General features: G+C 37.8%; 8 protein-coding genes and 1 non-coding gene across 10 annotated transcripts in view; 4 read left to right on the top strand and 5 right to left on the bottom strand.

Moving 5' to 3' along the window:
- LOC110458440 (cAMP-dependent protein kinase catalytic subunit alpha) overlaps positions 1 to 19,434 on the bottom strand; it is a 159,490-nt gene extending 140,056 nt beyond the window's left edge. The window contains exon 1 of the mRNA XM_021510147.1: positions 19,057 to 19,434. The gene's annotated coding sequence lies outside the window, so the exon portion shown is untranslated. The remainder of the gene's footprint in view (positions 1 to 19,056) is intronic.
- A 23,546-nt stretch (positions 19,435 to 42,980) lies between these two features.
- On the top strand, positions 42,981 to 43,053 carry Trnas-aga. Its single transcript has one exon. It is a non-coding gene; the product is annotated as a tRNA-Ser (tRNA).
- A 1,083-nt stretch (positions 43,054 to 44,136) lies between these two features.
- Positions 44,137 to 46,995, bottom strand: LOC110458420. Its single transcript, XM_021510102.1, has one exon. It carries the CDS (start codon positions 46,993 to 46,995, stop codon positions 44,137 to 44,139), a length of 2,859 nt encoding a protein of 952 aa, XP_021365777.1.
- A 9,817-nt stretch (positions 46,996 to 56,812) lies between these two features.
- On the top strand, positions 56,813 to 62,540 carry LOC110458513 (alpha-1,3/1,6-mannosyltransferase ALG2-like). Its single transcript, XM_021510248.1, has 3 exons — positions 56,813 to 57,420; positions 60,927 to 61,127; positions 61,612 to 62,540. Exons 1-3 carry the CDS (start codon positions 56,925 to 56,927, stop codon positions 62,205 to 62,207), a joined length of 1,293 nt encoding a protein of 430 aa, XP_021365923.1. The 5' UTR covers positions 56,813 to 56,924; the 3' UTR covers positions 62,208 to 62,540.
- Positions 62,536 to 78,806, bottom strand: LOC110458500 (WD repeat-containing protein 70-like). Of its 2 annotated transcripts, XM_021510237.1 has the most exons (18): positions 78,739 to 78,806; positions 78,207 to 78,272; positions 77,640 to 77,720; positions 77,106 to 77,429; positions 77,035 to 77,072; positions 75,863 to 75,922; positions 75,310 to 75,443; positions 74,318 to 74,471; positions 70,431 to 70,507; positions 69,612 to 69,792; positions 68,794 to 68,893; positions 68,267 to 68,351; positions 67,490 to 67,628; positions 66,869 to 66,969; positions 64,280 to 64,359; positions 63,645 to 63,761; positions 63,206 to 63,374; positions 62,536 to 62,648 (listed from the first exon to the last, which is right to left on the bottom strand). In XM_021510237.1, the coding sequence occupies exons 1-18, from the start codon at positions 78,773 to 78,775 to the stop codon at positions 62,555 to 62,557; spliced, it is 2,037 nt and encodes a 678-aa protein (XP_021365912.1). In that variant the 5' UTR covers positions 78,776 to 78,806; the 3' UTR covers positions 62,536 to 62,554. The 2 variants fall into 2 exon arrangements, with proteins under 2 accessions (XP_021365912.1, XP_021365904.1); XM_021510229.1 differs by having other exon boundaries at positions 77,035 to 77,429.
- Positions 78,807 to 88,962: 10,156 nt separating this feature from the next.
- Positions 88,963 to 103,675, top strand: LOC110458523. Its single transcript, XM_021510256.1, has 2 exons — positions 88,963 to 89,104; positions 102,142 to 103,675. The coding sequence occupies exon 2, from the start codon at positions 102,151 to 102,153 to the stop codon at positions 103,036 to 103,038; it is 888 nt and encodes a 295-aa protein (XP_021365931.1). The 5' UTR covers positions 88,963 to 89,104; positions 102,142 to 102,150; the 3' UTR covers positions 103,039 to 103,675.
- Positions 103,676 to 113,007: 9,332 nt separating this feature from the next.
- On the bottom strand, positions 113,008 to 132,332 carry LOC110458534 (fizzy-related protein homolog). Its single transcript, XM_021510267.1, has 13 exons — positions 132,223 to 132,332; positions 130,986 to 131,093; positions 130,344 to 130,457; positions 129,904 to 130,038; positions 129,600 to 129,659; positions 129,075 to 129,176; positions 128,675 to 128,830; positions 127,880 to 127,945; positions 127,555 to 127,657; positions 126,676 to 127,094; positions 126,249 to 126,353; positions 116,013 to 116,105; positions 113,008 to 115,512 (listed from the first exon to the last, which is right to left on the bottom strand). The coding sequence occupies exons 2-13, from the start codon at positions 131,049 to 131,051 to the stop codon at positions 115,471 to 115,473; spliced, it is 1,461 nt and encodes a 486-aa protein (XP_021365942.1). The 5' UTR covers positions 131,052 to 131,093; positions 132,223 to 132,332; the 3' UTR covers positions 113,008 to 115,470.
- Positions 132,333 to 132,493: 161 nt separating this feature from the next.
- LOC110458539 (protein FAM183B-like) lies at positions 132,494 to 136,803 on the top strand. The gene is made up of 4 exons (XM_021510280.1): positions 132,494 to 132,718; positions 133,754 to 133,813; positions 135,673 to 135,776; positions 136,242 to 136,803. Exons 1-4 carry the CDS (start codon positions 132,589 to 132,591, stop codon positions 136,353 to 136,355), a joined length of 408 nt encoding a protein of 135 aa, XP_021365955.1. The 5' UTR covers positions 132,494 to 132,588; the 3' UTR covers positions 136,356 to 136,803.
- Positions 136,804 to 139,478: 2,675 nt separating this feature from the next.
- LOC110458543 (probable rRNA-processing protein EBP2) overlaps positions 139,479 to 144,179 on the bottom strand; it is an 18,434-nt gene continuing 13,733 nt past the window's right edge. The window contains exons 5-10 of the mRNA XM_021510295.1: positions 143,701 to 143,824; positions 142,509 to 142,598; positions 142,122 to 142,197; positions 140,297 to 140,378; positions 139,943 to 140,114; positions 139,479 to 139,583 (exon numbers count right to left, since the gene is read on the bottom strand). Coding sequence (XP_021365970.1) covers positions 139,521 to 139,583; positions 139,943 to 140,114; positions 140,297 to 140,378; positions 142,122 to 142,197; positions 142,509 to 142,598; positions 143,701 to 143,824 — 607 coding nt within the window. The 3' untranslated portion in view covers positions 139,479 to 139,520. The remainder of the gene's footprint in view (positions 139,584 to 139,942; positions 140,115 to 140,296; positions 140,379 to 142,121; positions 142,198 to 142,508; positions 142,599 to 143,700; positions 143,825 to 144,179) is intronic.

A 144,179-nucleotide genomic window follows, 5' to 3' on the forward strand; every position in this document is an offset into this window, starting at 1 on the left:
CTTGATTTACTTCCCCAATACAACACTTGTGACCTCTGTTTATTCTTGATTTACTGCCCCCATTACAACACTTGTGACGTCTGTATATTCATGATTTACTGCCACCATTACAACACTTGTGACCTCTGTATATTCTTGATTTACTGCCCCCATTATAACACTTGTGATCGCTGTATATTCTTGATTTACTGTCCCCATTACAACACTTGTGACCTCTGTATATTCTTGATTTACTGCCCTCATTACTACACTTGTCAACCTCTGTATATTCTTGATTTACTGTCCCCATTACAACACTTGTGACGTCTGTATATTCTTGATTGACTACCCCGGATGCAACACTTGTGATCGCTGTATATTCTTGATTTACCGCCCCCATTACAACACTTGTGACGTCTGTATATTCTTGATTGACTGTCCCCATTACAACACTTGTGATCGCTGTATATTCTTAATTTACTGCCCCCATTACAACAGTTGTGCCCTCTGTATATTCTTGATTTCCTGCCGCCATTACAGCACTTGTGACAGCTGTATATTCTTGATTGACTACCCAGGATGCAACACTTGTGATCGCTCTATATTCTTGATTTACTGTCCCCATTACATATTCTTGATTTACTGCCGCCATTACAGCACTTGTGACATCTGTATATTCTTGATTGACTGCCCCCATAACAACACTTGTGAACTCTGTTTATTCTTGATTTACTACCCCCATTACAACACTTGTGACCTCTGTATATTCTTGATTTACTGCCCCCATTACAACACTTGTGATCGCTGAATATTCTTGATTTACTGCCCCCATTACAACAGTTGTGACCTCTGTATATTCTTGATTTACTGCCCCAATTACAGCACCTGTGACCTCTGTATATTCTTGATTTACTGTCCCCATTACAACACTTGTGACGTCTGTTTATTCTTGATTTACTGCCCCCATTACAACACTTGTGATCGCTGAATATTCTTGATTTACTGCCCCCATTACAACACTTGTCAACCTCTGTATATTCTTGATTAACTGTCCCCATTACAACCCTTGTGATCGCTGTATATTCTTGATTTACTGCCCCCATTACAACACTTGTCAATCTCTGTATATTCTTGATTTACTGCCCCCAATTACAACACTTGGGATCGCTGTTTTCCCTTACTTTCGTCTCTTTCACATATACTCACAAACCAGGGATAACATTTGAATCACAGACAAATAAGTTTTCAACCCTATTTTAACATATAAACGATGTGAATGGCGCAACTTATTCAACCTGTAGATGTCCATTCATTATGTAAATACGTATAACCCAAATAATTTAAAATTTGACGAAAGAAAAAAAAATGGATACCAAAAGGAAGAGAAAATAAAGAACACAGAGACAGAAAGTTTGACCTGATAATACAAAAAAATCTATCACGTGATTTGGCAGAAACAAATCCTGCGAACATGTCCCAATACAAGTGGTTTACAGGCATAAGGAGACCGCTGATCCAATCGGCGAGGCGTAAGACACTTCCCTCTCTAACCAGCTTTATTTGTTGTCTAGTGCCGCCGGACTGACGTCTGTCGGAGGCGGCCGTCTGATGTTCCAACAGGGAGAATGGCCTAGATAGAGGTGGCGCTTACAACGATGTAGGACGATGGATTTAACTATTTTGGATATAGATCACGTGAATGAAAAAACGTAACTAAGTCTTCACTCTGTGTGCTGTTTTTTATGTGACGTAGTTGTCGAGGGTTTCGTGTCAGAGATGCGGTCAGACCATCAAGATACCTTACAGCGAGTGACCGGTTCCGACAGACTCTCCAAGCAATCGTTTTCATCTCCAGTCGTATATTTGTTTTCCGCTACACAAACAAGGATTCAGGGCGACTGATCAAACCAATAAAATATATCGTTTTTTAGGATGATCAAGACAGTTTACTGGCGGAAGTAGAGAGCTCTCTTGTGTGTGAAGTCCCGTAATTACGCGCCATATACGTGTTGACAATGATTTGATAACATGGAGAGAAGCTTCTGGCAGGCTGATTCAGGGCCAATTTACTGTCTTTCTTCCACCTAATATCTCAGAATTAAATAGCACCCTACAATTACAGCGTTGCTGGTGAGATACGCCCGAAATCAAATTGACGTACATGTACAACAGACACGATATTTGGAGCGGAAATCCATAGAAATGTTTTCTACATACATTGTCAAATCGATTATTTTATATTCCATTCTTCCTTACAAAAATAACAGAAAGAGATGCCTAATGAAGAGCTTACGCGCATATACATCGTTATGTTTTATATTTATATTTTGTTACATCTGACTTTAGGTATTACTTAGATAAACAAGAGCTGATTGTGGACAGCATTGCTTGCCTATTCGTGATATATTTTAATTTATAAAATATCAATAGAAATACTTATATCTCAACATTTTGTAGGTTCCTAGACTGGTTTTGTTATTTTAAACATTATAATTTGTTGGTAACCATACAAAAACAGTGTACAAAATGTAGAAATAAAGTTATATCTGACACTGTTACGATAAAGACCTTTGGATCTAATATCTATAAACGTATTATATATTTGTAGTATATAAAATCTTTGAAAGTTGACGTCATGATAAAATGTTCCACATCAAGTTTAATTTAAAGTAAGCCCTTTGAGCTCTTGAATATGAATAACGGTTTAGTTAATTTCTTGAACTCTACATAAATGCATCAACCTTACAATAGTTAAAAGCCTGTATTGAGTACGGGGATATAACATTGCACAAAAAACTGGCACAGAAACTTTAACCAAGTCCACTTAAGCTGTTTTGACCCATAACATATGACTGATTGGTTCAGCACATTGATTACGACCCCATGAACATCGTTAGTCCGTACACCTCAATAATACGGACAAATTAATTACCTTACAGAGTGTCGTGGATATCGTTATTCCGAACACCTCAATTATACGGACAGATTAATTACCTTACAGAGTGGCATGGACATCGTTTGTCCGTAAAACTCAATAATACGGACAGATTAATTACCTTACATAGTGGCGTGGACATCGTTTGTCCGTAAAACTCAATAATGCGGACAGATTAATTACCTTACAGAGTGGTACGGACATCGTTTGTCCGAACACCTCAATAATACGGACAGATTAATTACCTTAGAGAGTGGCATGGACATCGTTTGTCCGTACACCTCAATAATACGGACAGATTAATTACCTTACAGAGTGGTACGGACATCGTTTGTCCGTAAAACTCAATAATACGGACAGATTAATTATCTTACAGATTGGCATGGAAATCGTTTGTCCGTACACGTCAATAATACGGACAGATTAATTACCTTACATAGTGGCGTGGACATCGTTTGTCCGTAAAACTCAATAATGCGGACAGATTAATTACCTTACAGAGTGGTACGGACATCGTTTGTCCGAACACCTCAATAATACGGACAGATTAATTACCTTACACAGTGGCGTGGACATCGTTTGTCCGTACACCTCAATAAAACGGACAGATTAATTACCTTACTTAGTGGCGTGGACATCGTTTGTCCGTAAAACTCAATAATACGGACAGATTAATTACCTTACATAGTGGCGTGGACATCGTTTGTCCATACACCTCAATAAAACGGACAGATTAGTTACCTTACTTAGTGGCGTGGACATCGTTTGTCCGTAAACCTCAATAATACGGACAGATTAATTACCTTACAGAGTGGCGTGGGCATCGTTTGTCCGTAAAACTCAATAATACGGACAGATCAATTACCTTACAGAGTGGTACGGACATCGTTTGTCCGTAAAACTCAATAATACGGACAGATTAATTACCTTACATAGTGGCGTGGACATCGTTTGTCCGTAAAACTCAATAATACGGAAAGAGTAATTACCTTACTTAGTGGCGTGGACATCGTTTGTCCGTACACCTCAATAATACGGACAGATTAATTACCTTACAGAGTGACATGGAAATCGTTTGTCCGTACACCTCAATAATACGGACAGATTAATTACCTTACTTAGTGGCGTGGTCATCGTTTGTCCGTAAAACTCAATAATACGGACAGATTAATTACCTTACAGAGTGGCGTTGCCATCGTTTGTCCGTACACCTTAATAATACGGACAGATTAATTACCTTACATAGTGGCGTGGACATCGTTTGTCCGTAAACCTCAATAATACGGACAGATTAATTACCTTACAGAGTGGCATGGACATCGTTTGTCCGTACACCTCAATAATACAGACAGATTAATTACCTTACTTAGTGGCGTGGTCATCGTTTGTCCGGAAAACTCAATAATACGGACAGATTAATTACCTTACTTAGTGGCGTGGTCATCGTTTGTCCGTACAACTCAATAATACGGACAGATTAATTACCTTACAGAGTGGCATGGACATCGTTTGTCCGTACACGTCAATAATACAGACAGATTAACTTAGAAATTGTATATTCATGACCATGTCAATTCACATATAATTGAATTATTTTATCATCAGTTTTCAGTATATTTCCATAATTAAGTTAGGAAAAATCCATTTGATCTGAATCTGAACAAAATGACATGGAATGTATCAGGAAGCGCGGATCAACAACAGTGATAGCCTTCACAGAAATCAAACTTTCAACTTAAAATGTAATCCTAAAGCTAGGTTTTCATTACCGGGCTATGGCGATGTTAATGTAGGTAGATCTGGAATAGAAAAGCTGACACGCTCATCAACTAAGTGGCACTAGCTTCACACAATGGAGATATTGAACTAGGGTGTTATCTATGAAAGGACGCGCATGTTACGCATACACATTATAATCGGATATGATTGTCACGGACAATTATCTGTTCGCTATCAAGTGTATCACAAGGCGGCCATTTATATTTTGCGGAAATTACTCCGAACACTTACGTTTTTAACAGATGTTGGAATAACGAGGAAGATAACTCTAACACAGTAACGGAACTAACAGCGAATGAAATGAATGTCTCTATAGGCTTGTTAGACAGAATCTGTGAAAAACAGGATCACTTACAAATAATATATTTCCTTATATGCAAGACACTAGAAATAGAAATGTACGGACGGAATATCTGTATGGTTCCTGTAAATAGGTTAGTTTTAACGGCGATTAGTTTTAAATGATTTCATTTATTCCTCCTGGACGAGACGAATCGCACAAACGGCTAAACCTCATCTCTCTGTAGGTCAGTGACTCAGAATGTGGAATTAATTATCTTACACAATTCTCATTAAATATTCAGTGAACACAATGATAAACAGCTCTCGGCTAATATTTTATATATCACGATGTTACACAAACAATGGCCTATCGGATTCACTATTGCCGAGGCTCAATATTCCTTGGAATATCTTAGATATCAATATTCCTTGGAAATATCTTAGAGAATGTTTCCATGCATCTTGTTATTTAATAACCAACATTAATCCTCGCTTATCCTAACTATTAATTTCATAAACAGTATGAAAAATTCACAAAACATCTTCTTAACATTTATGATGGTACAGCGTGCGTATCAAGTTCTGCTCAATCACATTACCAAGATATGCTCTACCACGCGCATTATAGGAATAAGTAGGAATGGAACACAGTATCATACACTCATAAAAGTTAAAAGAAGCATTTTAATCCTTTTTCGTCCATCCTTTTCATTTTAGATGAGAAAAAAATGCAAAGAAACTTCTCATAAATTTTTGTGTATTTTGTTTTGATTTATTATAAAAATTGTATGACAAAACAGTGCTACAGCCAGTCTTACGGGAACCAGAACCTGTTTTCTACATGATTACCATTTTAGTTGGGCAATAAACATCTATAGGAAAACATTCGGAGATTTCCGGCAAATATTGAATATGACGTCACGACATGACTGGTCTCTTCAATGGAAAACAGTACCCGAACAATTTCCAAGGAAAAAATAACGTGAATTTTTGTGTATTATGGCATTTTGGGGTAACAGGTTTCAATAAAAGTTTAAACAACGGAAATGCAAACGCTATATGGCAAGTATATATAAGCACGTGCTAGGGACGATAGATTCCGCTGACTGCAAAGTGTCCGTTGTGTAGTAACAAATATGACACTTTCCGGGTCTGCCTTTCCCATCATTTATAAGTTCAGTCTTCATTGAGTTTGTAACATGGCTAGATCTCATACTTCCGGAGTCAAAGGGAAGCATGGAATTCAGTATTATGGAGCTTATCTGTTACCTGCAGAAAAAACTGCAGCGGTCAAACTCTGGAGCTTCACAAAGCAAAACCAACTATTTATCAATGTTGTCTCATGAAATTATCAATACAAAGCATCAAAATATAATTTCCCCAATTTATTGACAGAAAAAGACTTTGAAAAAAAAAGAAGATAAATAGTGCAAGATATAATGGGAAGGCTCATCTTCTATACAGAAAGGAAAATACTCGAAATAATAAAAATCTCCGAGTTGAACTCATCTTCGCGATTAAAACTGATCCAGTGGTGACTCTATAAAAATACACAATAGCGTTCAGCTGCTATTTATAGTGTCCTCTCGCCACGTTCGAGATTACTCATCTTATTTCCCGATAAACTAAATATATATTACAGAACTGAAGTCATGTTGTCCTCATTGTTCATGTATCCACACTTCCTCATTTAATCGTTTTGCATTTTAATACTGTGGAAGATATGCTGCTTCAGCAAATTGCACTTAATGAAAACCCCTGAATGTTTCAAATGATTACATGTTTTCCCATGGCAGTGTTGTTGTCGTCAAGTGTAACGCTGATGAAAAATACAACTGTACCTTCATAAAAGTTGCTCCCGATTCTTTAAAACATGTTTTTAGTTTGAATACATGACCTTAATGACATGCATTTTGTCCAGTGTATTAGATATATTGAAAAATAAAGTACACCCCCAAGACAATACGAACAGCACCAATTGTCTCTGGGTTGTACTAATCTATATCGTCAGCCACGGACGCATCGAATAAAACCATCTGTGACACTAAAACACTACGTCACATTTGTGGCAGAAATTGACAACATCGCACGATGAACGACATTCAATGAACTGGAAGTCAGAGGCTAAATAAAGGTGTCTATGGACAGAATAAATATCAAAAAATATCATTCTTGTTAACACTAAAATTCCACATACCTCTGGTTTGGTATGCCTAGCAGCTGCCTATCACAACAATGGTGATACAAACAACTTGCTATACATGATGCTAATGACAATATGAGGCTTTGGGGGAATCGATTAAACCGTGTACATTTACCTGATCACTAGACATGACGCAGTTAGTTTGTACCATCAAAGCATGGTTCATTTAATAAACACATGATGGACAACATATTTCTAATAGATCAAAACGTGTCCTCTGTTTTTGCAACCTTTTTTCTTTAGGCGAGTTATTTGATTCACATATCAGAAGAATGTACATTTTGCTTACGTCTAAATGGGAGTTGTCATCGTACAACGTGGCAGTGTTTTTTCAAAATGACGAAAAATGCATTTATTATAAACAAAATTCTTGTCTAAATGCAAAATGCATAATGTTGGTTTTATGTTTGTCATTTGAAACTGATCGAAAATTGAACTGAAGTTGATCATCAATGACGTAATCGCACGCTCTCACTAACATCAAAACAAGTCCCCGATAACCGTGACATATCGAGTGAAGCTCAGTGAAGACTCTTAACAACACGCCACCACTAGCGAAAGAATACAGGGACACGACGCATCACATGTCTCTCGCGAGACTACAACGAGACCGCAAAAATGGCCACAGACGAAACACTGGTGCTCAAGTGTCGTCAGTAAAACGATGCACACAATAAACACTGGCGTCGCATTATCCATACATTTCTGTTTTATATTTGTTTGTCCAGTCTACATTTGTTTTGGCCATTACGAGAGGCCCAACATGCTATGGAATGTGTCAATGGCGACCTCGGGGGACACGTGTTTCCACTCGGCTACGTAGTTACTATCCACAGTCGACATTAAAACCCGATACAGGTTCATTTGTCAGTCCGTGTGGATTTTCAGTGGAAAGCTTATGTTGATAGTAGCCGACGCTTGATGCTCGGGCATAAACGTTTTGTAATGAAAAGCGTGGACAGCCTACAGTTGTTTTAAGGTGTTCGGGACTAAACATCAAAACGGGTCTGCGTATTGTTCTGACGCGCTAACTAGACCAGAATAAAAGGCAAACAATTCAAAACAAAAATAAAAGCTAAGAAGCGTTTCCACAAGTAGTAATATTTCTCCCAAAATAACCGAAACATTGCTTTCTGTCTGGACACCTAAATGGCGACCAGCGGTACAAGATCGACCGGCCTTCTTGGAACCATAAGTGACAGGAACAACACTTGATGTGGGATAGAACCCCACACATCCCAATCCCCGTCAGACAAAATCTGTAATAAGTGACAGGAGCAACACTGGCAGTGGGATAGAACCCCACACCATCCCAATCCCCGTCAGACAAAATCTGTAATGAGTGACAGGAACAACACTGGCTGTGGGATAGTACCACACACCATCCCAATCCCCGTCAGACAAAATCTGTAATGAGTGACAGGAACAACACTGGCTGTGGGATAGGACCACACACCATCCCAATCCCCGTCAGACAAAATCTATTATAAGTGACAGGAACAACACTGGCTGTGGGATAGAACCACACACCATCCCAATCCCCGTCTGACAAAATCTGTAATAAGTGACAGGAACAACACTGGCTGTGGGATAGTACCACACACCATCCCAATCCCCGTCAGACAAAATCTGTTATAAGTGACAGGAACAACACTGGCTGTGGGATAGAACCCCACACCATCTTTATCCCCGTCAGTCAAAATCTGTAATAAGTGACAGGAACAATACTGGCTGTGGGATAGAACCCCACACCATCCCAATCCCCGTCAGACAAAATCTGTAATAAGTGACAGGAACAATACTGGCTGTGGGATAGAACCCCACACCATCCCAATCCCCGTCAGATAAAATCTGTAATAAGTGACAGGAACAACAATGGCTGTGGGATAGAACCCCACACCATCCCAATCCCCGTCAGACAAAATCTGTAAAAAAACAACTATTTTCCTCATTGTTACCATTTGAACATCCTTCCTTTAACCTTCTAGACACGCTCCTGACATACAACCATTACAGCCATTTTATCTACTTCCTTGCATAACCTTCAACTCAATGTTTACGTCACCAAACATTTATTGAAAGTCATTAAATATGCATGCGTCATTGCAGCCTACAGATCGCTCCCCGACCACACGCTAGCCCTCTATTCCCTAGTTACCACGTGCACCGTATTTTTGTGGAAATATCACTCTTCTGTGATAAAGGTACAAAAGTATAACAAAGCACTTTCGGCAATGGCGTGCCGTTAGAACCATTCCTTGTATAGCTTTCGGAGCAAATCGATTTTGCAATTGGTTTATTTTATCTACATTAATTTAAAACACGTCGTTTCTATATCTATTTTCCTTATGTTAAGATTAATTCCAAAAAAACTCGAAGTGTATTGTGTGCACTAAAAAAGATGAGGAGGAGGATCGAGGTCTGTTCTCCAGCAATTCCAGCGGACATGACATTGTGTTTTACACAGTAGAACTATGCAATAGGTAGAAAGTCAACTCTTAATTACAGAACGTTGCAAGATTCGACAACTCGTTCACTCTGGTACGATTTTGATTGTAATCTGGATAGTATTAACAATGCCATACCTGTACATTATGTAATCTGGATGGTTTTAACAATGCCATACCTGTACAATATGTAATCTGGATGGTTTTAACAATGCCATACCTGTACATTATGTAATCTGGATGGTTTTAACAATGCCATACTTGTAACAAAACAACTATAACCCATAATCCTGTGCGGAAAGGTTTATTATTTAAATTTGTTTTCCATTGCTATCTCAAGAGGTGAAGTGTGTATGTCCATTGAGAAGTTGTGTCCTGTGGGATTTTGTTTTATCCGCACAACTTGGTTTCCGATCAACGCACTTTTTTTCAGAATTGATGATAAAGGTGGTGTCAAGTGAAAGTGGAAATACACTATACATGTGATCCGGGACATCTCGTCCGTCACCTTCACTCCCCATCATTCTCTGACATTGATATATTTTGTAAGCATTTCAGTAAATGAATGTTCTCTAGCTGCAGTAGTGTTTCTACGTAATTAACAGGACGCTCTCTTTGACAACGACATCGCCTCTTTGTATAGGCTGAATCAATATGGCGGATGCTAACCAAAGACTCTGAGGACGGCTGAGCATGGCTGGACAGACAACATTTGTCAAAAATGTCAACAGACAGGAAATTAATTGAACAAACTCTGCTACTCGGAACCATTGCAGTGAAGTCCCACGTACGCATATGAAAGAGACTTAATTAGCTACACTGCTGACAATGGTCAAAGGTCAATATCTCGTTTCCGGTTTAATCAAAGGCTTTCCAAACATCAAAATGGCGCTTGTCTACATCAATAGACTGCATTGCCATGGAACGGTGTTGTAAGTTTGGTTTTCAAAGTGAAATGTACTGCGACACATAAGCTTATTTTGAAAGCAAATCGATTGGAAATTATCTGAGCAGCTCACTGCCGATAGTATCTGTTTACTTCGAATAACGAAGTGAAAAGAAAGTTGAATTAAAACATGCCAAAGTAACGACCTTTTCTGCCGACATACTTAAAGGAATGCTTTAGTTGATGCAATAATGGGATAAGAAAAGAGACCGAGAACAGTCTGTGCGGACACTAACATAGTATTCATGACATTTTTACAAGTGAAAGATTGAAAATTATTCCTACTATAAAGTGATATTTTTCACTAGTATTGAATTATTAGCCACACATGTGAAACATATTTGGTACTACTGAAGACACTGTTAGATATCCTCTGTACAATGCACAGATTGGTTACGATTTAAGCATCCTACTGACTTTGTATAACAGAACAAGTTCAATATACATAACAACTTCCCTGGAATAACCAATTTTAATCGCTTTACTCAAAATCTTAATATTTCCAATTCCAATTCGACATACACAGGATGAGATTTTATTGCATATCAACCAGTTCGTTTAAATAAAACTCACGCAAATTGCAATGATAGCAAAACATATTTTACACCAAATCGGCGAATCGGTAAGTGTTTTAAAATAATAAGTCGTGGTACTAGTTCCAGAGTGATGCCTTATAATACAATGCCCTTTTTGTACGCTTTATTGTAGATCGGTTTGTCCGTCCATCTTCCTGCCATATACACGTACATATATGGAAGTGGTCGCCATAAAGAACGCGCCTGTCTGTATGCTAATCGGCCGAACGAGATTGCTCGTCGATATCACAAATTTAATAAAAACTACATTTAACACCGAAAAGCTTTGACATTGACCACGGACCACCTTAATTGACAATAAATAGGCGTTCATCATGCATAAAAACCGACGAAGTCTTGGTGGTCAGTGGCTGACCGTCACGTGTGACCGAGTAGCGGCACGAGCGTCTAGGATCCTTGGGGAGTCGAAACCATCTCCAGACCAGCGACGACACGTTATAATGATAGATTATATTTATTACAATGTATATATATCCATATATCTATATATGCGACGGTCACATCAAAGTGAAGTTATATGTGTAGTACAACCAGCCTAATGGCTAACCTTCCAGTAGGCAAGGCTATGTGCCAAGGGCAACCATAAGATACATAGTTAGCCACAGCTATATGCATGTATTTACAATGATAAAGTACTGACGTTGCTAACATGGACTCGTTATTATCGATAAACACCCCATTGGCGCCATTGACGGGTACGTCACGTCCAAACGTCCTTCATTGACCTCTGTGCTCGTGCCTGATTTTCCTGCCATGCCGATAACTTAAGAGCCTTCATTAATTTGTTTACTCTGTGTATTATGGATGAAGTCCTGGGGTTGTCTCTTGTGTTAATCACCCATCATATACTTAGTCGGTTCTTAATTCAAAAGGAATGGCCTAGGGATAACTTGGTCATAACAGAACTACCACGTGACTACCTGGTCGGTCACTGTTGTCGTCAGGTGATAAAACAATGGCATCCTTGCTTACAAACAGCTTGTTTACTACGCAGATATAACGTCATCCCAAAATGTTTGGCCATGGTAGATTATTACAGCCGATTTACAACTCATTCTTTACCTCGCTGTATTATTCATAAGCTTCATCCAAGAGAAATGTATCTGTACTTAATGATGTATTTGTGATCTATATTATCAAGAAACATGATGTGTATTCTAGGATTCCTAACCAGCTATACCGTCAGACAATCTACAGAAACGCAGTTCACAAGACTTTGTCCAGTCCCTTTCTTACTCATACATGGTGTTCACCAATCTTCTACTTACATACAATTCGATAAGATAAACTACAAAATTATTTCTTATTGGGCACATGGTTAACGGACTGGTATGACGGTGACTGTCACGTGACAGGTTGTTGTCGTGTGGTTAATCCGCCACTGTCCATACGTTCAAACTCGGCACAGTGTCGCAAACACATAATGCCGTTCAAGGAAGTTCAAAATGTCCCGGTGGCCAAGAATTGACGATGAGAACCATCTGATATAATTGGTGCGATATAAGACGGGATAGTCGTGCATACGACCAATATTCCTGATAACTCTTGACCAAATTTATTGTATCAGCAATTATTCTTAACCAAAATAAAACGTACCCTTTGGATTTGTTTTGATTTGCGAATAGCCATTGGCAGTTCCGTGATCCGTTTTATATGTTTTGTGACTATGAAAACAACCTTTCGTCGTAGTATGTTTATCTGTGTTAAAGTGTTTTGTTTTGTCTTCTTTTTTTGTTTCATAAAGATTTTGTCTCAGATATGTTTACAGTAAATTATTAATAGGTTTCAATAACACAACAGAAACCATGGGTCTCTGCTGACAAATAAAACTACTGTTAAAATCTTTTGAAATACCAATGTTTATAAAAAAGCAAACCATGTTTGAGGTTTAAAGATATGTGTTGTGTTTTAGTTTGACATGAAAATGGCGGGAGCTTGGGGGACTGCTACCACGTCTTTCAATAAAACAAACTTATTGGAGGCCACTAGACACACACCTAGATGAAGGAATACCCTCTCCCATACCCTCCCCTTCTCGTGCTAGAACTTTGAAGTAAGCTGCCTTAAAGTGTGTCCGAACGAGCTGTTAGAGGAGTGAAGTAAGATACACATTGCTCGGTTCTACACTCAGAAATCTATATTTTAGAACTTGTAGTAGTACTTAATTTGAAAAAAAATCCAGTTACTATAGGACCCATATGGGTGTGTTTAAAGCGGCGGAAATACTAATATAATGTCAAAGTTTTAACGTAAATTTCACACAGAAAATTCGATGCGCTATCTCATTTCCTACATAAAGGACCTTTTTGACAAAGCAGCATGAGACACTTCCGGTTTGGAGTAACAAGGTCAGACACACATGTAAACAGTCCATATGTTGTGTACAGGTCAAGTACGACCTCTACAGAACAACAACACCACAGGATTTGACGGGAGAGTAACTTTGTAATTTCCCTATAGAACATTTGTAAACAACATGTGTGCACTTTAGAGTGAATTACAGATCGTGTATCAATCCCTGTCGAGTAATGTACGCACATTTAGATAGCAATTTTAACTTTATGAAAATATCTGGGCAACAGTTTGGTATAAAGGTTGGCCGAGAGACTATCTGGTCAACAGTTCGGTATAATTATCGGCCGATAACAAATCTGTCAACAGTTCAGTATATAGGTCGGCTGAGAGACTACCACAGTTTGGTATAGTGATCAGCCGATAAAGACAAAAATCTAACTGGTCAACAGTGCGATATACAGGTTGACTTATAGAGACACAAAGAGACTAACTGGTCATCAGTTCGGTATGTTGATAGAGACACAGAGACTAACCGGTCAATTGTTCGGTATGTTGATAGAGATACAGAGACTAACCGGTCAACAATTCGGTATGTTGATAGAGACACATAGACTAACCGGTCAGTTGTTTGGTATGTTGATAAGAGACACAGAGACTAACTGGTCAACAGTATACAGTTATTTCATGCCTTATCAGTCAACAGTCAAAACTATTTCCCCGAGGAGTAAGGACCCACCAGATGAACTGTTCCCCGAGGCCGCAGGCCGATGGAAACAGTTCATCTGGTTGGTCCCAACTTCGAGGAAAAATGGTTTTGACTGTTGACTGATAAGGAATGAAACAACTGTTTTGTTACTTGACCAATGAAAAAGAAAAAAGTTCCATGTCGAATGTGATGTTTACCGACAGACGACCGTCAACAGTCCAGTACCAAAAAAGCTTGATCATCGGGGTGTTTGTAATTATAGGTGCGTTCGATTACCTAACACGTGACCAGTCAACAGTTTCACGTGACCAGTCAACAGTTTTACGGTAGCACACATTAGCTATAGTTCGTTTGGTGAATTGTCTGGGAAACAGTCGAATTGATTAATATACATTTATATAGCAAATCAGGTAACTGGATTGTTGACGGTCGTCTGTCGGTAGACCTAAACATCACATTCGACATAGAACTTTTTCATTTTTCATTGTTAAGTAACAAAACAGTTGTTTCATGCCTTATCAGGCAACAGTCAAAACCATTTTCCCTCAGAGTTGGGACCCACCAAATGAACTGTTTCCCGAGGCCCTCGGAGTTGGGACCCACCAAATGAACTGTTTCCCGAGGCCTCGGGAAACAGTTCAACTGGAGGGTCCCAACTCCTCGGGAAAATGGTTTTGACTGTTGACTGATAAGGCATGAAACAACTGTTTTGTTTCTTAACAATGAAAAACCAAAAAGCTCTATGTCGAATGTGATGTTAAGGTCTGCCGACAGACGACCGTCAACAATCCAGTACCTAAAACGCTTGATCATCGGGGTGCTTGTAATTATAGGTGCGTTCGATTACCTAACATGTGACCAGTCAACAGTTGCACGTGACCAGTCAACAGTTTCACGCGACCAGTCAACAGTTTCACGTGACCAGTCAACAGTTTTACGGTAGCACACATTAGCTATAGTTCGTGTGGTGAATTGGCTGGGAAACAGTCGAAATTGATTAATATGCATTTATATAGCGAGTCAGGTAACAATTCGGTATGTTGATAAGAGACACAGAGACTAAATGGTCAACAGTTCGGTATGTTGATAAGAGACACAGACTAACTGGTCAACAGTATACAGTTGTTTCATGCCTTATCAGTCAACAGTCAAAACTATTTTCCCGAGGAGTTGGGACCCTCCAGATGAACTGTTTCCCGAGGCCGCAGGCCGAGGGAAACAGTTCATTTGGTGGGTCCCAACTCCGAGGGAAAATGGTTTTGACTGTTGACTGATAAGGCATGAAACAACTGTTTTGTTACTTGACCAATGAAAAACCAAAAAGTTCTATGTCGAATGTGATGTTTAGATCTACCGACAGACAACCGTCAACAATCCAGTACCAAAAACGCTTGGTCATCGGGGTGCTTGTAATTATAGGTGCGTTCGATTACCTAACACGTGACCAGTCAACAGTTTCACGTGACCAGTCAACAGTTTTACGGTGACCAGTCAACAGTTTTACGGTAGCACACATTAGCTATAGTTCGTTTGGTGAATTGTCTGGGAAACAGTCGAAATTGATACATATGCATTTATATAGCAAGTCAGGTAACAATTCGGTATGTTGATAAGAGACACAGAGACTAACTGGTCAACGGTTTAGTGTAAAGATCGGCTGGTAGATACGCAAACAGACTAACTGGTCAACAGGTCAAGTACAAAGATAGGCTAATACACACAAGGAGATGAATGGTTAATGGTTCGGCTTACAGGTTGGCCAATCGAGACACAAACTGTTCAATAGTTGTACGTTAAGGTCCGAGGTGATTGGTGATGTTTAGGCAGGCAAGCTATTTCGTTTGGTTTGTTTAGATTGAATAGCCACGTAGGGTATCTAAATTTTTCATTAACGCGATATTCGCATTCCATTAACCCCGCCTTCATAATACCTTTAATCTGTCAGAGGCAGAATTAATTTTGCTCTTCAATGTAGAATAACAATGAGAAGACTAAAGCAATGATTGACAAACTCGTTTTATCTGATTTTAAGTAGAAAACGGCGTTCTAATGTCCCGAAAACACGAGCATAGTTTTATTAACAAACTTTGTAAATATGTTCTTAATTGCCTGTAAATGTCAGGGATTTCTCTACGTCATGCTATTAACACAGGGCTTCCGTGCGTGAACTTTGGTTAACTCCTTCCCCAATATAGACGACGTGTTGTCGCTTCTGCAACGAGTTTTCATGACATTTCAAAAGAGCTGTCAGTGCATTAACCCTAATCACGAGGCCCATTCCGGATATATCGCGCTGTAGTCCGCTTAGTTTGTTAGGCAGTGCTTCTAACAAATCAGCTTCCCATTGTCTCCGCGAGCGTTTCATCGTAAGGACGACCCCATTGGTTTACACTCTACATAAATCTGTATGTATCCCTACAATAGTATTTAAAAGGGAGTAACTTTCGTGTGACCTGCTATGGAAATAAATCAGTTTCTTTAAGCGACTAAAGCGTTGATCAATATATGGGATAACTTTTAGCCGAATAAATGCTGCCTGGTTTATTTTCTATCACCGATTCACACTAATCCCCACCATAAGTTACCAATGCTTGGAAAAAATCAATCTTAGCTCATCTAAACAGTACCAACTTTACGTGCATACAATGCAGATGTATAAGCATGAAATATGCATAAGATTCGCCATACGCTGAAAGAGAGTGAGTTAGGTGTTGTAAACTTTTCCTTTTGGGACCTGAGCCAGAAACAGAATGGTATTGGTCAGTCCTAGCTTTGAAGACAAAACCATTTAGTACATTGTGTCATCGCTCCGATTGCACTGCCGTCTATAGTTGACTTGGATATCGGAGTCTGAAAGTAATACACTGTCCGATGGGGTATAGAATATGAAACACAGGAACCTGACACTGGCAACGTGATCGTACGGGGCTTCGTCGACAAAAGCTATGGGCTGTTGGTCAGTTGCCCAACACGCATGTAGCTTCTATCACCGTAATGACCATTATATCGTGTGGAACGGGAGGGTGAGGAATAACATAGGGACAGTAGCACACGAGGTGAATGGAGAGGGGGGAAGGAGAAAGACAACGTAGAGCCAGTTTAAGAGGAAACCTAAATTAACAGACAATTAGGGGGGGGGGGGGGGGGGGGGGGGGGGGCCTTTGGATAGGGACAACGTAGGAAGCAATTAGAAGCGACAACTGGAAGACACAGTAAAGGGGACGATATAATGAGTGGAACAGCGCAATGGATATTATAAAAAAGGGGGAGTGGTGTGTGTGTGTGTGTTAGTATAGGTTATCCTAGGGGCAATGTTCGGGGTCATTGAGAGGTGTGGACGACATCAGCGTCAGGTGAGGGGATAATACAGTAGGCACCTGAGGGAAACAATTTGTGGGTCATTTGTTGTATTAATTGAAGGGAAATACTAAATTGGGCAATTGAGGGAGTCTATACAACGATTCCATTGAGGGGAATACTGCAGTGTGCACTTGAGGGAGATAATGTCGAAGGAATTTCAAAAAAGGGGCGTTACATGGATCTAGCTAAGGAGAGCATTTTAGGTGTCTAATTGAGGGGGGAGCATTGTACGGGTATAATTGAGGAGGGTGTTGTAAGGGTCTGATTGAGAAGGGCATTGTAAGGGTTTGATTGAGGGTGGCATTGTAAGGGTATGGATGAGGGGGGCATTGTAGGGGTCTAGACTAGTTGAGGGGGCATTGTAGGAGTCTAATTGAGGAGGCATTGTAAGGATCTGATTGAGGGGGGCATTGTATGGAGACAATTGAAAAGTATAATATAAACATCATATAGGAGGGACAAAGTATATGATTCAACTTGGTAAAAGAAGTGCGTCCATCCTTCAATGAGTTGAATCTAATAAAGTACCATTTTGTTGGAATTTAAGACAAGTTTACTCGCGAGTTCTCTTTTCAAGCGGAATCGATTAAACTAATTATGCACTTGGATGACATAAGATGGATGTGTTGACGTCCACGAAGCTCAGTGTCCGCTACACACACACACTACTTATTGGACGTTCTCGTTACAAAGCGCACCACAACATTCACTGTATAGCTTTGATTACGTTAATCAAGTTTCGTGGTTTATAGTTTGTGTAACTTGTGCAATTTGTGTAACTCAGACCTAGAAGAGTTCCATATGACGTCTGTTAAATTATTTTTTCGAATGATACTATCATATTACAAATGACACATTTACTATATCTATGCTAATTATTGTAAAATAATCAAAAGGGCCTGATACCGCTAGCTTAAATTATATGCCCTAATATGTAAATAACATAAATCTATTGTAATATATATGTATACTAATTTTGATAATTGATGTTTATTTGATGATCGTATTGTGATGCTCTATCATTATAATCTTCATTCTGGAGGAAATTAAGGAGTATATAGTTATTTATGATCACATTAAAGTAACGATACCTTTGTACTCTTTCAATGTCCATGTATGTATATATGTTGATTAATTCTTATATGTAACTATTCTGTTTATGTAATCTTCATTTTGGAGGGAATAATGCAGCGAATATGTAAATGTTCTTCAGTAAATATAAGTGTTATACAATAGATATAATTGTGACAGTGATTTAAATGCTATGCACAGTATGTATGCAGTCGAGTGTTGAACTGCTTTTGATTTCTTTGCTCTCGACTTGCATAGATCCGTTATTGACTGGATATCTCGAATGGTCGTTAAATTCGAAAGTTTTTCTAGTTCCTTCGATATACTGAAGTTGCTGAAAAACACTTACGAACTATTAGGAATAAAACTAAATACTAACAAGCGTCTTCTAGTTATCTTTTGTCTGCTTGAATACTACTTGTGACCAGCACCAGGAAGTGAAAGCACGCTAACTTACCTTGGTCTGTCTTTGGAGAGTAAAAGTCCACGTTAGGCACACGGTGAGGTCCTTTGGTAATTTAGAACAGGTAGATATATGACGAATAATTCCAGACAATAAAGTGCTTCACCTCCACAACTGCCAGCTGGTGAGAGATGTAAAGCAATAAGGGAAGTGTACAGTATGTATATACCTTTGTCTGACCTACTTATATACTGATATAATAGGAATGTAAATCCGAACTAAGGACAGGCACACTACAGGTATACTACTGGGAGGTCCTAGCTACCTCCCCTCTCCACAACGTTCCCTTTATCAATCAAAAGGCTCTTATGACTGTGAGCATGCAGCACGTCCTACGCGTGTGTGAGTAGGCTATCGACTGTACTTGCCTGCTGATCAGCACGCTGATATACTAGACTAAACCCCAATGCAGTAGTATACAACTAATCATCAGATTGCAGCTCTACTATTTCAAAGCTTATTCAGAGCAAACTTTAATTTGGGCGTATAATGAAATTGTTGTTCAATTTAGCTGACTGTGTATTTGCTAGTGAGATGTATGATACGCGTTGGGTCCTTTCCTTTGGAGGGCCACGGAGCGTGTCGTATTATTACTCGAGTCTGTAAATAACCAGCTACAAATTGCTTTATAGAGCATTTCAAATTAGCAGAGAAAAACATTATTAGCATGCAATCAATAGACAAAATGTAAATATGTACAAGAATTGCATTAAATCACAAATGTTATTGTAATCTCGACGACACGTTTTTCTGTATGAAGAGCGTGGTGTATACACCTTTCTGGTACATCGCAGGAAGTTACATATATATATATATATATATACATATATAAATGTATGTTGTATGATTTATGGTGTGACGGGGATTATATACTGATCCCCTTTGCAGAGAGATCCCACGTCATGTAGGTATAACCTGTAAACATAGACACTCCCCCTTTTTTTATAAATTGACCCCATCAGCCCTACAACCCTACCGTTATGTATATACATGTAAACATAGAACCCTCTTTATAAAGTGCCTCTTCCACCCCTACCGTTAGTATATACATGTTAACATAGAACCCTCTTTATAACGTGCCCCTTCCACCCCTACCGTTATGTATATACATGTTAACATAGAACCCTCTTTATAAAGTCCCTCTTCCACCCCTACCATTATGTATATACATGTAAACATAGAACCCTTTTTATAAAGTGCCCCTTCCACCCCTACCGTTATGTATATACATGTTAACATAGAACCCTCTTTATAAAGTGCCCCTTCCACCCCCTCCGTTATGTATATACATGTAAACATAGAACCCTCTATATAAAGTGCCCCTTCCACCCCCTCCGTTAAGTATATACATGTAAACATAGAACCCTCTTTATAAAGTGCCCCTTCCACCCCTACCGTTATGTATATACATGTTAACATAGAACCCTCTTTATAAAGTCCCTCTTCCACCCCTACCATTATGTATATACATGTAAACATAGAACCCTTTTTATAAAGTGCCCCTTCCACCCCTACCGTTATGTATATACATGTAAACATAGAGCCCTCTTTATAAAGTGACCCTACCACCCCTACCGTTATGTATATACATGTAAACATCGAACCCTCTTTATAAAGTGCCCCCTCCACCCCTACCGTTATGTATATACATGTTAACATATAACCCTCTTTATAACGTGCCCCTTCCACCCCTACCGTTATGTATATACATGTAAACATAGAACCCTCTTTATAAAGTGCCCCTTCCAACCCTACCGTTATGTATATACATGTAAACACAGAACCCTCTTTATAAAGTGCCCCTTCCACCCCCTCTGTTATGTATATACATGTAAACATAGAATCCTCTTTATAAAGTGCCCCTTCCACCCATACCGTTATGTATATACATGTAAACATAGAGCCCTCTTTATAAAGTGACCCTACCACCCCGACCGTGATGTATATACATGTAAACATCGAACCCTCTTTATAAAGTGCCCCTTCCACCCCTACCGTTATGTATGTACATGTTAACATAGAACCCTCTTTATAAAGTGACTCTTCCACCCCTACCGTTATGTATATACATGTAAACATCGAACCCTCTTTATAAAGTGCCCCTTCCATCCCCCCGTTATGTAGCGTAAGAATTGTACCTGCTGCCCCCATTGCATGATCGTAAGAGGCGACTAAATTTGGGATCTTATCTTTTCTCTTCTTTCTAAACAACTTTCCTCTTCTTCATGTTTCCATTGACAATGTCCACCCCACCGTTATATATATAGTGTAAAGTGCTCCCTCCACCCCACCGTTATGTTATAGTATAAAATCCCCCTCCACACCACCGTTATGTATAAAGTATAAAGTGCCCCCTCCACCCCACCGTTATGTTTATAGTGTAAAGTGCCCCCCTCCACCCCGCCGTCATATATATAGTGTAAATTGCCCCTCCACCCCACCGTTATGTTTATAGTGTAAAGTGCCCCCTACACCCCACCGTTATGTATATAGTGTAAAGTGCCCCCTACACCCCACCGTTATGTTTATAGTGTAAAGTCCCCCTCCACCCCAACGTTATGTATATAGTGTAAAGTGCCCCTCCACCACACCGTTATGTATATAGTGTAAAGTCCCCCTCCACACCACCGTTGTGTATATAGTGTAAAGTGCTCCCTCCACCCCACCGTTATGTTATAGTATAAAGTGCCCCCTCCACCCCACCGTTATGTATATAGTATAAAGTCCCCCTCCACACCACCGTTATGTATAAAGTGTAAAGTGCCCCCTCCACCCCACCGTTATGTATATATTGTAAAATGCTCCCTCCACCCCACCGTTATGTATATAGTGTTAAGTGCCCCTCCACCCCACCGTTATGTATATAGTGTAAAGTGCCCCCTCCAACCCACCGTTATGTATATAGTGTAAAGTGCCCCCTCCACACCACCGTTATGTATATAGTGTAAAGTGCCCCTTCCACACCACCGTTATGTATATAGTGTAAAGTGCCCCTCCCCCCCACCGTTATGTATATATTGTAAAATGCTCCCTCCACCCCACCGTTATGTATATAGTGTAAAGTCCCCCTCCCCCCCACCGTTATGTATATAGTGTAAAGTGCCCCTTCATCCCACCGTTATGTATATAGTGTAAAGTGCCCCTTCCTCCCCTACCGTTATGTATATAGTGTAAAGTGCCCCCTCCACACCACCGTTATGTATATAGTGTAAAGTGCCCCTCCCCCCCACCGTTATGTATATATTGTAAAATGCTCCCTCCACCCCACCGTTATGTATATAGTGTTAAGTGCCCGTTCCACCCCACCGTTATGTATATAGTGTAAAGTGCCCCCTCCACACCACCGTTATGTATATAGTGTAAAGTGCCCCTCCACCACACCGTTATGTATATAGTGTAAAGTCCCCCTCCCCCCCACCGTTATGTATATAGTGTAAAGTGCCCCACCACCCCACCGTTATGTATATAGTGTTAAGTGCCCGCTCCACCCCACCGTTATGTATATAGTGTAAAGTCCCCCTCCACACCACCGTTGTGTATATAGTGTAAAGGGCTCCCTCCACCCCACCGTTATGTTATAGTATAAAGTGCCCCCTCCTCCCCACCGTTATGTATATAGTATAAAGTCCCCCCCCCCCCCCCCGTTATGTATAAAGTGTAAAGTGCCCCCTCCACCCCACCGTTATGTATATAGTGTTAAGTGCCCCCTTCCACCCCTACCATTATGTGTATAGGATATATATGTACAAGTAAGTTATGAAAAGGATTCTATGTTTATATAGAGTGGTTTCCTGTACGTCGTCATATTTTGAAGTAATTCAAAACTATGTACATAACGACTTTCACTGCCATGTATACGGCCCTCTTGTGAACAACGACCAACTTTATTATAACCCACCTTTGTATAACGATTAACTATGTAAAGCGACCACATGTTGCTCTCGTTACGTTTGGACCATCTCTACTTACGCGTGTCTCTTCAATGACCACACCTCTATATTACAATGGTAAGAACGGGATAATAGCAGCTATGTATTATATCTCTGTAGAACGGTACCTCTGTATAATGACCACCTCTGTAAAACATCCGCCGTTGCATAGCTCCATAGCTTTCTCAAATACCAAGCGACCAATTATAGCGACCATTTCTGTATAGCGATCATATGTAAGCAGTTAAACTTTGTCTAAGAGACCACATACTTAATTCTTTAGAGCTTTAAACTGCTCAACGTTTTCAGTATAATTGAAAGTAACCTTGTTCGCATTTTATTTTAAAAAGACAATAATCTCAAAAGTAAAAACAAAATCATGTATGCAGTGTTAGTATATATATATAGATTTCCTGAGGATTTCGTTTTAATGAACATAAAAATGAGGTGAATAAATGTTCCATATAAAGTGAGGAAAACAGTCGACAGAAACCAATAATCACCGAATAGCATTAGCGTTAACGTCAATTAAATAAAATGACGCAGGACGATGTAGTTTGACCCTTGACCCTGATCTTTGACCTACGTGTTTGTAGTTGTAAATTGTTCTAACACTGTTGCACTGATGTTCTTTTCCTTTGAGCTACATTATGTAAACATATCCTTGCATATATACAAGATTACACGTCTCCGCTCGAGCAAACAGGAAACCTTTCAATTTTCAGCATTTCATGTTCCGTGAATGATAGCATGTTTCCTCCGCACGCGCGGTTAGGCCGTGACTAGACAGTGTGGTGTATACACATGGAGTGCCGGTGATGTCGTAAGATATGAGGATAACAACATTAAAAACTTCAAAATTAATCGAAAAAAAATTACAACAACATATTGATCTCTACATCGCCATTCCAGCCAACTCAAGCCAATGTACAGATAACGGTATGTTAATGACTGTATAAATGGGATTACTTTTACAAGTTATTTCAGAAAGGATTGCACATCTTTGTGTTTATAAAACTACGTCGTTAACATTTGTTCGCCGATCGCCGAGTGACTGATCATAAAAATCAGTAATCGATCAAAGATCTCTCAAATACTTCAGAGGTAGAAAATGTTATCACGTCACCTGTGTAAATCTCGTTACGTCACGTTCAGAAATGTCACGGACTGACTTAATTAAATCTCGTATCCAGTCAGCATTACTGACTGAATACGAGGTCATTCGCAAATCTGCAAGAGTTGTGTCCCTTACACCGCAATGCGGTGTGCACTTCGCTGAGTTGATAAAGTCATTACATGGTGGTTTATTGGCTGGATATGATATAACGTCTTCTATTTTTTATGTTTGTATTTGATCTATTTATAATGAAACATTCCATAACTAGTATGTTTGTCTCACGTAGAACGGCGATGTAATATAGCAAGGCATTGATCGTGTGCCTCAGAGATAGCCGAATAGTAAATCTCCATTGGCCATTTAATCAGTTGACACTTTCATAGATGTCTTTATGGCAAATATTTTACATCAGTTATCACAGTCTCATAATTCACAATTTACATAATTTAACTATCTCAGTTAAGTATTCAAATGGAAAGAGTATGATTTGTGTTACTCGTGGTATGCTTTTTTTACAACCACGCGACTGTTGCTAAACCGATTGCATTAAGGTGACAATGAGGCCCAAGGAAGCTTAACACTCACAAGAGTTAAAATCGAAAATGTCTCAGCGAATCAGAGGTCATGGTGGCCATCTTGGATTTTAGGACCGGTTTTTGTAATAACAATATTTGTTTGGGGACCTCTTAAGAACATTTTAACCAAATTTGGAGTCAATTAATGTAGGAGTTCTTGAGAAGAAATCGAAACATCTCAGCCAATCAGAAAATATAGCGGCCATCTTTGATTTTCGAATGAGCATGAAAACTAAACATCATTGTTGGGGACCAAGTAAGGAATATCTGTACTAATTTTAGAGTCATTCAGAATAGCGGGTCCTGGAAAGAGGTCAAAAATGGCTCAGCAACTCACAGGCAAATGTGGCCATCTTGAAACGATTGATCGACATTAAAATTTGGGCCCTAATAAGGAACATTTGAATTAAGTCTTGAATCAATTAGTGCAGCCGTTCCTGAGATAAAGTCAAAAATGCCTCAGCCAATCAGAGGCAATGGTGAATTTTATGGTCAGCATTGAAAGTTAAACGCCTATTTGGGACCTAATCAAAAACACTTGAACATAATTTGGAGTCAATGGGTGCTGTTTGTTCTTGAGAAAAAGTCGAAAATGTTTCAGACCATCAGTGCTAAGACGCAGACCATCAGTGCTAAGACGCAGACCATCAGTGCTAAGACGCGGACCATCAGTGCTAATACGCAGACCATCAGTGCTAAGACGGCTAGCTTAGGTATTTTGATCAACAGAAACAATTATTGAGACTTGTTGGGGACCGTATAAGAAAAGTTTGTACTAAGTTTGAAGTCAATCGCTTCAGCCATTCTTCAGAAAAGTCGGAACTGTCTCAGCCAATCAAAGGCAATGGTGGCCATCTTTGGACTAGCACGAAAAATAAGACCACTTTGTCTGGACTCTTAAGGAACTTTTTAAAATAAGTTTGAAGCCAATCAGTTCAGTGGATCGAGAAGCCGAGAAGTCCTAGATTGTTGACGCACGATGACAGACGAAAACAGACGATGACAGACGATGACAGACGAAAACAGACGGTATTAGTTCACACGAGCAATCATGTGGGCTAATAAATAATGGTAACAAAGTAAAACCGGTGTCCAATAACGTTCAAAGGAAATAAATGAAAAGGCGCGCACCCATACATTATGATATTGAGGTATAGCCTATTTAATCGAGTCTTGGGCATTGCCTGTAGATTTTTTCCTGACTCTCTTAAAAAAGAGGAAAGGCAACGACCACTACACCCAAATCTGTTCCCTGGATCCATGAATTTCATCAGTGTGATACTCGTGGTGAGAGGTCGGTAGTGAATTGTCAGCTGAGCGTCAGCAGTTTTATGTACATGAGAGATAGAGTCAGTTCTAGATTTTTAAAATCCGGTGTGGTGTTATCCCTTATCTGGAAACGCCCGGTATATTGATAACACCGTCAACAATATCAGACTTGCCGCTGGATGGTCCTTATCTTCACTGTGAGATATGTAAAATCGTATATTTTTTAGCAGAAAGGTAAACACCAAAAGATTCAGGGCAGTGATAAAGGGAAATCACTACGAATTGTTCAGACAATGAAAAACTGCAGAACAACAAACGAGAAAAGAAATAAAGAAAAGGAACGCGTCAAAAATGATGCAATCGATTCCGTAATACACTGTCAATGAAGTAAATATCATGTGATTTAAGAAATTGAAATTCATAAGAACTGCATATGTTTTATAAATAAAGTTTAAACCGTAGTCGAGTTCTTATTTTTATCTCGTAAAGAAGATTGCGGTTTCATGCTTCCTCTAAGTCAAGTAAAATCAAATATTTAAGAATTGCACACTTAATGCTTCCATGGTTAATGTTCAGAGCAAACTATGATTGTAAGACATGAAACACCGAGGCCAGTGTACATGTACAGTACTAAGTGTAAATATCAACGAAGCATGCCCGAGGTACATCCGTGGGATCTGATCAAGGTAGACTTAACCAGTAATCACCATTATTAATGACACCTGGTATACAAGTTTCTGTAAGCTGTTTTTCTTTTATCAAGAATCTGTGTTTATAATTGTATTTATCGGTAACTGCTGATAATGAAATGCATTTAAATCAAATGTAAATTCTATACCGATACATCAAACAAACTATAAAAAAACAAAGATTAAAATCTAAGTTATCTCGGAATAACTTAGTTAATAGAAACGAGACCAGCTGACTAATTTCATTATACAGAAAATATTTCAGATAATATAATTGTCTTATCATGATATTGCAAGAAAAAATGGCTACTTTTTCGTTACCGCCTTTTCAGTTTTTCGCCTATACGTCGGTTTGTCGTGGCGAAAAAGTGAAAAGAAGTTTTATTTTTCTAAATGGCGTTTTGTCCGATTTTTAGCGTTTCGTGGAAAGGAAAAACCGCTATTTCCTTTTACAAGCGGCGTTTGTGGCCGCGTCAAATAGCAAAGGCACAGTTATATTGTCGTTGCTTTGTCGTTGCTTCAAGGCATTTGCCACCTTCCAGTTATTATTCATATTGACAACAAACATACAGTAAATATAGCCGTGTATACCGTATATAACATAATTTACAGTAATACATGGTTTATTTGGTAGAGCACTGTCTGACTGTTTATCATATCTGACCTATATGACGTAGTGAGATATATATAGAGGGAGATACATCATCGTAGGAATTACAAAACAGGACCTTATTCATTAGTATTCAAATATTGTAAAGCTAAAACTGAGCTAGAACAACTATAAAAACGACAAAGGTTAATGAAGAGACACCAGGTCACGTGTTTACATCGATTGACGAGTTCTGGTTAAAACTGAAGAAGCATCCGTTTTAATATATCATACACGAATGTAAACAATAAACGGTGTTTCCCTTTAGAGATTTGTATAAACTTCTAAACTGTTGCTTCATTGACTTTGTTTTATTTCTATCGACCAATTAGGTCAGTTTTAATACGAAAATAAATCTATTTAATGTTTTTCCTAGCGTGCATTTCCCCCTTGATTCAGATTCAGAATACATGATAGTTTGTAGAATTCTAGCGTCGAGCAGGACTAATTACCATGATACCCCTACAAAGTAGGTCATCAGACCATCTGTACCTACATGACAAGGGGACACTAACGTGACAAAAAAAGTCAACACCAATAAACACAACTCAATAATAGGACACTTTCAATTGGATTCTGTTTACGTTAACTTAATCATCAAGCTCAAATTAGTAAATGACTTGCTAGGTCACTGACACGATTCCCCCCTTTAATGTTTTCCATTATCTGTTTACTGTTAAACAGTATCTGTTTACTGTAATACAGTATATACTATTATACGGTATATCTTTACTGTTGTACAGTATGTGTTTACTGTTATACAGTATCTGTTCGCTGTTATACGGTATATGTTTACTGTTGTACAGTATGTGTTTACTGTTATACAGTATCTGTTTACTGTTGTACAGTATCTGTTTACTGTTATACAGTATCTGTTTACTGTTATACAGTATCTGTTTACTGTTATACAGTATCTGTTTACTGTTATACAGTATCTGTTTACTGTTATACAGTATCTGTTTACTGTTATACAGTATCTGTTTACTGTTATACAGTATCTGTTTACTGTTATACAGTATCTGTTTACTGTTATACAGTATCTGTTTACTGTTATACAGTATCTGTTTACTGTTATACAGTATCTGTTTACTGTTATACAGTATCTGTTTACTGTTATACAGTATCTGTTTACTGTTATACAGTATCTGTTTACTGTTATACAGTATCTGTTTACTGTTATACAGTATCTGTTTACTGTTATACAGTATCTGTTTACTGTTATACAGTATCTGTTTACTGTTATACAGTATCTGTTTACTGTTATACAGTATCTGTTTACTGTTATACAGTATCTGTTTACTGTTATACAGTATCTGTTTACTGTTATACAGTATCTGTTTACTGTTATACAGTATCTGTTTACTGTTATACAGTATCTGTTTACTGTTATACAGTATCTGTTTACTGTTATACAGTATCTGTTTACTGTTATACAGTATCTGTTTACTGTTATACAGTATCTGTTTACTGTTATACAGTATCTGTTTACTGTTATACAGTATCTGTTTACTGTTATACGGTATATGTTTACTGTTATACAGTATCTGTTTACTGTTATACGGTATCTGTTTACTGTTATACAGTATCTGTTTACTGTTATACGGTATCTGTTTACTGTTATACGGTATCTGTTTACTGTTATACGGTATCTGTTTACTGTTATACGGTATCTGTTTACTGTTATACGGTATCTGTTTACTGTTATACGGTATCTGTTTACTGTTATACGGTATCTGTTTACTGTTATACGGTATCTGTTTACTGTTATACGGTATCTGTTTACTGTTATACGGTATCTGTTTACTGTTATACGGTATCTGTTTACTGTTATACGGTATCTGTTTACTGTTATACGGTATCTGTTTACTGTTATACGGTATCTGTTTACTGTTATACGGTATCTGTTTACTGTTATACGGTATCTGTTTACTGTTATACGGTATATGTTTACTGTTATACAGTATGTGTTTACTGTTATACAGTATCTATTTACTGTTATACGGTATATGTTTACTGTTGTACAGTATCTGTTTACTGTTATACAGTATCTGTTTACTGTTATACAGTATCTGTTTACTGTTATACAGTATCTGTTTACTGTTATACAGTATATGTTTACTGTTATACGGTATATGATTACTGTTATACGGTATCTTTTTACTGTTATACAGTATCTGTTTACTGTTATACGGTATCTGTTTACTGTTATAAGGTATATGTTTACTGTTGTACAGTATCTGTTTACTATTATACAGTATCTGTTTATTCTTATACAGTATCTGTTTACGGTTATACAGTATCTGTTTAATGTTATACATTATCTGTTTACTGTTATACAGCACTGTTTACTGTTATACGGTATGTGTTTACTGTAATACAGTATCTGTTTACTGTTATACAGTATCTGTTTACTGTTATAGGTATCTGGTTACTGTTATACAGTATCTGTTTATTCTTCTACAGTATCTGTTTACTGTTATACGTTATTTGTTTACTGTTATTTGGTATCTGTTTACTGTTATTTGGCATCTGTTTACTTTTATACGGTATATGTTTAATGTTATATAGTATCTGTTTACTGTTGTACGGTATCTGTTTACTGTTATACGGTATTTGTTTACTGTTATTTGGTATCTGTTTACTGTTATTTGGTATCTGTTTACTGTTATACGGTATCTGTTTACTGTTATACGGTATCTGTTTACTGTTATACGGTATCTGTTTACTGTTATACGGTATCTGTTTACTGTTATACGGTATATGTTTACTGTTATACGGTACCTGTTTACTGTTATACGGTATCTGTTTACTGTTATACGGTATATTTTTACTGTTGTACGGTATCTGTTTACTGTTATACAGTATCTGTTTATTCTTATACAGTATCTGTTTACTGTTATACGGTACCTGTTACTGTTATACGGTATCTGTTTACTGTTATACGGTACATGTTTACTGTTGTACGGTATCTGTTTACTGTTAAACAGTATCTGTTTATTCTTATACAGTATCTGTTTACTGTTATACGGTACCTGTTACTGTTATACGGTATCTGTTTACTGTTATACAGTATCTGTTTACTGTTGTACGGTATCTGTTTACTGTTATACGGTATCTGTTTACTGTTATACGGTATCTGTTTACTGTTATACAGTATCTGTTTACTGTTATACAGTATCTGTTTACTGTTATACAGTATCTGTTTACTGTTATACAGTATCTGTTTACTGTTATACAGTATCTGTTTACTGTTATACAGTATCTGTTTACTGTTATACAGTATCTGTTTACTGTTATACAGTATCTGTTTACTGTTATACAGTATCTGTTTACTGTTATACAGTATCTGTTTACTGTTATACAGTATCTGTTTACTGTTATACAGTATCTGTTTACTGTTATACAGTATCTGTTTACTGTTATACAGTATCTGTTTACTGTTATACAGTATCTGTTTACTGTTATACAGTATCTGTTTACTGTTATACGGTATATGTTTAATGTTGTACAGTATCTGTTCACTGTTATACGGTATATGTTTACTGTTGTACAGTATCTGTTTACTGTTATACAGTATCTGTTTACTGTTATACAGTATCTGTTTACTGTTATACAGTATCTGTTTACTGTTATACGGTATCTGTTTATTGTTATACAGTATATGTTTACTGTTATACGGTATCTGTTTACTGTTATACAGTATCTGGAGCTGGTGGTTCTGCATACTATAAACATTCATCAGTTTTGATAATACGAAAATTTATAAATAATTTTCTTTAAACTCGACCTATTTTGATACCATTTCGGTAATGGATTTTGATACAGAGGCTCTACCCATAAGGTCGTAGATAACCTAATGGTTGGTGAGATAACCATAATGTTGGTTAGCTCACGAATGCCTACCGTTTTTCGTGTTACATAAGATAAAGAGGATGCATTAGACGTCATAAACCAGCAACACTGGTGTGTTTTAATGAAATATTCTGGAATTTAAGCAAAGCAAAATGTATATGGGGTCAATATGCCGATGCTCTTCCGTCTGTTCTAAGCGGCTCCAAATGATTCAGCGGAGTTTAAAAGATGTGAAAACAGAGTAGTCAATAGTGGACAGATCATACCACTAGGCGTTGGAGGACGTAAAACCACGGAAAACACACAAGCGAACATCAAATAATATAATTCGTCAATAGTGGACAGATCATACCACTAGGTGTTGGTGGACGTAAAACCACGGAAAACACACAAGCGAAAATCAAATAATAGAATTCGTCAATAGTGGACAGATCATACCACTAGGTGTTGGAGGACGTAAAACCACGGAAAACACACAAGCGAACATCAAATAATAGAATTTGTCAATAGTGGACAGAGCATACCACTAGGCGGTATGGATTAAGAACTGGCTCAGTGACAGAACCTAAGTAGTAGTTGTGGAAGGGGAGTCATCGAGTAAAGGCAGTGTTGAATCTATCTGTAGTGCCACAGGGATCAGTACTCGGGCAAACTTTATTCATATTTTACATCAACGACCTCCAAAAAAAACTACACTCAACCATTTGACTTTTTGCAGACGACACCATTGTTTATCTTACCATCACATCAACCGATAGTGCAAAGACCCTCCAAGAAGACCTGAACAACCTTGCCATCTGGGAAAGAAACTGGAGCATGCAGTTTCATCCGGACAAATGCAACGTCCTTGGAGTAACAACAAGAGGCAACCTATCAAGACAACATACACCCTTCACGGACATCAGCTTGAAGAGTTAAAAGATGCCAAGTACCTTGGAGTGACTATATCCAACACCCTAAAATGGGAAGTCCATATAAACAACATTGTAGAGAAAGGCAACAGGGCACTGGGCTTCCTACGAAGAAATATAAGAATATCGGCAACCAACATCAAGGAAATGGCGTACTTCTCCCTTGTAAGACCGTTGCTAGAGTATGCTAGCACTGTATGGGATCCTGCATCCATCATGCAAATTAACAAACTCGAAATGGTACAACGTCGAGCCGCGAGATACGTCACAAACAGAAGGAGAAACACCTCAAGTGTAACAGACATGATCCAAAAGCTAGGTTGGAAATCATTACAACAGAGAAGGAAGGAAGCCAGGCTGGTAATGATGTATAAGATTGACCGAGAACTGGTAGCCATCAGGAAAGATATGTTATTACCACCAAGGAGGATAGGTCGAACAATACACACCGATCGTTCCAAATGATCGCCAGTCGCATTGACACAAGGAAGGCATCTTTCTTCCCAAACACCGTGCGCGATTGGAATGCCTTGCCTCCTGATATAGTGGAAGAGGAGACACTCAATGGCTTTAAAGGCCGATTGGCACGCCTCTAAACAAATAAAACAATTCAAGGAACTTTTATCTTTTTTTAACTTTTTAACCTGTCCTCACATGAAGTGCACACTCCAAAACTTTGCAGTATCTTCAACCAGTTGAAAGAGGCAAATACAAGGAGGAAGAAGAAGGAGAAGGCGTTGGAGGACGTAAAACCACGGAAAACACACAAGCGAACATCAAATGACAGAATTCGTCAATAGTGGACAGATCATACCACTAGGTGTTGGAGGACGTAACACCACGGAAAACACACAAGCGAACATCAAATAATAGAATTCGTCAATAGTGGACAGATCATACCACTAGGTGTTGGAGGACGTAAAACCATGGAAAATACACAAGCGAACATCAAATGATAGATAACAACAGATCAATTCAATGCAAGGTCAAGTGCAGGTTAAATGTTTTACAGTAAGTGCGGGTGTCACCTACTGGACATCTAAAGTTGTCTACTAAGTACCAAACGGAACCCAAACCAACACAGTAAGTCCTTATCATGTTCAATAATGTGTTACTCGTGCCACGCGTGTATACTCCGCCGCTGATTCCTGGAGTGTGAAAGTAACCGACTTAAATGTCGCGAGTTATATTTTCCGGTTCTAATATCTCGCGTCGATTTATTCCGAAACATTTAATCTAATAGTTCCTTTAAAAATGGACATCTTTGCAGGAATCAGTTGGAATCGTTTCTTAAAAAATACATTAACGTTTTCACTTCTTTATGCTGTATTGGAATACACTACCCTATTGTAGACTACATACTATAACATACATTTCGCTTCTTTATGCTGTAATGGAATACACTAACCTATTGTAGACTACATACAATAACATAAATTTCGTTTCTGTATGCTGTATTGGAATACGCTACCCTATTGTAGATTATATACAATAACATACATTTCGCTTCTGTATGCTGTATTGGAATACACAAGCTATTGTAGACTACATACAATAACATACATTTCGCTTCTGTATGCTGTATCGGAATACACTACCCTATTGTAGACTACATACAATAACATACATTTCGCTTCAGTATGCTGTATTGAAAACACTACCCTATTGTAGACTACATACAATAATATACATTTCGCTTCTGTATGCTGTAATGGAATACACTACCCTATTGTAGACTACATACAATAACATACATTTCGCTTCTGTATGCTGTATCGGAATACATTACCCTATTGTAGACTACATACAATAACATACATTTCGCTTCAGTATGCTGTATTGGAATACACTACCCTATTGTAGACTACATACAATAACATACATTTCGCTTATGTATGCTGTATTTGAATACACTACCCTATTGTAGACTACATACAATAACATACATTTCGCTCCTGTATGCTGTATTGAAATACAACACCCTATTGTAGACTTCATACAATAACATACATTTCGCTTTTGTATGCTGTATTGGAATGCAATACCCTTTTTTAGACTTCATACAATAACATACATTTCGCTTCTGTATGTTGTATTGAATACACTACCCTATTGTAGACTACATACAATAACATACATTTCGCTTCTGTATGCTGTATTGGAACACATTACCCTATTGTAGACTACATACAATAACATACATTTCACTTCTGTATGCTGTATTGGAATACACTACCCTATTGTAGACTACATACTATAACATACATTTCCCTTCTGTATGCTGTATTGGAATACACTACCCTATTGTAGACTAAACACAATAACATACATTTCACTTCTGTATGCTGTATTGGAACACATTACCCTATTGTAGACTACATACAATAACATACATTTCACTTCTGTACGCTGTATTGGAAAACACTACCCTATTGTAGACTACATACAATAACATACATTTCACTTCTGTATGCTGTATTGGAATACACTACCCTATTGTAGACTACATACTATAACATACATTTCCCTTCTGTATGCTGTATTGGAATACACTACCCTATTGTAGACTACATACAATAACATACATTTCACTTCTGTATGCTGTATTGGAATACACTACCCTATTGTAGACTACATACAATAACATACATTTCACTTCTGTATGCTGTATTGGAATACACTACCCTATTGTAGACTACATACAATAACATACATTTCACTTCTGTATGCTGTATTGGAATACACTACCCTATTGTAGACTACATACAATAACATACATTTCACTTCTGTATGCTGTATTGGAATACACTACCCTATTGTAGACTACATACAATAACATACATTTCACTTCTGTATGCTGTATTGGAATACACTACCCTATTGTAGACTACATACAATAACATACATTTCACTTCTGTATGCTGTATTGGAATACACTACCCTATTGTAGACTACATACAATAACATACATTTCACTTCTGTATGCTGTATTGGAATACACTACCCTATTGTAGACTACATACAATAACATACATTTCACTTCTGTATGCTGTATTGGAATACACTACCCTATTGTAGACTAAACACAATAACATACATTTCGCTTCTGTATTGGAATACAATACCCTATTGTAGACTACATACTATTTCATGCATTTCGCTTCTGTATGCTCTTTTGGAAAACACTACCCTATTGTAGACTACATACAATAACATACATTTCGCTTCTGTATGCTGTATTGGAATACAATACCCTATTGTAGACTACGTACAATAACATACATTCGGAGCTATGACAATCTACGATAATTGTAATAACCTGTATCTAATCCCTTGTGAAAAAGTAATTGGCATGAAACATGTATATATTTGAGATAAAAACATATCCAAGTAAATTTTACCACACAAACCACAATGAGATAACCTTAAGTATGATAATTTATGAAGTTCTGTTTCTTACATTTTTGCGGTCATACGTGTTCATTGTTTTCGTTCATAGTTTTATTTTCCTGTGATAAATAAAAGAAGAGAAATAATTGATGTTTTTGTTCAATGAATTTGCCAAAAAACGAGAAAATTAAAATATAACCGCATATATAACCTATACAGGGAAAGCAATTCATGCCTGGTTGTGTTGTGTATTATCGGGATCTTACAACGAACAATGACTGCAATGGCTTTCATTCTTGAAGATCAAAGGTCAAAGATAACAATTCATCCTGGTAAATAAAGATACTGAAAATGACGTGAATGTAATTCAGGATGCACGTGAATTGCACGTATTGTGTTTGTCTCGCCACCATGCTGACCTACACAGCAGGGTCCTTTGTTCAGTATCAGTAAACACAGACTAACTGACATACGGAAACAATGCGGCGTACACGCCAACACAAGTATTTAAAGCAAGGGGAGGTAATCAGGATTGACCGTAATCGGTGTGTGTGGGGTGACTGGCTGCTGGCCAGACCACGATGTAATTGTCTCTCGTGCTTGTTACGTTATGGCCACCGCGTGTTAAACATTGTAGATATTTGTAAGAAAAAGCTACTGGCTGCGTATATTCCAAAGCAGTTTGTTTCTATAATTAACTTAAATGAAAAGCGGAAAATACAATATTTTGACCATGTCATATACTCCATTCATCTCAGTCTTATTCAAAAGTAAATCGCAATTACATATACTATTCTTGTTTCAAAAATCACGATTTCAGTGTCGTTTTATTAAAACAAAACCACGAAGAAATCTAGCGATGTCTTCTGTTATAAAACCGGGCGAAAGAATATGTTTCATCTTTGTTTTCTGTTTCATTTTTATGTAATGTAACTGCTTAACGGCCGCGCCTTCGTTACAAATACTTCTTAACATTTCCGGTGTACGGACTCTAAATATACCTACTAACTTATGATGTTATAAAGGCATTTAACACAAAGTAAAAGTTTTCCAAAAAAAGTATATATATATCTTTCTGTGATAGTGTCCACGAAAACTGGGTACCAATTCAATCGGAGCTCTTCGGTTAATTCCGTCACTGCTCGATATTAATTGGTGCCATAACGGAATTGGCCGAGCATTTGTCATGTCAAAAAACCCGCAACATGGAAAGTGTTTGTTAGAAAATGAATTTCGTGTTTAGCATAATTGTTAAGCAGATACATTTCAGTCAACTGTCTACATATTTCCTTTCGGTATTTTTAAAGGGATCAGCAGAAAAAGCAACTTTCGTTTGCATTCTATTCCTTGTGCTATGTTTTTTTTCAAATTTCTGTTAGAGGCCACTGAAGACACTAGCGAAATGAAGTTTGCTGTGATGTTTTCGCGAACAAAGTAATCGTCATGTGCGCACTCGTCTACTACATACAGTAGTTGCCTAGGTCGTCTACTACATACAGTAGTTGCCTAGGTCGTCTACTACATACCGTAGTTGCCTAGGTCGTCTGCTACATACAGTAGTTGCCCAGGTCGTCTACTACATACAGTAGTTGCCAAGGTCGTCTACTACATACAGTAGTTGCCCAGGTCGTCTACTACATACAGTAGTTGCCTAGGTCGTCTGCTACATACAGTAGTTGCCTAAATCGTCTACTACATACAGTAGTTGCCTAGGTCATCTACTACATACAGTATTTGCCTAGGTCGGCTACTACATACAGTAGTTGCCTAGGTCGTCTACTGCATACAGTAGTTGCCTAGGTCGTCTACTACATTCAGTATTTGCCTAGGTCGTCTACTACATACAGGATTTGCCTAGGTCGTCTACTACATACAGTATTTCCCTAGGTCGTCTACTACATACAGTATTTGCCCAGGTCGTCTGCTACATACAGTAGTTGCCTAAATCGTCTACTACATACAGTAGTTGCCTAGGACGTCTACTACATACAGTCTTTGCCTAGGTCGTCTACTACATACAGTATTTGCCCAGGTCGTCTGCTGCATACAGTATTTGCCTTGGTCGTCTACTACATACAGTAATTGCCTAGGTCGTCTACTACATACAGTATTTGCCCAGGTCGTCTGCTACATACAGTAGTTGCCTAGGTCGTCTACTGCATACAGTAGTTGCCTAGGTCGTCTACTACATACAGTAGATGCCTAGATCGTCTACTACATACAGTATTTGCCTAGGGCGTCTGCTACATACAGTAGTTGCCCAGGTCGTCCACTACATACAGTAGTTGCCAAGGTCGTCTACTACATACAGTAGTTGCCTAGATCGTATACTACATACAGTATTTGCATAGGTCGACTGCTACATACAGTAGTTGCCTAGATCGTCTACTACATACAGAAGTTGCCTAGGTCGTCTACTACATACAGTAGTCGCCTAGGTCGTCTACTACATACAGTAGTTGCCTAGATCGTCTACTACATACAGTAGTTGCCTAGGTCGTATACTACATACAGTATTTGCCTAGGTCGTCTACTACATACAGTAGTTGCCTAGATCGTCTACTACATACAGTATTTGCCTAAGTCGTCTGCTACATACAGTATTTGCCTAGGTCGTCTACTACATACAGTATTTGCCTAGGTGCAGGTTGTTCTGAATTTCATTATTGGTCAAAACCAAGCATGTTTAAATTCATCAGTCTTATGAACTCTAGCAATACATCTGAATTATGCAAACGGAAAGTTTCTGCACAAATCATTTTTTTTGAGAGACAATCTAAAAACAAATTTAAATGTATGAACCAACAACAATGCGTTCCCCTTCAATACATTATTTTTTATATTTTTTCTTTAACTAGTATATCACTAATGATGTACATTCATTCAAATACATGTCACTTATTTTATAACTAGTATATCATTCATTCAAGATACATGCCACTTATTTGTTTACACATACTAACTGCCGCCCTGGTAGGCATGTATTGAATATGTATGGATTGTAGTAATATCCTGTACCTATAAGTTGTAAACTTTTGGAAAAATAAAATGAACAATGAACCATGAACAATGAACAATGACTAGCTGACAACTAGTTCCGACGACCATTGTGCAAGGCCTATGTATGTTAATAGTATCACAGAACACGACCTTCAACCTGGCGAGAACGTACATGACCCATCCATAACCTTAGAAGTGGAACAAGGCCAAAGGTTCGACATAAACTATGGGAATAGCGCCGCCTGGTGACAAGCCATGTCTCCAAAGTAGAATCACAGCTAATTCGCACACATTTCATTAGTTTTTCCAGAACAAGATTTCTCCGGTTCGGATCCGATTGCATCTTAGCCGTGCCGTGTTGATTAACGTTTAGCGGGGCTTTTATTGGAACAAGAGATTGGAATAGCGGTATCGATTAAAAATGATTCGAGCACGTGGAATTTGTTGACAAGCGTGTATCTGTGACAAAAGCATGGTCGTAGATCATTTTTACAAGCATATAAATGAGCCATTGCTGTTAACACAAAAGGTGACTTCATTTCGCTTCGTGATCTTGGTAAGACTGTCGCTGTAAAACATTTCTGACCTGCAGCGTTTATTTTGTCTTTGCAATGCTATCTTAACGGTTTTTACTGGTTCTGTATCGTATCAACAACTGTCATTTAAGGATGTGTCAGGTTGATGTGGTGGAGGAAAGCCGGAGTACCCGGAGAAAAATTACCGACCTGCGACTAGTACCAGTGGAAAACAGACTTTCTGAAAACACTTAAACTATCCAGTCATAACTGTAATAAAAGACCACTCGTTGTTTATGTTCGAAATTTTTGAGCTAATGCCATACTTTTGTTAATGTTTAAGAAAAACTGGAAGTTATTTAGTTGGTTATTTATTTTTCTATTTTTTACATTTTCATAAATATTTTTGTTTTCTTTAGTGTACAAATACAATACGTTTCTACTCTGCCTTTTCTATCAATCTGTTTCTAAACATACATGTCATAGTACCCAAGGTGTTGCAATGTCTGGCAACAATGAAATCGATTTATTCTACAGCAAAACAACAATAGCAAAATGATTGGAATCAACTTTATCAAATTATTTAAGCAGTTTCCTATAGAAATATGAACATAATTAGGTTCATATAAAAACCGCAAATAAAAGTATTATTAGATTTTTTTGGATAAAAACGATTAGGTTTTCACAGAGCAAGAGGAGATTTGATGTAGTTCAACATGACGACAGAGGAGAGGAATTGACCAAATGCGAGGGTGAAATAAATAAAATATCTAAACCCTTTCTTTCGTACGACCTTTGAATGACCGATAACGTCCCGGTAAGGTAAACCCCTGGACATTGAAGCATCCTGAGTTTCAAATGCGTCACTGCATCAAACAATGTGGATCTCACTAGATATGGAGGTCATCTATAAACACCGATTGTTTATGTATTGTTATATGTTTTGCAAAACTGATTTCGTTTGAAGGATATCATGTTAGTTATGTGTCTACAGGAGAACCTCGCTGATCCAGACGATATAGTGGACTAAGGTTAAGTAGAGCCCCGTTCTTCCGGACACGCTGACGCTGTAAACAATATCCCACTGCTTTTGTAAATAAAAAATCCCAGAATATTCTTTATATTAAAGATTACCAGCTTAAACAGTACAAAGAAGGAAAAGTCCAACATAGGAATGAAAATGGAAATTTAATTTTTGTTCTAAAATTTACGTTTTGTTGTTTAATCATAAGTGAAAAATGAAGCCAGATGTTCAAGAAGTGGAGTTGAAGTATAAAAATAAAGTGATTTATTGTCAGTTTCTAGGTACACGCTACTCAACCACCGACGATATCTATTTCAGATGGACATTATATCTAAGGGCTCTGCATGCTAATGTTAAGTTGCATACTCGACGCATTAGAAATTTAAGCGCTGTACACTCACATGCACCCATGACTGTACAGTTTTATCTATACATATCACGCCTCTAATATACTCGCCTCTATATATACTTTCGTAATCCAATTGGTTCATGCATGTCACGTGATTTAATTTTGTATAGCCATCGTCGCAAAAGAATTATAACTTGATACAATGTTGATAAAGGATTCACCAAGTTCCTGTCGTAACAACAGAATTTTGAAAAGAAATGGTGAATCCACAGGCACTGAGAAAGTGTTACAGCTAACACAGGCACTGAGGATGTGTTACAGCTAACACACACAGGCACTGAGAAAGTGTTACAGCTAACACAGGCACTGAGAAAGTGTTACCGCTATATAACAATTTTACACGTTTTAGGGGTTTAGATTAACTTTCGGTAAAATATCTCCCCATAAACCCCTAAAACGTGTGAAATTACTCTGAACACCTTAATTTAGGTCCAAATATAGCTGTAACACATTCCCATATCCCTGTGGGTGAATCGTGAGGGGACAGTATCACGTGGATATCGACAGACATTCTCACATTGTACAGAAAAACAGAACAGACATATTAATTCCATAAAATACTTAAACTATTAACTATAGAATCAAAGCCCGATGCATTCTGAGGAGATTAGGGACCAACACAATAATATGAGTGTTACTACTCATGCTTTTGACTCAGTCGCTACCAACAGGAGTAGAACAGGCTGTTTAAGGTAGATCACTCCACCACCTTTCTGCTGTACACAGGACATGGCAGGTTATTTTCACATTAAAATGCTATTTCTTGTGTTTAAATAATAAAAGTAACCGATTGCGGTTTTAAGGGAATTAAAGCATTGTTAAATTATCCCCTGTCAAGTTGCAGAAAGATTTGATTTACACAACAAAATTTTGATCGGTAAGCTTTAGATAAATCACAGGGGTTCGTTACAAATGTCTGAAATACACATATGCTATACTGATATGGGTCAAAGCACACATAAACACTGATATGGGTCACAGCACACATAAACATGTTTACCAATATCAGTATAGCATAGTGTATTTCAGACATTTATAACGAACCCCTGTGGATAAGTGAAGAGGTTCGAAATATAATTCGCGAGGTAGCAGGGGTGTTCTTATGAAAAAGAAAAATATAATGAATAAATATATTTCATTATAACTCTTTGCTATATTATATGAGGAAACAACTTCAATTCAGCAAAGTACCACAACAATCCCAGGACGCAAGGACTTCCTACCTCAAAGTACCACAACAATCCCAGGACTTCCTACCTCAAAGTACCACAACAATCCCAGAACTTCCTACCTCAAAGTACCACAACAATCCCAGGACGCTAGGATTTCCTACCTCAAAGTACCACAACAATCCCAGGACTTCCTACCTCAAAGTACCACAACAATCCCAGGACGCTACCTTAAAGATCCAAGCGGATTGTTCAGGAATAATACATTGTCACGAAAATACCATACGTTGAAGAGCTGTGTAGTAAAAATATGAATCTGAAACCAAATAATCAAGATGTACTCATGGGAGATATTACATTTCTTAACTTCACCCTTGGTTCAAAATATAGAATTGCCCTCATTTCCATGTGACTCCGACGGATCGCATGGCGATAGATTGTTCAATATTCGTCAACTTGGATATTACTCGGATCGGACAACAAGTTATTACAACTTAATAAAGTCCCCCTCCTCAATACATATGGTAAAAATAGTGTATATGTTTTTTGGCAAAGGGAAAAAGATGGTAGAGAAGGAAAGGTGGGGTGGGATGGGGTGGGGGTGATGGAGGGTAGGGGTAACAAAGAAAACAGACAAAATAATGACATACAATTTCATAAACACATATAACAACTTACACACAAATAAAAATAGAAAAGTAATTATAACTATCAAACTTATTGCTGGATGTGATGTAATGATGCACATGTCTAAAGATACTTATGTTGTTTTCTATACTATTACCAAACAAAAGTAGTTCTAAATTAAAATCAACATGCAAGGCATTCAAATTTTAGAGCAGGGTTTGTCTTTCGTTGTTAAAAAGTAAGCACTCACAAAAAAGTGAAAGGCATTTTCACAATAACAAACTGGACTATCAGCCATACTTACTCTAAAAAGATCATATTTAAGTGACTACACTGATGTCTAACTTTAGTGTGCAACATGTTCAATTTACGTTCACCGAAACCTAAGTAGAATGGTGGAGGAGATTGTACATTAGTTGAAGTTAACGAGTTTTTAAAAGAATGTAATGAGGTCAATGATCGTACTGAAAGGTCCAATGAATTCCAACCGCGAAGATTTGAAGGTATAAAAGATGAATTTGTTTCTGTAAGAATTTTAAGATCAGACTAGCTCATTCCCGAATATCACCTATACATCAAGAATATCTGATATTGATTTGGACCTGAAGTACTTCTTTTTCCCCCGATTACCTCATCTCCCTCACGCATGAAGCAATTGTTATCCTTGTACCATCATTTCCTATCGCGAAACAAGTTACATATAGCCTAACTGTGCCCGTTTTCACTGATGTTCCTTAGCTTTAATGAGGTTTTTTTAAGTTAAGTGTAGCGGAACTGGACTGGGTCGATCGTTGACCAGGTAGCTCAATTGGTAGAGCGTCCGTCTAGAGTTCGGAAAGTCCCGGGTTCGAACCCCGGTCTGGCCGTTACATTCCTCTTTCTCCTGTTACAAAATTGGCGACCTTGTGAACGAATGTTTTCAAACACTGGGTAAATGTGAGTATGTCTTCGTGGGGCGAAGACTTAAAAAAAGGAGGGAGGAATGTAGCGGAAGTAGACAGGGTCGATCGTCGGCGACCAGGTAGCTCAACTGGTAGAGCGTCCGTCTAAGAGTTCGGAGGGTCCCGGGTTCGAACCTCGGTTTGGCCGTTGCATTTCTTTTCCTTTTATTACATAAGCAATACTTTCTATATGAAGAAATCATTTTCATTGTCGATGTTTCATAAAACTGCTTTAGCCTTCGGTCCGAAAGATATTCTCTGTTATCTGTTAGAATGTTACTTATTCATTGCAGTTTTTATAATGTACATCTCAATATTCAACATATAATGCACACATTCATTCTTACTTTTATTTACAAATTATGGTATATTTTGAAATTTGGTCATGAAAATGGAACCATCCAGCACAGTCAGCGCAGTGATATCCTGGCACTATTCCATATTTTCAACTATTCAACAGTTCGTCACGTCCCTTGCTTTGTGGCTTTCTCCTTTTCATTCCATCCTTTCTCGAAAATTCGTTTCTACCGCACTGGCTGTAACTGAATGGCCAATCATATGCCTATATTACATACATTCAAGCACACGCACACTTCTTGCATTCACGCTCTCGTGCAATTAAAAGAAAGTTAAACATTACAGAGGATTACTAAAATAATAAGGAACACACAAGTGCACGTTATGACATGTAATACGGACACAAGCTAAGAAATGAATATCAAAGATAATGAGGACTGTTGGAGAGGAGACAGAAGAACGTGACCAAATTTAAAACCTGCGAGTACTCGATACATACTGTTGGACATATATAAATACATTTTTATTTTCGTCACTCGAATAATCTTCAAGGCCATACAATAATTTCTCTGTATGTACCTATACAGTTGGTGAAATACTGCGAATCCATTGACATCATCAGCCGGGTCCATCAGTCTCTAGACGTTTCAACCCTTGTCCCGGAACGTCCTCGTGATGGTGGGTCGACAGTGGCGATCAACTCACTGCCCGTCAATGGATGGCTTCCAGTCTTTCTCCTCCCGTCTGTTCCACAACCAGCATGATGCGCGCTCGGCAGCCTCTGCTAGCCTGCGCACCGCCGTCTTGCGTGTCTTTCCAACTAATCCCACAGCCTGCAATGTCTTCCAGGCTGAGCGTGCCGGGAACCCTCTGCATCCGACCTCCACAGGAAACAGCCAAGAAGCCACCCTCGCTCCCTACATTGTTCCATGAGCTCCGTATACTTGGCTCTCTTTCTCTCATTGGCCTGATCGCACCGCTCCTCAGCTCGATGACTATAATCTGCCTGGATTCGGCAGACCATATCACCACATCCGGACGTAGCGTTGTCTGTACGACGTCCGGAAACACCAATTTCTTCCCCAGGTCAACTCTCATCTCCCATGCCTCTGCCCCTTCCAGAATGCCAGTGTTGCCTGATGTTGCTTTCGTCTCCTTCTCACCTGCTTTTACAAACCGGATGAAGGATGGTTTGTGCTTACGAGGTGGTCTCTTCTTCTTCCTTTCCACCTCGAGAACATCTGCCAATTCCCGAAGCACCTGGTCATGTCTCCACCGGTATCGTCCCTGTGTTAGCGCTGTCTTGCATGCCGAAAGGATATGGCCCATGGTCCCACGTTCTTGACATAGCTGACACTTTGGCTCTTCGACTAGTCCCCACAGATGAAGGTTCGCTGGCGATGGTAAAGTGTTATATACTGACCGCAACAGGAACTGGATCCTCAATGGTTCATAGCGCCACAGGTCTGTCCATGTAAGTTTTCGCTCCGGCAGCTTCCATTTCGTCCATGCTCCTTGAGAGCCCATTTCCACTGCCCTTGCTTTCCTGGTCCCTTCTTCTTCTCTGCGGATTTCTCCCTGTACCAGAGATCTTTTCTCCTTATCATCTGATCCTTCCCATGTCTGGAAATGGGTTGTCCCCAACCCTTGCCGGTCTGAGCAGGTTGCTCCGACGATGTCCCGGTGCTTGAGAGCGCCCTCGGCCTGCTCCACAGACTGGCTTGCAGACCATTTCCTTCCTGTCCTAGTCTGGATTCCTGCATTTCTTATCTTCACGTCCTTTGAATCTCGCAGCGTCATCACTAGTCTGGCCTTTGTTACCTTGAACTCCTTCACCAACGATGACAGTGGGAGTTGCAGTGATGATGTCCGGCTGTAGAGCCCAATGCTGGAGAAACTGGACGGGACTCCAAGCCACCTCCATGCCTTGAACTTTCCTGGCAGGCCTGACTTGTCAATCTTCCTCATCCACTCAATTGCCTGCTTCTGCATGCTGCTGATGTTGCTGGTATCTTTCAGTGATGCATCAAACCACTTTCCTAGGCACTTGATTGGGTTGTCCGCAATTGATGGGATCTCTTCTCCTTGTACTTTCAGCTTGAACTGTTGTGTCAGTCGTCCCTTCCTCATTATCATGCACCTTGATTTTCTTGCCTTGAATTTCATCCTCGCCCATGAGACTACCTCCTCCAATGCAGAAAGAACCCATCTTGCTTGGACATGTGTGGTGGTAGTCACAGTCAGGTCATCCATAAAACCTCGATTCGAAGGTTGGTAGATTCCTGATTCTGTCCTCGGCCCCCTGGTTTCCCGTCCTGCTGCCTTGATGATAAGATTCATCCCCATGACAAATAGAATGACTGATATGGTACATCCTGTCACTATTCCTTTCTCCATGTTTTGCCAGGATGTTGTATCCTCCCCGACAGTAAAGCGCACCTGGATTCCACTGAAGTAGCTTCGTACTATTCCCTGTATATGCTCCGGGATAAAGTAATGTTGTAGGGCTACTTCAATCAGCTCATGTGGTATTGATCCGTATGCGTTTGCCAGGTCTAGCCACACTACTGTCAGATTCCCTCGGCTGGACTTGGCCTCTCTGATTAGTTGGCTGAGCACACTGGTATGCTCCACACAACCTGAAAAGCCTGGGATACCTCCTTTCTGTACTGATGTGTCAATGTATCCATTGGTCATCATGTATGATGTCATCCTTCTTGCCAATACTGCAAAGAAAATCTTGCCTTCAACACTCAGCAAGGAAATTGTCCTGAACTGCCCGATGTGTTTTGAGTCCTTCTCCTTTGGAACAAAACATCCCTCTGCCTTCTGCCAACATGGTGGTATCTTCCCCTTCTTCCACACTTTCCTCAGTAACTGCCATAGTCTCCTCAAAAGCCGTGGGCACTTCTTATACACTTTATAAGGAATTCCACTTGGGCCTGGAGCTGAACCAGTTCTTGCCTTCTTAACAACATCTTGGATCTCCTTCCAAGTTGGTTCCTTGGTGTCAAGCGGAAACTCTGGCGGCTCCTCTGCTTCTATCCGTGGACAGTTCCCAAGTGGAATGCCCCTATCTTCATCTCCGTGCGTTTCCCTCAGGTGTTGCTCAATATCTGCTGTTGAACTATCCAAACGGCCTGATCTTTCCCCTCCCAGCAGAGTCTTTGTAAAAGAATAAGGGTCCTTGATAAAGGACTCCCTCTTCCTTGCTCTATCCTTCCTTGCCTTCTTAACCTGCTCTGCTTTCCTGAGTCTTGCCAAGTTCTCCCTGATGTCGTCCCGCAGCTGATGTAATCCTATCCTCTCTATATCACTTGCCCTCCTGTACTGTCGTGTGACTGCTTTCAGTTCTCGCCTGAGTCGTTGGATGTTATCCTGTCTTCTATTCGGGATAACTACGTTCTTGGGATTTCTCTGCTTTCCTCCTACTCCGAATCGTTCCTTGCAGAATGTGTAGATGATAGTTCCCATTGCCTCAACCTTCCTTTCTATGCTTCCCATTAGAGTCGACTCTAGGATGGTATGTAAGTCAGCATCTAAACTTCTCCAAGCTTCTTTGTTGTTCATCTTTTGCCACTCTATCCTCAACCTTCGTGCTGGCTGTGTTGGATGTGCTTGAACACCCTGGTCGTGGTTTGTATCACTCAAGTCTGAATGGCTGACCTGTGACGAAACCGAAGCAGAGAGGTCCCCAACACTATGGGGTGCCTCCTGGCTGGGGTCCTCCTGCGTCTCACCANGAGAGAGAGAGAGAGAGAGAGAGAGAGAGAGAGAGAGAGAGAATGTTACTTATTCATTGCAGTTTATAAATTATAATGTACATCTCAATATTCAACATATAATGCACACATTCATTCTTACTTTTATTTACAAATTATGGTATATTTTGAAATTTGGTCATGAAAATGGAACCATCCAGCACAGTCAGCGCAGTGATATCCTGGCACTATTCCATACTTTCAACTATTCAACAGTTCGTCACGTCCCGTGCTTTGTGTCTTTCTCCTTTTCATTCCATCCTTTCTCGAAAATTCGTTTCTACCGCACTGGCTGTAACTGAATGGCCCATCACATGCCTATATTACATACATTCCAGCACACGCACACTTCTTGCATTCACGCTCTCGTGCACTTAAAAGAAAGTTAAACATTACAGAGGATTACTAAAATAATAAGGAACACACAAGTGTACGTTATGCCATGTAATACGGACACAAGCTAAGAAATGAATATGAAAGATAATGAGGACTGTTGGAGAGGAGACAGAAGAACGTGACCAAATTTAAAACCTGCGAGTACTCGATACATACTGTTGGACATATATAAATACATTTTTATTTTCGTCACTCGAATAATCTTCATGGCCATACAATAATTTCTCTAAGCTTAGAGGTAAGTATTCATGAAGATTTCTAAACATTTCAAATCTTTGATCAGTATATATACTGCATGTAAAAAAGAAATGATGAGCATTTTCATTAGGATATCCACATGCACAAATAGGAGAGTTGATTAGGTTAACATTAAAGAGATCATCATTTAATGGGTACGCTTTATATTGTCACGTGAACGCAGATGCAATATTTTCGTGATGACAGCTGTTCAAGTTTAAACAGGAACATCTTTTTAGAAATTATGGTTTATCATTATTGTCATAATTTCACCAGCATAATTTCCAATTAATCGGTATCCATATTGCTAATCAAATGAAATAAGCTCATAGCCATCTCGTGTTAGTTACTTTTTGGCGGGAAGTTGCTGTTTCCTCTGATGACTTGTGAGATTGTATTGCAATGAGCGACGCGATCCACCCTATAGGGGGCGCTCCACGCGCGGCCGATGACAGGACGCAATAATCTCGACTTAATTACAAAACGTCAGCCAGTCAACAAACCAAAGCATGGCGAGCTTTATTCGAAATTCTTGACTAAAATTGCAAGTCTTTAAATTCGATATTACTAAACGAGGACAATAAACACACAATGGATTGCTATATGTATGTAGTGGGATGCATGAAGCCGAAGTTCACACAATACGACCAATTAAAAACAATCTGTAGTTTTCGGATTTTTCTAGCTTAAATGATTCAAATTAAAAACTTTCTCGTTATTTACTGTTACATTAAGGTTACTACTGAAATATGATTTGTATCAATCTCATCAAGGTTAAGAAGATGTGTTGTAAACTACATTTACAGTTCCTGTTTTTGTTTCAAGACTTAACGGGAGCGATCGAGCTATCCCTCAGTGCTACAAATCAATATGGCGTGGCCTGAATGTGTTGTGCTGATGAATGATGCTTAAAAACGACGTTGCATTGAGTTAATTAATTGAAGTCGATCAACCTTACAGCCTATCATGTCCTCAAGCTTCTGTGTCAAAGGATGTCGTTCTTTAATATTGGCGCCATTTGTCAACATTTAACTTGTCTCTTAGAGCGTTACTTAGCATGTGTCATTTCACACGTACTTCAGTTTAGATAAAAGTAAATAAATAAATGACGGAAGCTTTGAAAACAAAAAAAGGAGAAAATAACAGGTCCCCTGAGCGGTCCCTTTGGTTTGGTTTGTTTGTGTTTTACGTCCTGTTAACAGCTGTGGATCGAGGAAAGCCGAAGTTCCCGGAGAAAACCACCGACTCATAATTACGGCCAGTACCTGGCGAGATCGGTAAGGTTTCGGACCGAACGTTTTATTATTATTTCTTTATTTTTTTACCTCTCTATGTTCAAGAGTATGGGATCAGGATGTATGCGAATATATCAGTTCGTTTATTTTCAAATGTAATACGACAGGGGTAAAACCTCATGAAACAGCAGATATTAACGCATGTCTTGAAAATCTTTACCAGAGCTCGCAAGAAAGTATGTTCTCATCGTGAAGGCCGTCCCTATTTCATAAACGAACAATTCTGGTCAAACCGGTCTAACCGTTTGGAACGCAATAAACGAAAGCGGCCGAGGTCAAACATCGCCACGCGTGTCCTCAAAGTAAGTAATTAACATCGGCTACTAGAGTGACGGGTTTCTGATCATATATATATAAAGCTACAATAAGTTGATGAAAACACATTAAAACATTCTATCAAAAAGACCGTTCATTGTTCATCATGTGTTAATCACCTGTATATATTGACCTTGAACTTGTATGCCCTTTACTTTATCTCCCTGTTAACGGTACTTGCCAGCATTACATCTTCCCGGTCCCCGAACTGGGTCTGTACGGACATTTAATAAACGATAACGGGTTTTTTTCTGAGTGGAAATCACTTAAAGAAGCACGTTTCATCTCAGGGCCGAAGAGAATCCTAAACAATCATATTCACATGGTATAGTCAATATAACGGGGAATGAAATTTCAGATTTGAGGAAATCTCAAGATTTCTTAAAACCAGGAAAACTCTATAACACTTAAACGGTGTCATAAACAGGTGCGTGTTCTCGTCAGATGTACCAGCGAACTTTTGTCCCCTTTATCAAAGACAAACCACTCCAAGCGAATTAATGCAACTGTGTGTCATGAATATTCAATCTTGGTGACATTATGCCGGAACGAATCACTCACCTTGCCCGGAGGCCTGACCATCCACATTATTACTTCTAACGGTCGCACAGCCGTACTGATAACCTGCGTACGACCATTATATCTAGCTCTTACGTCCAACTTAATGAAGTTGCTAATCACATATATGTGTCTCGCGAGGGAATTCTTTTCGTGGGAATTTTCATCTATCACTTATTCAAGTCAATTACAAATATTAATAGGAATCCGCACATACTTGTCGCTTAACGACGAAAGATCGAATACGTACGCTAGTAGTTTGTGAGGTGAGCTGTTCATTGTGTGAGGTTGATATTAGTTGCCACTGCGGTAAACTTGGTTTAACTACTAACTATTCGTGTTATGCCAACCGCCAATGAATATATACAAATACTGACTGTAGTATCTGAGGTCAAATAGATCAAAATTTACCAACGCATCAACACATGAGGACAAAAACAAAATAACGCACGAGGACCAAATATATCACAACATTAACACACGAGGACAAAATATATCACAACATCAACACATGAGGGTGAAAATATACCGAGTATCACCATAGCAGGATAAATTATATCCCAACATCAACAATCGGCGGAACTGGTTACCATCGAAAACACGACATTATTCCCCAAAAAGGGCTGTTCCAACAATTTATCCGAAATGACCCACGAAGACCTACAATACAAACTGTGTTGCGTGCAAGTATAGATTAAAAAAGCGGTTCAAACCTTAAATATTACATAATACTGACAACTTATATGCCGATTTCCATTGCTAATTACGCATCGTTCAAGGTGAAACTTTATGAATGGCTGAAAATTTGTTAATTTTACCAGTGGCAGCGAAACTTAACAACCCATGGACCTGTGTTCGAATCCATGAATCTAGTCCAGTCTGAAGCGACCTGATACATAGTACACAAGTCCTGAATCATGTAAATTAGTGGTCAATATTCATACTGTACCTTAATGAAATTTATCATTTCTGATTTGAGAATTTTGTACAATACAATGATCAATTGATTACTTGGATTATATTGCCTAACCTTCACTTTGAGCTGACGTCCTTATTCCATGTTGTCCTACATTACAAATATAACGATTTGCAAGATTGCTACTCGTTATCCGCTAACAATTTATTTTCGATTATATTTTTCATCCCCCCCCCCCGCCCCTTATTTAATTTGAAAGTATCATTTGGAATGATTACTTCACATGCTGTCTGATTCGGCATCAAGAATTATATTTCATTACTAATTCCGTTCGACTTGGATTGAAATCCCCTTCTGAAGTTTCTACCACCGCAACAAACACAGCAGGCAACTGAAATATATCGACAAGGGCATCGGACCGTGAGAAACAGTAACGAAGTAATATCCGGTGTAGAGATAATCTGCTAGTGATAAATAAACATACAGAGAGCGTCAAAACAAATCGAGCGGTGGAAACAAACTTCTGAACACATGCATACCCGGGCTCAGCGACTTTCTGAAACGAGTAATGGTTCCACTCAGTACGAACTTCATGAGTCTATTGCATAGATGTCACGGTTATTGAGTAGAACAGCGTGTCGGGACTGTTCTATCTCAAACATCAGACCGGTACGATTCTTCAACAGTCTGACGAACAAATAAAACTAGTATTTCCGCCGAGCTGTGGAGTATCTCCTCCTCGCGCATACAATTCAGATAGTATCGATCTTAACACGTGCATGGTCTGCAAAGACTCATTTACAAAGTTTGGTGCTTTGAAAGAACCGTAATTGGACGCGTTTTCATGTTTCGGACTTTATTTGTACCAAAACAACGACAAAAGAATGGTCACATTAAAAGTATTGTATTATTATCGTTCAAATAATAAAAAACAAATTAAATATTTTATTAAATATTTTCTCGTCCCTTGATTTTCTTTCTACAGTTAACAGTTAGATTTTATAAGAAAAAATAATGTTTTCACCCGTCCTAAAAAACAAACTCGGAAAATCGGTCATATACTGTTAATCGTTGACTTTTCGCAAATATCTATATTAAAAAATATTCCTCCAACGAGATATTAACGAGGCATTGTGAGAAGTTGAAAAACAATCATTTTGTACAATACATAAGAGAAGAGCTTTTTTAAAATCTTTAAACCCGCGTAGGTCGTTGCACGGGAGTGACTAGAAAAAGGCACAAGAAGCATAGGAAGAAAACCAGACTGCAGACTACACCTGTTAGATTTACCAGCAAGGACCGGCATGTTCGTCCAACATCGAATTTGTATGATTACAGAGCATTATTATAAGTTTACAACTTACATTTATCAGTCGATAGGTTTATTGTTATGTCCTACCAAGAAAGTCGAGCCGATCTGTCTATATAGTAATGGCGATCAGACTTGACCAGATAAATGAAAGCGAACACCCTATTGGAATGTATGTGGTATTGTGGGCGGATTGGTCAAGTGGTTAACACTCCGGCCTTCCACGCAGGCGGCCGGGGTTCAACCCCCGAAGTCCTCGTACGCATGGATATTCAGAGAAAGTGTTTCTCTCCTGCCCACACAACTCCAACTAGCATTCAAGTTAGGTGGCACTATATATGATGCCATTGGAAGCACGGTCCCACTACAAACAGAACACACATTACATCTCCAGCACACACTCAGGCATACACACATAGGGAGATATTAGCCAGGTGGCATATGACTAATAGTTAGCGCCCGATAAGGCAGCTCCTGCGAATTCCTTAAAAATTGTATTAATCAATATATATGAAAATTGTATTCAATGTATATCTATGTACTGTAAAGCGCTTTAGAGTGGCTTATGTTAGCTAGATAGGGCACTATATCAAATGCTGTATATTATTATTAGTATAATGGTTTTGAACAGTGCTATGCTCATAACGTGTGGTTTCGTCTCAATTTTATTAAACCGTACCTTAATTACAACGATACTCATAGATATGTAACACTGTGTGGTAGTATACAAACTATATAACTGGGGATTCGAAAATGTTGGAAATTTTCCCAGTAATTTTAATTTTAGATGTAAATCAACAATATCACGGGTCGCTTTGAATCTGGTGTTGAATATTCTACCATATACAAACATGTTTATTATATATATTCTACCATATACAAACATGTTAATATATATATTCAACCATATCAAAATCCAATGGAATGCACTCTCGAAAATTACCTCACTGTCTTTAATTAGCTAGGCAACGTGACTAAAAATAATAGATTATTTAAGTTATGTTGTTCTTTGCACGTTGAAGAACGTTGCACGTGCTTGGTTTATTTTGCCATGCGTGATTTTCACCAATGAAAAATGTCATGACCTAGCCGATGTGATAGAATCCACCATAATACACGCACATTATGTGATAAATTCTTGAAATACCATCGATCTTGTTACGATTATTTTACTGCTCCCTAACATTGTTACACGTCTGTCGGACAGTTTTGTTATTTCAGTATGAGGAAGATACCCTGCAGTGTTTGGTAGGAACGATCTACACGGGGACCTTTACGCTGTCGACGATGATAGTGACCATAATTATGTAGTCAATGGTTGATTGATTTACTGGTTTTACATCTGCCATTGAATCCAACATATGGGTCGTGTTCGCATATCCCGGTTGAAACGGTTCAGGTGGCGCAAAAATATTCCGCTATAAACGAACGCACCGAGACTGGAACTTCAATATTAACATGTAATTTACATTCACGGGAGGTTTTTATACTTCCCTGTCAACATTTGGTTCGTGACAGGTTTAGTTCGGCGGTACCTTGTAGTTTCGTTCGAACCGAATAAAACTAGTATTTACCGTATAAATAGTTATATCTGGAACGCAGGACACTCCTGACATTTGCAGGAAAGGTAATATCTTAATAACTTAATGGTTATTTTGTGACGTTTTTGTCTTTAAACGGGCAAAACATTAAAGGCGAACCGAGAATGCAGTTTTAATTAGAATTTAATTAATATTTGATAAGTCCTTGGTTTTACTATGAACTGGTGTTTTAATAATCTTTAAAACAAACTGCGAATGAAGAGCAAACCGCTTCATTTTATATTCGTTTTTAGAGACAGACATATACGGTATATTGATTACATTGTTAGATCATAGTGGAGATGCCGACCTTCTCTTTGTTACGATTATACTAGTGAAAAAGATCTTGATACCAGACCAAAATAACAAAGAGCGTTGTACACAGGGAAAAGGTTTTCTTAATCTTTCCCTAGTAAAACGGCCTAGTTGACTGTCAGGTGAGAAGCAACCAGGATGATATGTAAACAACGGTGGCAAATTTAGGCCACACATTTTATTTTATTTGCCTGACTTTGTATCCTCGAGAACGTTCGGCCGTTTGCCATGACTAGCCCTACAATATGTTACAAATACTGTGATGGGGCCACGATTACAATACTTCACATCCGCATTTGTTTGCTTTCATGCAATAAGTCGCTCAGTGTAGTTGAACATAAAGGTTTTTGATGGTATATTAGGACGGAGTGAGAGCGCATAGTAAACTAAAGCAAACATGTTATCTCATTTCAACGACTCAATCCGCTTCTGTTTAATTCACAAGGGGAAAGTACAGCGGAGTAATCTCCCTTTGATAACGCAATATTGGCTGCGAGATGGATCATCAACTTTCATATTTTCTATGTAATAGCTACCTTGATGAACTTTTCTCTGAATAATGGCTCGACTCGCAGTAAAGTTCAAGCTGTAGAATGAACATAAGGATAGTTCTAAGGAAAATAACATGGCTATGCTCAACTACATTTGATCAAGATACACATTTCAATCACAATTAGGTTGTTGTGTTACTGGTGAGTTGCAGTTAGAACGCTATTCAGTATACAATAGTTATCTATAAAGTAGCCATCTTTCCTGATATTTGTTGGACAGTATAATCAACTTAACCTGTTTGGTTTCCTTAATACCAAATCTGTCCTTTATGTGTAATACCTAAAATGACACCCCCACCCCCAATTTTAATCATTGTTACATTCGACGAATACAATTGTAATGAAAGTGTGTTTATTTAACAAATAATACCACAATTAGCGTGTTACCGATAAACTAATTAGTTGTCCTGTTACGTTCGTCAGCACCCCTGCAGGTGAGGGATCGGGAAAAAATGTACCTGCTGTTATCTAAGGAGGCGACTAATGAACGAACCCCCTGCAAAATTGGAGATTTTCTTTGGTGTCCTATTTTTGGGGGCACAAGGGCGAGCATAATAAATCTGTTGCGTTCATTGTAATATTTGGGATCTTAAGTTTTCTTTCTTCTTCTAGCTACCATTTATTTCCCAGTGCCTTGCTTGGCAACACATCATGTTTGGCTTGAATGTTGAGCGTTCGCCCAGTTGAGGAAGGCAATGGGTTGTTCCCAGGCCGGGACATACCAAAGTCCATAAAAAACGGTAGTTGTTATTCCCAGCTTAACGTTCAGCATTTAGGGGAATAGCAACAATTGGTTTACCCGTTGTCAGTATAATGTGAACAGGAGGTGTACTGTGCTGGGTGCCTTCGGCATGGTATTTTAGTGAGAAAGCACTATAAAGTCGGCATCAATTCAATTCAACTTTGTTCTCTTTCACAAAGCATGTATATAGAGAAACATATTTACAATATAATATATAGTAATTGTAGTGTTCGTAGTCGGTAGTACACAGTACTGTTTCAAAATAAATGCACATTTGTATCAAGGAGGGCAATATTGTTATTAATTATTCTGATAAGTTTCTTCAGTGTTTTTATATTAGTAGTATTCATTTATTTATAGAACTTAATTGCATTTGGTCTCATCCAAAAGTATTTATCTATATATAAAATTCTATACCCAGACAGTGACGGACACTCAAGCACGTAATTGAATTCGTCACCAATTTGCTGACTGTTACAGTGTGGACATTTTCTTTCATTATAATCAATATCATGCTATGTGCCAGTTTCAACAATACATTTGTGATTGGTAGTCCTAAATTTACAAATTGTAACTCAATCTTTATCACTTAAAATACCTAAGTAATTTTCAAAATGACAATTATTTTCAAATATCCTATAACATGTAGCTCTTGATGAAGTGTGTACATCACTCTGCCATTTCTGTAAATACTGGTCGTGCAATATTGGTTTAATAACATGCTTTAGCCATGTGGTATACTATTCTGTAGTATATTGAACTTTCCATAAGTAACTCACCCCACATTCATTTAGAATACGTTTAATAAGGCTTTTTAATATTGTAATTCATTTAAAGAACCAGTACGACTAAATGCCGTACCCAAATAGGTAAAATTGTCCACTAAATCTATCACCACATTATTAAAGAAAAATACATTTCTATTGTTTTTACGTCCTTTACTAAATACTATACATTTTTTTCTATATTAACCTTTAATTTCTACTGTTTACAGTATTCACTGAATACATTTAATTGTAGTTGCAAGTTAACTGGACAGTCTGAGAAAAGAAGTGTATCATCAGCATAGAGGGAAATAAAAAGCTTTATGTAAACATGCAATTCACTTTCTAATTAAGTACTAGATTTGTCAATAAATATTGATTTTTATGCAAATTGAAACGTAAAATTCAATGCAAGTCAACAGCTTATCGAACTTCTTTCAAAAACGAAATCATCACATCCCATTTCAACTTCATTTTTCGTAAACTAGGCTACTAACAATTTGATATCGATTTTGGTAGGTTAGATTAAACAATATTGAATTTGGTCAAATGGGGCCTAGACGTAATACAGCATGCATGATATATTTCATTTGTGATGTGCCACCTAATCTAACGGAGTTACGTCCCTTTTATAAAAATCTTCAAAACTGAAGATACATTTGGTGGCAACTTCCGTGTATTGAAATGCAAGACGTGGCTGTCGATATTACTGCATTTTCTACCGCACTGGAGTCTACAATTCCGTAATAAGTAAAATAAAATGGTTAATGTGGTATTTCTTCACCCTGACTTAGGAATAGGAGGGGCAGAAAGGGCTGTTATTGACGCTGCACTCAGCTTGAAATCCAGAAATCATGTTGTCCACTTCGTTACGGCACATCATGATAAATCCCACTGCTTCCAGGAGACCAAAGATGGTAGTCTAGACGTGACTGCAGTTGGTGACTGGCTACCACGCAGTATTATGGGGAAATGTCATGCACTGTGTGCATATCTGCGAATGATTTATGCCGCTGTCTACTTGGTATTCTTCAGCTCACTGCAGTACGATATCGTATTTTGTGATCAAATCTCTGCATGTATTCCAGTACTAAAATTCTCCAAAGCAAGAATTCTGTTTTATTGCCATTTCCCTGACATGTTGCTGACAAAAAGGAAGGGCGCGTTAAAGAGACTGTATAGGGCTCCGATAGATTGGTTAGAAGAGAAAACAACGGGAATGGCAGACTGTGTGTTGGTAAACAGCAGATTTACGGGTATGTCTTTCATGTGAATTTGTGGTTAACATGCAAAAATATCATTAAAAACATGATGAAATGTCAATGTACGGTAAAATGATAACTGTTGAATGGAAGCCGGCCAAGGCTGGATAATGTTTATGATGTATCTCCTTGATGATACTGGGCTAACACAACTGGTCACGTTTCCTACCTGTAATAACAATATATTAGATCTCATAATTGTAAATACCCCAAACCAAGTACAGAGAATTTAGGCAATTCCTGGTTTATCTGACCATGATATTTTGTTCCTCCAAATTTCCAGTGTTCCCCACAAAATTAACCAAAAACCCAGAGAAATACCCTTGTATAAAAAGGCCAATTGAAATTCCATGAGAAGTGAACTCCACAACCTCTATCTAGAAATCTCAACCAATAAAGTCCTAACTGTAGAGGCATTATGGGAAGCATTCAAACTATTTACCAAAGATCGTTGGCAAACATGTCCCACACAAAGTGGCAAAAAAAACACCATGGGTGACACATGAAATGAAAAAGTTGATAAAAAAAGAAACAGACTACCGGTATATAAACAAGCAAAAAAGTCTGGTAATCCATCAATTAAAGAAAAATTCAAGTCACTGAAACATATTATTCAAAAACTATTAAGACAGGCCTACCGGAAATATATTAAAGACATAGGCCGTCCAAATTCAAATTCATTTGACTATAAACCTATGAAAAGGTTCTGGACATATATAAAACACCAAAAAACTGACTACAGTGGTGTAGGGGCACTGAAACAAAATGGTAAACTTCATACAGATCCTATGGATAAGGCCAATATATTGAACAATCAGTTCCAGTCTGTGTTTTCCAGTGCTGACAACATTAGCTCAGACACATTTAAGCAGCAATACCCTATGCAGAACAACATCCCTGAGATGGGTAACACCCAATGGAATTTATAAACTTCTTTGTAATCTAGACACCTCTAAAGCTGCTGGCCCAAATCATATCAAACCGAATGTACTCAAGGAACTGGCAAAAGAAATCTCCCCCATTCTCTGTCTCATCTTCCAAATATCGTTAGATACCGGTCATGTTCCATCTGACTGGAGAACAGCTAACATTGCCCAAGTTTACAAAAAAGGCCAAAAATTTAACTTGAAAACTACCGTCCCATATCTCTCACTTGTACTTGTAAGTTGTTGGAACATATTATAGTAAGTAACATCATGAATCATATGCATGCTGATAACAACATTCTTTACCCCTTACAACATGGTTTTAGACAATCCAGGTCATGTGAGAGTCAACTTTTAGAATTTATTGATGGCATCTCGAGAAATTTAGAAGATGGTAAACAGACAGATGTATTCATTTTGGATTTTAGTAAGGCCTTTGATAAGGCAAGCCATTCTCTCCTTATCCACAAACTTAGGGGGTATGGAATTACTAGACCAGTCAACACTTGAGGGCTTCCTAAGTGACAGAACCCAGACTGTTGTAGTAGAGGGGGAAATGTCTGATTCTGCCCCAGTAAGATCAGGGGTCCCCCAAGGCTCGGTCCTTGGACCGAGTCTTTTCTTATACTACATCAATGATATCACTGAGTGTATAACATCTTCTATCAGACTCTTTGCAGATGATACCATCATGTATCTGACAGTAACATCTCAAGAGAGACGCTTGAACCCTACAAAAAGATCTTGATAAACTGGCACTTTGGGAGACTAAATGGAGGATGGCTTTCCACCCTGAGAAATGCCAGGTCCTCTCTGTCACCATAGACATCCCATCTGTCACCCTACATACTACATGGTCACAAGTTGGAGCATGTGACAGAGACTAAATATCTTGGGGTCACCATTACTTCTGATCTCAAGTGGAGTACTTATATCGATAATATCAAAAAAAAGGCCTATAAGTCCCTGGTCCGCCCTCAGGTTAAATACACTAGCCCAGTATGGGACCCTTATGATATAGACAAGCTAGAGATGGTACAGCGCAGGGCTGCTCGTTTCGTTGCCAACCGCTATCGTAACACCTCCAGCGTTGGCAACATGTAAGAACACCTAAAATGGCGTAGCCTTGCAGATTGCAGGAGAGACTGACCATGCTCTATAAAATCCATCATAATAAAGTTGCCATTGCCACTAAATATCTCACCGCTATAACCAGACAAACAAGGCATAGTCATCAAACCTCATTTCAAACTATCTCATGCAGGACGTCTGTAAAGAAGGAATCATTCTTTCCTCAGACTATCAAAGATTGGAACAAACTCCCTTCTCAAATTATTTCTTCTGATTCAATACTGTCCTTCAAATCAGCTATCTCTGCTCTTCAATATTAAGTTCTGTTCCTTTCCTTTCATAGCGCTACACCTATATATGACATGATCTTCACTATGCTGAAGTAGGTCATCAGATGGTAGAAGTAGAGAGAAGCCTTGAGTTCAAGTTAGCTCCCTTTGCTTGTGTGGAAATTTATCCTCCTTTCATTTGAATATATGTTACATTTTAAACTCAAATATCTAAATAAATGGAAACAAGCATTAGTAATTAAAGTGGTGTAAACTTAGTGTTTAAGTAGATATTTGTCTTTCCTTATCAGCCAATATGCATATTAGCTTGGCACCTATTTGAGAAGTCCGAATGATTCTGACGTTTTATCGACTTTTTTTTATTTCAGTCTGTTGTCGATTAATCGCCGACAGACCAATATTAAAAAAGTCAATAAAACGTCAGAATAATTCGGACTACTATTTGAGATGACCTTTTTATAACCTAGACATGAAGATCTCAGTGACCTAAATATAGTGCAATGCACATCCATATACTTCAGGTTTCATCAAAATATCTTTATTATAACAGTTCAAAGTTAAACTAGTTTATGACCTGAATAACTTTTCACTTAAAATTTTGCACTTAATTTACCTTTGACCTTGAGGTTAAGGTCATTGACCCCTAGTTATAGTATACTGCACACCTTGAGTGGTTAAGCAGGTATACTTCATGTTTATCTAGATATCTTTGACAGTTTAAAAGTTATGGCTTGGACAAGATTTAATTATTAGATGAACCAGAAGGAAAACAAGTATTGATATACAATATGTCATTCAAAGGAGAGACATATTAGCTATTTCCAGTAAAACAAACTCCCGAAGAACATGTACTTATTGTTTGATCTCCTTTAAGTGTCTTGTGATATCATTAACACATACATCACAGGATCTAATAAAGTGAACAATCAATGTAAAATGTGTTTTAAGCTAATGATGATTTTTGAAATGGTTTTCATCTATTTATGGCAATTTTTCATAACCGGTATCTATATGAGATATTTATAGTTTATATTAAGAAATCCTTAACTTTCTATAAATACTATAAGTGAGAGGTAAATATAAGCTTAAGTCCTTGAATAATGCACACTATAATTGCAGTTGTTTGTATGATCAATGCTTTAAACTATTGACATGGAACTCATTTCGTAATACGGAAAATGATTTTCACATTTTATTATATTTTTTTATACAGCTGGGATCTTTAAAGAGACATTTACATCACTTGTCCGGACAACTCCAGAGGTACTATACCCAATACCTGATTTCTCTGCATTAGACAAGCAAGCACCTCCACCTACAGGAGACCTCTTGCCTCAGAATGCATCCACAATCTTTCTCTCCATCAACCGATATGAAAGGAAGAAAAATCTCTCTCTTGCTATTGATGCTCTTGGTAAGAAAGATTTCTTCATTTCTAACATATCATTGTCAAGTAAGATGCATTAAAATTCATTTTGAGTTGACAACTTGACAATATAATATATTTGATGATCTGGATACAAACAAGTATATACCAATATATTTCACATTGTGATGAATATCAAATATAATATTCCACAATCAAATCTCAGTCTGGCCAATTGCATTTGTACTCTCAGAACATTGTTGATATTTCATTGATGTTTATTTCATTTTCATAAAAGGTCTGTAAGATATATTTTTCTTTTCAAAAAAGATGTATCAAAGCTATATTCATTGTATAACGGGGATCCTAAAGGATACTCATTGTATAACAGGGATCCTAAAGCATACTCATTGTATAACAGGGATCCTAAAGCATACTTCTTGTATAACAGATTGAAAACAAATGAAAGTACTTTTGAATGTGTTGTGCTTGTACATGAGATGTGATATTAAGATTGTATTTGATTTTCCAGCCTGTTTAAAGGAAGCCAACGGGAAAAGACTTAACAGTATTCACCTTGTTATGGCAGGCGGATATGATGAAAGAGTTGTAGAAAACAGAGAATATTATCTGGAACTCAAACAAAGAGCAGATGATGCTGGGATAGCAGAAAATGTCACTTTTATTCGCTCATTCAGTGATGCACAAAAAAGGACCCTGCTCCATAACTGTAGTTGCCTTCTATACACACCAGACAGGGAACATTTTGGTATTGTACCGATAGAGGCTATGTACCTGAAATGTCCAGTGATCGCAGTTAAAAGTGGCGGTCCCTTGGAAACTGTTGGTCATGAGACCACGGGATTTCTATGTAAACAGAATGATGAAGAATTTGCTTCAGCCATGATGCAATTTATCAAAAATAAAGACTTGCACACAAAAATGGGGGAGGCTGGTAGGAGCAGAGTGCTGGAACTATTTTCTTTCGAGGCATTTACAAATCAACTTGAAGGTGTTGTGAAAAAGCTGTCTGCTCAAGGTCCACGTCAAACACTGACATTATCTCTGATGTGGACAATGGCTTTTGTCTGTGTGTTAGGTCTACTGTTAGTATACATACTGTTTTGATCATTTGTTTTGTAATCAAGTGATAATTGTCTACACCATTGAAATAGCCTGCATACACACAGTATCGTAGGGACCAAAACATTTCGAAGTTACTCTTGAAATGGAATCTTAACAAATATATTTGGTACAATACATGTAACTTGGTGCATTTAGATTAAACATAACAAAAAAAAAAAAAAAACAAGTTAACATCAAAACCTTGTTTCCAAAAAAGATGAGAAGTTAATAAATTCAACAGTTTAAATAGTAAATCTAATGTGTACATCTTTTTACAAGAATTACATACCAGTTGATGTATATTAGACATTTATTTATTTACAAATTATATGTACATTAAAAAAACAATTTCATCCTAGTTTTGCTTTCTTCCACAATGGCTCATCATCATCATCATCCTTCTTCTCCTCCTCAACCTCTTGGAATATCCTCACAGGCTGATTTCTAGAAAAAAATATGTTTTTGTCAAATTTGGATGAGTTGTGTATCATTGATATCAGCAAATAATAAATTGAGTTTTATAAGGTGGTACCTGTCTATCATTGCATTCTCATAGTATTTGACAAAAATATAGTAAAAACTACACTTTGAGAATAAACAGTAGCTCTAGTATTGACACTCTACTGTTTCTGAAACATCAATTAACATTTCTTGGACTAATGCTGTTTGTTTTGGCAGCCTATTTGAGAAAAGAACTTTAAGGTGTGGTTGAGAATATTTTATGAAAATATTAACATTAAGGTATATTAGATACACATAGAATATTTGGCATACTAGAACAATTATTACATAACAGTTCCTTTTCGAAATTTATTGACCGACCAGTCACCCAAAATAGTTAAAATGACCACAGCCCAACTTCAAATTACTACGTACTTTTGTTAAATACTGTTAAAAAAGACTGGAAAATCATTATTATTTTACATGAAAGCATACCAGAGGTTATGCATGAGGTGCATATGTCGCCCCTATATATTGAGAGAAATCTTGAAAGCTCTTACTTTTTGTATGCTGGTTCCACCCAGAATGGGTTTTCCTCTGCTTCTTTTGCATGGCGTAGAATGGCCTCCCTTGGATCATTTTCATATTTATCAGGTTTTCTAAGGACAAGATTTTGGACCACATACTGAGAGAGAGTTGCTCCCCTTTGGGCAACACGACCACCTTCACCTAAGATCGAAAATATCATTTTGAACAGAGGTTAGGTAAGAATCTGGTGCTATATTCAACATTTTACTTTCATGTACTCAACACTATCTGGTCACCATGATTTTGTTTGATATTGATGTTGATTTAAATATATGAGTACCTGAATTTCTCCCATAATAGATAAAAACAAATTGGTTACAAGTGAGCAAAATAATACAAAACCTGGTAAATTAAAGATTTTTTTAAGCAAGAAATAATGATTCAGTGAAGTAACAAGAAAAAAGATTTTACCTGGCCCAGTGATGGGGAGGTCAGGTCTCCTAGATTTAACAGGGTCCTTCCTAACCCGCTCCTCTGCTTTACGCGTACTTGTTGGGCGGCCCTCACGGAACATTGGCAGAGCATAGGCTGTAATATATGTGGACAATACACTGAGTACATTGTTTAATATGATATCGCACATAATTATAAAACACAGTATAAAGTCTGTCGTTATATAATGCATCAACTGATCTTAGAAAGATCATCCACTACAATTTAGAAAGATTACCATGTTTGTCTGCGATGTGGGTTGTTTTGATGCTGTAGGCTTTGTAGAGGCCATATACTGGAGTGACCTATATCTGCCCTTCATCCACATTTCAAGGTAACCATACTTCATTTTCAACACATCTAAACATCACATCTTAATTACGTTTGATTTGTGTATTAATTTGTTTTTAAGATCTCATAAAAAGGGTTAGGATCATAATAAGATCACTTCCACATCTAACCAATATCAACCTTCGACCCATATCAACCTAATTAAGGTCCTCTGGCCTCTTAGGCTGGTTTTGGGTTACAGAGTAGGATATAGAAACGGTATATGATATATAACAGATAATTCTCTTCAATAAAACAAAAGTCTACACTGATAAAACACTCACGTGTTATAATTTGTTGGGTGGTCATCACTTTAATCTGTCTGCTTTTTCTTTCTGATTTCACAACACTCAACATTGCACCTCTGTAAAGTCACAAAATCATAACATTCAATGATACACATAAGGAAGATATGGTCTGGAAACCTTCTTATTTTAGCAAATTTCAATTAATGTGTATTATCAAATTTTAACAGATTGGTGCCTTGATGAACTGGCACACAATGATAATAGAAAATACATGTAATACATGTAATACACAGAAATTTAATTTACAAAATCATAAATTTAAAGCACAAGAAGCGTTAAAGAAAAGATTACTGTTAAGATATATATATATAGGTTTATAGTTTGACTAACGTACCTATGAGTATTTCTAACACTAGAATTGGAATATCTTAAAAAGAAAAAACTGAGGTGACACTACCGTGCCTCTCTCCAAGACATTACAGATATTTTTTAAATGTTTGACTATCATACACAATTTTACTGATAATGTTAAAATGATTTCAAACATGTGTTAGTTGTATTGATGCTTTGAAAGAGACGTGAAGGCGTCTATCCAGATTGGAGTCTAATGAGACAACCTCAATCAGAATACTTGGAGACACCTGTTATCCCTAGTCTGCATCGCTCATTTCTGATCAACTTCTGGAAGAGAACCTTTCTAGATGGATTCCAAACTGCTGCATCTTGACATCTAGTGGCAGTCGAGAGAGAAAGCCCAGGGTACGGATTGAAACATCTAGTGGCAGTCGAGAGAGAAAGCCTAGGGTACAGATTGAAACATCTAGTGGCAGTCGAGGGAGAAAGCCCAGGGTACGGATTGACACCTAGTGGCAGTCGGGAGAGAAAGCCCAGGGTACGGATTGAAACATTTAGTGGCAGTCGAGAGAGAAAGCCCAGGGTACAGATTAAAACATCTAATGGCAGTCGAGAGAGAGAGCCCAGGGTACGGATTAGACATCTAGTGGCAGTCGAGAGAGAAAGCCCAGGGTACGGATTGACATCTAGTGGCAGTCGAGAGAGAAAGCCTAGGGTACAGATTGAAACATCTAGTGGCAGTCGAGAGAGAGAGCCCAGGGTACGGATTAGACATCTAGTGGCAGTTGAGAGAGAAAGCCAAGGATACGGATTGACATCGAGTGGCAGTCGAGAGAGAAAAGCCCAGAGTACGGATTGACATCTAGTGGCAGTCGAGAGAGAAAGCCCAGGGTACGGATTGACATCTAGTGGCAGTCGGGAGAGAAAGCCCAGGTTATGGTCGGCAGTCGAGAAAAAGCCCAGGGTACGGATTGAAACATCTAGTGGCAGTCGAGAGAGAAAGCCAAGGGTACAGATTGAAACATCTAGTGGCAGTCGAGAGAGAAAGCCCAGGGTATGGTCGGCAGTCGAGAGAGAAAGCCCAGGGTATGGATTGACATCTAGTTGCAGTCGAGAGAGAAAGCCTAGGGTACAGATTGAAACATCTAGTGGCAGTCGAGAGAAAAAGCCCAGGGTACGGATTAGACATCTAGTGGCAGTCGAGAGAGAAAGCCCAGGATACGGATTGACATCTAGTGGCAGTCGAGAGAGAAAAGCCCAGGGTACGGATTGACATCTAGTGGCAGTCGAGAGAGAAAGCCCAGGGTACAGATTGACATCTAGTGGCAGTCGAGAGAGAAAGCCCAGGGTACGGATTGAAACATCTAGTGGCAGTTGAGAGAGAAAGCCCAGGGTACGGATTGACATCTAGTGGCAGTCGAGAGAAAATCCAGGGTACAGATTGACATCTAATGGCAGTCGGGAGAGAAAGCCCAGGGTATGGTCGGCAGTCGAGAGAGAAAGCCCAGGGTACGGATTGAAAGATCTAGTGGCAGGCGGGGGAGAAAGCCCAGGGTACGGATTGAAACATCTAGTGCCAGTCGAGAGAGAAAGCCCAGGGTACGGATTGAAACATCTAGTGCCAGTCGAGAGAGAAAGCCCAGGGTACGGATTGACATCTAGTGGCAGTCGAGAGAGAAAAGCCCAGGGTACGGATTGACATCTAGTGGCAGTCGAGAGAGAAAAGCCCAGGGTACGGATTGACATCTAGTGGCAGTCGGGAGAGAAAGCCCAGGATACGGATTGAAACATCTAGTGGCAGTCGGGAGAGAAAGGCCAGGGTACGGATTGAAACATCTAGTGGCAGTCGGGAGAGAAAGCCCAGGGTACAGATTGAAATATCTAATGGCAGTCGGGAGAGAAAGCCCAGGGTACGGATTGAAACATCTAGTGGCAGTCGAGAGAGAAAGCCCAGGGTACGGATTGAAACATCTAGTGGCAGTCGGGAGAGAGAGCCCAGGGTACGGATTGAAACATCTAGTGGCAGTCGGGAGAGAAAGCCCAGGGTACGGATTGAAAGCTCTATTAGCCTTTACCCTTAATTTATGTTTTGGTCTGTGTTATTTTTTTTTGGAACATGTTTTAGTATCACAGTATTCTATCAATGATACAGACATAAAATATCAGTATATTATCAGTAAATCTACCAAAACCACTGGCAGTCGCAGACAAAATATAGGATTTCCATGTTTTGGTTTCTTTCTTCATGACTGAAGTGTAACAAAGACTCACCTTTGACTTTTTTTTGGATCGTAGAAAAGTCTGACTTGGCCGTCTGCACAGCCAACGACCATCTGATTGAGCTTTGGGTGCCATAGACAACGCACAACACTCTGTATAATGCAACACAAAAGTACAAAATGAAATTGGATTTTAGGATGGAGATTCGAAAGGAGAAAATTACCATCATCAAATACAGTAGTTCTGGATTCTCAGTAATCTGGCTTAAATCTTCCAACAAAGTTGCTTCCTACATGTTATCAACCTGGAATTTGTGAAAACAAAAATTCTTTCATAGGCATCAGCAATCTTTCATATACTGTAAACCTGAAAATCTCCCTCAATCTAACTTTCACCCTTTACCTATAAATTTGATATTTTCATACAATTGTATGCTGTTCACTAATATTTGCTCATAATTAATTTGCCCTCAATATACTGTATACATTTTTTTTACCCTAATCAGAACCCTTAGAACACATCAAGCTTTTTCATGGGTCAAAATTGGGTGAAAATAGTTTTTGATTAAAGAATAAAACATGAAGATAAACTTGCCAGTTCCCTCTCATTATAAGGCATTGATCTCGTAAATGATCTCGCAAATGAATACTCCATCGAAGAGGAATAACTTACCGAGTCGGATATTTCAAGTTCTGACAGCTTGGTTAGTGTGTTTCGTTCATAAAAGAGTAACTTCCCCTTGCCAGTATTCTTCTTAACTGAAAGTCCTGTGATAATCATTTGATCATCTGGACTGAAAACACAATCTGTGCTGTAAAATAAAAGTAAAATTAGTTTTCCGTGGCAGATCAAAATAAGGATAAATCATCCACACAAAACATTAAGATATTTTGTTTAAATACATAACTTTTATATGCTAATTCAACATAATCATGACAAACCATATCAAGGGTAGATTTTCACTCATACAAACTCCATACAAACCCAACACCAACTCATGAAAATGACAAAGAAACTACATTCAATGTACAAACTACATACAATGTACAAACTCATTCAAAATACATACATGTACAAAATATTTTAAAACATACAAATTACAAACTTCATACAGATAACCAGTAGAATTAGTAGAAGCGTCAATAGTAGTCGAAGACTAATTGTATTACGTCGACAACGGTGAGTTAACAGTGAGTTAACAACAAATTAAACACAAACTGAATTCCACACAAAGCCATAAATACAACGAACACACAAATTCACACAACTTGTGAACAACAACACAAACTACATAAATTACACTAGGTACTTTATTTGTGTTCAGCTATGACTAAGGGGAAAATATTGATTTTAAAGTTTATATTACTTTTTTCACTTGCTATTCTGTAATAATATTTATAGGTCAATGGTTAAGGTTCCTAGATGTAAGGAAATAATTTTTGTTCTTACAAAGAGAAGAAGTTGTCAAGATCATTCACAACATTGAGAGGCTTCTTGAAGTTGCGGATATCCCAGGTTTTCAGGGTATCATCCCCTGTAATTAGAGGCACAATGTAAGTAACTATCAAAGGGAACAGATCACACTGGATGTCATACAGTCAAACATGTGTTATGTGAAATCCTCAGGATTCACCGAGTTAAAATATAGTGATAAACTGCTCTGAAGCCAAATAATGAATATATCTAAGTCTGGAATAACAGATGAAATGACATATGTCTCATTAACCTATCAAAAGCTGGGCGTGCAAAAGTCCTGATGCTCCCATTGGTCACGTTGGTTATGCGGTTTTTATCATTGATTAACTTTACTCAGTTATTGCTGTCAAGAACATGCTGATCAACATCCTTGACATCAACTCTATGCTTATTTCTCTTGATGATTATTTTAAAAATAATCTTCAGTTACATATCACTGTACATGTGTACAACTATAATTTCGTTATAAATGTCTTAAAGTGTAAATATATTTGTGTTACCTCCCCTTGATGCCAGTATCTGTCCGCAGTAGCTGAAGCAGAGACATGACGTATCGCTGCCATTCATGTGACAATTCCTGTTCACCATGGAAACATTCACCTACAATAAACAAACACAAACATTGATGAACCTTTCCAAGCATAAATTTTCTTCACAATGACCCCTATCTAAATACCATAAATATTTGCGTATAGTGCACTTGGGGGAAATGATAATCTCAAGAAAAGGGTGCCCACTATACATAGGAACAATCCAAAACCAGTCCTGGGTCACGACCATTTATCATAAATATATGAAAATCTTTTTATACTCATAGAATCATTGAGTGAAAAATCGCTAACAGTGATCATACAATTCTGTGAAAGTTGTCTTTCAGACAGGTTAGGATTACTAGTTAGGGTCAAAGTAAAAGTTGAAAACTACTGATAAGGAATCACAAAATCAAAACAATAATGGTCTTCCTCATACTGGGGTGATAATTTTTGTCCAAAAATACTCAAACAACAAAGGTTGGTCAATCAAATTTAAATTCAATTGTGATGTCACTGCAGGAACATATCAACTTATTTTCATAAAGGAACTATTTCATCTACTATTTAACACAAAACGTGTATATTATTTGGCTGCAGAACTGTTCATATTTGCCTGAAATCACTGTCTTCATGCCTTCAAAGTCGACCGTCACTACATAGAGCATCATTACATATACATTACTACATATACCTGGTAAAAAATCATTCTGAAAGTGATCCTGATAAGACAGAATGTGATAATGAACTCAGAAGGTGAGGCACTAAGATTTTAACTGTATACATACAAAGGACTTGTTATGGTCCCATATCTGTATAGAGCCATCTTGGCATGCTGTCGCCACCCAGCGGCCATCTTTGCTGTAGGTGCAGGTGGTGGGGACAGTTTTACGTCCTAACTGGGTCCGTGGTTTGAGAACTGTCTTGTGTTTCTTTCCTTCCATATTCACATCCCATAACCTGACAGTGCTGTAAGGGTAAAACAATTATATTAATACTGAACAATTGTTGAATACTTCTTTGAAACATGTATATATTGAAGACTGAAAATGAATATCTTTTCGCATGTATTATGGTATGCAACACAATTCAATACCAGATATGAAAAATATGTTTTAATCTGTATACTTACATTCTAAATGACAAAGGAAATTGTATTTCTCCATTCATGACGCATTTTAAACACATTATTTTACCAAATACATGAAGGAACAGCCATTTTTACTGAAACAAGGTCATGCTTCCTTTGGTTACCTGTTCTGTCAGGCGAAAAATACCAATCAGACACTATCTAGGAATCTCCATCCTAAAAGTGAATTTGATGTAACATCATTGGCTGGTTCCCAATTACTCTGTATATCCTTTGAACCACAGAAGACAGTTAACATTATAATAAATACAACCATGTCGTGTAATATGAACCCTTATATTACAAATATTCCAACCGTAAGAAAAAATTTCAATTTAAGTTCAACACTGTGTTACCTTAAGAAACTTCTGATAATGAAATTTTCTGAAAATTGCTCTATGTTTAGATGTATCTGAAGTAAAATAGTTTTGTCAAGGAGAATTTTTGCTGAAATTCTTCATTCACTTTCGGTACTTACCCGTCATTGGAACAGGTCATAAATTCTTCCCTTGTTTTAGGATGCCAGCATCCTGAGTTCAACATAGCTGAATGTCCCTGAAATGACAGCATATTAGAGTATCCAGCGGTATTTCTGTGAAGTTTGGTGAGTACCTGTCGTCTGATTTTACTCTCATCAAATTCATTCTTGGAAGAGAGTGGCAATGATTTGGAATACTTTATTTTTTAATGGGGAATATCGGTAATAAAAGTCCTTCTACTGTATTTGACCTCAAATAAGCCTCCTCTCAACTTTGGCAAATGTCCTGGGAACAGGGTGGCTGCCTGCAATTAAGCCCCCTCCCTAATTGTCTCTCTTACAAAAAAAAAGAGTTAATTTTTGTCTCCGAACATAAGCAAATTAGTTAACTGGTTGCAATAAAAAATTAACCAAAGTTAAAACTCTGCAAATAATTATGTCACTGAATTGTACCATAGTAAATACTATAGTGTCATGTACTCTACTGTGATTCTGTATTGGTTTTTAATAAAGCAATTTGTAATTATGTATTCATTAATTAACTAAGGAATATGGATGAATATTATAACAAATTATAACAGAAAATGATATAAACATAACAAAATATCAAGACATCATCTAGATGGTTGAACTTAAAATAAAACATCGTTCTGTTGCTGAAAGAACACCATGCTTTCGTTTTATAAGGGTTGTGTGTTTTGCAGATTTTAATCTGAAACGAAACATTTGTCTTTACTGTAAAATTATCTTTGCTAATTACAGGTATCTTTTTTTAATCTTGAATATTCCATACCTTTGTGTTGGACATGTCTAAGAGATATCGGTCTCCCTTTAACTTATTACATACCTTTGTGTTGGACATGTATGGGTCTCCCTTTAACTTATTCCATACCTTTGTGTTGGACATGTCTGGGGGTCCCTTTAACTTATTCCATACCTTTGTGTTGGACATCTCTGGGTCCCCCTTTAACTTATTACATACCTTGGGTTGGACATGTCTAAGAGATATGGATTTCCCGTTAACGTATTACATACCTTTGTGTTGGACACGTCTGGGTCTCCCTTTAACTTATCCCATACCTTTGTGTTGGACATGTCCGGGTCTCCCTTTAACTTATTACATGCCTTGTGTTGGACATGTCTAAGAGATACGGGTCTCGCTTTAACTTATTCCTTTCCTTGTGTTGGACATGTCTGGGTCTCCCTTTACCTTATTACATACCTTGTGTTGGACATGTCTTGGTCTCCCTTTTACTTATTACATACCTTGTGTTGTACATGTCTAAGAGATACGGGTCTCGCTTTAACTTATTCCTTTCCTTGTGTTGGACATGTCTGGGTCTCCCTGTAACTTATTCCATACCTTTGTGTTTGACATGTCTGGGTCTCCCTTTAAATTATTCCATACCTTTGTGTTGGACGTGTCTGGGTCTCCCTTTAACTTACTTTTACTTATTACATACCTTTGGGTTGGACATGTCTGGGTCTCCCTTTACCTTATTACATACCTTTGTGTTGGCCATGTCTAAGAGATATGGATCTCCCGTTAACTTATTACATACCTTTGTGATGGACATGTCTGGGTCTCCCTTTACCTTATTACATACCTTTGTGTTGGTCATGTCTAAGAGATATCAGTATCCCTTTTACTTATTACATACCTTGTGTTGGCCATGTCTAAGAGATATGGATCTCCCGTTAACTTATTACATACCTTTGTGATGGACATGTCTGGGTCTCCCTTTAAATTATTCCATACCTTTGTGTTGGACATTTCTGGGTCTCCCTTTTACTTATTACATACCTTTTGTCTAAGAGATATCGGTCTCCCTTTAACTTATTCCATGCCTTTGTGTTGGACATGTCTGGGACTACCTTTAACTTATTCCATACCTTTGTGTTTGACATGTCTGGGTCTCCCTTTAAATTATTCCATACCTTTGTGTTGGACATCTCTGGGTCCCCCTTTAACTTATTACATACCTTTGTGTTGGCCATGTCTAAGAGATATGGATCTCCCGTTAACTTAAGCCATATCTTTGTGTTGGACATGTCTGGGTCTCCATTTAACTTATTCCATACCTTTGCGTTGGACATGTCTGGGTCTCCCTGTAACTTATTCCATACCTTTGTGTTTGACATGTCTGGGTCTCCCTTTAAGTTATTACATACCTTGTGTTGGACCTGTCTAAGAGATATGGATTTCCCGTTAACGCATTACATACCTTTGTGTTGGACACGTCTGGGTCTCCCTTTAACTTATTGCATACCTTTGTGTTGGACATGTCTAGGTCTCCCTTTAACTTATTCCATGCCTTTGTGTTGGACATGTCTGGGTATCCCTTTAACTTATTACATACCTTGGGTTGGACATGTCTAAGAGATACAGGCCTCCCTTTTACTTATTACATACCTTTGGGTTGGACATGTCTAAGAGATATGGGCCCCCCTTTAACTTATTATATACCTTTGTGTTGGAGATGTCTGGGGCTCCCTTTAACTTATCTCATACCTTTGTGTTGGACATGTATAAGAGATACAGGGCTCCCTTTTACTTATTTCATACCTTTGTGTTGGACATGTATAAGAGATACAGGGCTCCCTTTTACTTATTTCATACCTTTGTGTTGGACATGTCTGGTGCTCCCTTTAACTTATTACATACCTTGGGTTGGACATGTCTAAGAGATACAGGCCTCCCTTTTACTTATTACATACCTTGTGTTGTACATGTCTAAGAGATACGGGTCTCGCTTTAACTTATTCCTTTCCTTGTGTTGGACATGTCTGGGTCTCCCTGTAACTTATTCCATACCTTTGTGTTTGACATGTCTGGGGCTCCCTTTAACTTATCTCATACCTTTGTGTTGGACATTTCTAAGAGATATGGGTCTCCCTTTTACTTATTTCATACCTTTGTGTTGGACATGTCTAGGTCTCCCTTTAACTTATTCCATTTCTTTGTGTTGGACATTTCTAAGAGATACGGGTCTCCCTTTAACTTATTCCATGCCTTTGTGTTGGACATGTCTAGGAGATATGGGTCTCCCTTTAACTTACTCCATACCTTTGTGTTGGACATGTATAAGAGAGACATGTCTAAGAGATATCGGTCTCCCTTTAACTTATTCCATGCCTTTGTGTTGGACATGTCTAGGTCTCCCTTTAACTTATTACATGCCTTGTGTTGGACATGTCTAAGAGCTACAGGTCTCCCTTTTACTTATTCCATACCTCTGTGTTGGACATGTCTGGGTCTCCCTTTAATTTATTCCATACCTTTGTGTTGGACATCTCTGGGTCCCCCTTTAACTTATTACATACCTTTGTGTTGGACATGTCTGTGTCTCCCTTTTACTTATTCCATACCTCTGTGTTGGACATGTCTGGGTCTCCATTTAACTTATTCCATACCTTTGCGTTGGACATGTCTGGGTCTCCCTTTAAATTATTCCATACCTTTGTGTTGGACATTTCTAAGAGATATGGATCTCCCGTTAACTTATTACATACCTTTGTGATGGACATGTCTGGGTCTCCCTTTAAATTATTCCATACCTTTGTGTTGGACATGTATAAGAGAGACATGTCTAAGAGATATCGGTCTCCCTTTAACTTATTCCATTTCTTTGTGTTGGACATTTCTAAGAGATATGGATCTCCCGTTAACTTAAGCCATATCTTTGTGTTGGACATGTCTAAGAGATATCGGTCTCCCTTTAACTTATTCCATTTCTTTGTGTTGGACATTTCTAAGAGATATGGATCTCCCGTTAACTTATTCCATACCTTTGTGTTGGACATGTCTAAGAGATACGGGTCTCGCTTTAACTTATTCCTTACCTTGTGTTGGACATGTCTGGGTCTCCCTTTAACTTATCTCATACCTTTGTGTTGGACATGTCTAAGAGATACGGGTCTCCCTTTGCACACTCCATTTTCTCAAAGCCATCCCGATCCAGGACCTTGGCCTTGTTGTTACCAGACACAACCAATATGGTGTCACCTGTAGAACTATACTGTAACTGCTTGATAGGGTGACTGAGGATTCAAAATAAAACAAACATTTCAATGATTTCAAGAAAAAATATTATAAAAGGAAGAACATTGATGATAAAATGTTTGATAAAAATCTTTACAACAAATTTTTATCAAAAAATAGAAAAGACTCAAGTTGGTTCTCTAAACTCAGAATGACCTTTTATGTACAAGCTATTTTACTTTAAACTGTGGAATGTGGGTGGGGGACAGCACATGGGAAGAGTCGAGAATGATTTTTTAAAACAAAGGAGGTCACCTAATTTGTTTATTTACTGTATGGACAAAGTCTGAACATTTCTTTCATACAAAAAAATGTATCCTGGCATAAATTGTGAATGTCAATATTTTCACTGAGTTATCAATGATTTGGAAGCAAATAAAATACAAAAATACAAAGTTCTTATTATAACTGAAGTGTCAATGCCTCAATTTGCCATCACATTTGTTTTTAATTCAGCAGAATTGGATAAACCAAAAAATTCATCTTCTCACCATTATTTACTATGTTATCCTTGGGTAAGAAAACTACAGGTGATGTAGTGTGTTTTATAAAATTGTAAACAAACTAATAGGTAGAAACCAACACTTTTTGTCAGAACCCTATGTCTTAAGATGATGTTCCTATCCTGTTTCACCAGCGTTCACCTATACAATCAGAATTTCTAACAATAGAAACATCTATTATCTCTGTAATTTTCTATAACAAGCATGTCTTTGATGTAGACATATGAAAGATGGGCTGACTGACATACCATTCACAAGGTATGATTGACCTAAATTAGGCTGACATACCATTCACAAAGTCTGACTGACCTAAATGATAGGCTGACTGACATACCATTCACAAGGTCTGATTGACCTAAAAGATTTTAATGAGGTGTCCATTCCAGCAAAATCCCAGAACTTCATTTCATAGTCGACACCCCCAGTGACCAGCCTCGCCCCCGAGGGATCCAATGCTAGGGCAGATACCTGTAGATACAACATACAGTGTGTACTGTGGTGCAAATACCATTATAAATTAAGAATGTGTCATGCTGTCCTGAATTGGGTTTAGATAAATAATTAACAAATTTCATAAAAAGTAAAACTTTATTTAATATAGCTTATCTAGACAAAATAGAGTCTTTCATATTGGAAAAGAAAACAATGCTTGAGGAAATAAATGATCTGTTTCTCTCAACACAATCTCGATTTCAAGGGAGATAATTCAGTATAATTTGTGAATTTTTCACTGATATCATAGTGCTCCACTTTTACACAAACCTATTGAATCAAAAAGCAGACTGTAAAATAAAAATTGAACTAAAAAAAATATTTTCTGGGTTGTTTCAGAATTTATTTATAATTGCCTACACAGAAATATGACATTTTTTAAATGATACACTTACAGGTTTGACTCCATGGTTCAGTAAAATTTCATGGCTCGATGGAATTTTACTAATCAAACTCTGAAAAAAATAACAAAAAAATCCTTAACTAATTATACTACATTTCAGCAGTTTGGCTGATATAAAGGTAGTTGCTTGTCCATATACCATATTACCAGTAATTATAATTTTTTAACACCCTTTGTAACATATCAACTTCTTTTTAGTAACCAAGAATTGAAAACATAACTTTTTTTATATATATTTCTTAGGAAGACAATCACTAGTGTTCAGTTTGATAGCAAATGCATGATTCCTTTCAATAACCATATTATGATATCTTTTATTTGAAGAGCATGAAACAGCAGGATTTTCATTAAGAACAGGCAGCAGGCCAAAATGACTGGTTCAGTTATGATTTTAATCTGTCCAAACCACCTTTTTTTCTTATATATCTCATATGTAACTTTACAAAAGTAGTCCGGTTAAAAATGTCATTTGGTCTGTTCAAACAGAAGTTACTGAAAAGGTTTAAAACAATATGTATAAAAACTCTATCTCCTTACTGTTGCTAGAAAAATATCCCTGCTACCTAGTATGTGTATTAAAGTAACCACACATATGAAGCATTTTTGAAACAAATGTTTGTACATGTCTGTTCCATGACCTGACCAGAACAAAGATAGTAAGTATCATCTATTTATCAAAATGTTTTCTACATACTGGGGTTATTGATTAAGGTGATACTGGTCAAGTTTTTACAGGTCAGTTAAACTGGTGTGGAACCAAAGACTTTGAAACGATACAGGGCCATACCAGCTAAATGGCTTGGTGAAAAAGCTGAATATCTTTCCCTTGATATCATCATACTATGTTTATTTTATGCATTTATAACACATACATACACTGAAAAAAAATGAAACAAATTGTAACAATACTATTCATACATAGGGAGGGGAAGTAATTAGAAAGTATTTTATTCTCAACACAAAACAAGTGTATTACATCAACAATCATAGACATTAATTCTCTGATTGCTTTTGTAATATTACAAATACTGAACTCTATGAAAACTAACAGATCTATTCAATGTTATTGTAATATACAAAATAGAAGATAATCCAGGAAGAGCTCTTGCTTTTAAATACTACAGTAGAGTACTAATATATACATGCTGAACCCCCTTTACACACCTCTTCCTCCTCCTCACTATCGTCCTCATCAGAGTCTCCTCTTCCCCTCATGCCAGGAGAATCAGAGTCTCCTCCTCCCCTCATGCCAGGAGGAAGAGGTGGACCTATGTCATCCTCTTCCTCGTCACTTCTCTTTGTTTTGTCTGGACCAAGCATTCCAGGGGGAAGTGGAGGCCCTACAACCTCCTCATCAGAATCTGAACTAACTGCCTTTTTCTTTGGTTTGTCCTTCTTTGTTTTTGAATTTGGTTTTTCATCTGAACTGGAAGAGTCAGAATCAGAATCAGCACTACTGTCACTATCAGAACCTGATGATGAACTTGATTCTTTTCTTGATTTTTCCTTCTTACTCACAGTCAGCGTTTCTATATCTGGAGGCTCGGAATCTATGTTATCTGCAAAATAATACATTGAAAACAACACTGTTACAGTGAATGTCAGATTTTAGCAAGCTAGGATAAAACTTGTTTTATAAAATTTCCAGTGTACATGTTTTTTCATAGTGTTGAATATCAGCCTTTTTTGTTCACAAATGATTTTAGTGCAATTTTAATACAATTTTTAAAGTAATAAACTTAGTTTTCTGTCAATGCTTGTTTACAAACCCTTTGTTCTGTCGATGGCAGTTTTGCGAGCTTCCTGAAACATGGCCATAAAGTCAAATGTACGGGCTTTCTTCTGTGTTCCTGTGGTAAACCATCAAATAACCATGATCAATATCACACTATGTAAAGTAAATATTGAATTAACTTATCCTGCAGATCACTGTATTACTATTTAGTATCTTTTGAACTCTTTACAATCTGGTATACCACGGAATTAGATTGTTCTTTCCGATATGTGCATAATGGGACTAAGATTCAAATGACAACAGATGGTTTTTAGTGTCACACTACTAGAATATCACAACCTAGACAATATTACACTCCATTCCACGTCACTGGAGTGAGTAATGTTATGTATCCTACTCAAGGATGGAGTGATCAATGTTTGTGTATCTTCCTGAAGGATACGACATGTCGACAGGCGGACCTCAAATCACCGACTCGACAGTCACTTGTCTGTTGGTAGCTATATATGTATATATATATATATAGTAAAGCACACTATCCGCTGTGTAAATTACAGTGTCCCATATCATCAGATCAATATTCTCTTTATTCAGCATTTACCTTGCACATGGCTCTGAGTTGCTGAAGGTTTGTTTGCTTCATCCTTACTTGAATCACCTTTGCTTTCTGGAAAACAAAATGGTACAAAGGTGTGGTTTTATTTTGGGACCTCGCTTTCCAAGTAATTTATCCTCCAAGCTCCAAAGCTGGACTAGCTGAAGCAGAGCCTGTCATAGCTATACAATTTCAAATGGGATATATCAAAGTCCCATCCTCCTATCAGCATGTAGCATACAGAATTGACGATAACGAGGGGAAAAGGTTACATAGTCATGTCCAGTGTATAGCACAGAAGGATGATCCCAATATCTTATCCTACGAGCGCCCGAAACTGGATTGAATGGTACTGTAATTTAGAAACGTTGTTATAACGTTGAGCAAGAATCTCATCGGAAAATCAATCATATACATAGCAATCACTTCAAATATAGTGATCATTTAATATAATAGTAATCATTAATACAAATGAAAATAAGAAATAACAACAAAGACGATAAAGGAAACTTGTAAAGTGTATAAAACATATTTTTACCACGCAGAGATTTCATTTCTTCTTCATCGTCCTCCATGTTGCAAATCTTAGTCAATTGAGCGTTTGATTCAACAGTGTCAAACCACTTTTGAAATGAAGCGTTTAGCGCACTCGTTGAGAAGTACAAAATTAGGATTTCTAAACAAACGAAACAAAATACGATCAAAGTTTCTTTAGTACCAAATCATCAGATGGTTTTCTTTAAAATCAATATACAGTTTTCTTTTTTCATAGTTCTTCGTCTATCATTAAGATGACAACGGCTAGTTTCTTTTCATTAATCATTTTAATTTAGTCAGTGATTAGAGCGAAGTTAAGTTTGAAAACTGAACTTGTTAAAAAAAACACCCAAAGGAAATACACAAGGCTTCCAACCAACCAATGAATAACATTTTTAGTTTTTACAAAATGTTGTCGGCACTTCCTGATGTGCATTGTAAAAGGCATTCTCGATACTCCATATACTGTCATAGCAAAATTGAAGACACGCGGCAAGCTATTTGGTTGGTTTCGGGTAAAACACACCTGACTAATCGGTAGGCTGAAGCGACACCCGACTTCAAAGCCAGCCAATTGTACCGTTACGCGACTGACAGATTATTTTGATGTACACCAAAGGATCAAACTAGCGATCTTCTCGTGTCATCCATATATAGGGTGGCGCACACTGAGCCGTCGATTTTGCTGCGACATATTCCAAGTGTGCAGACAGCGAAAGTGAGCGTATCCCCTATACCGACTGATCTAAGACTTTAATCACGAATGTATCGATGTCAAGGCTTCAGTAGCTTACAGATCGAGTTTAGATATATATATATTGTGAATAAAATTTGACACATCACAAACTAAAGGTTCATACTTTTGGACTGGAAATAATCAAATAAACGAAAATGAAAAGAAACCATACCATAAGACCCTAATTCAAAGATTTTCACGGCGACAATGAATAAAAAACCCACCCAAAAACGGAAGTATATAGGTACCAAATTTCATGATAATATCTTCCGACAATCGATAATTGTCCCAAGCGTTATAACGGCAAAAAGGAAAATCTATATACTAATTTCAAGAACCTGTTCAGAGCTTCGATACGAGATGTAAAGGGGTGGCCTAGAGTCGAACCCGCGCCTGTCAGCACAACAGAGTACAAACGCTGTCAAACACTTTAGACCTCTCGGCCCTATATAAAAAACACACAGATATATTGGTCACTTTCGTTTATCGCGTTCAAAGTAGTTTGAATGTCTCGGCCATATTTGTTTGTCAAATAAGGGCAGACTTAGTGGTCTGGCACAGTCTTCTAGTGAATCTTGGCAAATACTTTGAAGGCATGCATTCACATTTGCATGTCAACCAGGCTTTAGCTTCTGAAATGTTATATTTAGAAATGAAAGAATTATTTCGCACAAACGACAGGTCTTCTGCTATGATTCTGAGCTCCCTCTCCAGATGGCTTTCCGTTCACTGGACGTTTTGGCGTTTTCACATCGTTCTCCGAAGATATGGTAGTGAGGTGATAAGTCTCCGGAACTCATTGAGCCTCAATAGCCCCTCTTATGTCCTCCAGGCTCCCCTCTCTCACTGTTCAACTTTCTTTTCTTGCCGCTTTCTTACATGGAAATCATTCCCGGCAGCCTCATATTTTCAAAATAGTTTGCCTGAAAATTCTTTTCAGTCCAACTCTACTGACAAGCACTCGATTTCATTTTTCGACATTCTGCCGACATGTTGGTGTAGCCGCGACCACTGGTGGTAACCGCCCGTAGTTCCTAGTCAGCAAGTCATATCTGTGCAATCATTGTCCTCATTCTCTTTTTCAGTGTCTCCGATTCATCTCAACTTGTCTCAGAATTTCCGTCACTCTTGCATGCTTGACCGCCTCCACTGTCAGCCGATACCATTTGGTACCGTGTCTTATGTCTTTCTGGATCTTTTTGACCTTACACTCCCTTCTGTGTTTCTAGCTTCCTTACTTTTCTGATTTCATCTCATGCAAACATATTTAATCCCATACAGTGCATACTATGATATATTTACTTCCTTTGTCTTAACGATACTCCCAACTAGTGACACATCCAGCAAGCGAATTATAAGTATCCTGGTACGATTGACTCTTTGACTCTATGGCGTGCTATCAGTCCCCGAGGTTGGCTGTATCTTTGATTGTTCTGGTGAGCTATCAAAGTGCTTCCAATATTTTGTATGATACTATTGACTACTTGACTCTTCTTTCTCTTTTGTTTGTTCTTTCATCCTCACTTACAATGTCCTCTCTTAGATCAATCGACTGCTCTGTCTTCTCATTGTTTATATCTATAACGCTCTCTTACACATTGAGGCTATGGCCACTGTAGTTGTCTTTCTAGACCATGGCCTCATCCATCACACCAGCGTATCCTATGCGATGCACCGCAACGTAAAAGAACACCCGGTATTTTTTCCATTATTTATAGTTCTCTGGACGTTTGCTGTCTCTATTTGTTTCCGTCTCTGTTTGTACAATGGACCTATCATTTCCCGACTCTCATCGGACTCCAATGTTACTTCCTTACGAGAAAATGCGACGGTCTGCCAAGCCAACACATTCTTTTTCTTATAGATACTGGCTCTACAGAATACTATAGTACATGTAAACATTGATAATACCAATGTAAAATAGACGCCCATTAGCCGGTTTGCGCTTAGATTGACGTTTCAGCGCTTCCACGATGTCATCTAGAAGTGTGCCGATCATACCTATTGCCTCTCCTCCTTCCTCCAAGGCAACGTGGAGATGTTTTTGCACCCGACACATTTCTTCTGCGTCTACCTTCTCTCCATGGCTCTCCATAGTGACGGCTTGTACACCATCTTATGCAAAATTCAACTGGTAGACACCATGCGCTCCATTCCTCAGCCCTTTAGTGACATTCAGTCCTTATATTTCGTTCTCTTTCTTTCGCTGACTTCCTCCAATCATGTCCCAGCAACACCACCTGTTTGATGCTCTTCAGTCACATTACGATGTCTGTTTCGAATGATAGCGCTGTTACCTCTGATTGAAACTGATTCCTGATTCTGATGGCTGGCCGCAGAGTCTCATTCTCTGGTGCTGATATCACTTCCCTATGTCTCCCCTTTCACTCTAGCTTTAACTAAGTGCATGGCTTTACCTCCCCCTATTTGATCACATCCAGCGTTATAGAAAGTAACAAAAGGTAAAAGATACAGCGTTTAGTAATAATTTAATCACAGATTATGTTAGTGAGAGGAATAGGTCCGTTGTATGCTACATGTTTCGGCTTGCGTTATGCATGGTGGTTTACTTCTTTTGACTTTTATCACCACTGATGAGTCTGAAATGGACGTAATGGACATATGGTTCAGTAAAACGTTTAGGTTGTTTAGTATTCTGCAGATATATATTTCATATTGGCGATTCCTTTCTTTCTATTCTACTAATGATATTTTTAATATTGGCAATACTGTATATGATAAAACGAACACACTATTATAATAACAAACGTTTATAATTAAAATAAACAACTTTTTATGATAAATTTAAATCCAAGAATGGTACTGTCTGATACAATTGATTCTATAAGTGACTTACCCTCTACTATACTTTGATTCACGGATGTGCGACGCTTTGTTGTTATCAACACTGGGCAATAAAAACCGTTTTACTCTGCATTAACAGAATATCGATATTAACATTACAAAGGATGACATGCACGTTGTAATATCAGAATTTGTTTATGATTTAATTCGTTATGAGAGTCTCGCACTGCAAGCAAATTTAAAATGACAAGTAAATATTCTATTATGAGAATATCGAAGACCTTGTATTATATTTCTTATTCTACTTCATCCTCATCTACTTCATTCCCTATTTACCTTGTAAAATATTGCGACCGGATACTCCAATAAATCCACCTTAAAATTTCTAAGCCGACTACTTAAAATACAAGTGTTCGAATTATAAGAAATTCTCTTACATTTGTTTTTAACATTGAATATTTAATTAAGCCTCATTCTATATAACAATTTAGATTTTCCTCTGACAATATAAATATCTCTAAAAGAGAGAAAATCTAATTTTAAAGAATTTTTAAGACTTCGTATTTTTTATCACAATATTTAAGATACACAGTAAACTTATTGAAGATTAAGGCTGACAATTCCACCTTATTTGATATCAACTATGAATGAGTTATGATCGTGTCAGGGAACAATGGTATACTGACCGCTCACTTCAGCGATAAGCAACCGAACTACATAATCTACGAAAATAACAGAAATACAATTGAAATGAAATGAAGTGAACAACCACAATGCAGGATGTCTTTAATAGTCACCGTGAATAACGATACAGATCTGTAGAACATTTTAAATTCTCAGCAGGATACAAAAGGCACGGCGATTCATTCTGTGAAGCTCCATTACAAAGAATGGAGTGTATTTTGTTTAACTACAGTCTCTACGGAGAGAAAGTGGCCGATGACTTTTTATTCTCGTCATGCGATTTCTATAATCGTTAAAACACGTGTCTGATACTGGATACGTCAGCTTCGGGGAAACATTAAATATCTATTCGTTAATTCCATGCCAAGAAATTGTTATTTTGTGAATTGTTTAACAACGGCGGAAATATCTGGCCACGTGGCTTATTATATAGAAGCTTTGCCGAGGTCATGGTTTACTAGGGAAGCGGGCGGGCGTCGTACTTGACATCAGATCAAATCGAATATGGCGAATTAGAATGTAATTTGATTTAAATCTGACGTGTGCAAATGTTTTGTCAATACGGTTTCCTGATCAGGTAATGAAAATGTTTTTAAAACTTCCGGTTGATTTTGTGAGGAACGTGTCGTCTGCTTTATGAATAATTTGTTGAGAAAAACACATGCGCTGTTCGAGTGTTGTTGTCGCAATTATTTGATTAAAGACAATCTTAAATTGTTACATATCATGCCGTACTAAATCTTCCCTTTTCAGCTGGTTTGAACTATTTTATTATTTGCGGAATATACAAATGTATAGACTGATGTATACGGTATACGTCATCTTTGATGTAAGTCTAGCCTGGTGCACATAAGCTCAGAAATTTGTATTAAATCTGCATACTAGTCAATATTTGTTATAAATTTATTTTGTTTTATTGTCTTAATGGTTCAATGTATTTTATTCAAATTAAAAGTGATTTTATTAATTGCCGGAAATGAAAATAATGTCTATCGAATTCTCAGCGCTCTATGAATATTGAACTATCAGATGAATATTCTTTTAAAGAGTTAATTCGTACATTAATATCATTCGAAATCGATTTTAATGCAATGTAACCTTAACTTAATATGATTACACTTATGGTAGTGTAAACCAACGTGCGACATGTTATCAAAACGTTATACAAACTTGATAACCGGCGGTGTACCAACATTGAATCTATTGATAACCGGCGGTGTACCAACATTGAATCTATTGATAACCGGCGGTGTACCAACATTGAATCTATTGATAACCGGCGGTGTACCAACATTGAATCTATTGATAACCGGCGGTGTACCAACATTGAATCTATTGATAACCGGCGGTGTACCAACATTGAATCTATTGATAACCGGCGGTGTACCAACATTGAATCTATTGATAACCGGCGGTGTACCAACATTGAATCTATTGATAACCGGCGGTGTACCAACATTGAATCTATTGATAACCGGCGGTGTACCAACATTGAATCTATTGATAACCGGCGGTGTACCAACATTGAATCTATTGATAACCGGCGGTGTACCAACATTGAATCTATTGATAACCGGCGGTGTACCAACATTGAATCTATTGATAACCGGCGGTGTACCAACATTGAATCTATTGATCATCGGCGGTGTACCAACATTGAATCTATTGATAACCGGCGGTGTACCAACATTGAATCTATTGATAACCGGCGGTGTACCAACATTGAATCTATTGATAACCGGCGGTGTACCAACATTGAATCTATTGATAACCGGCGGTGTACCAACATTGAATCTATTGATAACCGGCGGTGTACCAACATTGAATCTATTGATAACCGGCGGTGTACCAACATTGAATCTATTGATAACCGGCGGTGTACCAACATTGAATCTATTGATAACCGGCGGTGTACCAACATTGAATCTATTGATAACCGGCGGTGTACCAACATTGAATCTATTGATAACCGGCGGTGTACCAACATTGAATCTATTGATAACCGGCGGTGTACCAACATTGAATCTATTGATAACCGGCGGTGTACCAACATTGAATCTATTGATAACCGGCGGTGTACCAACATTGAATCTATTGATAACCGGCGGTGTACCAACATTGAATCTATTGATAACCGGCGGTGTACCAACATTGAATCTATTGATAACCGGCGGTGTACCAACATTGAATCTATTGATAACCGGCGGTGTACCAACATTGAATCTATTGATAACCGGCGGTGTACCAACATTGAATCTATTGATAACCGGCGGTGTACCAACATTGAATCTATTGATAACCGGCGGTGTACCAACATTGAATCTATTGATAACCGGCGGTGTACCAACATTGAATCTATTGATAACCGGCGGTGTACCAACATTGAATCTATTGATAACCGGCGGTGTACCAACATTGAATCTATTGATCATCGGCGGTGTACCAACATTGAATCTATTGATCATCGGCGGTGTACCAACATTGAATCTATTGATAACCGACGGTGTACCAACACTGAACCTATTGATAATCGGCGGTGTACCAACATTGAATTTATTGATAACCGGCGGTGTACCATCATTGAATTTATTGATAACCGGCGGTGTACCAACATTGAATTTATCGATAACCGGCGGTGTACCAACATTGAATCTATGGAGTTTAAATCTACACATGTTTTGTACATCCTATAAAGCTGATCAATAATTCATTGTAATGATATGAATTCTTTAGAAAACGATAATTCCATTTTTTACTTAGAAGTCGACTAATGGCTAGGCCAGACCACCTCTGACTCATTCTTCATACAGGGTAATATATTGAGGGGAATAAAATGAAACAAACAAACAAACAAACAAACAAACAAACAAAAACAACGACAAATATTTAAATTACAGGAAGCATTTTGTTTTGGTATACCAGGCCAGCTGGCAGATAGAACAATGCATTGTTTCCGTATGTTGTACGGTTAAGCATAAACAACGTGTGAACTAGTATTTTTCCATCAATATCAATACCACTTTTAATGTGATACGTTTTAATATTTTAATCTACATCCAATTCTATCCCCAAACTAGTACAAAATACAAAAACAGGGGTATACAGTGATGCATTTTTGATTGCGTGTAGTGACTACTGTTGGTGGACTGGCAGTAGAAATAAAGATCTTTGTGAACCCTATACATGAATCGTCGAGATGACCTTTGATATATATAGCTCGACAATGAGTCGACAGTTTGTATTTCCTGACGGAACTTGACAATCAAAATGTTAGGGTATGGTCTTGATGAGTACACGTCTTATCACACCAAAAGTACTGTTTAGTAGGACGGAGATCAATCAACATCTCAGTCCTACAACTTCCGGCTGACCCCCTTTTTCAAGTAACCATATACCACGGTGTTTACATTACAGAAGAATCACACATACCTATTAATCAACACTTGTTTAATTGAAACACTTTCCAACCGTTTACCTGTGCAGGTGCGGAGAACAAACATACATGCATTATATCCTACTGTGTAGTCGCACAAAGAGTCTATTTCAATTTAACTTTTCATCATCTTCTAGAGGGATATTGAAGAGACCATTACATATCTTTTGCTAAACTCATTACAACGGTTGGATTTTTATCTTTTTTTTTTGTTCTACTCTTTTCTACACATTTAATGCCTCCTTGTTTCTTCTGACACACTATTAGTCCATTTTTTCGGAGTGGCCGTCATTGGTATGATCATATTTCGTTGGTGGCCGTCACGACTTCATCACCCATTCCATCTTTTCCTCCATGTTCTGTGTATACATATTCAACTGAAAAGATAATTCATTGGACAATGGTATGGAAGTGGACTGAAGACTTCGATGCAGAGAGAATGATTGAAAATATTGTTGGGGACACGAAAAATGGAGATTGAAAAAGCAATGAAACTCGTGTGGAAATGAAGACTAGAAAGTGACCCAGACAGGAGGCGAAGGACAGAGGGGTGATAACACTATCGTAATATAAATACAGAAAAGGACCCAGACAGGAGGCGAAGGACAGAGGGGTGATAACACTATCTTAATATAAATACAGAAAGTGACCCAGACAGGAGGCGAAGGACCAAGGGTTGATAACACTATCGTAATATATATACAGAAAGTGACCCAGACAGGAGGCGAAGGACAGAGGGGTAATAACACTATCTTAATATAAATACAGAAAGTGACCCAGACAGGAGGCGAAGGACAGAGGGTTGATAACACTATCGTTATAAAAATGCACATATTTTTAATGTAAACATTATTTTTATCGAAAACAAATATTGACATTTTATTACTTAAGAAGGAAAAATAATGACATACTCATATCATTAGGGTAAACTTCTAAATAAATTCTGCGTCTACAAAATTTAACTATTAGATTGAAATAAAAAGACGACTTGTTTTTATAAAATTCAACCTACAGCTATAGCCATGTAGGTTACCTTTTGGTAATTGACACCCTGAATTGACCAACGTGAATTTCAGTTATCTTAATAATACTTATTATCAGAGCGTGATATTAAAGTTTTCTTTCTTATTTGTTCGTAACCAATAAAACATACTCCAAAGAAAACAATCTGCTGAAGAATGATACACATTACTTATTTTTTGAAAATTTGATTGAGTTTTCAAACCAAAATGTAACGAATATATGTGAAGTATGCCCGTTATTCTATGTAAGCTTTGATTCTAATCAAACACTATAGAATGCTATTTTTTTAGTAGTAACTCTATATACCATCAGAAACGGCAAATTTTAACAACATGTACGCTAACTATTCTTGAGTACTGGATTTCACCTTCAGGTTTTTGAGTTCACGTTGTTATTGCTTTTTCGATCTGACCTCGATTTTAATTTTACCGTGTAATATGTTAATTTTGTTCTTGACTGTTGACGCTGAGGCACATGTATCATTTTTATTTATCATTCTAATTAGCACAGGTCAAACCCAATTCATGCTTGTGATTTACACAACCAAAGAATCATCAGTCCATTAAATGTCGACGTAGTTATGGTGTATTCAAGAGTGATATCATTTCTTCTTTATGGGAGAATTTCTGTTTGTGTTATAAAAGAGGACAATAACTCTCTTTGTCATATCACGAAACAAGTTTACCAAAGCGCCAAATCACAAGGACAAAATCTGACATTTAAACGAATTTTTTTTACCAAAGCAGCAAATCAAAAAGACACAATCTGACATTGCACGAAACAAGTTTACCAAAGCGCCAAATCACAAGGACAAAATCAGACTTCAACCTTCGACACGAAACACATGATTCTCGTGTCGAAAATCTCTTTCGTGATTAAGAGAATAAGAAGTTGAAATGAGGTGTTCCATTAGGGTAAGCGTTCCATACACAACATAAATCACCGGTCTCAAATACCTCGTGATGTCTTTTGAATCAAGAAAATTAAAAAACAATTGTCGGCCACGAATTTCTGGTACAGAAAGGAAAGAATGTATGAATTTGTAATATTAATCACATAGCACATGTGTAAACGTGACATATTGAATGTTGATAATCATAGTATCAGCGACACAAATGCTCTTTTATCAGTAGAGAATATGTCTGTTGAAATATAATAACTTTTTATAAATAATAAAATTTGAATAATATGATACAAACTAAGGATTCAGAGGTAAATTGTTATTTCCAATCCCATTAATATATTTTGATGTCTATCTATAGTAAATATAACAGAAGACAAATATTGTAGTGAAGTATAGCTGTCCGCCCTGTTCTTTGTTCCACTGAGAACTTTCTACACTTAAACCCGTCCTAAGTGCCACTTTGAGCTCAAGGGAAAAACTAGCCACCATACAATACATGGATACGCGACAAGTTGAAGTTGACCATTTCCGGAAAGTTCTTGTTGATAAGAGATTAAAATATCAAACATATATAATTTCGCGTCATCATAGCTACGGCTACTGGAGAGGAAAAATAAATCCGCGAATAGGCGCGAGACCGGATGAGTCACGTGGGCGGTCGTTCATTTGTTTCCGCATCTATCTGGACTGGATGAAGCCGTTGATTCGTCAGTAAACACTCTTGAAAGCGATAGTGGTTTTACAGGGATCTCACTTCGATTCGTGGACAAGGAAACCTACAGGTAAAGTTATAGTTTAACATTATTTTACACATTTTAGGTGATTTTTATTTGTATAAGATTATGAAATATATCCTTTTTTATTTTTGCTTTTCATACCTAAATACTTTATGTATGATTCATATATTGAATTTTGTTCATCAAGCACTTAGTTTATTTTTATATTATTTTATTGATGCACGGCTGAAGAACGACGAAAGTTGAGTGTCAATATAAAGCCACTGTTTGTGAAGTTAAATATTCATTCAATTTATTTATTTATTTTTTGATGTTTCGTTTTATAAAGTAAGTTAACATAGCAGGAATGTTTTCATACTTCACTGTCGTCATGCTCTCATGTTGTGCAACTTTGATGCACGCGGAATTCCTTGTATGTTTATTTACGCGATGGAATAGATATACGTGCGGAACGACACAGTGGGACGATTGTCGACTGGCAGGGGAGGGAAGGCTGAGGGGGAGTGGAAGGGGTGGGGAGTGTAGCTGGGTGTCGTGACAGGCTCAGGCTCTGCGAAAGGTGATGATGTAATGTATACCGGAATATACATCAATACATCAATCAAATGCTAGGCCGACGGCAGACGCTAAACACCGTTTGACAAGCCACATATCTTATTTCTTAAATCTGCAAATAAACAGCAAATAATAAAACACATTTTCTTTATACATTCTGTTTTCAATAGAAATTCCAGGATCGTATTTAAGGATTTTTTTGCATTTCCCGAATGTTGCAGGTGGTATGGGGCGGGGTTGTATGTTTGCGAATTTTAATCTCAGAACAAATATTGTCAATTATTGCCTCTTAAAATACAACTCCTATCTACTTCTTGTCAAGTGGCAGGCGAAAACGTCGAATGCCCGCTATGCTAATTTGCTTGTTAGATAGAATCTAACCTTGGCATAAGATTTTGTTACAATTTTTATCCAGACCGATTTCTCTCAAAGAGACTGTTAAAATGCGATAGTAATCGTAGATTACAGCCACAAGAAAAGACCTTGCAGTTTTGGAGAGGTTTTCTGGACAATGGAAGCTCACAGCAGATATGATTAGATTAAGTAGATACTCACTTCAATTTATTTTCTAATGTCAATGACAATAACATTTTGTTTAATGGTAATTGTAGCAAAAATGTTCCCCCGCAGTCAGACTTGCTACGCTCGAACATTTATCCAGATAATGGATGTGACAGAAAAAGGTTCCTGAATTTCTTTAGACTAACACATTTTTCGTGTTTACTACTTATCTCACGTGTAACATTTCAGTGTTATTAACGGAACACTTTAAACGGTTGACAACTACAGGAAGTATACGGTGTTGGCAGATTTACAAATCGATCAAAACTGTGTTACATCTAAATAACAGAAAGGAGAAAAATGGTTAACGGATATACCTGGACATTTTGACGGGCAGCAGATTTGATATCTGATCATCAAGCCGATATCTGGTAAAGAATAACGATAGAAATAATGGGGAAAATACACATTTTACAACAAAATTAAGTACCTTTTATTCAATTTGATGATATATCATTAAGCTGCAAGCTTTTTATAAAAGTTAGGCATAACTTGTTTACCATTTCATCCAAGCTACATACAAATGACTATGTTACGTACATATCATTTTAATGAGGTTAATATTTGATTTAAATTAAGAGAAACACGTAGATAAGGATATTGTGAAGACGATGTTATTAATTGTTCATGTCGCATTTCATTGTGTTGCTAATTAACATTAACAAATGTTAACGTTGGATTTAGCTTTATGTTATAAATAAATTGTAGTAGGTAACAAAAGAAAGGACATATTTTCTTTCTACATGTAAATGTTTTCGAAACAAGTGCCTATGTACGATTTCATCTTACTCATCTTGCTATTCTGAATAATTGATAATCAGCATTTTCGGTAAAAGATAAATGTCATTTTACGAAAAGAATGTGCAATATTTCCAACAGATGTTTTGTGTAGAAAATGTTCAAGATTAAAGTCTTATCTTATGAAATGTCATCAGGGAAAAATGCTTATGAAATTATTTATCAAAATTATTTAGCTAAAACAACACCTATACAATCTCCGTCATCGGTCTAACACTGGGTCGTTTTGACACATAACTACACGGCCTGTTTGTCGTTACTAAAAGTTTTTCTTGTAATGCAAAAACAAGTAAATCATCACAGCACTTTATCTGTAAAATGCCATACTTGTTTATAAACTTAACTTTTTTTAAATGATATTCGGTCTTCATTCGTATACCAGTATATCGATACAGCTGTCAATCACGGGAGAAAGTTGTGTAACATACGAGGTGAAAAAAACTTGCGAACATGTATTCCATCACCGGCAAACAGTAGGTCCATTTTTCGGAATGGTAATCTGAGATGATATGAAACGAAACGATTGATGAGATACTGTGGGTACGATGACATTTGCCTGTATCCATTTTTACAAACCTAGACTGTTTTATGTAATTAAAACATTAATATCTTACTTGTGGCTCCATTTTGGAACAATAAAGTTTCACCTCGTCCGTTTTGTGATGATTCATACTAAAATATCAGTAGCAGACATCGTTAACTTTGTGGACATCTTGTAAACATACACTACGACTTATTGTAACGACATATCTTTAAAACATCTTTCTTGAATCATGTGAGACTTTAGAAGAAATGCATGCTGTACATTTATACTATATGTATGTACTTTAAATATAACTAAATAATAGTGAACCTCTTTAATTCACCAGAATAACGGAGTAAAGAAGCGCCAACTTAAAAAAGCATTTGTCGATGCAAAAAGTCGAACAAAGTCTACACACTTTACTGCATGATGTTATCATGTCGCCCATTTAACACTCGTCAGAAGAAGTCAAAAGAAAGGCTTAATATAAGTTGGATAACTTGTGCTTGAATAACATTGTATGATACAAATAACATATACTTAAATAAAAAAGGTTAATTCATAATAGGTTTTGTGTCTCTGTAAATTAAATAATATTTTGTTGAGTTAGCATACAATGCTGATTTTTATTCGAAAGTTCTTTTAGCTTCAAAAGACATATTGAACTGTCTGGTTTATATCTTCAAAAGTGACAGAAATATGAAAAGATATTGAGTGATGAGATATCTGAATTCATTTACTCTTCAAAGGGCAAATTTTTGTTAATGAGTTGATAGCAAGAATAACGTGACCATTGCAAATTGTCGTAAATTTAAAAAAAAAAAGATTTAATAAATATTTATTCGGAAAATAACTAAATGTCTAATATTGAAATTATGCCGAGAATCACCGAAACCGTATAATTAAAACCATATTTTATAATGTCCACAATCAAAAATCGGAACTATTCTTTATAAAGAAATGATATATATTTTAATGCTGCCGGTAAACAGTGTGTCGACGTCAGCCTTCTTAAAAATATTGAAGTAGTATACCTAGGGTATCGATATAATACCAGGTATTATCAGATATCATGTTAAGGCGACTACTAAAAACAAAGTCGTGACATTAATTGAACCTTGATATCCACATTTCAACAAATTGGAAATAAATAGCATTTGAAATCGTTTTTTTCAATTTCTCATTTATGTTTAATTTTAATGATATCCCTTTTTCTTTTCGACAAGAAAATAACTATCCTGTTGACATGCCAGTGATTTACCTTAAAATTAATTTTAAAAATCTGTTTAAGAGCATGTAGTGTTTATTCTTTATTTAATGTTGGAGCTATACAATTGTAGATTTGACTGTAGAAATGTACTTTTGTCCTTTCTTTATGGGAATGGTACATCCTTTCACTTTGCTACTCTTATAAAATAAATAAGTGTTGACAATTTTATCCTATTGATGCTGAAATAATGTTGAGGAAGAAGTGGCATTTGCAGATTACACTTAATGCAAAACGTGATATAATCTATTACGCTATCTCCAGTAAACCCTACGAATACATAGTTCAACAATCTATACATTGGTGTCCCTAATCCTAGTCTTGCCGCTTTTGATGTAACCTCATCTTTAGCTTATATTAAAACTGTTTAGGCTATTGCGAGACGCTCTAATTTGTATATATGTATTTGTTACTTTTTCCAATCCATTTGTATTTTGTATTAAGTTAATCACAACATATACAAAGCGAAGAAACACATATTTAAAATTTTAGATGTAGGTGCATAAAATTGAAAAAATAAATAAAAAGTAAATATTCACTGCAACATATGGATATTTCGTCTGTTTAGGACTCAAACAACTACAATATGTGAACGGAACAACTATCTGAATGCTTCCTCTTACTTCTACGAAATACTGAACACCAAACAATACTAAACAAAACAAATAACAATACACAATGAGCTGTACAATGATCACCTAAAACAGAACACCCTTTAGTCTCTGTTTCCATTTCATTATTTATATTTGTTTTCGTCACATTAACAACATTAATATTGATAACAAAATCATCTAATTCTCTGAAATATTTTCAGATAGTTTATTATACTATTTTGAAAGTGTAATAATTGTTTATACTGTATTCATTTTTTTTTAAATGATACCGTAGATAATATACAAAGTTAGCGCGGACGATAAAATAACGAAACTCAAACAGTGTCATCAATGATGCACAGTAAAGCGCTACGTCAAAGGTCCTCTAACTGCACGCTATACACGATCAGTACACAGTATCGAGGGACAATGTGCCTTACAAACATTGCCATGCACATGTATAGTAGATTGGGATTAGTTTCCCCATAAGTACAAGGGGTTCGACCATGTTGTTATGGTTTTATATCAATAGATACCTGATATAGTTGGCCTAACGTGACTGTTTAATTGAACTCAATAATCTGGAACGTTTGCTGAATCTTCAATCAGTATATGTGCAACTCGGAGAAAATAAGCTTTGGTACACTCTTTTATCAATCCCAAAAAAGATTATTTAGGTTTAAAGCAAAACGTTTATTATTATCAATATTTACGTCTGTTGAAATAAGCTTACTGTTCATCTTTTTCAGGAATGTTAGTTTATTAAATACAGAGTATTGCAGAATTAATAATTGTTACCGAAATTCAACCAACCCGCTCGATATTGAATAAGTAAAACAATCAAACCAAAGTTAAACCAACACATAGACCAATATGTTCTGAGTTTAACCCCCCCCCCCCCCAAAAAAAGTGTGTATGAAAAGATTTTTTTCGAAACATAACTTGTTTAAAATCAGAAGTGTAAATTAGGATCTTTCATACTGCCTGTCCATATAGCACGTGGCACAGACACTGATTCTCACACTTCCCGTGCTCTCACGGCTTACACCCGCAAACAACACACGTGCAGAACAGTCACGCGTGTATTGTTAAATTAACATGATTGGCGATATCAATTGGTTTTAGTAGTAAGTGTACAAGGAAGAATGGACGGGTTATGATATACTTCAGATTGAAGTGTTAGATACAAATTCTCGTTTAGGATACTTCAGTTTTTGCAGCTCAGTTGTTAAAACTATTTACATTTAAAATTTGTTTAACATTTAGTGCATACCTTTTTAATATAGATATTGTAACAACACTTGTATTAGATGACTCAAATCTCCGAGCCAGTTAAAAGTGTCATGATTCAGCTATTTATAACAAGCACGAATACAGCGATTTTATTGCTAGTGGTAACCACAATTTTGCAATATCAAATTAGAGCGAAAAACACTAAATTATTATTACTGTTAAAAACGTATGTTATGAGACCATGACTTTAGAGTGGCTATGGTGTATGCTTACAGACTATCTTTTCTGGCATTGAGCTTAAAATTAGGAAATCTTGTTGTGAATCAGTAACATCAACTAAAATAATCGTCCTGTTTGTTTTGTACTCATAATACTAGTGTGAATAATCGCATATACAATTCGTCAATATTGCATACATAATATTAAATGTGTATAATATACAAATTGAACTTGATAGCTACTAGACGTGTATGATATCTCTTACTATTTATCCTGATTATTGAGTTGTATATGAGATCAAGCTAGTCAGACTTGCCTGGGGTCCCAGCTCTCCCACGACAACATCTCTAAACACACGTCCACACAGCTTACCATCAAGGAACAGGTGGTGGGGCGTACATTCTAGCTCCCCCTCCCTTGTCCCACGGGCAATAGACGACCTACATATATGTAAACACTTAAACACATTTCACAACAATCGTACTGTTTAAGGGGAGATATTGCATTTGTGCATGCTTGGGGGATCTCATTGGGATCATATTCATTTTAAATTAGTTCTGTAGTAATTTGGTATTAAGTCACTATATGATACGATTGTTAGAGTGTTCAAAACCCAACGCCTTTGTATTTAACGGAAATATGCAAAATTTATAAACACGAAATTTTGGGATAAAATTTCCTTTAAAAAGCTTCTGAAAAAGACAAATCTAACATAGAATTAGAATAATTTGAAATAATAATTTCAACCGATCACCCACTCACCGTTAGTAATGAACGAAGGTAAACGTCTTTGGTTTCACGGACTACACCCGTCATGTGATTCAAGTAAAATCCGAGTTCCAAGTAGTGTTACGTTCACAAAGCCATTTAAGTGGCAAAGTAATCACAGGGCATACTAATAAAACAAGAACTTAAAAAGAACAAACATAATAAAAACCGCCGATATTGGCAATCTACTAGATATCGGTAATAATGTAAATTATATATTTAGTTTTAAAAGATTGCTATAACGGTTCATGGCCTCCAACAAAATACTGCTCTGATATTAAATTAATTTATCATTAATCAATTATCACATCCTGGTTTCCTTGCACATTAAATTGTAGTCAGCGTTTGTCTGCACTTTTCACTGGTGCGGGAACTTATTTGGATAACTATATAGGGATATCACAGAAGTTGGCACATTTTATGTAGTGACAGTATTTCCAAATTCTATAAACATGCATGGGGTTTTATACTTCTCAAACAGTTTCAAGCCTTGCATTCCTATCCATCGTAAGTATACCTCTTGTAAGGTATTTTAAAACATTATTGACGTATTTGTTTTTGTAATGTATTAACAGACGAATGTAAGTACAGAAAGGTCGATATTACAACGTTATCTCATTGCGATTTGATGCACTGCAACAAATAGCTAAAATATCACAATAAAGTAATAAAACGGAGATCATATTTACAATTAATTTTACAATGAGAAGCATAAATGGTGACTAAATTCGCCGCATCATGTAAGAAAAATCATGAAGTACTATGCGATTATAGCTAAATCTATTCAATATCGGAACAATATCTATTTTGATTTCAGGAAGATATGAACGTTGCTCATTGAAATAAACTGCTTTTGTATTGTAATAAAGAGCCCAAAGGCAAGTAGTTATGTCATCTAAATACAGTTTAAACTGTTTATCAATTAATGTTTGATACAATGAGTTTGTTCTTAATGTTATTGTTATACCAGTACAATTGCCAACAGAACGGTATTCAACACTAACTTCATTGTCATAACAAAATGAATTTAAATGCCGCTCCTGGTTACAATTTTTTGTATTAACATCGGATTCTGTTCTAGTGAAATGTTCCTGTTTGTTTTGTAATCATCGACTGGGGATGGGCGGCACAATTGTGTGTAGTACCAGTAATGACGTCATTGAAGCTATCACATGCCATCCATCCATCCCTGACTGTGGTGTATACACATTTATCACAACTTACATGACCATGCTCAATTTAGGAACGATTCAAAACAAACCTTACAGGGCCAAGCACTGCATAAATTAAAGTATACATGTCAAAACTTACAGAGCCACGCACTACTATACTAAGCTTAAAACATAAATATGAATGGCAAATCTTGAAAGTACATGACAAAACCTACATCATCATTAACCCTTTCAACCCTATGTAACTTTAGTAGACTCTGTCATGCATTGATCTGGATATGAGTCCATTGTGGTCTACAGTGGTGAAAGGGTTAACTGTTAATTGGCATAAATATCCGGGACACAACTTACAGAGTATTGCACTGCTTACTTTTGGCTGTAGAAGTTGGAAGGTATAATTATATACCTATAGAACATAGATATTGTAAACAGTGTAACTCCCCCTCTGAAGTAGAGGACGAATTTCATTTTTTATTAGTCTGTTCTAAATTCCAAATTCTCAGATCACGTTTTATCGAAAGCTACTATTGGAAAAAAACGTATGTGTTGAAAGCCGTTCAGTTATTGAGTGTCCATAATATTAAAGAATTGTGTATACTAGAAAAATTCATCTATGAGGCAAACACATTAAGGGTATTATAATGGAATATGATTGTATTCATTCTCTGTACATTGTCCATGATTTATGTATAATATGTATCGTATACTGATGGGCCAATGGCCTTAAGTTCGAATAAAACTTGAAACTTGAAAGCTTACTTAGCAGTGTAGAGTATACATGACCACCTTAAAGGATCCTACTCGGAGTCAGCTCAGAGTAAACATGACAAAATCATACTTTGCTTAGAGTATGTATTTCACTGGAAGTTCTGGTGCTCTTTCACAAAAATGCGACACTTTCAAGTATTATCGATCTTGATATTCATATATTACTTTAGTTTGTACCCAACTTTCCAACTAAATTTGGACTACAGATCTGACTTCATGCATGTTTACATACACATGCTGAACGATCGATTTCGATGTTATTGGATGGTGTGTAGACTTTACGTGAGACGCTGTAGAAGTGATGTCCGGCAGTCACTATAACATGTATAATAATGTTGTTACAAACTTAACTATGAATGAAATCCGTTCGTGTTAAGCTTTATTTGATTCAGACATTTGATATGATAACTTGAATGTTTCATCTAGAGCAGTATTTCAGAACATTATGTCATATAGAGTTTATTAATTGTGTGGCTATTTCTTTCATGATGTAGGTAAATGTCATAGGGATTATAAGTTATGTGTCTATTTCTGACATGATGTAGGTAAATGTCAGAGGGATTATAAGTTATATGTCGATTTCTGACATAATGTAGGTAAATATCATATGGATTATAAGTTATGTGTCTATTTCTGCCATACTGTAGGTAAATGTCATGGGGATTATAAGTTATATGTCTATTTCTGACATAATGTAGGTAAATATCATAGGGATTATAAGTTATGTGTCTATTTCTGACATGATGTAGGTAAATGTCATAGGGATTATAAGTTATATGTCTATTTCTGACATAATGTAGGTAAATATCATAGGGATTATAAGTTATGTGTCTATTTCTGACATGATGTAAGTAAATATCATAGGGATTCTAAGTTATGTGTCTATTTCTGTCATACTGTAGGTAAATGACATAGGGATTATAAGTTATATGTCTATTTCTGACATAATGTAGGTAACTGCCAAACAGTGAATTAGTTATGTATCCATTTCTGTCGTACTGTCATAGAGTTTGGTATTGAGGCCAATTAATGCCCTATTGAAGGTAAACGTCAAACTATGTAGCAGACTAAGAGGATTTGCGTGCTTGTAATATGAAAGTATACAAATACATAATGCCAACGTTACTGACAAATAGTTTATATGTATTTTTTACATAATCTGAATTCATTTGGTGGAGGTTAGTTTACTAAATAAATTTTATCTTTCATAAAGGGGGTGAAATCATGAATGGTATCATAGATATCATTTTGTTTTGGGTAAACGCACTTCAGCTGGAATGCCTTTAGGTTTACATTATATTTGTCGTTTGTACTCTGCTTTGGCGACGGGTGTGTTGTTTGTACTACGTTGACGATGTTTGATGTTTGCACTACTTTGTCGACGTGTGTGTGTGTGTGTGTGTGTGTGTGTGTGTGTGTGTGTGTGTGTGTGTGTGTGTGTGTTTTGTATTGACTACTTTATCGTTGTTTGTGTTGTTTGTACTACTTCGTCGACGTGTGTGTTGGTTGTACTACTTTGTTGACGTGTGTGTTGGTTGTACTACTTTTCCGACGGGTTTGTTGGTTGTACTACTTAGGCGACGTGTGTGTTGGATGTACTACTTTTCCGACGTGTTTGTTGGTTGTACTACTTTTCCGACGTTTGTGTTGGTTGTACTACTTTTTCGACGTGTTTGTTGGTTGTACTACTTTTCCGACGTTTGTGTTGGTTGTATTGCTTTGTCGAGGTGTGTGTTTATTGTACTACTTTTCCGACGTTTGTGTTGTTTGTACTACTTTTCCGACGTTTGTGTTGGTTGTACTGCTTTGTCGAGGTGTGTGTTTATTGTACTACTTTTCCGACGTTTGTGTTGTTTGTACTACTTTTCCGACGTTTGTGTTGGTTGTACTGCTTTGTCGAGGTGTGTGTTTATTGTACTACTTTGGCGACGTGTGTGTTGGTTGTACTACTTTGTCGAGGTGTGTGTTTATTGTACTCCTTTTCCGACGTGTGTGTTGTTTGTACTACTTTTCCGACGTTTGTGTTGGTTGTACTACTTTGTCGACGTGTGTGTTTAGTGAACTACTTTTCCGACGTGTGTGTTGTTTGTACTACTTTTCCGACGTTTGTGTTGGTTGTACTACTTTTCCGACGTGTTTGTTGGTTGTACTACTTTTCCGACGTGTATGTTGGTTGTACTACTTTTCCGACGTGTTTGTTGTTTGTACTACTTTGTCGATGTTTGTTGTTTGTACTACTTTGTCGACGTGTGTGTTGGTTGTACTACTTTGTCGAGGTATGTGTTTATTGTACAACTTTTCCGACGTGTGTGTTGTTTGTACTACTTTTCCGACGGTTGTGTTGGTTGTACTACTTTGTCGACGTGTGTGTTAAGTGAACTACTTTTCCGACGTGTGTCTTTGTCGACGTGTGTGTTGGTTGTACTACTTTGTCGACGTGTGTGTTGGTTGTACTACTTTGTCGACGTGTGTGTTGGTTGTACTACTTTGTCGACGTGTGTGTTGGTTGTACTACTTTGTCGACGTGTGTGTTGGTTGTACTACTTTGTCGACGTGTGTGTTGGTTGTACTACTTTGTCGACGTGTGTGTTGGTTGTACTACTTTGTCGACGTGTGTGTTGGTTGTACTACTTTGTCGACGTGTGTGTTGGTTGTACTACTTTGTCGACGTGTGTGTTGGTTGTACTACTTTGTCGACGTGTGTGTTGGTTGTACTACTTTGTCGACGTGTGTGTTGGTTGTACTACTTTGTCGACGTGTGTGTTGGTTGTACTACTTTGTCGACGTGTGTGTTGGTTGTACTACTTTGTCGACGTGTGTGTTGGTTGTACTACTTTGTCGACGTGTGTGTTGGTTGTACTACTTTGTCGACGTGTGTGTTGGTTGTACTACTTTGTCGAGGTATGTGTTTATTGTACTACTTTTTCGACGTGTGTGTTGGTTGTACTACTTTGTCGACGTGTGAATTGTTTGTACTACTTTGTCGATGTTTGTTGTTTGTACTACTTTGTCGACGTGTGTATTTAGTGTACTACTTTGTCGACGTGTGTGTTGGTTGTACTACTTTTCCGACGTGTGTGTTTGTCGACGTGTGTGTTGGTTTTACCATCTGGTTGACTGGTATGTTTGTTCTACTAGTTTGTCGACGTGTGTGTTGGTTCTACTACTTTGTCGACGTGTGTGTTGTTTGTACTACTTTGGCGACGTGAGTGTTGGTTGTACTACTTTTCCGACGTATGTGTTGGTTGTACTACTTTGTCGACGTGTGAATTGGTTGTACTACTTTGGCGAAGTATGTGTTGGTTGTACTACTTTGTCGACGTGTGTGTTGGTTGTACTACTTTGTCGACGTGTGAATTGGTTGTACTACTTTGTCGACGTGTGTGTTGGTTGTACTACTTTGTGGATGTTTGTTGTTTGTACTACTTTGTCGACGTGTGTATTTAGTGTACTGCTTTGTCGACGTGTGTGTTGGTTGTACTACTTTGTCGACGTGTGTGTTTATTGTACTACTTTTTCGACGTGTGTGTTGGTTGTACTACTTTGTCGACGTGTGAATTGTTTGTACTACTTTGTCGATGTTTGTTGTTTGTACTACTTTGTCGACGTGTGTATTTAGTGTACTGCTTTGTTGACGTGTGTGTTGGTTGTACTACTTTTGCGACGTGTGTGTTGGTTGTACTACTTTGTCGACGTGTGTGTTGTTTGTAGTACTTTTCCGACGTGTGTGTTGGTTGTACTACTTTTGCGACGTGAGTGTTGGTTGTACTACTTTGTCGACGTGTGTGTTGTTTGTACTACTTTGGCGACGTGTGTGATTATTGTACTACTTTTCCGACGTGTGAGTTGGTTGTACTACTTTTCCGACGTATGTGTTGGTTGTACTACTTTGTCGAGGTGTGCGTTTATTGTACTACTTTGTCGACGTGTGTGTTGGTTGTACTACTTTGTCGACGTGTGTGTTGGTTGTACTACTTTGTTGACGTGTGTGTTTATTGTACTACTTTTCCGACGTGTGAGTTGGTTGTACTACTTTGTCGACGTGTGTGTTGGTTGTACTACTTTGTCGAGGTGTGTGTTGGTTGTACTACTTTGTGGATGTTTGTTGTTTGTACTACTTTGGTGACGTGTGTGATTATTGTACTACTTTGTTGACGTGTGTGTTAGTTGTACTACTTTGTCGACGTGAGTGTTGGTTGTACTACTTTTCCGACGTGTGTGTTGTTTGTACTACTTTGTGGATGTTTGTTGTTTGTACTACTTTGGCGACGTGCGTGATTATTGTACTACTTTGTTGACGTGTGTGTTGGTTGTACTACTTTGTCGAGGTGTGTGTTTATTGTACTACTTTTCCGACGTGTGTGTTGTTTGTACTACTTTTCCGACGTATGTGTTGGTTGTACTTCTTTGGCGACGTGCGTGATTATTGTGCTGCTTTGGCGACGTGTGTGTTGGTTTTACCACCGTGTTGACTGGTATGTTATTGTACTACTTTTCCGACGTGTGTGTTGGTTGTACTACTTTTCCGACGTGTCTGTTGTTTGTACTACTTTTCCGACGTGTGTGTTGGTTGTACAACTTTTCGAACAAATAACATTTTGTATTCTTTATATTTATGTTTACAGTCAGAAGAAATGCCAATTTCAAGACGTCTGGACCGGAGGGAGGATGCTTTAGGTGTTCCAAGAGGGAATCGAAGCGTCTCAAGTTCAAGTATGACATCCCAGTACAGCATTGGGTCAATAGGTCATATCAGACTGGGATCAATAGATCACGGGAGACAAGAATACATAGGCCAGGAGAGGCATGACAGTATCGATGACCTCAGCGGATGTGTGAGTCGCAGGATGAAACTGGCATACAGCACAAGTAGTGCAAGTAGTGATACATTGTATGAGGATGTCAACAACGACACCTACCGGTTTGTGTCAGAGGACAGGGACGATGACTGTATGCGAGATCAAGACGAAAGTGACGATAACGTGTTTTGTGAATCGGACCAAAAGAGCAAAGACACGGGCTTTATTTGTCTTCAGAGTGTACCGTACCCCCTCATGTCCCCAAGAGGGTTGAGTGTAAGTACATCAGATATTGGGACCCAGGAATGCGCCCTGGATCTCCGCAGGAAACATTCAAACCGATGTAGCGACACGGACAGCGACGGTCTTCCGATACGAAAAGTACATCGGCGCGTTTTTACAAACAGCCGCGAACGTTGGAGGCAACAAAACGTCAATGGAGCATTTGCAGAACTTCGTAAACTTGTTCCAACTCATCCACCGGACAAAAAACTAAGCAAGCATGAAATACTCAGATTGACAATTCGTTATATCAACCTCCTCAACAACGTTGTAAATTATCAAAACGGTGAGATGATTGGACAGGTCAAAACGGAAGTAGAATGTGATTCAAGTCGTGACGACATCAAAGAGGACGACAGGCACCAAACCATCGACTGGGACGATGACAAAAGTTCGTTCGGATCCTATTATCACGGAGACGATAGCGAAGATTCCTCGTGAACTCATAACAGTAAAGTCCAAATTGACCGTTGACCTTTAAGTAAGCGTCGTCATCGGAAATCGAGACTCAGGGTATTTCCGTTGTGCTTCGGCAGAATTCTACAGGACTACGTACTAGATAATATAATTCAGACAAATATATCCGAAAGTGGAACTACAAGAATATTTATTATATTATTGTTGTTGCGCATCTGTTCGTGTCAACAGTGGTACATCGGTGTGACAATGGATGAGATAACTCCTATTTTTAACGCACAATCTGTGACCATTTCTCATTAGTTCTATTACGCTGATCATGACCCCTGCGTGTTAAATGATGACTTTGTTTTAAACAAATAAATCGATGGTAATAATATGACATTCAGGATTGATAATGATACTTGCTGACACTGACAAAACACGTCAAAATGACGTTAAAAAGACAATAAAAAATGGTGATTTCCTCTTAGGAATCAGACGTTTTAGTATTGTCAATATATTTCGTTTGTTTGAGGATCTTGCTATTTGCAAAGCAAAACATATGAGTTAATATATGATATATGAAAATAAATGAAGCATGTGCAAACACGATATTTTTTCTGCATACTGGGTACATATGTTTCTAAGTAAACAATTGGTGACGATAAAGCTTACAAAATTGTTTCAATTAATTTTTATGAGTTATTGGTTAAAAGTACCTAAACCGACTGTATAGTGACAGCGTCAATCTGGACAGGTTTAGGTTCTTCTCCCTTCTGTGTCCGGAGACAGTAGCGTGTACATATGTTGCTGGACACAATGTTTTTAAGCAGTCCTCTTCCTCTCGGGTTTGGACGTAAACTTGATATCCTATCACTGACAAATTCACCCCTAACTTCACATTTGAACTTTCAAACTCAGAGACAAGGCAAGTCAACTTAACTCAGAGACAAGGCAAGTCAACTTTTAAAATATGTAGGGGTGATTGAGATAACAGTGGTAGCCCAGTACCCAACGGTAGATGCTCCTCTGGAGAGGTCAAGCTTTCGTCGTTGCAGTACCATAGGCTCTTTCCATACCATGTAAGGTATTGCTTAATAGCTTAAAAATTACAAAACACTCGTACATGCTGTTAAACATCATATAAATATATATCCGTGTGTGTTTTCATTAATTCATAAACAACTTCTCTGTGGAAATCTTTAATGAAATGTATCCGTAGTCTGACCCTCTAGTCTTACAAGAGTGACCTTAATCGGGGATGTGGCGGATTGTTGCTAACGTCTTAATAAATATGGCTATCGTTACCACCGACTGATGAGGGAAAGCCCAAGGCAAAAACCGTCTACGTTATTTATAAACTCATGCGAATCCCCGTGTGAAGTCATTTCTATTATCTTCACATTGGTATAAAATTCAAAGGTGTTAAAGTGTTTTAGACAGATACGAACGTAAAAAGATAATATAGGAAAAATATCAGGTTTAGTATTAGTATACTCTAACGTTTTAATATTCTCTTGTTATTTCATCAATTTCACTCACAACTAAATCTCCACGTTTGAATCCGAGACATCAACGTTGTTTTCCCACCCGTTGTATTCTACATCAGTTGCTTCACTGTGAAGTCAAATACGGCAACTGTCCTCAAAACTGATAACGGAGAGTACATGTGCACCCTACTCCGTCTTTTTAAAACTAGTTTGTTCTCTTGTTGTAAGGCGAATCTTCATTGTGCTACGTGTGTTCTCTATAAAGAGTAAATTACAATATCTGGACCAATTTTGCGTGAGAAATGCGCCACAATTAAACGATTTAGGACTTTTAGAAATTATATACTTTACTAAAAAAAATCGAACATTGCATACCTGAAAATCGGTATTTTTACATACCCGAAATATTTTTTGCATAGAAATACTGCATACCCAATAAAAACAATTTTGCATATGCAAAAAAAACGAATTACGCTTATCCAAATGATACTGAGAATGCGACAACGTTTGTCTTTTCCTTCAATATCGGCTCTCAAAGTAGCGCGGTACTGTGATTTACAAAGTAAGAGTCAAAGACAACATAATCTTACAGAAAACCTGCAAAGATACTAACGTTCAGACAGTAAAACTCTCGATACACTGTATTTTCTATAATTCATTTTACGATATAGCTGCAACGGGTCACATTTAAAGCCAGACATATACATGTATGCGTGCAAAAAGTCACCATGTCAAATTCTGATCGACGGGCTATCTTCAGTTTACCTTCAGATCCACATTAAAATCGAGTCAAAACAGCAGGAAGTTACTTGTAAATGTCAAACCGGGATTTCTGTTTTTAATGTTCCTACCGAACCAAAACTGATTAAGGAAGCAACTCAATGTTACGGGAAGTGTACACTATTATCCACGTGACAATTGTTTAATTGAGTCGACTATTTGGTTCACGGATATACACAAGGATCAGTTTGTAATTTGTCTTGATATACTATTCAAATGCAGACACTTCACTTGAAAACTGTGCTTGTATTATTCCATTATGTAAACTTGATATCCGATCAAGGCGCGTGTTTCTTGGACTTAGGGATATCCGGCTTTTCACGATTTCCTTTGACTTCCTTCCGACACAGATAACACACGTAGGGGCTTTCATTTCTTTTACGATCTTAGTCAGTCTGTTCAAAAGGACATAATTATTGATATTTCGTAGAGTCTGACTTCCACACAGGAACGTGTCAATAGATAAACTCCGTAAGACTTACATTGGTCTGCGTCAGTCAGTGTTTGATATCCATGGATTGTTGTTTGCGGTGGCAGGTTCACAATATTTGTGCTTTTGTTTCACATTTTTATACAAAACGTAGTAATATCGTTATTAGTTTACAATACCCTAATTAGGATCATTGTATCATCTTTTTCCGGTTATAATATACATTTGTTCTGCGGAGTATTACATTTATAGAATCTTAATGATTTTTCTTAAATTCCGTTTAAAATGGAAACGAATTCAAGCCAATATTTATCATTTTACCGAGAATGTATTCGAACATTCACAAAGAAAACATGAGTCTTCAACATCGTCAGTTTGACTTCGTGTCAAGACGCCACTATGGGTGTTTTTTTCTTATGGTAATTTACAAAGATATAAGCTACAGAATCTATGTCATTGTCCTGATGATTTGAGCAAATCGCGCGTATTTGTACTATTTTTGCCTGTGATAAATACATGTGTGTTGCTGCCTGGACGACTGCTCGTAATTATAAACAAGTAAACAGTCTGAATTATTGAACTATTATTACTACATAATGAATAACATGCGATAGGGTTAAAAACTGAAATATATTTGTTAATCTATTTTCAAAAAAACACCGCAAAATGGTTATTAATTGAAAGGGTATTTCTGAAACCAGTCATTTTGAAAAAAGAGTCATTTAATAGGATTTTTTTTTTTACTAAACGTAAAAGCAGAACAATATCAAAACAAAGAAATTGACACCGTGTATACGAATAATAGTCCTTTATGTACATACTTAAAATGCTGGACGCTTTCAAGTGTAGCCTACACTATCGAGATAACACCTCCACTTACTGGCACAAGTGGTCGGTCGAGTCGATGACGTACTCGGTGTCCGTCAATCACCGGCCGCCAGCCTCTGCATGAAACAGCACGTCACAACGAAAACTTTCACCATGTATGATTATCGCCGAGGCTAAGGTGACGGAATTTAATTGGAAAACGTGCCTACTTTTGATCGCGCGTGTATCGTGCGCGAAGTTAAGTGGATTATAATAGCAATAATATTCTGCCGTAAAAACCATAGAAGGTATCTAGTGACGTCGCATAATTGAAAGAAAAACTGGGTTCCTTGACAAATTGGTTTGTTTTCAGTTCCGCTTATCTTTGCCAACAGACATTGTAGATAGTAAGGGATTATTGTGGAACTTCAAACACGACTTTGTCCCAGACAGACAAAAACACAAGGCAATAATAAAAGTGGGCAACAATTGTAGTGAATGGCGGGAGTGGGTACGCGATAAGGCACGAGGCCAGTGTCACGTGCTACTGTCGTGGTCGGTAAAGATTAGAGAGGAAAACCAATAATGTGTCTATCAAGGTAATGGGTGTCGACTAATCCGAATCGTGTACACTTCCAAAGTCACATCACATGCAAATGATCACTTTAAGAAAATGATGATGATAAAAATCCATTTAATCAATCACCTTAGACCTTTACACAAACCATTCTCCGTTCGTTTAATTTACAATTACGGTTTAAGTGCATAACAAGATGTAATGATAGTAAAGGTCTTAAACAAGTTCTCCCCATACTTACAGTACGGTATGTATGCGGAACAGCGTTTGGTTTCGATCGCAACAAGTGTAAAGGGGCCATTTTACTTTTTGTTCCACTTTAATGAATTGGTGAAAGATATAACCAAATGATTTATTGATTATAACCTTATCCTTACCGTAATATCAATACATTCGGAGCATTTCGCCTATCCATCATGTTGATAACCCCTTTTAAAACTGGAATGGTAAGTGAAATAGCACCCAATACAAAAGCAGACATTTTTGAACTTATTATATCAGCAACTGCTATTAAAGAAGGCAATCAAGAAGCAACGCGACATGTGGGAGGGTACAGGAGATAGCCCCGGCCTCCATCAGGGTGTGAGGGTACAGGAGAACGCCCCGCCTCCATCAGGGTGTGAGGGTACAGGAGAACGCCCCGGCCTCCATCAATGTGTGAGGGTACAGGAGAACGCCACGGCCTCCCGCGACATATGTGAGGATACAGGAGAACGCCCCAGCCTCCATCGCGACATGTGGTAGGGTCCAGGAGAACGCACCGGCCTCCATCAGGGTGTGAGGGTACAGGAGAACGCCCCGGCCTCCATCAGGGTGTGAGAGTACAGGAGAACGCCCCGGCCTCCATCAAGGTGTGAGGGTACAGGAGAACACCCCGGCATCCATCGCGACATGTGGGAGGGTACAGGAGAACGCCCCGGCCTCCATCGCGACATTTGGGAAGGTAAAGGAGAACGCCCCGACCTCCATCAGGGTGTTAGGGTACAGGAGAACACCACGGCCTCCATCAGGGTGTGAGGGTACAGGAGAACGCCCCGGCCTCCATCAGGATGTTAGGGTACAGGAGAACGCCCCGGCTTCCATCAGGGTGTGAGGGTACAGGAGAACGCCCCGGCCTCCATCAGGATGTGAGGGTACAGAAGAATGACCCGACTTCCATCAGGGTGTGAGGGTACAGGAGAACGCCCGGCCTCCATCAGGGTCTGAGAGTACAGGAGAACGTCCCGGCATCCATCAGGGAGTGAGTGTACAGGAGAACGCCCCGGCCTCCATCAAGGTGTGAGGGTACAGGAGAACGCCCCGCCTCCATCAGGGTCTGAGAGTATAGGAGAACGTCCCGGCATCTATCGCGACATGTGGTAGGGTACAGGAGAACGCACCGGCCTCCATCAGGGTGTGAGGGTACAGGAGAACGCCCCGGCCTCCATCAGGGTTTGAGGGTACAGGAGAACGTCCCGGCATCCATCAGGGTGTGAGTGTACAGGAGAACGCCCCGGCCTCCATCAGAGTGTGAGGGTACAGGAGAACGCCCCGGCCTCCATCGCGACATGTGGGAGGGTACAGGAGAACACCCCGGCATCCATCGCGACATGTGGGAGAGTACAGGAGAACGGTCCGGCCTCCATCAGGTTGTGAGGGTACAGGAGAATGCCCCGGCCTCCATCAGGGTGTGAGGGTACAGGAGAATGCCACGGCCTCCATCAAGGTGTGAGGGTACAGGAGAACGCCCTGGCATCCATCAAGGTATGAGGGTACAATAGAACGCTCCGGCTTCCATCGCGACATGTTGGAGGGTACAGGAGAGCGCCCCGGCCTCCATCGCGACATGTGGGAGGGTACAGGAGAACACCCCGGCATACATCGCGACATGTGGGAGAGTACAGGAGAACGGTCTGGCCTCCATCAGGTTGTGAGGGTACAGGAGAATGCCCCGGCCTCCATCAGGGTGTTAGGGTACAGGAGAACGCCCCGGCATCCATCAGGGTGTGAGGGTACAGGAGAACGCCCCGGCATTCATCAAGGTGTGAGGGTAAAGGAGAACGCCCTGGCATCCATCAAGGTATGAGGGTACAATAGAACGCTCCGGCTTCCATCGCGACATGTTGGAGGGTACAGGAGAGCGCCCCGGCCTCCATCGCGACATGTGGGAGGTACAGGAGAACGCCCCGGCCTCCATCGCGCCATGTGGGAGGGTACAGGAGAACACCCCGGCATCCATCGCGACATGTGGGAGAGTACAGGAGAACGGTCCGGCCTCCATCAGGTTGTGAGGGTACAGGAGAAAGCCCCGGCCTCCATCAGGGTGTGAGTGTACAGGAGAATGCCCCGACATCCATCAAGGTGTGAGGGTACAGGAGAACGCCTCGGCCTCCATCAAGGTGTGAGGGTACAGGGGAACGCCCCGGCCTCCATCAGGGTGTGAGGGTACAGGAGAACGCCCCGGCATTCATCAAGGTGTGAGGGTACAGGAGAACGCCCTGGCATCCATCAAGGTATGAGGGTACAATAGAACGCTCCGGCTTCCATCGCGACATGTTGGAGGGTACAGGAGAGCGCCCCGGCCTCCATCGCGACATGTGTGAGGGTACAGGAGAACGCCCCGGCCTCCATCGCGACATGTGGGAGGGTACAGGAGAACGCCCCGGCCTCCATGAAGGTGTGAGAGTACAGGAGAATGCCCCGGCCTCCATGAAGGCGTGAGGGTACAGGAGAACGCCCCGGCCTCCATCAAGAAAGAGGGTGTGAGGAGTCTCTTCACTAAGGACAAAATAAATGGGAGCTCTAAACATTTACATGTCTCTGAATGTATGGCATTAATCCGCGGTATATTTACTAGTTTTGGACATATTCATAGTACAAAGATGATGCCGATTCTTGAAAAAATATGAAATGTCACTAAAAAAAACACCACATGTTGTTAATTACATGCATACGAATCAGGTAGAAAAGGTCATTGTAGGCCAAAGAAAGGTCTACGTACAATACCGGATTTGATTCTCTGTCCCTAACCGCAGATATATACACATATAAAATGACGTCCTCCATTTTTCACTAAATGTGAAGGTCACCAGCGTTTGCGGATTTTGTTTCGCTTCGAAAGTGGTAAAAGGTTGTATTTTTTCAAATCCTAAAACAGATTTTTTTTCAGCATGAAACTTATTTTTAATGTTGATTGTCCAGCTATATTATTAGTGACAGGGAGTTAAACAGTTGAGAGTGACTCAGTCCCCGGTCACTTTCAACTGTATAACTCCAATGATACAAGCCTCTCGGATTTGACCCTCCATAGTCACCCTAATCTGTGTAACTCCAATGATACAAGCCTCTCGGATTTGACCCTCTATAGTCACCCTAATCTGTGTAACCCAGATGATACCGGACTCTCGGATTTGACCATCCATAGTCACCCTAATCTGTGTAACCCCGATGATCCCAGCCTCTCGGATTTGACCCTCTATAGTCCCCCTAATCTGTATACCCCCAATGATACAAGCCTCTCGGATTTGACCCTCCATAGTTACCCTAATCTGTGTAACCCCGATGAAACAAGCCTCTCAGATTTGACCATCCATAGTCACGCTAATCTGTGTAACCCCGATGATACAAGCCTCTGGGATTTGACCATCCATAGTCACCCTAATCTGTGTAACCCCGCTGATACTAGCCTCTCGGATTTGACCCTCTATAGTCACCCTAATCTGTGGAACCCAGATGATACCGGACTCTCGGATTTGACCATCCATAGTCCCCCTAATCTGTGTAACCCCGATGATACAAGCCTCTCGGATTTGCCCCTCCATAGTCACCCTAATCTGTGTAACCCCGATGATCCCAGCCTCTCGGATTTAACCATCCATAGTCCCCCTAATCTGTGTAACCCCGATGATACAAGCCTCTGGGATTTGACCATCCATAGTCACCCTAATCTGTGTACCCCCGCTGATACTAGCCTCTCGGATTTGACCCTCTATAGTCACCCTAATCTGTATAACTCCAATGATACTAGCCTCTCGGGTTTGACCCTCCATAGTCACCCTAATCTGTGTAACCCCAATGATACAAGCCTCTCGGATTTGACCCTCCATAGTCACCCTAATCTGTGTAACCCCAATGATACAAGCCTCTCAGATTTGCCCATCCATAGTCACCCTAATCTGTGTAACCCCGCTGATACTAGCCTCTCGGATTTGACCCTCTATAGTCACCCTAATCTGTGTAACCCCGATGATACAAGCCTCTCAGATTTGACCATCCATAGTCACGCTAATCTGTGTAACCCCGATGATACAAGCCTCTCGGATTTGCCCCTCCATAGTCACCCTAATCTGTGTAACCCCGATGATCCCAGCCTCACGGATTTAACCATCCATAGTCACCCTAATCTGTGTAACCCCGCTGATACTAGCCTCTCGGATTTGACCCTCCATAGTCACCCTAATCTGTATAACCCCGATGATACAAGCCTCTCGGATTTGACCCTCCATAGTTACCCTAATCTGTGTCACACCGATGATACCAGCCTCTCGGATTTGACCCTCCATAGTCACCCTAATCTGTATAACTCCAATGATACTAGCCTCTCGGGTTTGACCCTCCATAGTCACCCTAATCTGTGTAACTCCAATGATACCAGCCTCTCGGATTTGACCATCCATAGTCACCCTCAAATGTGTAACCCCAATGATACCGGACTCTCGGATTTGACCCTCCATAGTCACCTTAATCCGTATAACTTCCAAGATACCAGCCTCTCGGGTTTGACCCTCCATAGTCACCCTCAAATGTGTAACCCCAATGATACCGGACTCTCGTCTTGTTTTGTGCCATTTTTATCAATTCCTAAAATATAACTGTTATTCGTTACGAAACCAAGAATGTACATCCCTGTTTATCAAAAGACTGCCTATCGTCGTTAAAATTTGGAAGAACGGCAGGGCAATTCTAACATCACAAATGGAAATGACCACTGTTTGCTATTTTTCACGCTATATTGTTGTCCGACTGTACAAGAAACTTTATTCTCACGACTGGAGAGTTTCGTGTGAAACGACAAGTAAAATTTAACAGTAAATAGGTAATACTACAAGTGTTTATTTGACGTGTGGTGTTATAAAGGATCTTGATTGGTCGATTACTGACGCTTCTTAATTTTATTATTACAATGTAAAACGTAAAGCCTCGAACCTTCCTGTACGATGTAGCATGTTGATGTTCAAACGTTATTCGTTCATACGTATGTTTCAGTGTTCCTAATGTAGTAGGCACTTTTGGTACTGACGGTTACCTAACAAGCGATATGAAGTTTGGCGGCTTTATTTACACATTAAAGTGTATCATGGAGTGTGCACTCTCCCGCGACCTCAGTATGTGGGTCAGTCAGCATCACATCAGAACACAGGCGATCAAAACCTGATTAGTTCATCCACAATAAACCCTTCCTTTCGTCTGGTACATTTCAAAATATACTGCTATTTGAAGCTAAAAATAAATTCCCAGACCTTCGAAAATATAGACGATAAAATGTGTAAATTTTTATTATTACTCTCAATTTTTTTTTATACATTTCGAAAACGACTCGTTAAGCTAACCAGTGTGTGATGAGTTGTGCCCTCGCCGACGATCACATCAGTGTGACCCAGCGATACAGACGATAGATTTAACAGATCAATGTTCGCCGGAATTATAATGTAGTGCAGTGACGGCCCCTTAGTTTCTTATTTGGAAAATGACCTTGCGCATCTTGAATTTTACGACCTCATATTAAGGTTTTCAATTGTAATTATAATAATCAGATTTGTACATTGTATATTATGTTAAGTTTTTAAAGGTAAATTTTTTACTTCGAATGTGACTGTTCTTTTGTCAATTTTGTAGAGTTTTTGCAGACTCGACTTCAATTTTGAGAAACAGAGAAATCAAACAACACATTTTCTTTAATTTTTTATTAAGTTCTCTGATACTGTACTTTCAATGTACATGTACCTTTACACATTCCCTGACAAAACATCATACATTCAACCATGTCCCTTAACTCATTCACCCCTGAAATTTTATAATGAACTATTCCAACCTTTAAATTGAATGAGTTTAAATGCATCTTCAGGGGTGAATGAGTTAACAAACAAACACCAACAGTCTAAATGCGATGAAGATTAAATGACCAGCCTTATGTTTGTGACTCTTGAAAAAACCGGCCAGATTGGAAAGTATCAACTTTCTGGCTGAAATAAATTACAGGTTAATTGGAAGTACAACTGGTTTTGCTAAGATCATGAAAAATATCAATGTACATACAAGAAATTAAATTAACCAGATAAAGGAGGTTCATAAAACTTCAAACTAAGTGTATAAGTGACTTTTGTGTTGTCATTGTAAAAGACTGAAAGTGTTGACCTGAAAATATCTGAAATCTTTGAGATACAACTGATTATGCTGCTAGGAAAATAATGGCACATTTTCCTTAAAAATCTTTCATAAAATAAACTAACTTAAAATACAGTTCCAGGATTGATTGGTTAAGTCAATTCTTAAAAATAAAACTAGAAATCAACTAGTGTTAACCCAAACCAATGTTCAAACCCTCAATAATAGTAAAATGCAAATGTCTTGCTATAAAATTTAAAACATTAACATTTTTGTTTCTTTTAAACTACAACACTGCCATGCTTATAGATGGCTGTAAAATCTAATGAAGATGAAATTGTTCCAATGAGGTATAAGCCTTATGATCACTTAAGTCAATCCCTATATTATTGGAGTAAAAGATTTATTGACAATTATTCACTTAACAGACTGCTGCAACTGGCCATAAAAACGTCTCGTTAAATGTAAATGAAAGCAAATATCTTTGAAACAGAAATGAGGGGTAACCAGTAATTCTTGAAGGGATGAATACATTAAAAAAAAGGGAGACTAAAACATTCATTTGTTCCCACAATAATTGTTTCCAGTGACAATCCTAAAGATTATGGCAGTTTTGGTGAAGATAAGTTTACATCCACATCTAATGAATCAACAAAAAAAACATATAGCACCAAAATTATTGACTTGATGAAACACTGATTGATTTATAACTTGGGACAATACACGATGACTGGCAGCCGTAGTAATGTATGTATATGAAGTATGGGGACTATGGAGACTGAAAAGGATGTACAATGAAAGTGAGAAAACCAGATGTCGAATAGTCTGATCTTTTCCCAGGGACACTTAGGTAGTGTAGGTCAGAAAGTCCACAATATTCAGTCTTTTATTGATCAACAATTATATATTAATACTTGTGGTGTTATTTTGTGGAAACAAGTTTTCTTCTCTACGCCACATTTTGTTTGTTGCCAGAGTATTTTTGCCAGCAAAACAACAACTCAATATCAGGATATTATATATATATATAAAAGGGGAAGAAAAAAATAAATTAAAAACGTGTATGCAAGAAAATTATTAACAACATGGCAAGCTCTCTGCCTGGTAAACTTTACATTAAATTAGTGAACATGTTCTCAGGTTGTGTTACCCACAGAGCAAAACCGAGACGATTCAAACACCGTACTTCATGTGTGAATCACATTAATCACAAAGTTTATGTCAGCAAATGTAACAAGTCAAGAATTGCACCTGGCAGTAGAAACCCTTTCATATAATGGACACACAGCACAGACATCATATGGTTGAACGAACAGTAAAACATTTGATGGTAACAGGCATCGGTGGCATGTTGAACATCTACACTACCACTACAAGTTTCTATCACACAATGTACTTCTAAATTATTAACCTTCATTTGTCAACTGGCATATTTCTTTTGCAACGAATATTATTTTTTTAAACTGGATTCTTTTAAATACTTTTGTAAAATAACAAGTTTGATTCTATCTAACGAGTTTATATGAATGATTTGCATACAATATTCTCTACCACTGACAATACAAATTGACAAATATACCACAACAGCTTTGCCATTATCAAGAGATTCAAATATGTATTGTCAAATATCTTCTATATGTGCTTATCCAAATTAACAAAATGTTTCATTAGAAAATAGCCAACGCTGTTTCTGTCAAAAGTAAACTTTTTTCTGTATGATTAACCTTGTATGGCATCGACAAAACCAGTTCTCTGGAATGCCATATGGCAGCAATGAAACAGTGTTTTTAATAATCCCCTGCCTCCCTTACTCTGACACCTTACTCTGACAATGATTATGTGTCATGACATCCGTATATAAAGTTCTGTCTGATGTACTGATGGGTGCAAATTGTGTGGGCTCTGTCCTGGTTGACTTTGTTTACATTTTGACACTGTAATACTTTGGCACAACATGTGACACTCTATGTCAGTGTGTCAGATGAGCCTTATACACAACATGTGGTCACGAAAAACATGTACAGTCTTCAACGGATTCGTGTGAAGAGATTCAACACTGACTTTGATTCCTGCAAAAGATAAAAAGACTTTTGTTGAATTCTGTGAAACACAAGAGCTTCTTAAAACGAAGTACATTAATAGTATATCCTTGTAATTTTATACTGCACATTGAAGACAACAATTCAAATTTAAACATCATATTAAGAGACCCAATCACACCATATTTCAAGGCTCTTCATTCGAGTTTCTTTAATTGGCTACAGTGTGACTATATACCAAGGTACAATGTACTACTGCGAAGGTACTTATATAATAGTTATAAAACAAGGTGATTTTTCACATTAAATCAAAACATTTCCAATATTATAACAACTGCAATCAGAAAATCACAGTAATCCTGCATGTTATGAGATAATTTTAGAGCTGGGTCATGATATTTCCAGTATTACTTCCAAATAATAATACATGTATGGTGTGATACGTACAATTTAGGAATACTTGTACAGAATATGTAATGAATGAGCAAATTGTAAGTAAATTCCAAAACTAAAACTTGATTCAGGTTTACCTTAGTTGACCTTGTTTTGCTGAAAACATTCCAGAAGCGTAGAGTTTCGTCCCCAGCACCTGTTACTATTGCCTCTCCATCTGGTGACATCGCCTGGTAAGAACAAATCATGCAGGTTTCTTCATTAATTGGTTGACACAAATTTTATGTACACAATATACATATTAAAGATATAAGAAATCTTTTGGTTAGTTTACAAGTTATATCTAAAAGCATGGATGAAATGATTTGTCAATGGATGAAATGATTTGTCAATGGTAAATACAGGACTGAGGTATAAATTAGTTTTTAACCTATTTTTATATGCTGTTGTTGATCTACTACCTCATGGCTACTTAACCTAAATGATGAAAAGATGTGAAACATATTAATACTCTAAGAGTACAACCTAGTTTTATTGCGACAGACTAGACCTACTGACATAAACCATGTCAGCAGATACACATCTCCAGCCCTTAAACACACAATTTCACTATCTGACATCGATCTAGATAACATTGCAAGTCTAATTGGTTGTGATGGTGTTAAGAAACAAATGATGTTTCAACAGCATATTAATATGACCCATTAATCAAGGTACAATTTGTCAGTGCTGTAATGCTGTAGTCCTCAGGCTAATGATGTGGCTGGTGTGTGATGGGGTAATGTGATCCCTTCTGGCTGTGGCTGGGAACGACAGCTAACATAGATACATATCTGGTAAGTGTACAGAAGCAGTCAGCTGGCTACCAGCTGATCTACAGCCTGGGATGGACCAGTTCAACCATGGGGGCTTCTTTTAACTCCACAAAGTACTGGGGGCATCAATTAACTCCATAAAGTACTGGGGGCATCTATTAACTCCACAAAGTACTGGGGGCATCTATTAACTCCACAAAGTACTTGGGACACCACTATCACCAAACACTTCTGAGGGCACCACTATCACCACACACTACTGAGGGCACCACTATCACCCCACACTACAGGTGGCACCACTATCACCACACTGGGGGCACCACTATCACCCCACACACTACATGGGACATTGCTATCACCACACACTACAGGGGGCATTACTATCACCACACACTACAGGGGGCACCACTATCACTACACACTACAATGGGCACCACTATCACTACACACTACAGGGGGCACCACTATCACCACACACTACAGGGGGCACCACTATCACCATACACTTCAGGGGGCACCACTATCACCACACACTACAGGGGGCACCACTTTCACCACACACTACGAGGGACATCGTTACCACCACACACTACAAGGGACACCACTATCACCACACACTACAGGGGACAATGTTATCACCACACACTACAAGGGACACCACTTTCACCACACACTACAGGGGGCATTAATATCACCACACACTACAGGGGACACTGTTATCACCACACACTACAAGGGACACCGTTATCACCACACACTACAAGGGACACTGCTATCACCACACACTACAAGGGACACCACTTTCACCACGCACTACAGGGGGCATTAATATCACCACACACTACAGGGGGCATTGCTATCACCGCACACTACAGGGGGCACCACTATCCTCCGACACTACAGGGGGGACCACTATCACCACACACTATGAGGGAAATCGCTTTCACCACACACTACAAGGGACACCACTATCACCACACACTACAGGGGACATTATATCACCCACACTACAGGGGGCATTACTATCACCCCAAACTACAAGGGGCACCACTATCCTCCGACACTACAGGGGGGACCACTATCACCACACACTACAGGGGGCACCACTATCACCCAACACTACAGGAGGCACCACTCATTACTATCACCCCAAACTACAAGGGGCACCCCTATCCTCCCACACTACAGGGGCACCACTATCACTACACACTATAGGGGGCACCACTATTACTACACACTACAGGGGGCACAACTATCACTACACACTACAGGGGGCACAACTATCACTACACACTACAGGGGTCACCACTATCACTACACACTATAGGGGGCACCACTATTACTACACACTACAGGGGGCACCACTATCACCACACACTACAGGGGACATATCACCCACACTACAGGGGGCATAACTATCACCCCAAACTACAAGGGGCACCACTATCCTCCCACACTACAGGGGGACCACTATCACCACACACTACAGGGGGCACCACTATCACTACTCACTACAGGGGGCACCACTATCAACACACACTACAGGGGACATACCACCCACACTCCAGGGGGCATAACTATCACCACAAACTACAAGGGGCACCACTATCACTACTCACTACGAGGGACATCGTTATCACCTAACACTTCAAGGGACACTGTTATCCCCCCAAACTACAAGGGGCACCGCTATCACTTCACACTACAGGGGGCACCCCTATCACTACACACTACAGGAGGCACCACGGGGGACACTGTTATCACCACACAGAACAAGGGACACCGTTATCACCGCAAACTACAAGGGACAATGTTATCACCACACTCTACAAGGGACACTGTTATTTCCACACAGTACTGGGGACATTACTATCAACACACACTACAGGGGACATTATATCACCCCACATTACAACACTACAGGGGGCACCAGTATCACTACACACTACGAGGGCCATCGTTATCACCTAACACTTCAAGGGCCACTGTTATCACCCCAAACTACAAGGGGCACCACTATCACTACACACCACAGGGGGCACCACTATCCCCACACACTACAGGGGGCAGCACTTTCACCACACACTACGAGGGACATCGTTATCACCTAACACTTCAAGGGACATCGTTATTACCTAAAATTTCAAGGGTCACTGTTATCACCCTAAACTACAAGGGGCACCACTATCACTACTCACTACAGGGGGCACCACTATCAACACACACTACATGGGACACTGTTATCACCACACACCACAAGGGGCACCACTATCCTCCGACACTACAGGGGGCACCACTATAACCCCACACTACAGGGGGCGCCACTATCACCCAACACTACAGGAGGCACCACTATCACTACACACCACAGGGGGCACCACTATCCCCACACACTACAGGGGGCATTACTATCACCACACACTACACGGGGCTCCGCTATCACTACACACTACAGGCGGCACTACTATCACTACACACTACATGGGGCGCCACTATCACTACACACTACAGGCGGCACTACTATCACTACACACTACATGGGGCGCCACTATCACTACACACTACATGGGGCGCCACTATCACTACACACTACATGGGGCGCCACTATCACTACACACTACGACACACTACAGGGGGCACCCCTATCACTACACACTACAGGGGACCCCACTATCACCACACACTACATGGGACACTGTTATCACCACACAGAACAAGGGACACCGTTATCACCACCCACTACAAGGGACACCGTTATCACTACACAGTACAAGGGACACCACTATCACCACCCACTACAGGGGACATATCACCCACACTACACGGGGCATCACTATCACCCCAAACTACAAGCGGCACCACTATCCTCCGACACTACAGGGGGGACCACTAACACCACACACTACAGGGGGCAGCACTTTCACCACACACTACAGCTACAGGGGGCACCACTATCACCCAACCCTACAGGAGGCACCACTATCACTACACACTACAGGCGGCACTACTATCACTACACACTACAGGCGGCACTACTATCACTACACACTACATGGGGCGCCACTATCACTACACACTACGAGGGACATCGTGATCTCCTAACACTTCAAGGGACATCGTTACAGGGGACAATGTTATCACCACACACTACGAGGGACATCGTTATCACCACACACTACAACGGACACCGTTATCACCACACACTACAGGGGGCAGCACTTTCACCACACACTACAGGGGACAATGTTATCACCACACACTACCAGGGACACTGTTATCACCACACAGTACTTGTGACCCCGTTATCACCACACAGTACAAGGGCATCGTTATCACCTAACACTTCACCACACACTACAGGGGACAATGTTATCACCACACACTACCAGGGACACTGTGATCGCCACACAGTACAAGGGACACCACTATCACCACACACTACAATGGGCACCGCTATCACTACACACTACAGGGGACACCACTATCACCACACACTACAGGGGGCACCACTTTCACCACACACTACAAGGGACACTGTTATCACCACACACTACAAGGGACAATGTTATCACCACACACTACAAGGGACACCACTTTCACCACACACTACAGGGGGCACCTCTTTCACCACACACTACAGGGGGCACCACTTTCACCACACACTACAGGGGGCACTACTATCACCACACACTACAGGGGGCACCACTTTGACCACACACTACAAGGGACACTGTTATTTCCACACAGTACTGGGGACATTACTATCAACACACACTACATGGGACACTGTTATCACCACACACTACAAGGGACAATGTTATCACCACACACTACAAGGGACACTGTTATCACCACACAGTACAAGGGACACCGTTATCACCACACACTACAAGGGACACTGTTATCACCACACACTACAGTACTGGGGACATTACTATCAACACACACTACATGGGACACTGTTATCACCACACACCACAAGGGACAATGTTATCACCACACACTACAAGGGACACCACTTTCACCACACACTACAGGGGGCATTAATGTCACCACACACTACAGGGGACACTGTTATCACCACACACTACATGGGACACTGTTATCACCTCAAACTACAGGGGACACTGTTATCACCACACACTACAAGGGACACCGTTATCACGACACACTACAAGGGACACTGTTATCACCACACAGTACTTGTGACACCATTATCACCACACACTACAAGGGACACTGTTATCACCACACAGTACAAGGGACACCGTTATCACCACACACTACAAGGGACACTGTTATCACCACACAGTACTTGTGACACCGTTATCACCACACACTACAACGGACACTGTTATCACCACACAGAACAAGGGACACCGTTATCACCACACAGTACAAGGGACACCGTTATCACCACACACTACAAGGGACACTGTTATCACCACACAGTACAAGGGACACCGTTATCACCACACACTACAAGGGACACTGTTATCACCACACAGTACAAGGGACACCGTTATCACCACACACTACAAGGGACACTGTTATCACCACACAGTACAAGGGACACCGTTATCACCACACACTACAAGGGACACTGTTATCACCACACAGTACAAGGGACACCGTTATCACCACACACTACAAGGGACACTGTTATCACCACACAGTACAAGGGACACCGTTATCACCACACACTACAAGGGACACTGTTATCACCACACAGTACAAGGGACACCGTTATCACCACACACTACAAGGGACACTGTTATCACCACACAGTACAAGGGACACCGTTATCACCACACACTACAAGGGACACTGTTATCACCACACAGTACAAGGGACACCGTTATCACCACACACTACAAGGGACACTGTTATCACCACACAGTACTTGTGACACCGTTATCACCACACACTACAACGGACACCGTTATCACCACACACTACAAGGGACACTGTTATCACCACACACTACAAGGGACAATGTTATCACCACACACTACAAGGGACAATGTTATCACCACACACTACAAGGGACACTGTTATCACCTCACAGTACTGGGGACAATTACACTTTTACACATAGTGTGTTGTATGAGATACCTGTTATAGTGGTCAAGTACACCTTTAAATATACGATGTGTGATACAGAATACAAACTACATATTGGTTTAGTTCATCTTCATACATAAACATAGAGTAAGGTATGTAAATACCCCATACAGTGGTCCAATTCATGATCACCTTCACACATAATCATCGAGTTTGGGGTGTGGATACCCCATACAGTGGTCCAATTCACCTTGCTATTTACAACAAGGCATGAAGTGCACCATTCTAGACATGTGTCCTATAGCTCCCTCAATAAATGAGATGGGCTACATAGATTAGCCAGTAAGAGGACTACTAATGGCAAGACAGTTCAGTGATATACACACACATGTTTGTTTAAAATGATAAATCACATATGATGCAGGCAATTGACAAGCTACAGATTTTCATCTCAGCTGGAGTCGTTGGTGCACTTCACAGGCAGAAAATAACAAATGTTAGTGCGTAAATGCATCTAAAAATCCCATCAAACAGAACATATTTTTGATCCTAAAAACTGTGGGTTTTTTCATGTGAAATATTTTATGTTATGTTTGAGAGACCAGACACTTAATTACGCAGTAATATATCAAATTAACTTTGGCAATTATAAAACAATCAATGACTGATCATTGATTAATCATAATCGCATAATTAAAAAAGAAATAAAATATAAGTATTCACTAAAATGGAAAACTTGTGGTAGATCTTTTTTCAAACTATATACAAAGTGTTATTATAGTGCAGTTTGGCAAAAACTATAAGGTAAATTGTTCTTTTGAGAAACTAGGTGTGCTCCATATCTCAAAAACTTGTGGAAGTATTTATGTTATAGTCAAACCATGACTGATCAAAGAAAATCATGATCAATTAGTCAGAAAAACTGGATGAATTAGTTCATGATCATTCCAAACAACCTCGTATCAGATACATTTTATATGCATCATGATGATTTTAATGGGTAAATTTTCGATCTCACTTCAAAAATTTCTCTAGTCACCTTATTAGCATTCAAGCGATAGACAGTACAAGTTGTGTCATACAAGTGTTACCGAGGCAGCAATTTTACAAAATGAGCCAGGACTACATATCTGTTCAATGAAATAACTTATTCTTACAAACCAGAAAATAATGTAACATCCTCCCTGTCTTTCACATGGACAGTTTACTGGAGAAATGTGGTGCGTTAACATGTTCTTTTATCACATTTTTGTGCCCACCACACAGTTTATTTCTAGAACCAACTAAACAAATTGGCCAAAAGCTTTGCTTTCATTCCAATTCCAGGTCACACTTTTGTTCAAGCTGAAGTGTTGTATGATTAAGTGTAAGAGTACCAGTAAACACTATATAAAACATATAATTGGATGAAAAGTATTGATTTTTTTTGGACAACTCTTGATATCAAATTTACCAGCCTGGATGGACCTTGATCTGGAGATCCTGTACACTCCTGATTGTGTAAAGAAATACTATACCTACATTTTGATTCATAATTGGTTAATCTACAACTGTACTATTAAGATATCAATATTGAAACATGACAAAGGCATTCAGTATAATGTGAATATTCCTGCCATCATAACCAAAATCCAGTACCATATACATATACAATACTTACAAAAAATATATAAATATTATTATTATATGTTTCTCAAAATTCCCTTTTGAAAATTAACATTAACAACTTGTATACCAAATAACCAAGCCCATATCTGGTATCTTGTGTATCCTGTAAATACTTACCAGATAGAGTACCCTGTATGTGTGTCCTGTTAATACTTACCAGATAGAGTACCCTGTATGTGTGACCTGTAAATATTTACCAGATAGAGTACGCTGTATGTGTGACCTATAAATACTTACCAGATAGAGTACCCTGTATACGTATGTACTTACCAGATAGAGTACCCTGTATGTGTGTCCTGTTAATATTTACCAGATAGAGTACCCTGTATGTGTGACCTATAAATACTTCCCAGATAGAGTACCCTGTATACGTATGTACTTACCAGATAGAGTAGCCTGTATGTGTGTCCTGTTAATATTTACCAGATAGAGTACGCTGTATGTGTGTCCTGTTAGTATTTACCACATAGAGTACGCTGTATGTGTGTCCTGTTAGTATTTACCAGATAGAGTAACCTGTATGTGTGACCTATAAATACTTACCAGATAGAGTACCCTGCATATGTGTCCTGTTAGTATTTACCAGATAGAGTACCCTGTATATGTGTCCTGTTAATACTTACCAGATAGAGTACCCTGTATGTGTGACCTGTAAATACTTACCAGATAGAGTACCCTGTATGTGTGTCCTGTAAATACTTACCAGATAGAGTACCCTGTATGTGTGTCCTGTAAAAACTTACCAGATAGAGAACCCTGTATATGTGTCCTGTTAATACTTACCAGATAGAGTACCCTGTATGTGTGTCCTGTAAATAATTACCAGATAGAGTACCCTGTATGTGTGACCTGTAAATACCTACCAGATAGAGTACCCTGTATGTGTGTCCTGTAAAAACTTACCAGATAGAGAACCCTGTATATGTGTCCCGTTAATACTTACCAGATAGAGTACCCTGTATGTGTGACATGTAAATACTTACCAGATAGAGTACCCTGTATGTGTAACCTGTAAATACTTACCAGATAGAGTACCCTGTATGTGTGATCTGTAAATACTCACCAGATAGAGTACCCTGTATGTGTGACCTGTAAATACTAACCAGATAGATTACCCTGTATGTGTGTCCTGTTAATACTTACCAGATAGAGTACCCTGTATGTGTGATCTGTAAATACTCACCAGATAGAGTACCCTGTATGTGTGACCTGTAAATACCTACCAGATAGAGTACCCTGTATGTGTGTCCTGTTAGTATTTACCAGATAGAGTACCCTGTATGTGTGACCTGTAAATACTCACCAGATAGAGTACCCTGTATGTGTGACCTGTAAATACTAACCAGATAGATTACCCTGTATGTGTGTCCTGTTAATACTTACCAGATATAGTACCCTGTATGTGTGTCCTGTTAATACTTACGAGATAGAGTACCCTGTATGTGTGTCCTGTTAATACTTACGAGATAGAGTACCCTGTATGTGTGTCCTGTTAATACTTACCAGATATAGTACCCTGTATGTGTGTCCTGTTAATACTTACCAGATATAGTACCCTGTATGTGTGTCCTGTTAATACTTACGAGATAGCGTACCCTGAATGTGTGTCCTGTTAATATTTACCAGATAGAGTACTATGTATGTGTGTCCTGTTAGTATTTACCAGATAGAGTACCCTGTATGTGTGACCTGTAAATACTTATCAGATAGAGTACCCTGTATGTGTGTCCTGTAAAAACTTACCAGATAGAGAACCCTGTATATGTGTCCCGTTAATACTTACCAGATAGAGTACCCTGTATGTGTGACATGTAAATACTTACCAGATAGAGTACCCTGTATGTGTGATCTGTAAATACTCACCAGATAGAGTACCCTGTATGTGTGACCTGTAAATACTAACCAGATAGATTACCCTGTATGTGTGTCCTGTTAATACTTACCAGATATAGTACCCTGTATGTGTGTCCTGTTAATACTTACGAGATAGAGTTCCCTGTATGTGTGTCCTGTTAATATTTACCAGATAGAGGACCCTGTATGATACTTACGAGATAGAGTACCCTGTATACGTATGTACCTACCAGATAGAGTACCCTGTATGATACTTACCAGACAGAGTACCCTGTATACGTATGTACTTACCAGATAGAGTACTATGTATGTGTGTCCTGTTAATATTTACCAGATAGAGGACCCTGTATGATACTTACGAGATAGAGTACCCTGGATACGTATGTACTTACCAGATAGAGTACCCTGTATGATACTTACGAGATAGAGTACGCTGTATACGTATGTACTTACCAGATAGAGTACCCAGTACCCTGTATGTGTGACCTGTAAATACTTACGAGATAGAGTACTGTGTATGTGTGTCCTGTTAATATTTACCAGATAGAGTACCCTGTATGATACTTACGAGATAGAGTACCCTGTATACGTATGTACTTACCAGATAGAGTACCCTGTATGATACTTACCAGATAGAGTACCCTGTATGATACTTACCAGACAGAGTACCCTGTATACGTATGTACTTACCAGATAGAGTACTATGTATGTGTGTCCTGTTAATATTTACCAGATAGAGTACTATGTATGTGTGTCCTGTTAGTATTTACCAGATAGAGTACCCTGTATGTGCGACCTGTAAATACTTACCAGATAGAGTACCCTGTATGATACTTACCAGATAGAGCACCCTGTATACGTATGTACTTACCAGATAGAGTACTCTGTATGTGTGTCCTGTTAATATTTACCATATAGAGTACCCTGTATGATACTTACCAGATAGAGTACCCTGTATACATATGTACTTACCAGATAGAGTACTCTGTATGTGTGTCCTGTTAGTTTGGCTATCTGAACTAACGATGGATACTTCCAAACAAGTATCTGATTCTGTGAATAACCATGTGTACTGACCTGGAAATAGAAAGTGAGATAAAAAACTTAATACATAAGATAACAATGATACAAAATTTCATCAGCTAGCGTATCATTACCAGAGTTACCCCCCTTACCAAATTAAATAGCCCAAATGGCTAAATGTCAAAAAGTTATAACAAGTATAATGGAATTCCAATCACAGGTATAATATTGACAAACTTGCTTCAATATTTAGCAGATAGTAAACTATTGTGTCTCATTTATTGATAAAAGTAGTGTAGTAGATATCATCAGTTGAAACTACAACTTTATAAACAGGGAAACAAAAAGCAATGCTGACCAAGAGCAAAATACTCACCAATTCATTTGAATGTTTTGACCAGGCTAGATTGCACACTTGTGATCCTGTATCTACACACTGAAGCGGCTGACCAGTCAATGTATTCCAGAAGCGAATACAGCGGTCAGCAGTCCCCCCACCACTGGCTAACAGACCATGTTGGTGGGGGGACCAGGCGATAGCTTTCACTGCTGCCAAATGTTCATTGTAGGTCTGCACAGGACTGGTACTGTTCATGTTCCACACATACAACTTATTGTCATTGCCTCCTGAGGCTAAATGTTGGTGATCTGGTGACCATTTCAGTCCACAAACTTCCTGTCTATGACCACTCAATTTGCGTTCGGGTACTAAGCTAGGTGTTCGTATGTCTCTTTGAAGAATCAGCCTGTCTCTACTTCCTGATGAGAGCACATCTGTGTTCCAGGCAAGGGCTCCTATTTAACCCGAAAATAAGTTAACAACAAATTCCCCATCATGTAGCGAATGCTTTAACTAGTCACTTGTTTATCATTGTAAATGTGCTTTTATGGTCCAAGTATTAGAAGCACAGGTCAAACATACCTAGTTTTTTTGCCAATTTCTCGACAAAACGTGCTATAGATACCTTGTATTTAGGATGTTAATATTGTATTTGTCTTTTTTCTATTATTTCAAGGTCTAGTAGTTTGAGCTTCTATTTTAAAGGTGCTCCATATACAAATACGAAAATCAAGTACCACACGTATTTCACCAACTGCTGAACATGTTCAGTTGCAAACACATTGTTCCTGATGGATGTGATCAATAAAATGTTTTATCAGATATATTGATGGTCAGTCAGTTTTTGTGGAAACTTTACCAACTACAGACACATTAATTTATAATAAGTATAATGCATTTCTGATCAAGTCTTACCAACACGAGCACTATGACCTTCCAGAGTATTCAGTTTCTTTGTAGCAGCTACATCCCAGATTTGCACATAACCCTTGTGTGTCCCTACAGCTACCAAATGACCCTGTGAAAAAAATTAATGTTTAAAACTGAATAGAAGTCTACACCATGACAGGATGTAAATTCTACTTAAAAGAAATATATTGATACTTGAAATAAATCAATTCAAATTGAAATAAATCAAATTTCATTCAAAATTTCTCGTAAATCATGAGCTCTTGGTCAAGTTTTTGCTTCACCATGTTCAAAATATGTAGGAAGAACACTTCTCCATCAAGAAACTTACCCTCTCTGACCACGACACCGATGTTACAGTGTCCCCATCATTGCATAGATCACAGAGCCTGGTTACCTATAAAGAAGAATACAACCAAACTAGAAAATAAGTCAGCCATACTTAAAAATCACATGGTAAACATGGGTAAGTAGAGATGTAACTGTACCAGTCCATATATATGAATCAGTTAACCTGCCATTTGTGATGGGCAATCAGTTTAAAATCAAAGTTGATAATGAGCTTGTAGTCGGAGAAAGTAAAATGATGGATGATAAACTGTATAATCAGTTTATAATTTAATAGACAGAGTTGTAAAATATGCATCAAATTTCTTTCTTTTAAAATGAATGGATTTCAAGCACTTTCTAGGCTGTTTTGTCAATCATATAGTACAATTCATAAGAATTATTTCCTTTCAATGCATACTTTACACTGTGTTATTTGACATTTTGATTTCAATAATACACCCATTATATCGTTTATAGAATTTGTAATCAATAATCAGAGTTAGAAAGTACAAAGGGAAAATTGATCGATTTTGGATTATAATTTGAATTGGTGCCTTCTCAATGATTTAAAATTTTCTGTCTATGGAACCACTTGCGATTGTATTGTTGATAGGAGATGGTTCAGAAAGTTGTAATAACTTGTGCCATATCCCTTTGTACCAAATCAGACAATAAAAGATGTTTAAATTCATGTAAAAGACTTTTTTAAGTTCAGTCAATATTGTAAAATACTTTCTGATAGCTATGTGAAACTGTGTGCGACTGAATATATCCATACACAATACTTATAAATTACCTGACTAGTACATGCACTCCATAGATACACACAAGTGCCTAACCCCACACTCAACACATTCTGTGATGACCAGTCGACAAGATTTAGGTAGAAGTCGTCCTGTAACTCTGGCGCATCTAGAACTTTGAATGGTATCTTTGATATCTTCCTGACAGCCTGTGGATTACATAACAGTCATAAACATTACATTTGTTCTTCTCTAATGGAAATATTAAGACAAGTCAAAGAATTGTAAAACAAGGAAACCATTTTAAAGCAAATTAAAAGTTCAACTATAGATCAATTTATTGTCAAATTACACTTATAAAACAGTACATCTCTGAATTCAAATAGATGACCAAGTACACTTTGTACTTTTACCACAAAACAGTAATTTATCCTCTGTAAATTAACTATTTACCTTGCGTGGCGATCTCAGAAGTTTCTGACTTTTGCTACCGACTGGTGATAATGAATATGGTGATGAATCACTGAAGTCCAGACTTCTTCTGGGTACATGATACTTTCAATGAAAAAAAGACGTAAATGAAACTTAACGTAACAAACATTCATATTTTCATTTATACAAAATTTAACTATGAAATATTGGTGAACCATGTATACGTAGGGTGATTAGGCCATGTCATAAAGAATTCACATGATAGATGCTTTAAGCATTCCACAAGATGCCCGTCACATCTTAAATCACAATTTATACCACGATTCCAAACTAAAGGTTAACAGTTTAATATAATAGTTTTAAAAAGACTCTGTGTAGATCCGAGTTTGACCAACTGCAACAGCTAAATGTGTAAGATTGTGCAGGATAGGATTACTTAGGCATATTTTTAATCATTGGCAGGTGTGTATGCACAAAAAGGAACTGCACATGTATTTTGGACAGACTTGTGGTTATTTGTTGAACAATGTTCTAAAATATACCTACCCGAAATAAATTTTTGCTCTCTTTTGGGACCAGAATTCTTCTTTCATCTGGTTGTTGATCCTGCAAAGAAAGTTGCAACATTTTGTCGATTAATGCTCGATTTCACTTCAGGTCAGACGAATTAAAAAAGTGGTTCATCAGTCTAGATCGCCGACAAGGTTTTTCACTTCTAAATATCTTGTAAGGTAATGGTAAAGCCACATTTCAATCTCATTAAATCTGACTGGATAATATCAAATGGAGGAAATAGAGGACAACAATTTAACTTTTCCAAGAAGTTGTGATAGATCGAATTGAAATATACCTTCAGATCTTCAATTCCTGCAGACAGCAATTCATTTCTTAAAAGACAAGAGTATGCAAGTCCATCCTTAACGTTGTCACTGGTCGTCTGTTCTTTTGATTTTGTACTAGGTGTTGGTGAGGGTATAGGGCTCTCCTGAATGACAATTTTAACACACACCATTATGCAAGTACAATTTAAAGGCTATGGGGTCGGAATCATTATTATATAAAATCACATGGTGAATGCAAAAATGGATTACTAGGAGCTTTTTCAAAAAGAAAAATCTTTGCATACAAAGCATCCACTGAAAAGTAAATTGAAGACACATTGGTAATTCCAACAATATCATTACTTTAAAATAAAATAAATCGTTAGATTGTTCTCCCGTCAGACATTACTGTTTGTAACTGAATTATTATATATGAGCATGTATCAGAATTGAACTATAGCTAAATTACCTTGGACATATTGAAATTAATGTGCCAACTTGCTCCGGCTCTACTGGGAATGAACCTGTCTCCATATTTATCTTTGCTAGGAGATGCAACTGGGCTCGGACTCAATGAAAGAGGCTGAAATTAATGAAAAATAACATTAATTTTCTTGTTGTTATATATATAACAGATATGGGTTTTAATGGATCAGGACTTACCAACTCCTTAAAAAAGTTCATTGGTATTACATGCTGGATGTCAAGTATGAAGGGTAAGCACAATAACTGGTTTATATCTGTTGTCACTATAATGTGACCAGGTGGATAGAGTACTGTGCTGGGTGCATTAATATTTGGCATAGTATTTCACAGGGTAATCGCCTGGTAATAGAATGCTGAACCATATAAAAAAAAATAAAAAATTAAAGCATAAATTACATTCACTTATGTTACAAAATATACATGTGTAATAGGGCGAGGAAAATTGATAAAGATAGTGCCGCCGCTGGGGCTCGAACCAGCGCCCATTGGCTCTCCAGCCTGATGCTCTACCGCTGAGCTAAAGGGAAATTCCCTACAGCTGACGCCTGTAAAGCAACCTAATTAATCCACATCTTTTACACATTTACATACATATTTGATTAACAGTTCTATCATCACAACTTACGGAAGCATATGGCGACACCTGACCATTTTGCTGTCTGAAAAGCCTTTTTTCATACTCTGGATCCATTTTGTTTGTGTTGTTCAAGAAGAATCACTCATTTCTTTGTAACTAGTTTAGAAAATAAAATTACAAAAATCATCATTGCATGCAAATATGTAGTAGCTTGACTGTCAAAATGAAATAACAAGACCAAGATTCCTATAGAGAACCTCAAAACTCTAGATAGCGACTGTCACCAGATAGCGTTGGTCATGAGATTCCTGGTCATTGCATTGGCGATTAATCTCCAGTGTTGTAGTTTTATACCATATACCAGCATTTTGATACTATTTTGTTAATTTTGGTACAGAGATGTTCAGAACCTGTATAAGATGTTTTTGTATATATTACTTTCCAAAAGTTGCTTTCAACACATGAAGATTTCAATCTGGAAATTGATTAACTTGTTTGAGTTCAGCATTTTTTTTCCCAAAAATAAACTGAAATATTCTGATTTTTTTGGTACTCGAAATTCAAGTTTGGTTTCAGTCTTTTTCAACTCTATGTGTTTTAAGGAGTAGTAATTGTATAGTCATGAACAGTCAAACTTTTGGAGTTTGCCATTTTGTTCAATATTAGAGGACTAATTATATGGGTATATTGAAATGGGCACCATTGGCAACAAGGGTGAAAAATCCCTTGACCAGACAGAGATTATTCAATCAATAGCACCAACTACTATATTTGGTAGAACAGCACCAGACAAATTGGAGCACTGAGGATTTATATAGTACACCTTCAAGAAGACTCAAAAACACAAAAAATAAACTGATATTTTCTAATAATCGTCGTCATCTATGCCAATGCGAGCAATCCTGAATGACTAGCAGAGCCGACACCAGCTGACAGGCCAATCGAAATTTGCTTCAACTGCAATTTACGGTTTCAGAGAAACATGTAATCTAAAAAAAACGTTTGTTTCTCAATATATAAGAAAATGTTATAAATTGATAAACATTAACAACTTCAACACTTTGAAGGAAGGAGGGTATAGATAGCATTGATAGGGGGTAGCCTTATGGCCAACGTAATTTTCCAAAACAAGCAACGTCAGCTATCATCCGTACTGTCAAAACAAAAACAACAGTAGAACATTCCTACTTTTCCTTGAATTATCTGTAGTTAAAATGGGTATATTTCGATTATTATATTACAGATTGATTTTAAAAGAAGGTTTTTATCGTTCGACTACACTCACCTATAGAAAGATTACAGATTAAGTTAAAATATAAACAAACGATTCGACGTTCGATATTACACCTTTTCCAGTTTCCATAAAAGCAATATGGAGGATTTAGTGCATCATGGGAAGGCGTCGGCTATGAGGAAAATATAAAAATATTTAATAAATTGTATTAATTTATAAATATTGTATTCTTAAGATATATATAAAAATATAGCTTATGTATGCAAACAAATTATTATTTTTTCATCATATTCATTAAATTAATACAAGTGTAACCGTAGCAACTATGTACACTGAACGTCACTTCCGGTAATGAATGTGTTGTCGATTTAGGAATATATTTTTGTTACAGTGATCGGACTATAGATATACATCACTATGGCGGCTAAATCTGAGAAAGATCCGCCAAATTTTGTGCATCAGAACGCCATTCTTTGTGAAACTATAATGAAAGAACAGAGACATCAAATTCTATACACAAATTTCAGTGTAAATCCTTACAAGAAAAGTAAGTTTGGTCGCGAGTAAGTGTTTATGATTGTATATCATGATATTAGGATCTGCATTTTATTTGAAGAATGAAGAAAGGAAAATAATGAAAACAGTTTACCCTTTTTAACTGGGCGTTTCGCACTAGGTTGTTTTCTGCGAGAGCATTGGCTTACCTGAAATTAAACCGATAAGTTGATAACACTATTGTTTGTAAATCATAAAAATCATTAAGTTTTCAATCATTAACAACATCTTGCATAATATTTGTAACTTTAACAATTATGTTACTAGATTATTAGGGAGAATTAACATATGCTCGATTTTTGGAACATATGTAATATATATGGATGAAAAAACCCACTGTAGAAACAAGATATCATAAAAAGATTAATCAAATGCCGATTTCTACTTCTACTTCTAAATGGTATAATAACCAATTTCAACAAGTTGAAGATAATGTCATGAGGGAGAAAGAGATTCAGTCGATTGCAAGAAAGCCAAAATGATATATAGATTAAATTTTGAGGGTACAGTGACAGGAGAGCAGATTTAAAAGATTCAGTAGTAGAACAGGAGGCTATGATATCTGGTAGGATTTTATTCCACTCAGATATTGATCGTGGAAAGAAGGATTGTTTTCTGACCTGGGTTCTGCGATGTGGTATTTGGAAGGACTGGTGATGGGTATGCCTTGATTGCCTGGTTGCTGGTATAAGTCTAGTGTGTTTACTAATAGCTACCCGATTGTTCACAATTTTGAACATCATACATAGGCTTGTGTCTCTGCATCTGTTTGCAAGGGATCACCATTTTAGTTGTAATGATTGTGTGTAGATAATATGGCATTTCATTAGAGAGATTCAAGATTTGAAGCCTATTCTCTTGCACTGGTTGTATGGAATCAATGTCCCGACTTAAGTAGTGCTTGTTAAAAACTGGTGTAGTATAAAACGCATAAAAAATTAGAAAGGTTTACTAAAAACATAGGAACCCTACAATTAATACTACACCCCAAAAAACATCTTTATAACATACTTCTGTTTCATTACAGTTCATGCCTTATCTGGGAAACCTAATTCTAAACATGACACTGAAGAAGGCGAAGAAGACAGTAAGTATTGATGTCAGGAGTAATTGTCTAATGGCACTTCAAACTACATAATATTGTAGTTAAGATTTCTTTTATGTCATTACAATAATACAATCAGTGATCTTTAGAACAAGGGCTAGCATATTTCATGCCAGGACTGGTGAAAATTTTAGTGTTTGCTAAACTAACTTAGATCTTTTAATAGCAAAGTGATTCACTTAAAACCACTTACTTCAAGTACCAAGGTAGATAATATTTCCCTGATCTTTAAACAGTGCAATCCTAGGAATCTTAATATAATACTTTGTCAAATCACGCACAAAGCAAGTGACTTAAACGTCAATAAATTTACTGACCACCTTATTCAAGATGGCAGTTGTTCTTGTGGAGCACTGCATGAAGATGCTGATCATTTTTGATTTTTCTGTCCAAATTATTCTGATTTCAGGCTCGACTTTTGTGAAATATATAATGTAGTAGGATTTATTAGTCTTAAATTACTTACATCAGGAGATAATGAACTATCACCAGAAATTAATACTTTTATATTATCTAAAGTTGAGAAATTTTTTAATAGATTCATCTTACTTGAAAATGATTAGTATATTTTCCAGAAAATTGTTCATCTATTTCAATAATCTCAATAAGTAATTAATTATCGATTGTTTTGTAAATATACCTTATTATTCTGTGTAAATGTATATATATATAGTGTACCCTTTCAGGAGAAGCCTTAAAGAGGCTCTGCATGTTGTCAAACAAATTCACTTAAAATTCTTCTTGTGCATACTGGAAAGTAACAAGAAGAAACACTACATTTGTACTATTACTCAGTAAAAATTGAATATTTCTAGGATGTTGTGAAAGGGACTTTACCCTTTACTTCAAATTCACTACGAGAAAGACTATATCCTTTAATACAATTAGACATTTTTCATTGTCTAGGCACACCATACATGCAACAAATTAATTTATAGATATTGCCTTCCTTTACCAATAATTTAACACTTTTTAACAATTAAAATTAACCGGTAAAGCAATTCAGAAGTGCTACACTTAATTATCCTCAAATTCAAACTTTCCTTCTACAGGTAGCATCATATTTACCAAGTTTCATCAGATTCTGAGCTGTTTATGTGTTCAATTCTTTGATTAAGTTATTGTGCAAAAGCCATCCACCTACCAGAGTGCAATACCATTTTTTATTATGCACAGATTTTGCTCATTTCCAACTCTGCCTAATATGTCTCTGTATATTTTACATGCTTACCAAGTTGCTTTCAAAGTCAAGAGATATTTAAACATATTATTGTTAGCTAAACTGTTGATTGATGGACAAACACTTCCCATACCAGCCCAAATAACATAATACATACTTTAGAAGACTTCTTTTATGAGCCATGGTACTTTAGTGATGATATTTGAACTGTCGTCTGTTGGGATGATATGGTATTGAGTTTATTCAAATGAATGACCAGTTCATTTAACTGCCAGACACGTTAAAAACTCCTTCACAGAACCATGGTATTCAGTGTAATCATACATTGCATTTTGACCAACATCTGCATATTTTAATGAGTGATAATGAATATGTGTTAAAACATCAACCACTTCTGAAGAACCATGATGATACCAAACAGTGATATTTGGCAAGTCACTTGTTCAGATGAAGGCTAATAAATGTATTCAAGTATATTTGCATCAGCATTGGACTGTGAAGTTTATGTACATGCTTGAAAGATCAAAATTGCAGTTACTGTAGTACTATTTACATTCTGTGTGTGACCAGTATGTACATATGAGGTTATACAGATTATGAGTGCTTTCTGTTTTCAAGTTTATATTGTACTGTTCTAAACCAAATTATTTCACATTTTCAGCACATTTCAAAAAAGTGATAGCACGAGCAAATCAAGAACCAGTAAAGAAATATTCTTTTCCTCAAACAGAAGCTCAAGAATATGGATGGATAACTCAACCTCTGGTTTGTTGTTTGGAATGATATACCTCAATTATGTTTTAATGTTAACACTAGCCTTGTTTCGAAGTTAGTTCCTAAGTCGGCAATGATGCAGATATAAAACAGGAACATGTATCAAGACATCTCTTATCAAATGTTTGTGATCCCATGCAATGATTTTGCTTCAACGGGATATGGGAATAAATTCGGTACTGTTGAAATATTATCATAAAAGAAAATGTAATAGAAAGTTGTCAAAACAAAATGTAGACTACACCACATTTTTTTTGCATCACTATTTGATGTTTACTGACAAGCTGAACATATCCAATTTAAAACCAGCTGATGTAAAAGTTGAAAATAGACTCAAAATTTAGGCAAAACCAAATATATTACATGAATCTGTTGTATTTTTAAATTTCTTTTACCAAGAACACAAATGTTTAGCTTCATTTTCTAATGTACTGTTCATTTCTTTTTCCTTTTAAGATTGATCAAGACAGATCTGACAAAAGGATAAATTTCTTTCGCCAGAATACTGCCATCACAAAATATATGGATGCTGCGTGGCGAGTAAAGGAACAAACCGAGAACATGAATTAGTGACGCCTTTAATACCGATCAATGCCTTGCTGATAAACCTCACTACCATCAGAGTGGCACTATATTGAGATTTGAGACACTTTGTTTGCAATTCTCCAAAATGTTTTACTCATGTTTAACACCTTTTACATTCAGGATATTTATAAATGTGATGCAACTTGCAGTTGTGCCCCATCATAGGTTTCAAATACCATCAAATGTTTCACATGTATGAAGAAATATGAAAAGTTCAATATGGCACTGAAGTGAAATAAATGTCAGCTGTCAAAGTTACACAATCTACAATAATCATGTGCAAGTTTTTTTTACTTATTTCATAAGATCATGAAATATACAGAAAATTACTATCTAGCATATTTGTGATAAGTACATACTATCTGTAATGTTTATTTTCTTATATGTCTAATAATTTTACAATAACTCATTTAATAAATATTTTATATAACTGAATGTGGTCTTGCTTAATTTTCTTGTTTTACATCAGATATTATCTATTAAAGAAAATAGGTGTTTTTAAATGTTTGAAAGATTGCTAAAAAAATACAAGCAAAAGACATTGAGAGCAGGTATTTCTGTTTAAGTGCAAGTATAGCTGTTTTAGTGCAGGTATGGCTGTTTTAGTGCAGGTATGACTGTTTTAGTGCAGCAGCTGTTTGAGTGAAGGTAAAGTTGTTCCGAGTGCAGGTGTGGATGTTTGAGTGCAGGTTTAGCTGTTTGAGAGCAGCTGTTTTAGAGAAGGTATGACTGTTTGAAAGCAGGTATGGCTGTTTTAGCAAAGATATAGCCAAGTGCAAGTGTGTCTGTTTGAGAGCAGGTATGGTTGTTTGAGAGCAGGTATGGCTGTTTGAGTGAAGGTATAGCTGTTTTAGTGCAGGTATGACTGTTTTAGTGCAGGTTTGGCTGTTAGAGTGCAGGTACGGCTGTTTGAGTGAAGGTATGTCTGTTAGAGTGCAGGTGTGGCTGTTTGAGTGCAGGTAAATGCTGTAAAAGTGGAAATAAATGCAGCATGGACATCTTTTCACATCTGACAGGTAAACTAGTGCAAAAATAACCAAATGCAAATATATATAAATAGATATAAATATATTTCTACCACAATACGCTGTGTTATTCCACTCTCGGATCATTGTATAAACATGCAGACTGTTAGATAAATATGTTGGTTACTTTGTGAGGTTATGCGGAAAAGGGGGTTATTAAGGCAATATTAAAAGATGATACTTAAAGATTTGATCGCTAGTTTCAGGCAAAATTGCTACAGACGCTCAATATCGTTTCAACCTCACACCGTCGCATGTCCAGGTCATGAAACCAAAACAAGATCGTCAGGAAATTGGTTTGGCTGTTAGAGTGCAGGTACGGCTGTTTGAGTGAAGGTATGTCTGTTAGAGTGCAGGTGTGGCTGTTTGAGTGCAGGTAAATGCTGTAAAAGTGGAAATAAATGCAGCATGGACATCTTTTCACATCTGACAGGTAAACTAGTGCAAAAATAACCAAATGCAAATATATATAAATAGATATAAATATATTTCTACCACAATACGCTGTGTTATTCCACTCTCGGATCATTGTATAAACATGCAGACTGTTAGATAAATATGTTGGTTACTTTGTGAGGTTATGCGGAAAAGGGGGTTATTAAGGCAATATTAAAAGATGATACTTAAAGATTTGATCGCTAGTTTCAGGCAAAATTGCTACAGACGCTCAATATCGTTTCAACCTCACACCGTCGCATGTCCAGGTCATGAAACCAAAACAAGATCGTCAGGAAATATTTCGTTCTCCCAACGTCCCGTTATCGCTATTTAGACGGTCTGACTATGGCTGAACTTTCACTATAAACGTCAACTATAGAACCGTCACAAAGAAACGTAGGCCTATGGTTTTGGATATTGACGGCGATAAGTTCGTCTACAACGGTGAGTTCATCACTTGGCAGAGTTCGTATGATATGCTTACGTGCATATAATTCGTGGTTAATTTATATAAATTAATGCAATACTGCTACTCTCAATATTTAAAGTCTTTCATCTATTTTATTTTTTCATGAAGTTGTTGCGGAATATCAATTTTGACAATAATTAAATTTGTAAAAAAAAAGAAGTCATTTTGGAATATTAATGAGTGACTTTTTACATATGGGTCATATCACTACGCCAGCCTTGTCAACAAACACATGTGCGTATGTTATTTTCGACTGATCATGAGATTGTGGTAGAAACAGATCACACGACTCGTGGTTGTTGAGTATGGTATTAATTTCACTCTTGTTAGTTAATTTTCAAAAGTTACAGAAAGACACTTGCTAAAGCTAGTGTCTTTTGTAACTTTTGAAAATTAACTTACTCGAGTGAAATAAATACCATACTCAACAACCACTCGTTGTGTAACCTCTATTTATTACATGTTTGCCAGTGAAATATTGGATTCTATTACCGTAACTTGATAAAACCGATATCTTTCACACTGTGACAAACATCAAGTGATTTTTGGTATTGACCAATCATAACGGTATCTTCTATTCGCTGCATTCAAAGGCAACAATTTTTTGTTCAGATTCAAATGAAGCGACGGTAGAATAAGTGGTTGTTATGGTAAATGTTTGGTACACACACTCGAGTATTTACATAAATAAACAATTAATAACATTTGTATAAGCAATCATACCAGAAAATAGAAGAAAACGTCGGAATAGTGTTGAGTATCCCATTCAAAATGATGCACAGCCTTGTCAAGCGTGACATCATTAGAATATGGCGCTAAATATTATGCTTCTGATTCCCGCCCTTTTTTAATGCATTACATTTTTCATGTTTTATACTTTAAAAATGAAATAAATAGAAAATTTAAGGGTGTCTTCAGTAATAACAAATATATTTCACTTGGGTGGTTAATATTTTGATATTTTTCACGAGTGCGCAGTACGAGTGAAAAATATCAAAATATTAGCCACACTCGTGAAATATATTTATTACTGAAGACACCATTAAATATCCTCTATACATTGAAAGGTCACAATGCAAATATTTCCACACAGGAAAATTTCAACTTTTACAAAATATTTCTAGGCAAATATTTTTGTATAGCAATCTAAAACTGAAGCATAAAAAAAATCACAACTTGAATTTCAACATTTTACATTTATTTACACAATAACATGATTCAGCGCTTTCGGCTTTTCATATTCTGCCTCTTTGACTTTCCAGGCCTCTTAGCTGGTCCCTTCTGAAATTTAAAAGGAGAGGAAAGACTGCACAATTTGTCGGAAAATAAATTTCAAAATACTTAACTCATTTTAAATAATCAAACCCAAAATATACAAGAAATGATATTATTTTTAGCGTACACATTAATTACAGCATAAAGTTATTGCTTTATTACGAAGCATTAATAAATTGTATACAAAATACTACAACTGAAATTAAAATATCAAATGTTTAAACATTAGAGACTTGACTATATAGTTTCAAGAACATGTATAGTACATTGTGTTTTATTTTTATGTTAGGGTTGAGAATGATTAAGGATGACGCCACATCATGTTCTGTAAGTGACAGTTCCTACTAAGCTCAGCTCCAACATACTTTTTTTGCATTTGATTTCTTTCCTCCTGACTTGTAGCTGTGTTTCGTTTGGTGTACACTGGGGTTGAAGTCTGACATGTCAGCTGAACTTTTAGCAGTGTTCATCTTTGATCTCTTCTTCTGACCCCCAAAGCCAAACTTCTGATTTTTAAATTCCCTTTTTTTGTTGACACTGAAAAACAGAAAAATTGATATATACAGCTGAACATTTGTAAATATAGATCAATTTTCCATGGTTTAGGTTTGTGGTTTTACTATTACAAATGTTTTAAAATTAATTACAGCACTGAAGACATAATTAAAACATTCTTAGTCTATACAATATTAATCTTTTATACAAAATGAGTTACATACTGGAACTCCTGCTTTTGTCCAGTTTTCTGTTTCTTATTTGGGGGCCCTTTGTCGTCGAGGAAGTCCAGCTTATCTTTCTGTCCTTGAAATGAAAATTTATTGGTAAATTATACAGTATTGAAATGTAGTTTGAAAACAGATGTAAATTTCGAATAAAGAGTCAATTATTTTTCTAAACAAACTCTTCAGAAAAATTGTTAGCTTCGGAAAAAATAAAACACTGAGTGCAAATGACCGGTGCGACTTGTGGTCTACAACAGCTAAAAGCAACATACCTGTACTAAATGTGAAGAGTTGGTACAAACAGCTGTCACCACATTTCACCTTGATCACACTCTATAATACAGGTGGTCAGATGGGTTGGCTTTATGTTTACCTGTTTTACCTCTTTAGTATTGGAAAGACGTCGACACAGATCATTTGCATTCTTTGCTTAACATAGAAAACAGGTGCCATTTTCAAAAGCTCTTCAATTTAGTTTTCAAAACCAGTTCGAGTATAATAACAAACTTTGTGTATAATTACGATATCAAACTGTTTAATCTCATTTTGAGTACTATATATTTAGAGATTGACAATCTGGTACATATCAAACAATGCTATTGTATAGTAGACTAAATTCTATAGTTACTCTTATGTTCACAAACATTTGACCTTATAATACCAGAAAAACATCCATCAAAAATGTCCTCACAACTTCCTTGTTCAATTTTTCCGTCTAGAATAATATTTAAGCTTGGCAATCTTAAATACTTTATCTAAGGAATTGGGTATGAATATACTTGATAAATTCAGTTGAAAATTACTGGCTCTTTTTAAATTAATTGTATGAAGTTTAATTAGATATCTGATAAGAGATGAAGTCGCTAAAGCAGTGACAAACAATTCCTATGAAGGGTTAAATTAATATCTCATAAATAATAACAAAGCCATTAGCAATTTACAAAGTTTGATCGAAATGCACTACAAAATGATGCTGCTAGAGCGATGGCACAGAAATGTTTGACAATTTCTTATATATATATAGTAAAGTGACCCATGTATTCTGGTACTTTGCATTAAATTTGATCAAGATCTGTTCAAGATTAAACTCTCTCACAACACTTAACTGGTTGATTATTTTCTATAATTAGGAACAGTGACCTTGAACCCTGAAATACCAACTCATTCAAGATATTTTCATGATGTACCTAAACCATAAAAAGGTCGATCAAAGTCCATCAAGGAAAACTAAAATACTGAATGAATACAGGACCGATATGGGTAACACAGTATGTTCTCACCCTCTTAAAATGGCAGAGGTATATAATGTTCCTTTGTTGCGCCCCAATTTCACTTGTTGATAGTTTCACTGGGCATAACAAGAACACTTACAAATACACCTCTAGCCTTAAGTTTGATACCTGGGCCGCATTCGTTTATCGTGATCCAAACGGTTGAACCAGTTGGACCAGAGTTGTTCGTTTATGAAATATGGTCGGACCTAGTTACCAGATGCTACTTTCAGGCAAGCCTTACAAGACCGGAATAAAAATGTGCAGGTCCGCTAGGGTTAATACCCAAAAATGTTACATTTAAATACAGACAAACCGGTTGAACCGGCTATGCGAAAAGTGCCCTGGATTTCATACCATCTTGTTTGAAGGTCACAGACATTTTTTTTCAAATATTTGGAATGCCAACAAAAATAAATCATATTTGGGTACCGATTTGTAACAATGAAAAAATAACATTGGAAAAAATATGAATTTCTTTTTCTTTAAAAAATGGCATTAAATATAATACAATGATTTATATCTGTCATACAGTACTGCTGTTCTTGTACCTTTTCTGTATTTTTTGACAGCATCCATCATCTCCCTCTTTTCCTTCTGTCGTTTCTGTAAGACTTCATGTTGAACCTAAAATGTCAAACCAGTACAAATTTTACGTAAAAACCTTCTCACTAACAACTGATCTGGGGATTGAATAGAAACCAGTCATTGTTTCACAAGATAAATTGAACTTTCTTGAATCTGAAATTATTTCTGAAGACCATTTGATTTATAAAGGGGAAATAAATACATTCACAGGACATGTATCAGTACGTTTTCAAATATTTTGCAATATATTACAAATGTCTTTCGTAATGGACAGTCTGAAAACTGTGTAAACTTTACACTGCTTGGTAAAAGAACTGAAAGCACAGTACATGTAATAGTATTTAACTTACCTTTTTACCGTATTTGCGTAACTCTCTCATTTTCTTTGCTTTTTCAGACATTTCCATGGAAACCTGTTTTTCCAGTAATTTTTGTCTCACCTACAATAATAAAATCATTCAATATGCTTGAACAGATATAATGTGAATTTATAATCACTTATTTTTTCATATTTTTCCCGACAAGTAATTGGACAGAAGTGCATCATGTGTCCACCGATAAAAACTAATATTCTCTTGGAACGCGTAATTTTTGTTGAATGACTGGGTGTCTCTAAAATAGAATTATGACGTGTCTCCAAACGAACGCACTTCCATAGCCTTTTTGTTGTGTTTTTTTCCAGATTACTTACATCACTGTTGAAAATAATGAGAACAATTGTAGCCTTTAACTCTGGTCGCTAAATCCAGGTATCAACCTCAGCTAAAGACTATGATTGAATAATATTAAAGAAAAGATTGTGACAAAATCTCTGTAATATAAATATACCAGGTAGTTTTTCTTTGAATTGCTAAATTTTTTCACATACCAATTTTCATGATTGCTCCATTAAAAGAGTTCTTAAATTCTTGAATTCTTAAACTGAACAACAACAGCTACAATGGGATTCCTTTTTTGCTTTGGAAATATTTGGAGAGATATTGATTTTGTGCAAATTAAATTGCAAAAATGGCAAAAAAGCATCATGCATTACCATACAGTCAAACAATCGCATTTGCCTCATATTTTGATATCTAAATTTTTAACTCTTAAACCCTCTATCAAATAGTAGACTCAAAGTAAATTTAAATCCTGCTCTTAATGAGTATGCTGCTTCCTTTGTGTGTGGTTTGGTCTCCTACCCCACATGCTGAAAGAGTTTGCAAAGACTGGGGAGTGAATAACTGTATGGCTAACGATATAATTTGACTTATTTGAACGAATACACCTTGAGCATGGCTTAAACAAAAAAAAAGAGATTATGCCTTCTTCAGTTAAACACCAAATTTCTTAAATGTGCACACAAATATTGAGAAATCCAATGATGTTAGAGATGAGTCTTATTCCAGTGGTTAAGAAATCTGATTATACATCACATTGCTGACTTTTGCATGGAAATATGTTTGAACATAAGGAACATTTTTCATAGATTATATGATAATATGCAATACAAAGATCTTTCTGTTTATTACTGAGTAAATAAAGATGATTTCTGCAGCATACCATTTTCATATGATCATCAGATTTAGCCATTTGTGCAAAATAGTCCTCAGGTCGTTTTGTTTTCACTCCAAGTTTTTGAAGCTGTTGAATACCTTGTAGAACAGTGGCTTGGGCTTGTCGGTAACTGTGGACGAAAATACACAGTATTACAAATACAAAGTAACATTTATATATCCTTTAACTCCTTCTTTCAACTCATCACCATTTTAATGGAACAAATTTGCAATTAAATATCTCTACTAATAGCCTTTGTTTCAAGGTAATCATCTAGAAACTGTGGTACGTGTACTAGTTCTTTGAAGCAGAAATGAACAACTACATGGAGATGGGTACATCTGATACTATCTATTCCGGGAGGTACCCACCACCCACAATTGTTTTTTGCCTGGGACCCCCTATGCAGAGGTAAACAATTATTCATGACCTGTGACTTAAGACCTCTCAGTGACCATGGTCAGTGTGAATCCATTTGGTTGTGT

Source organism: Mizuhopecten yessoensis, unplaced genomic scaffold (genome assembly GCF_002113885.1).
Source record: "Mizuhopecten yessoensis strain PY_sf001 unplaced genomic scaffold, ASM211388v2 scaffold1255, whole genome shotgun sequence".
NCBI classification, from domain to species: Eukaryota; Metazoa; Mollusca; class Bivalvia; order Pectinida; family Pectinidae; genus Mizuhopecten; species Mizuhopecten yessoensis.

Bases quoted from the DNA above. Each gene is read 5' to 3' on its own strand.
- LOC110458500 (XM_021510229.1), bottom strand. From the start codon at position 78,775: ATGGAGGACGATGAAGAAGAAATGAAATCTCTGCGTG. The intron at 77,721-78,206 runs GTAAATGCTGAA...GGTTTACCACAG, and splicing joins AACTCAGAGCCATGTGCAAG to GAACACAGAAGAAAGCCCGT. The intron at 66,970-67,489 runs GTAAGTTATTCC...TGCATTATACAG, and splicing joins AACTTGAAATATCCGACTCG to AGTGTTGTGCGTTGTCTATG.
- LOC110458539 (XM_021510280.1), top strand. From the start codon at position 132,589: ATGGCGGCTAAATCTGAGAAAGATCCGCCAAATTTTGTGCATCAGAAC. The intron at 133,814-135,672 runs GTAAGTATTGAT...TCACATTTTCAG, and splicing joins TGAAGAAGGCGAAGAAGACA to CACATTTCAAAAAAGTGATA. The intron at 135,777-136,241 runs GTTTGTTGTTTG...TTTCCTTTTAAG, and splicing joins GATGGATAACTCAACCTCTG to ATTGATCAAGACAGATCTGA.
- LOC110458523 (XM_021510256.1), top strand. From the start codon at position 102,151: ATGCCAATTTCAAGACGTCTGGACCGGAGGGAGGATGCTTTAGGTGTT.
- LOC110458513 (XM_021510248.1), top strand. From the start codon at position 56,925: ATGGTTAATGTGGTATTTCTTCACCCTGACTTAGGAATAGGAGGGGCA. The intron at 57,421-60,926 runs GTATGTCTTTCA...TTTTTTATACAG, and splicing joins GGTAAACAGCAGATTTACGG to CTGGGATCTTTAAAGAGACA. The intron at 61,128-61,611 runs GTAAGAAAGATT...TTGATTTTCCAG, and splicing joins TCTTGCTATTGATGCTCTTG to CCTGTTTAAAGGAAGCCAAC.
- LOC110458534 (XM_021510267.1), bottom strand. From the start codon at position 131,051: ATGGATCCAGAGTATGAAAAAAGGCTTTTCAGACAGCAAAATGGTCAG. The intron at 130,039-130,343 runs GTAATTTAGCTA...ATTGTCATTCAG, and splicing joins TTAATTTCAATATGTCCAAG to GAGAGCCCTATACCCTCACC. The intron at 126,354-126,675 runs GTGAGTATTTTG...TTCTATTTCCAG, and splicing joins CAAAACATTCAAATGAATTG to GTCAGTACACATGGTTATTC.
- LOC110458420 (XM_021510102.1), bottom strand. From the start codon at position 46,995: ATGAACAACAAAGAAGCTTGGAGAAGTTTAGATGCTGACTTACATACC.